General features: G+C 36.2%; 1 protein-coding gene and 1 long non-coding RNA gene across 5 annotated transcripts; one reads left to right on the plus strand and one right to left on the minus strand.

Annotated features, from left to right (window-relative positions):
• Positions 1–53,491: 53,491 nt before the first annotated feature.
• On the minus strand, positions 53,492–96,887 carry LOC141696235 (uncharacterized). The gene is made up of 3 exons (XM_074500407.1): positions 96,558–96,887; positions 96,168–96,476; positions 53,492–53,503 (listed from the first exon to the last, which is right to left on the minus strand). The coding sequence occupies exons 1-3, from the start codon at positions 96,885–96,887 to the stop codon at positions 53,492–53,494; spliced, it is 651 nt and encodes a 216-aa protein (XP_074356508.1).
• A 12,584-nt stretch (positions 96,888–109,471) lies between these two features.
• Positions 109,472–113,571, plus strand: LOC141706139 (uncharacterized). Of its 4 annotated transcripts, none has more exons than XR_012568667.1 (7): positions 109,472–109,591; positions 109,720–109,760; positions 110,155–110,221; positions 110,348–110,420; positions 111,285–111,637; positions 111,756–112,980; positions 113,283–113,571. It is a non-coding gene; the product is annotated as an uncharacterized LOC141706139 (long non-coding RNA). The 4 variants fall into 4 exon arrangements; XR_012568666.1 differs by having other exon boundaries at positions 111,756–111,926; positions 112,057–113,571; XR_012568665.1 differs by having other exon boundaries at positions 111,285–111,411; positions 111,548–111,637; positions 111,756–113,571.
• The last annotated feature ends 30,608 nt before the right edge of the window (positions 113,572–144,179 follow it).

A 144,179-nucleotide genomic window follows, 5' to 3' on the forward strand; every position in this document is an offset into this window, starting at 1 on the left:
GGTTTATGTTATAAAAATGCTATATGAATTATGCCATGATGATAATTGATTATATTCAGTACATATCAAGTGATTATTTTGAATATATAGTTCGAATTTTTGCTTAAAAACTTGAAGATATGAAATTGCTATTGTAGTTGATTCTTTTAACCTCTTGATAGTCAATTTTTGTGTTAAATAAAATATGATTAGACCTTATATACTATAACTCAGTAGGTATTAGTACATCATAGGACTTGGTTGTTGAATTTTTGTTTGTTTTTGGTTGATAAGAAAGGAGTTAAGGTGGAAGGAGATGCATTAGACACTTAGTGGCAAATTTTTGCACCATAAGTTTAGGAAGTTTTAGGTCTGTATTTGTGAGGTCTCGATAGGCCCGAACTCAGTAGAGTTAGGACTTGGTATATACTTGAGTCCAGTAGCTTTAGATTGAATAAAAACATGCATTTGGGTAGGTACACGAGCACAAAACCGAGAGGAGCCCAGAACATGGCAGATTTGGTGTAAGTCCACATTTGAGCCATTATAATCATGCTTTAAATTAGGAATTCATTGGGAATTGGTTTATATGAGTATAATGAAGTCTTAGGAAGCTTATCAAGCCATTAAAATCAATAAATGAACAAGATAAATGAGTTTTAAGTTGGTAAATACAGGGCAGTTTAGAAATCAGGGGAGGCTATTTTGTGTCAACTTCCACTTAAGGCCTAAGGAGGCCTGAGTGAGGTTTTTGAGTCATTCCAACTGTGAGAGTCAGTTTAGAGTCTTAGGAACCTTTGAGATTTTTTTTGGAGTAAAGGCCCAAGGTGGAGATACCCCATTTTCACCAAAATACCCGAGAGTCACCATTAGAGTCGCATTCGAAACTTGAGAGGAGTACATTGCATTTGTGCGTCTTTTATCTGAGGTTATAGGAAACCAAGTTTGGGAGTTATTATTATATCATAAAAGTTTGTGGGAGTCAGAAATGAGTGGAATCATATGGCGGAAATGAATATGTCTACCAAGGCACACAAGGGGTGCCAAAGTGAGTATTCAGGAAAATTTATTATGTGCATCAGTTATAGGAGTCATTTGAAGTGAGGCCTAAGTGGGCCTTATAATTTCTAAGTTGAGTTGAGGTCTGTATAATTAAAGTAGGATTGTTGGTCATAATGCTTGTGTGTTACTTGATTAATTGCATAAGGATCTAGAATATCGAAAGTATGCACTGTTAACTAGATATTAATTGCCATGCCATTCCGTGTTTATGTGGAATGTTGATGCATATATTACTTGTAAATAATTAAGTTTATGTTGATATATATATATAATAGTTAATAGGGTAGGCATATGTATATTAGAAGCTTATAATTAGTACAGAGTTAAGGTATAATTAGTAATGAGGTCTAATATTATGTGTAGGTTCCGGATCTGAGAAGGGAAGACTCGTGCCATTAAGATAGAGTAATTTCCAAATCGAATAAGAAGGCAATTACTTCTAACACTTTTATTTTATTGAATATATTCATATCCTCAATACGTAAATTACTACGAATACTTTTGTTTGTATCTTTAGTTTTTATGATATATTATGTAATAGATAGAATAGTTGTACCATACTCAAAACCTATAGCAATTCAAGGATAGTTTTATTTTGTTAGGATTGTAATCTAATTACGATTATCTTTTGTATTTTATTAATATGTACTTCTATTTATGGGTTATATTTGGTTTTTGTGTGTGTGTGAGTTGGGGGCGGGATATGTTTGGTATGAGAGCCGAGGTTTGGAGTCCCTGGACAGCCCAATTAGGTTATAGGAAGTATAGGTATAAAGTATAGTATTGACCGTACGAGTATGCATTATTCGAGTTAATTGTATCTAACCCCATATATATAAATATATTTCTTGGCAGCAACTTGCGCACTCATCTTCTTCGATCCCGCCAGCCGACACCATTGCTTTTTCGGTATACGCTGACTTAAGTATAGAGCATGATCGACTCCAGGGGAATTATGATAGGCTGATGGAGGGACTCAATGAGGCACATAGGAGTGAGCAGCTGATGGGAGAGGGACCTAAGGTAAAGACCATTTTGAGTCTTGAGTCATTGATCCAGGTGGCTACTACCAAACTTGGAGAGATGCCCGTGTACCGAGACCAGACTAGCTAGATCATTATCCAGATGATAGCGGATGAGCTGACGAGTGTGGTGAGGATGCTTCGAGAGGATAACACCCCTGATTCTGTGAGGACCCGGCTTGTTGAGAAGGAGACCAGTGAGGAAACCTGGGATTAGTTCTAGAAGATTTGACCCTTTATTGCTTTGTTAGGAGAACCTTGGTGCCATGCTAGTTGACTCTGTTTTCTAGACTCTTGAACCATTTAATACTTGAATTCGTATTCTGACATTTGTACCCTTTAAAACTTTAAATTTGTATTCATTTTAGTTATGCACCTTTTTAGAACTGCTTAATTCCTTTATTGCTCTTTTAAACTTCATAATTGCAACCACGCATTGCCTTTATTGCTTATATCGAAATCTGTATATTATGGCAATCCCCTAACCTTGAATCACATGAATTATAAATTGTATAACTCTTATTTCAGTAAATGCAACCTAGAAGAGCCCGTGGAAGAACCACTACCAACGCATAAAATGAAGAAAAAAATCCAAACCCTGATATAACACAACTATTAGAACTAGTACGCCAACAAACACCCACTATAGCACAATAACAAAAACTTCTTCAACAAATGCAACCACCTCAACCACCCCCAGCAACAATCACTACCTTTAAAACCTTTCAATCTGTAAACTACCAGAATTTCGAGGAGCGTAAGACCCGGTAGAAGCCCATGCTTGGCTTAAGGATATGGAAAAGGCTTTTGCCTTAGTAAATATTGGAGATAATCAAAAGGTCGAATATGCCACCTATTGTAATGCCCTCCAGACCCGGGGTATAAGTTTGAGGGTTACTAGCTAATCACCAAACCTGTATAACCTGTATAATAATTAAACAGATATATATCTAAACCCCTTTAACACTAACCATAATCTTTTTAAGTTGAATTATAAAAACAAGAACCATAATCTACTTTATTACAGACCAAATTTAAAATCTTACCAACTCTCTGTATTACAAACCATTGTCTAACAAGTTTTAAACTACTTTGCTCATTTATTCAAACATACTCATTCACTATATACAATACACCTGCTCAGGCAACTCAAAGCTTTCCTCCTGAATTAGGATCAACACCTTTGGCATGAGAGAGTCTCGCAGCTTGACTCACTTCTTTACCACTCGAGTCTTGATAGGTTTCATTTTCCTTCTTAACTGAAAATAATAAGGTGAATAATAACAAGAAAGGGGTGAGCCATAAGTTGCTCAACAAGTCCGTACTATACACACAGTGTTATAGTAATTTAAATGAACTGGTAATTTGGTTACATCTACAAAAATATAACCTCGCGAGAAAAGAAGGAAGTCCACCATCAACGAATATCAAATGAACTAAACTGGACACAAGTTCGCACCTATATCTCGCTGATCATCCAGGATACAGTGCAGATCCATACCTCAATGTATAGATCCATTCGGGTACCCAGGCTCTACGGCCCAACACAAGGATCCATTTAAATCCCCATCCTTAGGATCAAGTGTAAACCTGATCCCAATCGTCACTATCCAGTCCATAGAGGAGCAACAGGAACACTCAGTATGTTTTGATATATTTCAACACCAGAATATACCAAAATATATGTATATATGTATAACTATTGGAATATAAATAGAGGATTCAACAAATTAGGAGAAATCAAGAATTGAAATGAAATATTAATTAAGGAGTAATAATTGTGTATCGGTGTTTGTGAACAGAAATCATTAGTGTGCAATGGCGATAAGAATCTGAAGTAATTTCACTACTCTAAAATTAGAATAGGGGAAAAACTTGCCTTTCACGCGGTCTACTCCAAGTACTTCATCGTCTTCTATCACCGGCTCGACTTGCCTTGTTGGATTTGGTTCTATTAAAGAAATAGACTTATTTAGTCATCCCTTAACTCAATCGCGTCTCAAACCGACTTCACATAGCCCTTATCGTCTATACATACGCGTATTATTGACTCGTATACTAATTATTAACAAATAAGACTCGATTAAGCACATAATTCACATAACACTTAAGTTCACGTAGTCATTCTAGGTTTAAAATAATTTTTAGAATCAAAATCGACTCGCTATTCGTTTAGCTGAACCTTATCTGACTCATTTCCTAATTTTCGGGATTTATTGGACTCGCCTCTATACGCAATAGGGCTTACCCGTAAATAAATATCGGAATTCAACTAGTTTTGAAAGAAATTAGGATTTAATATTATTTTTAATGAAAATAGATCATTTTTCTAAGTCAAAGGGCTTTCGTTTCGCTCAAATCGGATAAACGGTTCAATTATTATTCAATAGGTATAGATAAATAAATTTATTATTCAATATAAATAATTATTACTAATTATTAAACACTAAAAATATTTTTAAATCATTATTTGGGAAATATCAAAATTAAAAAATGTTTTTCCATAATTTTTGGAATTAAAATGAATTTATAATGATTTATTGGAAATTATTTGATTAATTATCAAAATAATTAATCATTTTTAAATAATTAAAAAATAATAAATAAATAAATAATAATTAAAGAAATAAATAATTCTAATATTTAGAAAATATTTCAGAATTAATTATAATATAAAACAATTAATTAAATAATTAATTAATCAATTTATAAAATAAATAAAAACTAATTTCATAAATAATAAAAATTGAATAAAAATTAAAATTCCAGAAACACTTGTCAGAAAAGAAAATCTGACAAAAACAGATCAACCATTCCACCGGGTCATATTGGGTCATGAAGAACACAACCAGGTCGACCTTGAAGGTCCACCGGTTTCTGGAAATTTCCCAGATTCCGGCGGCCTATGGCCGGACTCCACCCACGTCCGTTCATGGCCAAAAAACATACCATTCCACTTCGTTTTTCATCCCAAATCCTTCCCTGCACCTTCTTAAGTCCAACTTCGACCAGAACATGACCATAATATCACCAGAGCTTCAACCCCGGTGATCAATAACCAAAAACTCCAGCCAAAACTTTTAACTAACCCGAACTTAAAAATCAATGTTCTATACATCAAAACGAAGCTTAGAGCACGGAGAAACTATCCATAACATCAAACAGAACCAATAATCATCATAGAGTTCATAAAATCATTCAACCCGAACCAAAAATGGGTCAAAACTCATCGAACTCGTACTAACAGTCCTGAACTATAAAATCATGTAAAAGTACTTGAAATTCACTACTCAACAAGACAAAACTAACCATATAAGTTCCATAATCTAAATATCAACAAATCAAAAACACCTAAATTAAAACGGATATAAACCCTAAAAATTGAATTGATCAGACCTGTAAATAGAGCATGAAATTGATGATTTATATAACTTATACTAGCACATATAAACACATGGCAACTATCAAGAACATCAAAAAATCCTCAGAAATTAAAAACCCAAATCTGTTCATGAAACCCAGAATCGGGTTTGAGTTTCATACGTCCTCGATTCAAATTGATTACAGGGTTGAATAGAGCTTGAAAAACGATGAAGATTGAGCACAAACATGACCACTTTTGGTTTCCAGAATCGATCAAAATCACGATTTGATTCTCGAACTCAAGAACCCTAATTTCAGAAAATTTGTAAATATTTCTGATTTTTAGTCATTAATTAATAATAATTAAATAAAAATTAGGCTATTTATATAGGTAAAATAATACTCCTAATTAAAATTAAGGCCATACATCTTTTAAAATTAATTGGCCCATAATTTTATAATATTTGAGTATTAAATTTTAATTTTTAAATAATTAATATATACTATATAAATGCCAAAAATTCCTTAAAAATTGTGAATAATTCAAAAATAAAAAGAAATGGTATAAATCAAAGTCCTATAATTTTATAAAAATAAAAATATGATTTTTGTGGGGTTTTTAACACCCAATGGGGCCCAGAACAGTCATTTTTCGCGAAACGAGAATATTTATAAAATATCTAAATGTTGAGAATAATGCGATGGCACAAGCCATTTTACGAAAAATAAGGCCAATTATTTTATTTGAAATATCAGCCATTAAAACATAGTTTAGGTCGTATAACTTTGGATACGAAGTCTTTAAATACGAAATAAAATATCTAAAAAATACCCTGAAAATACCCGAATAATATAAATTACACATATCACGTAACAATTAGGGTTTTATAGCTAATTACACATAAATGACATAATTAAGCACATAATTTATCATTATTACGATATAATACAAGCGTAATTTCCCAGCCGTTACATCCTTCCCCCCTTAATAAGATTATGTCCTCAAAATCTCGCTACGAAAATAACTGTGGATACTTTTCTAACATTTCACTCTCAAGTTACCAGGTTGACTCTTCAACCATATGAATTTTCCACAAAACTCGCGCTAAAGATACAGACTTATTTCTCAATACTCTCTCTTGCGGATCTAGAATACTTATTGGCTATTCTATATAAGACAAATCAGGTTGAATTTCTATTGACTCATATTCTATTATATGTCTAGAACATGATTATATCTTTTAAGCATTGACATGTGAAACACATTATGGATATGCTGCATGTGAGGCCGTAAAGCTGACTCGTACGTAACTTTTCCAACTTTCTTCGAGATTTCAAAGGGACCAATATATTGTGGCTTTAGTTTACCCTTGTTTCCAAATCTGGTCAATCCTTTCCATGGCGATATCTTGAGTAATACATGTTCTCCTTTGTGATCGATATCTTTCCTGGCTTGATCTGCATATTTGCGTTGTCGGTCTGTGCTACTTCGAGTCGCTTTCGGATAAGTTATATCTTCTCCTTGGTTTGTTGAATCAATTCTGGACCTAAAATTTTGCGTTCTCCAACTTCATCCCAATACACAGATGATCTGAATTTTCTTCCGTACAGAGCTTATAAGGTGGCATCCCAATGCTCGCATGATAGCTATTATTGTAAGAAAATTCTAGGCGCTAAATGCTCGTCCCAACTACCTTCAAAATCAATCGCACAGACTCGTAAAATATCTTCAATGGTTTGGATACCCAAATTATATCATGATTCGCTCTGGTCCTTGGAAATCCTAGCACAAAATCCATTGCTAAATGTTCCCATTTCGATTCTGTAATATCCAGTGATTGTAATAATCCGCTTGGACGTTGATGTTCTGTTTTGACTCGCTGACACGTGTAGCATTTACGTACCCACTCCGCTATTTCTTTCTTCATGTTTGGCCACCAAAAGTTTTCTTTCAGATCTCGATACATTTTTGTGCTTCCGGGATGTATGAAATATCTTGAGTTGTGAGCGTCTCGTAATATCTGTTCTTTCAATTTTGGCACATTAGGTATCCAGATTCTTGATGAAAAGCGTTAAATTCCTTAATTGTCTTTCTGAGTTGTAATTTCTTTTCCGGTTAAATTGTCGTTGTCTTGACTTATCATTTCCTCTTGGCATCTCTGAATCTTTTCCAATAATTCTGGCTAGAATGTCATTGCATGAATAACTTCGGTATATTCACTTGGAATACGAATCTCAATTTCAAAATTTTCAAATTCTCTGACTAATTCTTTTGTGGAAGTCAATATATTCAATCTTTCTTTCTGGCTTAGTGCATCTGCCACGATGTTCGCTTTTTCTGGATGATAGCTGATTGTAACTTCATAGTACTTGATTAATTCTAGCCATCATCGTTGTCTCATGTTAAGTTCCTTCTGCGTAAAGATATACTTTAGACTCTTATGATCCATGTAAATTTCACATTTTTGGCCGTAAAGATAGTGTCTCCATAATTTCAGTGCGAACACGATTGCTGCTAATTCCAGATCATGTGTAGGATATTTCTGTTCATGAGGTTTCAATCGTCTAGAAGCATATGCTATTACATTACCGTGTTGCATCAATACGCATCTGAGGCCTCGATATGAAGCATCGATGTAAATGACAAAATCTCTTTGCTCATCTGGCAATACAAGTAACGGTGCAGTTACTAATCGATTCTTTAATTCTTGGAAACTTTCTTCACATTTCTCATCTCATACGAATTTTTCGCTTTTTCGAGCCAACTTGGTCAGTGGCGTAGCTATCTTCGCAAAATCTTTAACAAATCTTCAGTAGTAACCTGCCAATTCCAAGAAACTTTGGACTTCCGTTGGTGTCTTTGGCCTCTCTCAATTCAATACAGCTTCAATCTTGACTGGATCAACTTTAATTCCTTCCACATTAATGATATGGCCCAGAAATTGTACTTCTTTTAACCAAAATTCGCATTTCGAGAACTTCGCATAAACTTGTTCCTTTTTTAAAATTTCCAAAACAATCTTTAAATGCTCGACATATTCTTTTTCAGTCTTCGAGTAAATCAAGATGACATTAATAAATGCAATCACAAACTTATCCAAGTACCTCTTGATTACCCTGTTCATCAAATCCATGAACGCTGCAGGTGCATTGGTCAGAACAAATGTCATTACGAGAAATTCATAATGTCCATATATACTATAAAAAGCAGCCTTAGAAATATATTCAGCCTTGATCTTCAATTGATGGTATCCCGATCTTAAGTCTATCTTGGAAAACCATGCGGCTCCTTTTAGTTGGTCAAACAAATCATCGATCCATGGCAAAGGATATTTATTCTTGATAGTCAGCTTATTCAATTCATGATAGTAAATATATAGTCGCATGTTGCCGTCTTTCTTCTTCACAAACAATACCGGTGCACCTCATTGGGATACACTGAGTCTTATAATTCCTCTGTCTAGAAGATCCTGTAATTGCGTTGACAATTTCTTCATTTTAACAGGTGTCATTCGATACGGAGCTTTCGAAACTTGCTATGTACCTGGTGCTAAATCAATAATAAATTCAATTTCTCGGTTTGACAGCAATCCCGGAAGTTTACCTGGAAAAATGTTAGGAAATTCACATACAACTGGAATGTCTTCTATCTTAGAACTTTCCTTTTCTGTATCCAATACATAGGCTAGATAAACTTCACATCTCTGTCGTAGCAATCGCTTAGTCTACATCATTGTCAAAAATTTCTTTCATTGTTTCTCGCCTCTAAACATTACCGTTGCATTTTTTCCCTAGTTCGCAATTTTACTTTCTTGTTCGCGCAATCAATCTGAGCATTATGACTAGCTAACCAATTCTTTACTAAAAGAACATCGAACCCTCCTAACTTAAAATGAATCAAGTCTACAAAGAAATGATGTCCGACTATTTCGATATCACACTCAGGACATACTAGATTTACAGGAACTTGGTCGTCATTCGCTAATTTTATAATTAACGTCTCACCCAACTGTTCAACTTCGCAACATATTTTATCAATGAATTCTTCAGAAATAAAAGATCTCGTAGCTCTAAAATCTATCAATACTTTTGCATCTACTAAGTTGACCAAAAACGTAAGTACAATCATACTAAGACTCTACACAGCTTCATCCATTGTCATGTTAAAAGTTAATGCTCTAATCTGATTGTACTGTGGTGGCGGAGGTAATGCTAATACTTTTCGAATACTAGAGGCCATAGCTGGTCCTCTGCAATCCCTAGCAACATGTCCTTTCTTTTCACACTAGAAACAAGTAACCTATGTTCTTCCCGCTGGACATTCATTGGAGTAGTGTCCTTTCTGTTTGCATCTGAAGCATGTCATATTTTCCTTAATACAGATGCCCGTATATTCCTAACCACATGTTTTGCAGTACGGTAGTGGGGATCTGATAATTCCCTGCTGATTGGGAGCTTGGAAATGATTACCTGCTCTCTAATTGCCTTGTCATGTCCTTTGAAATTCATATTTGTCCGGACTTGAAATCCCGGATTCATGTTGGAACGGTTCTGAAAATTTCCTTGTACCTTTTCCTTTTGGGACCTTTCACCCTCCCCTTCAATAATCATAGCTTTCTAGACCACGGCGTTGTAGGTCGTCAATTCAAAAACTGCTACCGGCTGCGAATCCATGGTTGTAATCCCAGTTGGAATCTCTTAGCCCGTTTCTCTTCAGTATCCACTTGCTCTGGAACAAATCTAGCCAATTCAGTATCGACATATTTCCTTGCTTCAATTCCAAGAACAAGATTTTCATCTGGTTCTTCATATAGTGAGGAAAATACTTCTGCAGAAATAATTCCATAAACCTATCACAGGTCACAATTTCTTCACCCTCTAAAGCTTTCCTGGATTCCCACCAATAATTTGCTTCCCCTTTCAGGAAGTAGCTGGCAAAATCAGTTTTCTGATCCTCTCCAACTTTCAGGAGTGCAATCGCTTTCTCTATTTCTTTCAACCAAGCCCTAGCCTTAGTAGGATCCGTTGTACCCTCAAACTCTGGAGGCTTAACTGACTGAAACTGCTTAAAGGTAACTACAGGCACAACTGGTGGTAACTTAGGTTCAAGACAATGTGGCTGTTATAACATCTGTTGCTGAATTTATTGTTGTTATTGTTGCATTTGCTGCTGCATCATTACCATCTGTTGTTGCATCAGATGGAACATTTGGTTCATAGTATCATTAGTCTGTCCCTCAGAGTTGCTGTTGAAGGTTTCAGTTCTAGTCTTTCTTTTTGGTGCCATTTTTCTGATAATAAAACAATGATTCTTTTAAATGATTTATTAAACAGTTGATAATAGATAAAGAAACAATTTATTTGGTATTAAAACAAACATTTTAATAATAGATAATGGAAAGAAAACAATTTGACTAATATTAAAATAAGAAATTTAAATGATTTGAAATTTAAATAATCATGTGAAATGATTTTATAATTTGAAATGAAAATGATGGTACACTATTTTAAATTAAACAAAATTTAAAATATGGAACTATAAAATAATAATATAAATATAAATGTTGTAAAGACTGGAATTTAAATAAATAAAAAGAAAAAGTTGAAAAAGTTTATTTTATATATATGACATCAGCCTCAGGTGTAAGTGCTTGATACAAAAGTCTAAGTCAGATCTACCATGGCTACTGCTGATACAAGTCAAACTAGATACTACACAAATACATAGCTAACCACAATATATTATGCTACATCTATCTACATATGTCACATATAATACACAACTAGTCTCCCACTGTCAACCATCAGAATCCTGGTGGAATACGCCTCAACTCATCATGAAGTATCTCAATAACCGACTGTGCAAATGGGTAGCTCTATGAAACTCTGCATATGAATACGGCCCATAATGCATCAAAGCATCTAACTCAAAAGTGGCACTATGCACTATCGACTAAAGTCTCTGCTTCATCATGTAGTTTGGCTGAAGTGCAGCTAACGGTCCTCGGTCTCCCTAATCAAACAAACCCATAATCTCTCTACACTGTGATCTCCAATACTCAACATCCTCTCTTGCAACACTGTACTCATGATACGGTACCATATGTGGTCCTGCAACCTGCCCCATAGACTCCTATGATGGAACTCTCGGTATCCCTACCATACCCTACTGTGGCAAACCCAATTGTAATCCCCCATCGTGCTCATCCATCCCATGAACCGGGGCCATCTGAAACACCCCTGGCTCTGGAGCATACACAGGCAAAGGAGGCAATACTGTTGGTGGAACCTCTGGCTCAATCTCTGGAATAAATTGATACTCTATCGGAAGTGGAGGTGGAAGCATCGGCTCAAATAAATTTAACGGATCAAACATCTCTATTGGATCTGGTATCTGCTCTAGAGCTGGTGGTGCTGGCTCGTGGGGTAGTGGTGGTGGTGGTGGAAGTGGTGGAAACATCTGTGCTGACACTGGTGGTATAACTGGTGCAGTTGGGCCAGTCACTGTCCTCTCGGAAGAACCTGATGATGCCATCTGATAATATAACAAGGAAAGAAGAAGGGTCACTTAACGATCCAAAAACTTATACCTTATTAACCTAGACTTATCTAATCCCAACACTCCTATTCCTATCTTATGTGATCTTCCTATCTTATCTTAATCCTAATGTTCTTGTTTTCAGTGACCTAACCTTGAGCTCTGATGCCAAACCTGTAACGCCCTCCAGACCCGAGGTATAAGTCTGGGGGTTACTAGCTAATTACCAAACTTGTACAACCTGTATAATAATTAAACAGATATATATCTAAACCCCTTTAACAATAACCAGGATCTTTTTAGGTTGAAATATGAAAACAAGAATCACAATCTACTTTATTACAGACCAAATTGAAAATCTTACCAACTCTCTTGATTACAAACCATTGTCTAACAAGTTTTAAACTACTTCGCTCAATTATTCAAACACACTCATTAACTATCTACACTACACCTGCTCAGGCAACTCAAAGCTTTCCTCCTGAATCGGGATCAACACCCTTGGTATGAGAGGGTCCTACGGCTTGACTCACTTCTTTACCACTCGAGTCTTGATAAGTTTCATTTTCCTTCTTAACTGAAACTAATAAGGTGAATAACAAGAAAGGGGTGAGCCATAAAATGCTCAACAAGTCCGCACTATATACGCAGTGTTATAGTAAGTTAAATGACCGGTAATTTGGTTACATCTGCAAAGATATATCCTCGCGAGAAAAGAACGAAGGCCACCATCGGCGAATATCAAATGAACTAAACTGGACACAAGTTTGCACATATATCCTTCTGATCAGCCAGGATACAGTGCAGATCCATACCTCAATATATAGATCCATTCGGGTACCTAGGCTCTATGGCCCAATACAAGGATCTGGTTAAATCACGGTCCTTAGGATCAAGTGTAAACCTGATCCTAATCGTCATTATCCAGTCCATAGAGGAGCAACCGGAACAATCGGTATGCTTTGATATATTTCAAGACCAGAATATACCAAAATATATGTATATATGTATAACTATTGGAATATCAATAGGGTATTCAACGAATAAGGAGAAATCAGGAATCGAAATGAAATATGAACTAAGGAGTAATAATTGTGTATCAGTGTTTATGAACAGGAATCATAAGTGTGCAATTGCGATAAGAATCTGAAGTAATTTCACTATTCTGAAATTAGAATAGGGGAAAAACTTCCCTTTCATGCGGTCGACTCCAAGTACTTCACCGTCTTCTATCACTGGCTCAACTTGCCTTGTTGGCTTTGCTTCTATTAAAGAAATAGACTTATTTAGTCATCCTGTATCTCAATCGCGTCTCAAACCCAATTCACATAGCCCTTATCTTTTACCCGTAAGCGTATAATTGAATCATATACTAATTATTAACAGATAAGACTTGATTAACCACATAATTCATATAACACTTAAGTTCACACAGTCATTCTAGGTTTAAAATATTGTTTAGAATCAAAATCTGCTCGCTATTCGCTTAACTGAACTTTATCTAACTCATTTCCTATTTTTCGGGATTTATTGGACACGTCTCTATACGTAATAGGGCTTACCAGTAAATAAATATCAAAAGTCAACTAGTTTCGAAAGAAATTAGGATTTAATATTATTTTTAATAAAAACAGACCATTTTTCTGAGTCAAAGGGCTTTCGTTTCGTTCAAATTGGATAAACGGTTCAATTATTATTCAATAATTACAGATAAATCAATTTATTATTCAATATAAATAATTATTACTAATTATTAAACCCTAAAATATTTTTAAATAATTATTTAGGAAAATCACAATTAAAAAATGATTTTTTATAATTTTTGGAATTAAAATGAATTTATTATGATTTATTGGAAATTATTTGATTAATTATCAAAATAATTAATCAATTTTAAATAATTAAAAAATAATAAATAAATAATAAATAATTGAAGAAATAAAAATTCTGATTTTTAGAAAATATTTCAGAATTAATTATAATATAAATTAATTAATTAATTAATTAATTAATTAATCAATTTATAAAATAAATAAAAACTAATTTCATAAATAATAAAAATAAAATAAAATTAAAAATTCCAGAAACAATTTTCAGAAAAGAAAATCTGACAAAAACAGATCAAAATCGGGTTTCAGAAACGGGTCGAATAGGGTCATGAAGAACACAACCGGGTCGACGGTGATCAGTAACCAAAAACACAGGCCAAAACACGTTTTAACTAACCCGAACTTAAAACTCAATGTTTTATACATCAATATGAAGCTTAGAGCACGAGGAAACTATCCATAACATCAAACAGAACCAATAATCATCCTAGAGTTCATAAAATCATTTTACCCGAACCAAAAACGGGTCAAAACTCATCGAACTCGTACTAACAGTCCTGAACTGTAAAAATCATGTAAAAATACTTAAAATTCACTACTAAAAAAGACAAAACTAACCATATAAGTTTCATAATCCAAATATCAACAAATCAAAAACACCTAAATTAAAACCGGGTATAAACCCTAAAATTCTTATTGATCAAACCTGTAAATAGAGATGAAATTGATGATTTATATAACTTATACTAGCACATAAAAACACATAGCAACCATCAAGAACATCCAAAAATCTCCAGAAATCAAAAACCCAAATCTGTTCATGAAACCAAAAATCGAGTTTGAGTTTCATACTTCCTCGATTCGATTTGATTATAGGGTTGAATAAAGCTTAAAAACGATAAAGATTGAGCACATGCACGACCCCTTTTGGTTTCCAGAATCGATCAAAATCACGATTTGATTCTCGAACTCAAGAACCCTAATTTCAGAGAATTTGTATATTTTCTGATTTTTAGTAATTAATTAATAATAATTAAATAAAAATTAGGCTATTTATAGTAGGTAAAATAGTACTCCTAATTAAAATTAAGGCCCTAATTATACATCTTTTGAAATTAATTGGCCCCTAATTTTATAATTTTTAGTATTAAATTTTAATTTTTAAATAATTAATATATACAATATATATGCCAAAAATTCCCAAAAATTGTGAATAATTCAAAAATACGAAGAAATGGTATAAATGAAAGTCCTATAATTTTATAAAAATAAAAATGTGATTTTGTGGGGTTTTTAACAACCAATGGGGCCAGAAAAAGTCATTTTTCGCGAAACGAGAAAATTTATAAAATATCTGGATGTTCAGAATAATGCGATGACACAAGCCATTGTACGAAAAATAAGGCCAATTATTTTACTTGAAATATCAGCTATTAAAATATTGTTCGGGTCGTATAACTTTGGATACCAAGGCTTTAAATACGAAATAAAATATCTGAAAATACCCGAATAATACAGAATACACATAGCACGTAACAGTTAGGATTTTATAGCTAATTACACATAAATGACATAATAAAGCACATAATTTATCATTAATATGATATAATACAAGCGTATTTCCCCGCCGTTACACTTATTTTCTCAAGGGAGAGTCGAATTATTGGTGGGATACGACTAGGATAGGTTTAGGAGAATGTTTTTGTACCAGTATTTTCCCCGCTACATGCAAACTCAAATGGTAATAAAGTTCTTTGAATTGAAGCAGGAGAATATGACTGTTGGAGAATACGAGAAGAAGTTTACGGAGCTTTCCAGATTTGTTGGTGAATATGTCAATTCTGAAGAGAAGTGGGCAAATAGGTTTCGGCAAGGATAAAAGCCCTAGATTAGGAGTTGTGTAGCAGCCTTTGAGTTGACTACTTACGCTGAAAAGGTCCAAAAGGCTATGGCGATTGAAGGCGAAAGTGAGCAAAGCCAGAAGGAGAAGAACAATAAGAAAAGGAGATTTGAGACGGGAGAAGGCTCAAGTCATAGGAGCTAGAATCAAAGAAGTAATCAGAGATTTAGACCTCAGGTTGGACCTGGAAACTTTAAGATGAAGGAATTTGGGAATAGGTCACAAGAAAATAGATCTCAGGCAACTAGTGGGCAGAAACCCACGTAAGCATCAGTACCGGAATTTAAGATTTGTAGCAAGCGGCATACATGAACCTGCAACAAGGCAAATATAGTATGCTTCAAGTGTTACACAATAGGCCATTATGCTCATAAATGTAAGAATAAGAAGGCTAATATCACTTGTTTCATGTATGGAAAAGTGGGACATGTGTCACGAGAATGTAAAGGAACGGGTAACAAGCAACTATTGCAATTGACTGCTGCACCCTACCCTGTAAATCAAGCAACACCCGTGTCAACTCCAGTAATTCCCATGTCTTCCAACCAACCTCAGATGGTATCATCTTCGGCTTAACCAGTATTAATTTATCCAGCTCAGGCCAAAAATTTTAACATTTATATGAAAGATGCAATTCAAAGTTCAGATGTGGTGTCAGGTACGCTTTCCGCGAATACCATTAGTGCTAAAGTATTAATTAATTCTGGAGCCACGAGATCATTTGTTGATAAACTAAATTGTGAAACTTAATTATTGCATGAACCTTTATCCATTATCTTAGCTAATCAGGATGGAGTGTCTGTCAATCATGTTTGTTCTCACTGTAGAATAGAGATAGCCGTTCATGTTTTCCCTGCGAAACTTATACCTTTCCAATTAGGCGAATTCAATGTATTCCTAGGAATGGATTGGTTGACTAATTTCAGTACACATATAGATTGTAGGAATAAAAAGGTAGTATTAAGTATGCCTGAAGGTAAAAGAGTGACGTGTAACGGCCATAAGAAAGCGCAAACATTTCTCACCTCGATGCAAGCAAAGAAGTTGATTCGGAAAGGATGTGAAACGTATTTAGCTTATTTATTTGATAAAGGTAAAGAAGTTTCTAATCCAGAAGACATTCCAGTAGTAAGAGATTTTCCAGTCATTTTTCCGTAAATGCTTCCTGGTTTACCCCCAGAACGTCAAATAGAATTCATGGTACATCTTGCACCCGGCACTGAACCTGTATCAAAAGCACCATATATAATGGCACCGACAGAGATGAAGGAATTGGAAAAAAAATTACAAGAATTATTGGACAAGGGAATCATAAGACCAAGTGTTTCGCCGTGGGGCGCACCAGTTTTATTTGTGAAAAAGAAAGATGGAAGTATGAGACTTTGTATAGATTATAGAGAATTGAATAAGTTGATGAGTCAACAGAAGAGTTCAAATAGAAGATATGTATTAAGACCTTGGAAATACCTTCTCTTTCTATAACTTCTTCTGACATGTCTCAAAAAGAGGTATATGTTAGAATATATATTCCATAACACCCGTTTTCAATCATGTAATGTGCCAGAGGCTGTCATGGAGCCTATTTTCAGGTTTTGATAGCTCTGTCAAGTTGCAATTTTGAAATTTCAACCACTTAGCCTTTTTATGCCCGAATCTTGTTTTTTGGATTTTATTTTTCTAGAAATATCAGCTGTGAAACCCTTTCATTTTTTATCCAAGGATTTCATTGACAAGTCATTTATTAAAAACCCTTGATTATTCATTTGATTTTGAATTCCTTTCATATTCTTTTACTCTGACAGAGTTGAACAACTCTAACTATAGGGGACACAAGGTATACATGTCTGTGTGGTAGGAGTTGGATGGGAAGCCATCACTTGTGTGTGTTGTGATTACAAGAAGGTTAACAACATTTAGTAGTGTCTTAATTTAGACACGCAACAACAAGTTCATTTGATCATATTGATCTCTTGGTTATTCTTTCATTTCAACAAACCTTTCTCAAAAAAAAGGGTAAGCACAATGGTGGGACACCCGTTATGATATGAAATTCTTTTCTTGCTGGAATTCCTTAATTTTTATTATCTCAAATATTCGAAGGTTTTCCAATCAAGTTGAGATGAGTTATCCTGGTCAATGGAAAGTAGGACTTTTGGATGATATTGCCACGAGCGACAGTGGACTAGGATGCGATTAAAATATCAGTGGCGTATAACGAAGTCAGTCTATTTCTTTACTCCTCTCTCTATTTATCCCTATCTCTCTTTCTGTTTTCTTTATCTTCCTCTCTATTCTTCTTTCTCTCTATCAGTAAGAGTGAGAAATTGGTTAAATGCCAAAAAGTGAAAGCGGAACATCAGAAGCGAAGTGGTTTGATTCAGCCGTTGAAGATTTCAGAATGAAAGTGGGAAAAATATTTCCATAAATTTTGTAGTAGGTTTACCACGAACACGATCTGGACACGACGCTCTTTGGGTAATAGTTAATAGCCTTACAAAGTCGGGACATTTCCTTCCAATCAATGAGAAGTCTTTGTTAGATAGACTGGTTCATGTGTATGTACGAGAAATTGTATTACGTCATTGTGTACCTGTATCGATAATTTTGGATCGAGGCCCGTGATTCAACTCGAGATTCTAGAGAAAATTTCAAGAAAGCCTTGGAACAAAACTGAATATGAGTACGGCATATCATCCGCAAACTGATGGCCAAAGTGAACGAACAATCCAAACTATTGAAGTTGTGAAGTTATGAGATTGATTTTGCAGGAAGTTGGGATGACCATCTACCACTCGTAGAATTTTCATATAACAATAGTCACCACTCCAATATTGGCATGCCACCGTTCGAAGCTCTATATGGATGAAAATGCAGAACACCAACAAGTTGGGATGAAGTTGTAGAAGGGAAGATTCTAGGTTACGAATTGATTCAACAAATGAAGGACACGATCACTGTGATTAAGAAGAGACTGATTGCGGTACGGGATAGACAATAAAAGTATGCGGACCCCGCTCGAAGGGATGTAAACTTTGAAATAGGGGAAGCTGTATTGTTAAAGGTGTCACCATGGAAAGGATTGACAAGATTCGAAAAGAAAGGGAAATTAGCACTGAGATATATCGGACCGTTTGAAATCTTGAATCAAGTAGGGAGAGTTGCTTACGAATTAGCCTTATCGCTGCAGTATCAGCATGTGCATAATGTATTCCATGTATCATTGCTTAAAAAGTATAACCCAGACGCTAACCATGTGATAGAAATTGAACCAGTAGAGATTCAGGCAGATTTGTCGTATGAAGAGCAACACTACTAGAATTCTGTCAATAGACATCGGTCCTTAGACATTTGTTGCTCAGACGGCCAATGTTAAAGTTATATTTAGACATCGGTTATTTTATAACCGATGTTACTGCTTATTTTAGATATCGGTCCAGAAAATAACCGTTGTCTATAGTTATTTTTCAAAAATGAAAAATATTAGTTAGACATCAGTTTTTTATATAACCGATGTCTTTGTTTTATAGACATCGGTTATAATTTATAACCGTTGTCGATGGTTAACTTACAAAAATTAAAAAAAACAAGCGGAAACTTTCCCCCCTTTATTCCCCAAATATTCCCCCCCTTAACCAAAAAAATCCCGTTTCCCCCGTAATTATTTTTCCTATCTCTCTCTCACTGTCACTCTCTCTGCTCTCTCTCTCTCTCTCACTCTCACTCTCTCTGCTCTCTCTCTCTGAACTCACTCTGTTCTCTCTGATTCTCTTTCCCTCTCTCTTCCATCTTTCTACTTCTCTCCCTCTCTCTCTCTTCCATCTCTCTCTCTCTTACACACACACCATATCAGTTGATAGTAAGTACATAGGGTTTTAATTAAACCCCAAATTGAAGAACACCGTCAATTAATCAAACTCCATCTACGAGAAACCCTAATTTCTGAACAGGTATGTTTGTTCATTTAGGTTTGTATATTCGATTAGGTTAAATTTGTTCATTTAGGTTTGTTCATAAATTTTAATGGGTTTTCTCCTTTTTTGAACAGGTTTTGAGATTCATTGAGCTTCATAAGGTTTGTACTCTAATTTTCTATTTTTTCTTAAGTTGTTTTAAATATGCATGTATATATATTTACATAAATCTGCATTTTTTTGAACATAAATTAGGATTGTGTTCTTGTGTATATATATTTAGGTTTGCCTAAATATATCAATTAGGTTTGATATTTGCATGTGTTTTTTTTCTGGTTGATACATTCCGATTTTTGTCCGTTTAAAATTTTAAGTAATAGTATGTTTTTACATTCGATCTCTCTCTTCACCAACAATAAGGTTTTCTCTCTTTCCTTTCATTCGGATCCCAAATAAACATTATATATGCCTTTAATTTTATTTTGTGTGTATATATATGGCTGTTATACTAAGTACCTCAACTGTTTTATTGCCTATGCTCTTGTAAGGCAGTGGTTTCGAGTTTATATCACTGCTGCATCACCAGATGATGAGTGGTTGTTAGATGGTTTGGATTTGTTCCTAACAGACTCGTTTACTAAAAAGTTTCTGGGGAATAATAAAGCACGCTATAGACGGTACACGGCAAACTGTGTTGTCTGCAAATCAGATGATAGTGCAACAACTGTTTTCCTTGTTTGTTGGTAGCTGAGAATAGATAAAGTGAATTTCTGGCCTTGAATATACTTGCTCATCAACGGGTACATTTGCTAATTTCTTCCTTTTTATGGTCATCGACTTTGTCAAATTTATTTAATCAAGCCTTGGAAACTATAATTTCTTTCCTAACTAGAAGTTGGTACTTTGACAAATTCTATTTTTCAGTTCTATGGCAAAAGGATGGGAGGAGCAGAAGAAACTAGACTTAAGGTCAGCCAGCTGCAACACCAATGGCTGATCCTTTCTCTGGAGATATCCTTGCAGAAATTCTAAAAAGACTGCCTCTGAAATCTGTGCTCCGATAGAGGTGCGTTCAGAAATCATGGTATCATCTTATACGATCGCCCTTTTTTAAAAATCTCCACTATTAATGTCTTCATGTTCTGCAGATTCTTGCTCAAAGTACTATTAATGTAGACCCATATTGGAATTTAGCAATCACAAGTGCTGGTAGCAATATCAAGGTGAAGACCAAGTATACATATGTTGGAATTACGGTACATAACAATTTAGTTAGACAGGAATAGTATATAATACATGGGAAGTCCTCTAAAGCTGGAACAAGTAAAAGCAAATGGCGAGGGATAAAGTGCACTCATGTAAAAAATTTCATATATTGCTTTGGCAGAACCTTCTTTTCCTAGATTCTTTAATTAAGTGCTGGTAATTGTAATCTTTTCTAACTTCCAAATGATTAGACTGTTTGTTTTGGTGCTATTTGGGGGGGGGGTTCTATTCCATACGCAGTTCCCAGGGTATGCTTATTTGAACTTGTAATCATTTTAATTGAATACAATTTTATTTATCAAAAAGAAAGGAAAATAACAGGTGCTGTCATTAGAAATATTTTGAACTAAAGTGTTGATGATAATTGATAAATAATATGTTGATTTCTAATTTTTTGCATGCGGGCGTGTTATTTACTGAAGCTATATGGATGCTAGTGAAAGCATAAGTCTGTCATAGAATGCACTTGCTCGTTCTACTCAAGTCTTTGTCAAGGTATGGAGAAACGACGATGATATATTTAGTTTGACGCAAACTGTAGTTAAAATTGAGCCTTTGTTCCTATATTATCTTTAAAATAGCAAAAATAATTATGGAATGGATTTAATAATCATAATGATGGGTTTCTGTAGAGTGTAGACCAGTTGCTAGAAGCATAAACTAAGTGCACACTGATTTTGCTAATTTTACTTGATTTCTTCAGAACATACTAGATGAACCTGTAGATTACATAGGGTGCAACAGAAATACATATTCAGGCAACCAGTCTTGCTATCCAAACTAACACAGGTAATATATTTGCTGCACTTGTAAGGGTCAGATTGTAAGAAAGCTATCATTTTATATAATAAATAGATCACATGTATTATTGTGATGTTAAAGAGTTTGTAGTCTGTCTGCAAAGGAATGCTAAACCAACTATAAGTCTATTTAGCTATAAGTCTCTAACAATTATTATATGATGTGCTTAAAATTTTATTTATATTTTGGTATTCTTTTGCTTGAAAAACGAAATCATTCTAAGATGTTTATAGTTAAAAGTCTTAACTTAAGTGGTGCATGGGCTTTTAAATGTAATTATACTTTAGGCATAATTGAATTAATGCAATGCACTAGTGATTGACGAACATTTTAGATTTGAATTTGTTAGTAGTGTGTTTGGTGGTCTCTTGTGTGAATAAGTTAATTGCATTTGATGTAGGAAGATATTTTGCATTGTTGATAAGAAGAGTCAGTTTTTCCTGTCTTTAAATATTCATATAATTATATTGTTTAAAACTATTAATTATTCCTTTTTTAAGTTTTAAGAATGTCGTATTAGTTCCTCCATAGGTTGGATCATACCATGTGTGTAAAACTTGACCAAAAATGACTATGTAATTAAATTATAGGTTGATGGTCAATGTTATGTTGACATCTGAGCTGATACTTGCATTTTTTTCAAGTTCTTATCAGTATATAACTGTGCTTTTATGTTCATTCATTACTTTATCAGTTGTAGGTTTCTTGTGGTTACTAGGTTCGTTTATCTACAAGTTTACTCTTACATACTTAAACATTAGATTGTTGTTAACATTAATTTGATCATGACTTGGCTATAGCCTATAGTGTACTGATTCATTTTTATGTCATCAATATATCCTACATTGTTACCTGATATGGTCTGTTTTGCTTCTGTCATTTGCAAATTTTAACTAGTTTTCTGAAGGCCAGTGTAGTTCTATATTTTCAATTCATGACAGTAATTTTTCCTTTGTCTTCCTCTTAGCAGGATTTAGAAAGAATAGTCTCCGATAATGGTGGCATATGGGAAAAGGAACCATTTTATCTTTCATATTTTCATGTGGAAGAGGTAAGTCTTCTTAATATTCTGAAGATTGATAAATTAGATGTTTTTCTGTACAGTAGAATGCTATATGAGTTGTAGCCTAAATTCCGTAAAGCTTTTTATGTTGATGAAATTAACTATATAGGCTTTTTCTATAAACTGATACAATAAACAAATTCAAATTGACCTTAATTATTACTTACATTTTGATTACACTATCGAATTGTATAGAGATATACTAGGTGCTGCACATGATCTGATTCTAAGTTTCAACTTCATTTTGTTTTCAGATTCTATGGTTAATGTCAGAGATGCACTTGGGAGATGGAAAAAAGGGTAGGAGAAGCCTCAAAGAAGGCTGAGGATTTAGCTGAGAATGCTTGGCAACACTGTAAGCTTTTCATAATATGGAACGTAGCTTCTTCATATTTGTATATAAAGGATTTTTTCTGTGTAATAAGGCCATACCGTCACAATATGGAATGAGGCTTTTACCTGTTACTGCTTTATCTTCCGGTACCTAACTTGCAGTCGCACAGTTGCATACAACCTTGCTGCCGCACAAGGCTTGAAAAAGTTTTAGGCGAGATAAATATCTTTTTGTTGATCGGAAGCATGGTAGAGAAAATTAGAGCCCGCATGAAAGGGGATGACTTGAGTACTAGGAATATGGTTGATTTTACACATTAGTTGTACTTATCACCATAATAGTTTGTTTAGAATGATAGACATATTTGAGATTAGTTGTACACATTAAGAATTTGTTGATCTTGAATTCAATTGAGTAATGATATATATGTATTGGTTGAGTTTTTAGAATTAATTTTTTTCAGTATTGTGGTTAATGCATTGTCTAATATTCGATGTTAACAAAGAGATATTAGCACATGTAAACAAGGCAATAACATCGATTCAAAAATAAACACCCGATGTCTATTTATTGATTAATATCGGTTATTTAGAAAATAATCGATGCCTATTATTCAAATTGTCATCGGTTATTTAGAAAATAATCAATGTCTATTGTTTAAATTAACATCGATTTTTTAAAAACAACCGATGTCTAATAAGTTTGTGACATCAGTTTTTTCTTTTTAATCGATGTTAATTCATAAATATTGCTTATGTGCTATAGTTTTAAATAGGCCTAATCGTTATAATATTATATTTCTGAACTTGACATTACACAATTATATAACAAGAATGTGAATTAGACATCAGAAATTTTCCAGAAACGATGTGTAATATTACATACACATCGGTTTTTAACCGATGTCTATAAGAAAATACATTTAACATCAGTCGCGAAGACATTATACATTTTTTACATAGACATTAGTTTTTAACCGATGTCTAAGGTCTTTTTTCTAGTAGTGCAACCTGTTCAGATAGTTGATCGACAAGAGAAAATCTTAGGAAGAAATCAGTAAGTTTTGTTAAAGTATTATGGAGAAATCCCCAGGTTCAGGAGTCAACATGGGAGCTAGAGTCAGAGATGCGGAACCGGTATCCTCCTTTGTTCTCTTAGATTCTGAGGACAGAATCCTATAAGGGGAGAGGATGTGACAACCGGAAAATTATTAATAATACTATATGAGTGTATATATATTCTTTGTAATAATATGAATTCTCGTGAGTTATATATATTTATTCTCTTTTGTGGCGATTTGATTCTAGTGGATTGCTTATGTATACGAATATTTAGATATGAGAATTTTGTGCTTAGACGATTAGATAAAATTGAGATAGTGATATATTATATTTAAAAATTTTAATTGCATAAAAATTTGATTAGTTGCATGCTTAAATGGTTTATTATTCAAGCATTTAATCTTAGAAAATTCCTTTTAAAATAATATTTTTGCTCAAAAATTTGATTGTACTTTTATAAAATTTCTAATATTCTAAAGTATTTTATGGTATAATTTTTGTGATTTATAAAATTATAAATTATTTATTAAAAGTCTTTCTTTTAAATCATGCTTTAATTTTAGAATAATAGTTATTGGATTACTCTAATACCCTTGCATGCAAATTCTCACACAAAAGAGATTAAGGCTATGATTGATATTTTACACCCCACTAACTCATGATTACCAACCAAAAGACTTATCTACCCTTGCATGCATTAGTGCTCAAGCTTGGAAAAAGGATACAATGGACCTTTCTCAATTCCATTACCAATCTAACCATTTAAAATACTAAAAATCAAGTGAGTGCTATCATTTTCCACCCACCACTACATTTTCACTTCACCCCCTCCCTCCATGTTCCATTCGGCCGGCCGAGACCACACTCCCCCCTCTCATTTTCTTTCATTTCTCAAACCAAACCAAGCTAAAAATCTTGGTCACCTTGTAATATCTCTTTGATACTTGGAACTTCTTGCAAATTTGAGGTAAGCTTATTAAGTGCATGTTGTGTTCTTGCAGCCAAAGGTTTAGACTGTGATTCTCATGATTCTAAGGTCTAAAACCATGGTGGCTTATAGATATGAACTTGATATGGTCTTGGAGAAGTATTTTACTTCTATTTCTCAAGCCATAATCTTGTTCAAAAACATTTGGCAATGATTTCTTAAGCGCCAAATGTTTACAGTGTTGATCTTGATAAGTTTTTATGAAAAATGACCATGCATGTTGTTTTCGAAAGTCTTGCTCCTTAAAATTTTATTTAAACTCTTGCATTCCATGTTTTCTTCAAGATATATTAATTTCTAGCACTTGCATTTTGGATTTAGCACTTGCATGTTGGATTTAGCACTTGCATGTCGGTTTACAAGTGATTTTCGAAGTAAAAACCATACTTGATGATTCTGTGCCTTGGTACTTGATTTTTATGTGATGCATGCTATGGTTTATGTTATAAAAATGCTATATGAAGTATTCCATGATGATAAGTGATTATATTCAGTTGATATCAAGTGATTATTTTGAATATATAGTTCGAATTTTTGCTGAAAAACTTGAAGATATGAAATTCCTATTGTAGTTGCTTCTTTTAACCTCTTGATAGTCGATTTTTATATCAAATAAAATATGATTAGACCTTGTATACTAGAAGTAAGTAGGTATTAGTACATCATAGGACTTGGTTGTTGAATTGTTGTATGGTTTTGGTTGATAAGAAGGGAGTTAAGGTGGAAGGAGATGCATTAGACACTTAGTGGCAGATTTTTGCACCATAAGTTTAGGATGTTTTAGGTGTGTGTTGGTGAGGCCTTGATAGGCCCGAACTCAGTAGAGTTAGTACTTGGTATATACTTGAGTCCAGTAGTTTTATATTGAATAAAAACATGCATTTTGGTAGGTGCACAAGCATAAAACCGAGAGGAGCCCAGAACATGGCAGATTTGGTGTAAGTCCACATTTGAGCCATAATATAATCACGCTTTAAGTTAGGCATTCATTGGGCCTTGGTTTATATGAGTATAATGAAGTCTTAGGAAGCTTATCAAGCCATTAAAATCAATAAATGAACAAGATAAATGAGTATTAAGTTGGTAAAAACAAGGCAGTTTGGATATCAGGGGAGGCAGTTTTGTGTCAACTTCCACTTAAGGCCTAAGGAGGCCTGAGTGAGGTCTTTGAGTCATTCCAACTGTGAGAGTCAGTTTACAGTCTTAGTAACCTTTGATAGTTGGTTTGGATTAAAGGCCCGAGGTGAAGATACCCATTTCCACCAAAACACCCGAGAGTCACCATTAGAGTCACACTCGAAACTTGAGAGGAGTGCCTTGCATTTTTGTGTGTTTTATGTGAGGCCTTGGTGTCAAACCAAGTTTGGAAGTTAGTAATATATTATAAAAGTTTGTGGGAGTTAGAGTTTAGTGGAAGCATAAGGTGGAAATGAATATTTCTGCCAAGGCACACAAGGGGTGCCAAAGTGAGCATTCAGGAAAATTTAGTATGTGCATTGGTTCTGTGAGTCATTTGGAGTGAGGCCTAAGTGTGCCTTATATTTCTAAGTTGAGTTGAGGTATGTACAAGTAAAGTAGGAGTGTTGGTCATAATGCTTGTGTGTTACTTGGTTAATTGCATAAGGATCTAGAATAGCGAATCTAGTATAAGTATGCACTATTAACTAGATAATAATTGCCATGCCATTTCGTGTTTATGTGTTTATGTGGAATGTTGATGCATATATTACTTGTAAATAATTAAGCTCATGTGTATATATATACTAGTTAATAGGGTAGGCATATGTATATTAGAAGCTTATAATTAGTAAAGAGTTAAGGTATAATTAGTAATGAGGTCTAATATTATGTGTAGGTTCCGGATCTGAGAAAGGGAAGACTCGTGCCATTAAGTTAGAGTAATTTCCAAATCGAATAAGAAGGCAAGTACTTCTGACCCTTTTATTTTATTGAATATATTCATATCCTTAATACGTAAATTACTACGAATACTTTTGTTTGTATCTTGTTAGATATATTTATGATGTCATGTCTAATCTGTTGTGTTTAGTTTGAGAACTTAATATCAGGACTTACTGGAAATCAGAACTTACTGAAGTCAGAACTTATATCAGAACTTAGTGCCGTCAAGATTTATATCAGGACTTAAGTGTGGATACTTCAGATAAGGAAAGCAGCTAATTTACAGGAAAGGATCGTGACTAAATCAATAGAAGATATGCATGAAGAGTTAGAAGACTAGAAGACTTGTAGAAGATAATATCTTATTGATATATTTTAGGAGACAGAATTATATTCCATATCAATTAGAAGATATCTTGTAACTGTGTACTATATAAACACAGCTTAGGGTTTACACTATATGTATTATCATTCATGAGAAAGTTTATACATTGTAACCTAGCAGCTCTGAGTGATATTGTTCATCACTGAGAGAGAACAACTGTTCTATTGTAACAAAGTTTAATATATTGAATATACTTGATTACTGTTACATACTTGTGTTGATAAATCGGTTTGATTGTATAAACACTATATTCAACCCCCTTCTATAGTGTTGTATGACCTAATAAGTGGTATCAGAGCCTTTCTGTTAACACACATACAGTAAGATCCAAACAATCAATCATGTCTGAAGAAACACAAACTCCAACTAAGCCCACCAAAACTCAAGATACTCAAAACACTCAAACCCACAGTTGATATGAGACTATTAGGCTTCCCATACTGAGACTATCTGAGTATCCTATATGGAAATTGAAGATGACTATATTTCTGGAAGCTACAGATCCAGAATACCTTGATAGAATTAGTGAAGGACCATATAAGCCTACCAAGCTCTCTGTTGCCGTTGCTGATCAACCAACAAAGACCATACCAAAGGAGAAAGATCAATACACACCTGAAGATATCTCATCTATTTCTAAGGATGCAAGGGTAAGGCATTTGCTGCATAGTGCAATTGATAATGTCATGTCAAACAGGGTAATTGGATGCAAGACTGCAAAGGAGATATAAGATGCTTTAGAGACAAGATTCCAGGGAACTGATGCAATCAAAAAGAACAGGAAGACTATACTCACTCAAGAGTATGAGCACTTTGCCTCAAAAGCTGATGAGTCATTAACTGATTTATATGACAGGTTTGCTAAAGTCTTGAATGATCTGTCACTAGTGGACAAGGAATATGATCTTGAAGATTCAAATCTAAAATTCCTTTTAGCTCTTCCTGAAAATTGGGATTTGAAGTCAACTACCATAAGAGACAACTATGACCTTACTGAAACTACTCTTGATGAAATTTATGGTATGCTCACGACTCATGAACTTGAGATGGATCAAAGGAACAAGAGGCACATAAGAAAGTCAAGGACAGCTGCTCTTAAAGCTGAGGAGGAATCTCCTAAAGTGGTTGTCTCAAAAAGGGGCAAAGGAAAGGCTCTCATCATAAAGTCTGATTCAGAATCATCAGATTCTGATGATGATGATTAAGAAACTGAAAGTTTATCTGAAGTGGATGTTGATGCAGAGATGATGCAACTGTGTGCTCTTATGGTGAAGGGTATCATAAAGATAGCCTACAGGAAATTCAGAAAGGGCAAGAGGTTTTCCAGGAAAGGTGGAAGTTCTGAAAAGAAAGGATTCAGAAAGTCTGAAGGCAAAAGAGGAAAGTCTGATAAAGGAGACAACTCAAATGTCAAATGCTACAATTATGGTGAAAGAGGCCACATATCTCCTGACTACAAGAAAGGAAATAGTGATAAAGACAAGGCACTTGTCATAAAGAAGAAATGTTGGACAGACACTTCAGATTCTGGAGATGAGGTGAACTATGCCTTGATGGAAAATGCTGATAGCAGTCCTGAAACTGCTTAATCGAAGGTACCTCAAACAACTTTTGCTTTTCATACTGATGATATTACTGAGTTGAGATTATATCTTAAAACTATGTTCATTAGTTTTAGAGATCAGACTTTAACAAATGAAAGATTAACATCTGAAAATCTTACTCTTAGAAACATAAATGACTATTTAGAAAAAGAGTTAGTTATGTTCCATCAAACTCAGAAAGAAAAAGATGATGCTTTGTATGTTAGAGATGAAGTGCTAAAACTGAATAAATCTCTTAAATTTGAATTAGAAAAGGAAAGAGAAATCATCAAAACTTGGACTAACTCTGGAAGAATAACTCAGAATATACTACATAGTGGAAACTAGAAAGAGGGCTTAGGTTATGAAGATGATAAAGTAGAAAAGAAAAATAGGTCATCTAAACCAAACTTTACCAAGAAAGCTGAAAAGCCTAAAGTTAATCCTGTTAAGTTTGTAGCAAAAACTGTAATGTCTGATTCTGAAAAGATGAAAGATTCTAGAACATAAGTCAAAGAAAACTCAACTTCTAACAAATTAAAACATGACAAATCAGCTTCAGTAAACATAGGTTTAATGACTAAGAAGCAGTTTAAGCATAAGCTGAAAGAGATTAGAAATGTGAAAAAGGTAAAGGAAGTTAGGAAAAATAGGAATGGAAAGGAAGGTGTGAATAAAAGCAATAATTATATGCATGTTCCTAATGCTCCTAGAAAGAAATGTTATAAATATGGAAACTCTAACCATCTTGCTTCTTTTTGCAGGAAAAATAAAGATATAAACTCTTTACCTTCTAGATCAGGAGTTAAGAGTCAGTCTGTTAGGTTTAAACCACAAAATCCTTGTTTTCATTGTGGTAGTTTATGGCATTTCATTTATACTTGTAAGGAATATCATAGTTTGTACTATGATTATTATCAAATAAAACCTTCTTTAAAGAAAGTTAGTGTAATTCCTTCTAGTGTAAAGTCTGATGCAAAGTCTAATATAAAATCTGATAAATAGCATGTTAGAATAAACTCTAAAACTAGATCCGCTGCAAATGCTAACAAACTTAAAAAGACCAAAGGATCCAAGTAAGTCTGGGTCCTTAAAACTAACCAATAGTGGTCTTTGCGATTGCAGGGCAACAGGAAATACATCCTAGTTCTGGATAGTGGATGTTCAGGACATATGACTGGAAATAAAACCCTGTTATCAGACTTTGTGGAGAAAGCTGCCCCGGGAGTTTCTTATGAAGATGGCAACATGGGAAAGACTCTGGGATATGACAATATCATTCTTAGGAATTTCATCATTAAATCAGTAGCTCTTATCTCAAGACTTAAACATAATCTGCTAAGTGTGAGTCAAATCTGTGAGAGAGGTTATCATGTGGATTTCTTTGAAGAACACTGTGAAGTTGTAAGTAATTCTACAGGCAAAGTGTAGCTGAAAGGTTACAGACATGGTAACATATATGAAGCCAGACTTTCAACAAACTCGGATGGTTCTGCAATCTGTCTGTTAAGTAGAGCATCAATTGAAGAAAGCTGAAATTGGCACAAAAGACTCTCTTAAATTTCAATAATATAAATGAGCTGGTAAAGAAAGATCTAGTGAGAGAACTGCCAAAATCAGTATTTGCTCCTGATGGCCTTTGTGATTCATGTCAAAAGGCAAAACAAAGAAAATCTTTTTTCAAGAGCAAAACTGAATCCTCAATTCTTGAGCCTTATCACTTACTGCATGTTGATCTATTTGGTCCAGTCAATGTCATGTCTATTGCAAAGAAGAAATATGCTATGGTTATAGTGGATGAGTTCAGAAGATACACTTGGGTGTATTTCTTGCACAAGAAGAATGAAACTGCATCTATTCTAACTGATCATGTCAGACAGCTGGATAAATTGGTCAAAGACTCTGTTAAAATAATAAGAAGTGATAATGGCACTGAGTTCAAGAATTCAATCATGGAAGAGTTCTGCAAAGAGCATGGAATAAAGCAGGAATTTTCTGCACTTGGAACTCCACTGTAAAATGGAGTTGTAGAAAGAAAGAACATGACTCTCATTGAAGCTGCACGAACTATGCTTGATGAAGCAAAGTTACCAACCTACTTTTGGGCTGAAGCTGTGCAGACTGCTTGTTTTACACAGAATGTTACACTCATAAACAAGCATGGAAAAACACCATATGAGATGTGAAGAAAAAGAAGCAAAATCTGAAATACTTTCATGTATTTGGATGCAATTGTTGTTTTCTTAATACTCATCCTGAACATCTGTCAAAATTTGATCTAAAAGCTAATGAAGAAATATTTGTTGGATATCCACTTTCCATAAAAGCCTTCAAAGTCTATAACTTAAGAACAATGGTTGTCATGGAATCTATCAATGTATCTTTTGATGATAAAAAGATTACTGGACTTGAAGATTTTAATGATCATGATCAGCTGAGATTTGAAAATGAAGATTTAAATTCTGATTCTGTAAATTCTGATGACCTAAGTCATGATCCTGTAAGTTCTAACGGGTTAGGATGTCATTGAAACTATGGTAACTACTTCAAGTGAAAATGCACATGTTCAGGGGAGCAAGATAATGATCCTACCACAACTCAAGACTCTCAAGAAGCATCAGAACCTGTCACTGGTTCTTCAAGTTCTGATTCATCAAGTTCTGATGAGCCAAATTCTGATAATTCTGGAAACTCTGATTCTTCAATTCCTGAAGGATCCAACTCAAATTCTGAAATTTCAGAGAGCATAACTTCAGGGGGAGCATCAGAAAATGCTGATGGAGACAACATGAATCATGGGGGAGGATCTAGTTCTAGAGAACAGCTTCCATCTGCAAGGAAGTGGACTAAATCACACACACCTGACTTAATAATTGGAGATCCTGAAGCAGGTGTCAGAAGTAGAATAGCAACATCAAATGAATGTCTCTATCATTCCTTTCTATCTCAGACTGAACCAAAGAAAGTGGAAGAAGCTCTTTAAGATGCTGATTAGGTGCAAGCAATGCAGGAAGAGTTAAATGAATTTGAAAGAAATAAAGTCTGGACCCTAGTGCCAAGACCAAAGAACAGATCCATTGTTGGCACAAAATGGGTGTTCAGAAACAAAACTGACAATGATGGCATAATTACAAGGAACAAAGCAAGGCTAATTGCTAAAGGTTACTCTCAACAGGAGGGTATTGATTATGATGAAATATTTTCTCCAGTTGCTAGATTGGAAGCCATAAGAATCTTTTTGGCTTATGTTGCTCACAAGAGTTTTAAAGTCTTTCAAATGGATGTGAAAAAGTGCTTTTCTCAATGGAGAATTGGAAGAAGAGGTATATGTTGAACAACCTCCAGGATTTGTAGATCCAAAATTTCCTAATCATGTCTACAAGCTTGATAAAGCACTTTATGGCCTTAAGCAAGCTCCAATAGCATGGTATGAGACTTTAGCTCAATTCCTTCTGGAAAGTGGATTTAACAGGGGCACAATTGACAAAACACTGTTCTACCTCAACCATGGAAAGGACTTACTTTTGGTACAGATATATGTCGATGATATCATTTTTGGTCCTACAAATACCATACTCTGTGAACGGTTTGCAAATTTAATGCAGTCAAGATATCAAATGAGTATGATGGGAGAACTTAGCTATTTTCTGGGACTTCAAGTCAAGCAAAATGAAGAAGTTACTTTTATAAATCAATCCAAGTACACCAGAAATTTACTCATGAAATTTGGAATGCAAGACAGTTCAACTGCATCCACTCCCATGGCCACTGCAACCAAGTTAGATAAAGATACTGGTGCAAGATTTTAGGCTAATCCAAGAGAACCTCATCTAATAGCTGTGAAAAGAATTTTCAAGTACCTCAAGGGTACAGCTGATCTAGGATTGTGGTATCCTAGGGAATCCGATTTTAAGCTAATAGGTTACTCATATGCAGATTTTGCAGGATGCAAAATAGACAGGAAAAGCACCAATGGAAGATGCCAATTTCTTGGAGGCAGATTAGTTTCTTGGTTTAGCAAGAAAAAGAAGTCTATTTCTACATCAACTACAGAAGCAGAATATATTGCTGCAGGAAGCTGTTGTGCACAGATTATTTGGATGAAGAATCAATTAATGGACTATGGGTTAGAATATTCAAAAATACCCATTTATTGTGATAATCAAAGTGCTATTAATATGACAGGTAATCCAGTTCAACACTCAATGATAAAGCACATCAGCATTAGGTACCATTTCATAAGGGAACATGTGATGGAAGGTACAGTGGAATTGCATTTTGTCCCAACAGATCAACAACTAACAAATATCTTCACAAAATCACTATGTGAAGCTACTTTTACAAGACTGGTAAATGAACTTGGAATGGTTTCAGGTTCTTTCTCAAAATCTGTTTAGTTTTTGTTCTCATGCATAAGACTTTATGATCAGTGTTTACAGATTGTCTTCTCTTCATATAATCTGTGCTTAAATTGTAATATATTAAATGCTGATTATTATCTGATGTGATTCTATATACTCTGATAGTGTTTTAAATACTGTGACTATTCAATCCAATGAGGATTATTTGTTAGATGCTGACTTAGTAGTCTTTAACAAACTGTGTATCCGATGTATGAATTAGTTGTTTATGTGGAAATCAATAACACAAGCAAATTCTGATTTTGATCTTAGTCAAATTCACTTTGTGTATCTTATTACTAAGTCACAAACTAGATTATTGCTTCTTATCTGTCAAATTCTAATGTCAGTAAATCTTAAAGATGAACTACATGCTTGATAAGCCTCACTTATCTGAAGAAAACAAAAGAAAAGAAATTGAAGTCAGGTACTCCTTTGAGATCTAGAGTAAATATATGAAAGGGAAGACCCAAGTGCATTGCTGGTATTAAGTTATATGCATTAGAAAAGTAAATAAATTTTTCTTGGTGACTTTTCACATTCTTTAATTACTGGAGAAATACTCTAATAATAGCATAAATTCTGATAGCAGTTGTGACTCTCTTACACCGAGAAGCCACTGTAAAAAGAATGTCAAAAGATGCATAAAATGAGCACAAACAGTTGAGGTGGACTCTTGCATAAATTTATTCTATAGTAGACTTCAAAATTAAAGATAGATTTTAAGCACTTTTCTTAGTTATGTCTTATTTCTAAGATATACTGAAGTTTATCAGACTTTAATCATTTTCTGATCATTTGCAAATGCACACACTCTCACTCCATATGAATGATGAAAATTACTGTGGTGATTAAGTTGTTTTTGACAAACAGTTAAGTATTATTTGTATAAATTCTGAGGACAAGTTTTGATGAAAGTTATGATGATTAAGCTCTGATGAAACCAGTTAGTATTTGTATGAAGAATCACAGATACAGACATTCACTTTTTGAGTACAGAAGCCATTTTCTGATGACCATTAAATTCTGATAATAGTCAAGTTCTGATGCAAATTCTGATGGAAACTCGGATGCTTATGTGGCATTATATAATTACTTGACTTATTTATGGTTTTTACTGTAACAGTCATATTTATCAGAAAATAATTAAGTGAGATAAAACAATGATAATCATTTGGTTTATGGGTTGCGTGTTGGTTTTGGTAACAGCATCTGAGCAATAATTACTGCTTAATTCCCGTGCCCACTAACTACTGTTGTGACTATTTACTGGATGACAGGTGTAAAGTGTCTATTTTACTTCCAAAAAGAGCCGTTGAGTGGAAAAAGTATAAACATTAGAGACAAAAGATTACCCAAATATTTTACTTTCTCTCTTAATTTCTTATTTCTTTTACTCTCTCTCTCTCTCTCTCTCTCTCTCTCTCTCTTTTACTCTCTCTCTCTCTTTTACTCTCTATTTTCTGACGGATTTTCTTATAGGCATTTTAACAAACACCTTGTGAACAAACATTTTCTCACTTATTTCTTTACAGAAATGGCACCCAAAGATCTAATCTATGATGGAGCCAAGTTTGTTCCTAATAACTACATGGCTATTCTTTCTAAGGACGAGGCTCCTTCAGAACTTCATTTCGTCCAAGACTTTCTTACTCGAAGTGAAATAGGCTATGCACTGACCCAACCCCAGGTTCTTTCAGGCAAGCAAATACTGGAGTTTTGGAGGTCAGGTGTTTATGATGATGGTGGAAAGGATGGGTCCCCAAGTATTATCTTTACAACAGGGGAGGATGAGCATGTGGTGACTTTTTCAACTATTCGACAGGCATTATATCTGCCAGAAAACTGCACTTTCAATTCAACAGTTGAGGAGCCAGCTCTTTAACAAATGATGGCAAGTCTGGGCTATGAAAATTCTTTGGTAAAGCTGGGACAATTGAAGAGACCCCACATCAAGAGGGAGTGGAGTTTCTTCTTTGACTGTATTACTAAAGCTTTTGCCAATAAGTGCTCAAACTTTAATGCTATACCCATAATGAGTCCGCACATCGGGTATGCTCTTTTAAATCAAACACATTTTGATTATTCAAGTGTTGTTTTAGGGTTTATTGGTGATAGGATGAAAAAGATAGCAATATAGTCTATTTTGCTAGATTTTGTTAACTTATTTATACTTTCTGTTGTCCTGATACACCACAAAATTATAGTGAGACAATTGAACCTTTTAAGTTACACAAAAGGGCTTTCACTAACTTATTATCTACTGATAATAAGAAGACTGTACTAAGACCCCTCCAAATTCCTCAATTAGTCAAACATTTCTTAGTAAATTCTGACCCTCTCACATACAGTACCATATATTATGATATAGAACCATCTCAACCTCCATCAGCACCTACAACCAATACACAACCAGCTCAAACGTCTCAACCACAACCACAACCTACCATCAGAACATATTTTCAACCAGCTCAATCATCTCAAACATTAGTACCTACCATCAGAACCTCACCTCTCAAAACCAACCCAACCTCTGGTACTTCTCAAAAGGTGCCAGTTGTAAAATCTGACAAATCCTCTAGGCCTAAAAGGACTATTTATATGCCTAAATCTCCACCAAGGAGAAGGAGAAGGATCATTCTGAGGGATGAATCTGATGATGAAGATGAACAGATACAGGTTCCCACATCAGAACCTGTAGAGTTAGAAGCTGAAAATATAATTTTTCAGAAGGAGGTAGCAGCTGAAGAGGTCACCCCTCAGAAAAAGTCTGAAGCTGAGGGTTCTAGTCTTCGGAAAAGAAAAAGGTTATCAAACTCTGATACAGAAAATGTCTCTCCTCCATCAAGAAAATCAAGATCAAAGAAGAAGAGAGCAGGTGTGAAGATTACACAAGCTCAATATAAAGAAGCTGAGGAAGGGGATCAGGAATCTCTGATCTCACAAGAACCAATTATCATTGAAGCCCTTCCAGCACCTAAAGACACTATTTATGACACAGTGATCACACTTCCTATCTCTCCACTCAAAGCTACAGATAATGTTGAAGAATAAGACACAAGTCCTGAAATAGATATTCACAATTTGAATATACCTTCTGTTCTCTATCTAGAAGTTCCAACTGCAGTCAGCCATCTAATGTTACCTCTCTAATCTTACAGGCTGAGATACCATCTACACCAATTCTGGATCCGGAAACTGGAGATCAGAATGAAGTTATTCCAGAATCTCCTTCAGTTACACACACTCTTGTGTTATCAGAAGTTGAGGAGATGTTATCAAGTTCTGGAGATAGTGCTCCAGTTAATGCTCCCATTCTTGGAAAGGAGAAACTACTTATAAAGTTTGTTGAAAAAGAAGCTCATGTCCCTTGGGAAGAAACTCACAGAGGAGTTGAGTGGACCAAGTAGTGCAATGAATCTGATTTCATTCCAAGCTCTAAATTCCTGACAAAACATTTTGCCAAAGTTGATGAGTTGTTGACAAATTCTGACTTTATAGCACAACTTAAAGTCACAGCTCTCAATACCAAAAGCCTTCAAGGTCAACACTCCATTACTCATGAAAAAGTTGACAAAATTTTGGAAAGAGCTAATAAGCTGGATATGGAGATCAAGCTAGACAAAAAGAGGTTTATCAGACCTATTCATGAGAAAGTTGAAGCTATTGAGAAGGTTCAAAAAAAGCAACAGGCCCAAATTACCGAGGTCCTGCAGAATCAAGCCTCTCAACAAGCTCAACTGAACGAAATCCAATCTTCAGTAGAACTTCTTCTATCTTTACTCCTACCAGATGATGCCAAAAAGGGGGAGAAGGTGGTGAAGTCCAAATGCTCAACTAGTCAAATACTGAAGAAGAAGGATGATAAAGGTGATGACCAGGGAAACTCTGATAAGAGTAGAGGTCAGAGTCAAGGGCAAAGCAGCAAAGTTTCTTCAAGGAAACTAATTAGTGATGTTAGCAAATCTTCTATTTCTACACAGAAGAAGAAAAGTTCTGCAGCTGTAGATGCTCAAGCTCTGATAGCAAGTTCTGATAATCAAAATCTGATATCAAGTTCTGATCTTCTCATTCAAGGTGATAGTCAAGACTCTCAGAAGTTTTTGCAAACTCTGAAGCTCAAGGGAAGGGAGACTACAGTCTATTATAAAGATCCCAAGATTCAGACACTTGATGAAGAAATTGCTAGAAGACTATTTCTCAAACATAATCCTGGAATGGATTTAGAGAATCTCAAGGAGGAAGAAGATAGATTTGCAGTTGAGAAGACAAATCTTAAGTCTAAAACTTCTAATGCTAAGAAACCTCCAAGGCCTAAGGCAAAAGGCATTGTGATCAAGATAAATTCAAATTCTGAGGCTTCAAAGCCCAAGAAAAGATCACAAGTTGAAACTGATCCCAAGGATAAAGGGAAAGGAAAAATTGATGAACCAAAAAAGACACAGGAGATGAAGATTCCTCAAATCCTGATGAAACCTGTATGCAAACTGGTTCAAGTATTTGATGATGCTGCTGCAGTAGATGAAACTGTTCAAACTTTGAAGAGAAGGAAGATAACTGAAGAATCTAAGACAACCTCTGACATAGCTCAAATTGTTCCGAAGGAAGAACAGCAAGCTACAAAAGAAACAGCAAATTATGATCAAGTCATCAAGACATCAACCTCTAATAGTGCTCAAGTTGATTTGAACAAATTGACAATTACTGATAAGAGAAAAACTCCTATGGAAGAATGTTAATCCATCAGATCCTAAGAAAAGCCAGTTGTTATCTGATTTCATGACTGTTGGATTGAAAGCCAGAGAAGCAAGAGACAGAGCTGGATTAGGTTCTGAAGAAGCCAAGATCAAGACAGGAGTTGAAGTACTTACAAGAGATCCATTCTTATTGACTGACAAACCTCTTGAAGAAGTTACACAGAAACAACTTGATAAGGTTATATCTGTTCAAGTGGTATTGGATGCTCATGATAAAAGTAATGTCAAAGAAAAACTGATTCTATTTCTTGAAGATGGAAGAACATACAAAATATCAGAATCAGATGTGCTGAAAAAACTCTGAAAGAACTTCAATTCTTTCATTATCTTTTGGAGATAAAGTATGAGATTACTAGGAGATGGTCAGATTTCATAATGAAGACCATAAGGGATAAAGCATGAATTTATGGATCAAGGGTTACAAAATTCATTCCAAATATAGTTGAAGATGAAGGAAGTGAAATTCTAATGAATAAGGATTCTGCTAAACTAGAGGTCATTCTGAAAGAGAAATGTTTGTGCTATAATAAAGATTCAACTCATCCAAGGGTAATCAGACTTGGTGATGGTCTAGAAAGAAATCATATTTCAGCACTAAGGACTGCAATCTACCAGATTGGAAGTCAGGGTGAAGAATTGAATCAAGTCAAAGCTACACTAGCTCAAGTCATGAGGAATACAGAAGAAAAACTGATATCAAACTTTGTCCAGAATCACTTTGGATTCAGATTGACTTAGTAAAATTGGTAAAAGCTACAAAGACTGTAAGTTGTAGTTAGTTGTCTAAAATAAACTCTCATTACATTCGTACTTAAATGTTTTTGACATCATCAAATCTGTTAACTTGTATATTTTTCATAATTTACAAGTTGGGGGAGATTGTTAGATATATTTGTGATGTCATGTCTAATCTGTTGTGTTTAGTTTCAGAACTTAATATCATGACTTACTGGAAATCAGAACTTACTGAAGTCAGAACTTATATTAGAACTTAAGTCCGTCAGGATTTATATCAGGACTTAACTGCGGATACTTCAGATAAGGAAAGCAGCTGATTTACTGGAAATGATCGTGACTAAATCAATAGATGATATGCATGAAGAGTTGGAAGACTAGAAGACTTGTAGAAGATAATATATGATTGATATATTTTAGGAGACAGAATTATATTCCATATCAATTAGAAGATATCTTGTAACTGTGTACTATATAAACACAGCTTAGGGTTTACACTATATGTGTTATCATTCACGAGAAAGTTTATACATTGTAACCTAGCAGCTCTTAATGATATTGTTCATCACTGAGAGAGAACAACTGTTCTATTATAACAGAGTTTATTATATTGAATATACTTGATTACTATTACATAATTGTGTTGATAAATCAGTTTGATTGTATAAACACTATATTCAACCCCCTTCTATTGTGTTGTGTGACCTAACATATCTTATGATGATTGCCATGCTTTTACCCATAACTTATAAATATTGCAAATAATTTTATTTTCAACTTGTAACCTTGCTAGTGCTTTATCCTTGATATATTCCTCATTCCATTGATTCCATTTGACATTTGACCTACGCTTGACTAGTGATAACCTAGAACCCTTTTTATCATTACCGATAGTTGTTGTTACAATACCCTCCCTCGCATCGACGTTATAAAATGAATGATTGTTTAAAAACAAAATATATGTTTTCTTGATTTAGTGGATTTGACTTAGACACAGGTCATTTTCATACTTATTGATAGGCTTAAAGGTTGCCTAGGGATCCCATTATATTTGAGAACCCAGCGCGGTTCGGGAGTACTTCGCGGTTGATCACCAGTTGTAATCCGTAGTGTCCTAAAATGAATTTTGAAGTCGTTTCGATTATAAATGTTTATAACATGTTGCCATGATGCCATTATACTATATACCATGTTCCCTGTTATTATTATGCCTTTATGATATGATTTCTTGCTATTAATGCCATTGATACCATCCATCCGTCTCTTCAAATTATGCTCTTTTGATTATGGGATTATACCATGTATTTTTGGAACTGTTTAGTACTTGTTGAGCTATTTAGCTCATTTTCTTGTATTTAATCATGTACAGCTAGCATGCTTGGTTCGTACCAAGAAGATCGCCTGTAAGTCAACCGGTATGCAAGCTGAAGACTATGTGAGGGCTCAGGTAGTTTTGACAACCTAGAAGGACGAGAGCGGCTATCATATATTATGTAATAGATAGAAGGGTTATTCCATACTCAAAACCTGTAGCGATTATAGGATTTTTTTATTTTGTTAGTATTGTAATCTAATTACGATTATCTTTTGTATTTTATTGATATGTAGTTCTATTTATGGGTTATATCTGGTTTGTGTGTGTGTGTGAGTTAGGGGCGTGACAATCTGAGCTCGGTTGTCAAATTTTTGTTTAAGGTTTTTCTTCAGAAAATGCGGGCAACAATGTCAAGTATATCTGGTGAGGAAGAACTGAAGGTTCCTCGAGGTTTAACATTGGAACAAGCTCATAATATGCGGATGGATAGGGAGATCAATGAACTCAAGGAACAATTGAAGGATGTTTTAAAAAATTGAATCAATGAACTTCATCTCATAGTCCGTGTAGAGTGAAAAATCTGTATATATATCAGATTCGGAGGAAGGGGAAGATCTTAGATGCAAAAATTGTAATTCCAAGAAGGATGATAGGGGTTTGCGCTTGGATATTCCTGTCGATGGAAGCATGAGACCGGAAAACTTTTTGAATGGTTAAAACATATTGAACGAATATTTCATTCTAAAGATTATGATGATAGCAAAAGATTCAAAGTGGTTGCACTAAAGCTTACAGGTTATGCCAATTTATGGTATAAAAAACTGAAATCTAAAAGAAAAAGAGAGGGCAAGGCGCAAATCGATTCATGGGAAGCACTTAAGGTGAGAATGAAAAAACGAATTTTACCTACCGATTATGTGCAAGATGTATTTCTGAAATTGTAAGGTTTCAAGCAAGATGCACTCTCGGTTTATGAGTATACTATTGAGTATGAAAGACTAACAATGGTGTGTGATTTGTAAGATAGAGTGGAACATAAAATTTCTCGCTTTTTGGCTGGGCTAAATCTGAATATTGCTGCTCAAGTTGATCTGCAGCCTTATTGGTATTTTGAAGAAGTTTGTAAAGTAGCTCTACGTGCAGAGAAGCATGCAAAAGCTAAAAAATCTACTTATATAAAGCCACATAACGAGAAAAATAAATCTCAAACAGGAAACATGGTTCAAACTAGTGCTAAATTCACTCCCAAATTTGACAAGTTCCAGAAAGACAAGGAGAAGAACTCAACATCATTGACCACAAAAGAAAAAAAGATTTTTTTTAAGTGTAAGGGTTATGGCCATGTGATGCGGGACTGCCCTAATAATCGTGTAATGAGTTTGCGCGATGTTGAAGAGATTGATGCAGTTTACTCTTCCAAGGGGATAGAATTCGATAAAGAAGAAGATAAAGTTTTAATTAAAGAAGAATATGACTCTGAAGAGGAGCCTGAAACTCATGGCTCAAATCTGATTTCTCGAAGAATTTTACAAACAAAACCGAGTCCTTTGGAGGCTGATCAAAGGGATAAAATATTTTTGACAAGGGTTGTGGTGAGAGATAAATTATGCAATATGATCATATATAAAGGTAGCTGCACAAACATAGTATCTAGAACATTGGTGGAGAATCTTAATTGGCCTACAAAATCACATCCAAAACCCTACAAACTACATTGGTAACGTGATGGCAGCGACGTTAAGGTAACAAACCAAACACTTATCTCTTCTGAAATTGGTAAATTTAAGGATGAAGTTTTGTGTGATGTTTATGATATCGGTGCTTGTCATCTTTTATTGGGTAGACCATGGCAATATGATAGATATGTGAAATATAATGGGAGAACTAATGTTTATATTGCTAAAGTGGGAAACAAGATAACAGCTCTAAAACCTTTAATTACACATCGAGCATCAAAAAGGAATATGTTTTTGAATGAGAAGCACATTGAGCATGAACTAGAACAAGAGAGTCGCGGTTACTTGATGATTTCTACTAAAATTCCATCTAAAAAAGCTTCCAATATACCTAAAATTTTGGATGATGTGCTAACGAGTTTAAAGATGTTTTTCCTAAAAATTTACCACCTGGTTTGCCAGCTATTTGAGGGATTGAACATCAAATTGACTTGATTCCATGAGCTCCATTACCCAATAAAGCGCCGTATAGGTGTAATCCTCAAGGGGCGAAAGAACTACAAAGGAGGATTGAAGAATTATTGGAAAGGGGTTATGTGAGAGAAAGCATAAGTCCTTGCGTTGTTCCTATCATAGTGGTGCCTAAAAAGGATGGAACTTGGCGTATGTGTACAGATAGTAGAGTAGTGAACAATATTACCATCAAGTATAGATTTCCAATTCCAAGATTAGATGATTTGCTAGATGAATTAAATGGCTCTACTTTATTCTCGAAAATTGATCTTCAAAGTGGATATCACCAAATCAGAATGAGAGAAGGTGATGAGTGGAAAATAACTTTCAAGGCTAAAGTTGGGTTATATGAGTGGTTGGTCATGCCCTTTGGTCTTACTAACACTCCGAGTACATTCATGAGACTTATAAACGAGCACTTGTTTATTTGGATGATATTCTGATTTATAGTAAGAGTGTTGATCACCATATTATGCACTTAAGATCTGTTTGTGAAGTATTGAGAAAGCAAAAGCTTTATGATAAATTAGAGAAGTGCTATTTCTTGGTGCCAAATGTTACTTTTCTTGGCTACATAGTCTCAAATGAAGGAATTTCAATGGATCCTTCTAAGGTTGAAGCAATCAATTCATGGCCTATTCCTACTACTGTTTTCGGAGTAAGATCTTTTCATGGACTTGCTTCGTTCTATCAATGATTTGTGAAGAATTTCAGTAGTATCGTGGCACATATAACTGAATGTATTAAGATAGAAGGTTTGAGTGAAATAGAGTTGCCCAAAAGGCTTATGAGGTTATAAAGAAATTATTATGTGAAATGCCTATTCTAGCTTTGCCTGATTTTTCCACTCCTTTTGAAGTAGAATGTGATGCCAGTGGTGTTGGAATAGGGGCTAATTTGGTACAAAATAAGAGACCCATTGCTTATTTTAGTGAGAAGTTGGGGGGATCAAAAATTAATTATTCTACCTATGATAAGGAGTTTTATGCAATTGTGCGAGCACTTGACTATTAGAGTCATTATTTGAGGGCCTAACCACTTCATCTTGCATTCGGATCATGAATCTTTAAAGTACATTCATGGGCATCAGAAACTTAATCCACGACATGCTAAGTGGGTAATATTTCTTCAATCCTTCAACTTTTCTTCAAAGTATAAGCAAGATAAGGAAAATGTAGTTGCTGATGCTTTGTCTAGAAGATACTTTTCTTGGTATTCTTAATTTCAGGTTGCTTGGATTCGAATTGATTAAGGCATACTACAAAGAAGATGTCGATTTTCAGCCTATAATTGAGGAATGTTCCAAGGGTTCTATAACAACTTATGTTCTTGATGATGGTTTCCTTTTCAATGGAAATCATCTGTGTACTCCTCATTGTTCTAATCGAAAGATTTTAGTGAGGGAAGCCCATAGAGGGGGTATCGCCGGACACTTTGGTATAAATAAAACTTTGGCTATTGGAATAAGTTGAAATTATGTTATTAGTTTTTGATTTGGCTGCTGATATGGCAAATGATTTGGCTGCTGATATGGCAAATGATTTGGCTGCTGATATGGAGGTTTTAATGGACTTCTGTTAAAAGTCAATACAATTGAACATACGTGCAAGTTCTTATGAGTTTTCTAAGATGGCACATTTCATTCCTTGTCACAAAACCGATGATGCATTAAAGGTAGCTGATTTGTACTTTAAAGATGTGGTGCATCTACATGGTGTTCCAAAGATTATTGTGAGTGATCGAGATACTAAGTTCATGAGCTACTTATGAAAAACTTTATGGAAGCTTCTAGGTACTAAATTGTGTTTTAGCACTTCCCAAAATCCTCAAACTGATGGGCAAACCGAAGTTACAAATCTCACTCTAGGAGTTCTATTTTATGGTTTGGTAAGTAAGACTACTAAGGATTGGGATGTGAAGCTTTCACATGCTGAGTTTACTTATAATCGTTCACCGACATATGCAACTAAACACTCTCCTTTTGAAGTTATTTATGGCTTAAATTCAAGGATTCCTATTGATCTGATTCATTTGCCTCAAGGACAATATGTACATTGATGTTATTTATGTACATATATATATTTATTCATTTATATGTACATAAATTATGTGTGTTATATGTATATATATTTTCTAAATGGTGGTGATAAATGGTGTTCATTATCATTTGTACACATGCATCTATATTTATACATACTCTTAATTTTGTGATGTTGATTAAGATAGGTCTTTTATGGGTTTCTTTCCGAATTTAATTCTCAAAATTATAATGATGCAAATGGGATAAATTTGGTTAGGAAGTAATAAATTGAAGATGGAGGTTGTGGGTCGAATAATATTTTTTCTTCTGGGTTGACAATTTTTTTATTAGAACAAGTTGAAATTATGTTATTATTTTTGATTTGGCTACTGATGTGGTGAATGATTTGGCTGCTGATATGGCGGTTTTAATGGACTTCTGTTAAAAGTCAATAAAATTTAACATACGTGTAAGTTCTTATGAGTTTAGTCACTAAAATTGTAAGTTTTTATTCATCTAATTAGGTGAATGCTAGCTTTTTGAGTTTATTGACCCAGTTGCAAGCTGAGTTCGAGTTCAATTATGATTAAGCAATTTAACTGTCCTTTATAGTAGGCGGAGAAGCCTATTAAAATCACTATTTATTTATCTCGGTGTGTTACACACCTATAACATCCTCAAAATAAAATAGTAAAATACAAGTTACAAGAACTATTTTAGAGCGTAACACCTAGTCACCTGATCAAGAATTTGTAAATCAATTTGGTAGACTAAGCACTTCTTCTTCTTTGCAGGTCTCAGATGTTAGGTCTTAGATCCCAAGTCTTTTCTTTTCTTCACGGTGCAAAGGCTACTAACTCCCTGTGACGCCCCCAAATCCGAGGTCAGGGATTTAAGAGGCCACTCCGTCTTGAATCATGTTTTAACATTTATCTTGAACAACAATATAAATATTCACACATCTACGACCCCACACTTACTATTACACAGACACAGGTTATTGTCTTGGAAATGAAACAATATGTGTCAGCCCCTAAATCCGGGGTCAGGATTGGGTGTCACCAAACAATTATAAATAGAATAACCCTGTTTAATAATATGAATACACAGATGACCCCTCATCTCTAGATCGATTACAGGTTATGGTATCAAGAAAGAATCTGAAAAGCTAAACTTGTATAACAACTACTCAACTTCATTGCCTCTTTAGTCAATGTCCTCGTCTTATCCACTGTGTCATATCTAACTTGCTGAAGCTGGGTTTTCACCATCAAGCTGTCTACTGTGAGCTATCTATAGATATCCCCAGGTAATACTGAAAGAATAAGGAATAACAAAGTAAGAGTGAGCTGAAAATGCCCAGCAAGTATCATAAATTGGTTTCCAGGTATTAATATAAAAAAACTCCCGGAAACAATCCTTAAATGATTTTATGTACATTTTTTTTATTTACTTAACATTTGAACGAATAAAACATCGACTTCTATTAGCCTCTAATCATAGTTCAAAATTCAACAAACAATTCACCGATTCATCTCCTGAATCAATTATTTGTTTGGTTTTGTAATCATAAAACTTTCAAAGATATATTGTCGTTAATAGAGTTCAACAATAAATTAGACTGGACACTAGAACCAATATATGTACTATAATCTGCTGATCAATCAGAATATAGTACGGATCTATGCCCATCCGTATAGACCCACCATCATATCGAGTACCTAGGCCATTCTGGCCTAATAAATCGTATGGTCCAGTCCATCCCTGACCCTTTTTGTAACCAACCAGTTCGTAGAGTATTTTGATGAAAACCATTTTGGTTAAAATATCATATTTCAGGGTCATAAATAATCCGGAATAATAGGTATTTGATCAAGAGATCAATCAATGATAATAAAAGAACAATAATAAATAATACTTGCATAATTAAGATTCATTGCAGCGAAATATAAAACATTTAACTATTCTGAATTTAGAATAGGGAAGAAATACTTGCCTCAATTGATCCGCTTTCTAACTTTAATCATCTTCCATATTACTCATGTAATATCCGGGAAAAATTCTGTGAATATTTTATGATAAATAAATAAATATTTTATGGTTGTATAAGTTTAAAATGATTATTTCCATGATATGACATGCGATAGTCGTTATATGTGGTCCCGTAAGGACCAGAAATATTTTCGATTATTTGTTACTTGTTTAAAATGCAAATGAATGAAAGAATACGCGATATTGACTCTAGTTCATCAGCATTTTATTATCGAGGTACTTGTTTTATATTAACTTGTGTGCGTTTGCATGTGTTTGCATGTATTATATGTGTTTTCGGGCTTTTCTATTAATTTAGGAAATGTTTCGGTTCCTCAAAAATTAACGGACCGGGAACCTACCGGGACGTCAAAGCCCACAAAAATCATATTTTTATTTTTATAAAATTGTGGGACTATCAAATATTTAATATTTTTTTCATTTTTGGATTATTCTTATTTTTTGGGAAATTTTAATATAATTTTTGTATTTATTGGATTAAAAATTATTCCCCGTTAATTATTAATTTTGGGCTAATTATTTTTATTAAAAATGATATAATTAGGCCGTAAATAACTTTAGGAGTATTATTTTTTGTAATTATAAATAGAATTTATTTATTATTTAATTATGTAAAAATTAGAAAATATTTATAAAAAAATCAGAAAATTCTCTCAAATTAGGGTTAGGGTTTCAAGAACAGTTCTTGGAATCAAACCATGATTTTACAGTGATTTGGAAAGCAAATCATGTCATATTTGTAAGCAAATTGACTCTCATGAAGAGCTCTGTCAGATTATAGCATCAAATCATATCTCATGTGACGGCCTCAACTCCGTGGTCAAGAGTTGATGTCACGAACAATAATAAAACAGAAATATAATACAACCAACTCACAATAACACATAACCACGACCGCCTTACCAAGCCCTTTTCCAGGTTTAAGTATGAATTAGGTTGCTCAATTATTACACCACTGATTATTTAAATAAGTCTAATACAAATATATTCTTATAGCAACTCAACAGACCTAACATCTGGTCTGACTTAAACTACCCCATATGATCCGAATAGAGGAGGAACATACACTCTGCCCTTGCTGAGTAATCAATTGCTCAACGGTACCAATATATGAATAACATGGGAACATAAATCATAAAATCATTCATGTTTAAAACCAAGGAAAACTGGATATCATCAAAACTTGCATGCTCTTTAAAACGTAACATAAATCATGTGTTTTTTAAATACCGAGTCCAATTTTAGCATGATATTTCCATTTTCCAAATCATATATCCCACTAAGCAAAATCAAAACTAAAACCATTTGTTCCATTCACAAGTGAAGATAGCTTATCAGTCTATCAACACTGAAAGACTCTAGGAGGCCATCCAGAAAAGGTGTTCCGGAACTTTGAGACTAGCTAGGTCTCTATCACGCTGGACTAATCGGTTCAAAAAGTGTGCACGACTTAGCCTCTTACGCTTCCACGCTGGGCCGTTACCGAATAACGGGCCTCTTACGCAACTCCAATATCTGATCCCCTTTTATCCAGTTTTCAAATTCATTTATATGTATCTCTTTAAAACAATCTTTATCATAAAATGTAACAACACATTTCCAAACATTTTCCAATATCCACCATAATTTTTGAGATATGTATTCAATAAGCTACTTTTCCCCTAAAACATGATTTAAGCAAAAGATTCATAATAACAGGGGATACGTAACTCAAAACATTCTGTTCTAGTACAAAATTCAATTAAACAATTTATTCATATAGATTACTGAACCATAACAGATATGGTCAGAGGTACTTGCCTTGTAGAACTTTAACTACGGAATGCTAGTGTAACACCCCGAATCCGGGATCGGGGATCGGGGTTGTCAAGAGTTCCATTTTCATTAATAACAGTTAAACATAATAAACAACCAACTACTGTATAATGTGACCCCACAATACAAACACACACACCACAAGTCATAGTCTCAGAGATGAATACCAAAAATAATACAAGTCATTTAATTCCACAATTATAAGTCATTACACCTCAAAAGGGTTTTTGTATAAATTTACATATTATGTGTCATTATTATAATTCATAAATATACATAAGTCTGGTACATCAAGGTTGAAAGCCCATCATATTGGTAGCTCCTACCTCGGCCATAGCGGCATCAACGTCTACAGGAAACTATGGAACATTTTCAATCTGTTCGCGAATCGGGAGCTTGGTCCTGTTCATCTTGACTAGCTGTTGTTGTGTGATGAAGAAATGAAGCAAGAGTGAGCATTAAAGCTCCCAAGATAATATATAGTTTAATCAATAATCACTACGCCATAAGTGATCAAATGCTATTTTCTTCTGATGTTGCCTTATGACCGAAAAGCGTTGCATTTTCAATAATGCAACACCAAGGGGCGTTACATCTGCGGCCGTTGCATTAGAGGCCTAATGCAACGGTTTTTGGGTGTCTACAGTAACACCAATAAGCATTGCCTAATAGATGTAATGCAACGGTAAATACATCAAATGCAACACCAAAAAGCGTTGCATCTGACATAAGAGGGATGTAAAACTCCACGTCAACTGTGGGGCCCACATTAAGGCCACGTGAGCATGTGACACATGGATGCCATATCAGGAGTGGGCCCCACTAAAAATGCCACATAAGCAGTGGGTGCCTACATGCCACGTCAGCAGCGGTCCACATGCCACGTCACTAGTATGTAATGCAACACTTTTTATCAACTTTTAGGACAGTAGAACATAATTAAAAGCAACGCTTATATAGCTAATGCAACACCCCAATATCTAGTAAAAATAGTACTATTACTTAATAATGCAACACCCAAATATCAAATGCAACACTTTAATTTAAATTCTTGCAAGATAATATTTCATAATTACAAAAGCCCATGAAAATTCTCCTTATAACCATTAAACAATTTCTATTAGCCATCCAAAACATCATCCAACAACCCCATTACAAGTTCCATCCATAAAATACATCCAACAACCCCAACATCATACTAACTACTAAATTCATTACAAGTTCTTCGATGTGCCAAAAAGATACTACTACAATTACAGCTAGAGCTATTACAATTGGTGGGGTTTCAAATACCCTTAATGTAAGAAACTGTTCTGCTGTTACACGAATTGGTGAATCCTGCAAATCAGAAGTAATACAAAGGTTTCAATTATATCACTGTACCATCTCCAATTAAAAGTATGCTTTTCCAAGTACATATTAAACTTTTGCTTTTTCAACTCCTATAGTAGTAGCTAGTACCAAAGAAGTTGACACCGAGGACAAAACTTTCTTATTTTATAGGCCATCTAAAAAAACAAAGAAATGGAATCAAGTTGCGTTATAAAAAAGGAAACCGTATTTGCCAAAACAAAAAAGGAAGAAACCATGAACAAAGTAATTAGGTCACTATCAAGAGAATAATCACAACCCTTGATAATTAGCTCTCCTCTTTGAAGTCTTTGCAGACCCCTAGCAAAAGTGAGTCCAGCTTTTGAAGAGTTTTACCCAACCAAACTTGAAATTCTTTTTGAGGACTGAATAGTCATACAAAGGTTTAAACTAGAAACATAGAAGATGTACTTGTACTGAATGATTTAACATGAACACTATGTACATCTCTGCAAGAATATATTCTTAGCAATTCGTATAACATACCTCAACACCGCAGCTCATCTCTTGTACTGCTGAAAGTTCTAAAAAACTATCCAAAAGTTGAAGATACTCAGAGAGTACTTGAAATGCCTGCACAGTTCAACAGCTGAGAATTGGACTAGTGCTCACTGAAGATTATATCAAGACTAACAAACTTTGCGGAATTTAAAAGACCACAATATATTGATACAAAACTTGGTATGTGAAATCTAACCTTACAAAAGTTACCATTCTCCACATGGGCTTCAAGTGCCACTTGTACGTCAAGTGCATAACGTAATTCAGTTAAGATGGGAAGCATATCCTGTAAATATTAAGAGATTATTGCAGGGCATAAATATGCACATTAAGGGATAACAAAGCAATTCTGTACTAGACAGTAAGCCACAAACAGTACAATCGAATTCCTAGTTGTCAAGGCCTCGTTTTGGGTACACTACAGGCAAATTCACAAAATAGATAAGCAAACAAATATGTATAATAAAGTACATCATAATTATTAACCCAACTAATAACCAAGTCCCTAATAATAAACCACCCAACATATGATAAACACACATTTCGGTGATGGTGCCCCCTTCCCTTTTGTGTTTTTAGATGTTACCACGTATTTCTTATGCAGGTGCATATGGTTAGACAACATTTCAGTGATGGTGCTTACAAGAATATTCAGGACTCCCTTTATAAAAAAATGACCACTGAATATGGTTCCACAACCACTAGTTTAAATCATCAGTAAAGCATATTAGTGCAAATGAATTAATATTATGGTGACGCATAATTGTTCAAGATGCTGGTTATCGAAATAAATAACATAAGCATAGCTACAACAACAATTATGAATATGCTGACAACATTAATACACTCTATTATAGTGTAGAAACTAGAAATTGTACACACTCTCTCTTCACCCTGTACTAATGTTATCTTCTGGTGTAGAGGCTAAGATTACAAAATTCAATAATAAAAAGATAAATATTGCATCCGAGGACATCACTGTAACTGCCTTTACAACCAGCTTGGATTGGAAAACACACATAATTTTATGTTTCTCATACAAATCTTTTACTCTTAGATAAACTGAAATAATATCCATTAGTAAACATATACATAGCAACTTCATAAACATGTTATGATTCCGCAAAGAACATTATTACAACTACTAATACCACACAGGATATATCAATATCACTGGAACTTGAATATTGAAATTTGCAGCAATTTGTGGATTGGGGGGGGGGGCAATCAGGTTACAAGTAAACCAGAATCCTATAATAAATCCATTAGAATCTGATAATCAAAGATAACAAACAGAACCACACGGGCCTGATAGATAAATTATTTATAGCGAATATTTGAAATCAACATACTACTTGTATACTGTAATGAAGGCCATTAAACAAATTACAGTAACAACATAATACCCTGGCTTACCATGCAGATGACCTTTGCAACCTTCAAGTCTTTCTTCAACTCCCTCACTAAATGCATCCCATTCACTGAAAAAAGTATCAACACCTCATCAGATTATGCAAGTCTGTAATTAGAAATAAAGAGCCCTCTCAATGAATTTGTACTAAACTTAAAACAAACAGGCCGACAATAACTAGTCATGTCCGACTTGAGTCCCAGTAGATCACGTAGGACATCATGTGTCATGTTTTCTGCAGTAGCTAATCTTGTGTTCAGCATGAATATCTAGGAAAAAACAAAAGCATAATTAAGATAAATTATGATCATTTGTTGCGAGATCAAAGGAAGTGCAGAAAAGCTTCCATGTTTATCCATCAAGCCTACCTCTTTCTGTCTACTGGCTGCCAAGGCCTCTGGCTCTTCAATACGAAGTCATCCTTTTTCGATTTCATCTGTTGTACAAAGCCCAACCCAATGCATTTAAAGGGGGAACTAGAACCCCTCGGCCTTGAACCAGTTCTTTCTAATTTGTTAGATGTTGAATTTGTGCTAGGAAGACAGAACTTATGTTATTAGCTGATGAAAAGCCCTTTGTCTTTACTTGTTCAGCCATGACTTCTAGTGCTTTGAACTGTTCCCTAAAATACAAAGTATTAAACTAAAAATACATGGAACTTAAAAGTAGGAAACTAAAACAGCCAGGGATCAAATATTGATTAAATATATAATTCAGTAGTTTTATAAACAACCATAGATAAGCCTTCTCATTCTTGACCAACCCTTTTCTTATTCTCATAGAATTGTAAACTACTAATAAGGAGCAACTGAATATAGCAGCAGTTCATTTGAGCATTTCAACTGTACATGGGGAGCTGGAAGAGAGAATAAAATCTAATACTCTAACTATTCAAGCTCTGGAAGCACCTTTTCTGATTTCAAATTATTTTAAATATCTAGAATCAGTTTTCTATGTCCATCTTAAGTCTTGGTGGATACATTCATATTCTGTTAGCATTACTCATTTACAACAGATACTAAAAATAATAGTGGACATTCAAAGTTTGGAGACTATAAAAGATAGAAATAAAATGACCACACTTATTTTATATTTTATACGAGATGTCGGGAATTCCTTGTACTGCAGGAGCCTGTATCCCAAGGGCTCTGAAACAACAACAAAAAAATTTCAAAAATCAAGAAAATCATAATAGAAAACAAAAATAAACAAACATTAACTCACATTAAGGTCACTCAAGATACAAGAAAAGAATGCAACTAAAAAACCCTATAATCCGTACATCATTAAAGAGATGAATGATAATACTATATTGAAGTCAAAACATACAAAACAAAAGTCAAGAATACGAAATACAATGGAAATTAGTTGCAGCTACAGGGAAAATACGAAACATCCCAAACATTGCACATCTTAGACACACATCCTCTGACCCAAAAACACAATATTAAACCCGTTAATCATCAAAGCCCCAAATAAAACCCTAAATCAAATAAATCCCCAAAATAAAACCAAAGTCAAATAAGTTGAAACATAAATTGAAATTACCATGAAATCTCAAAATGAAATCCCAAAGTTAAACCCCCCAAATCTACCTGAAACTTCCACAAGTTTGAGATTTAATCGATATTCTTTGGAGAAATTTCAAATAGGAGTTGAGAAATTTGAGAGTATTAATTGGAGGTTTCTGATGATAATATAGAGGTTCATCGAGAGAGAGTGTTCATTAGAGGTTCATCGAGAAATTTCTGATAACACTGTTCGGCGGAAGGAGGTTAATAGAGAGAAATAGAGAGACTTTTAAAGTGGGTTAGAGTAGAGAAGGGAAAGTCACGTTCAATTTTTTTGTTAAGGAGGGAAAATAGCCGCCTAAATATTTAACCTCGTGGTTCGTGCAAGAGGACTTGATTTGTGTGTTCATTTTATATATTTTCATGTTTACCGTAAAATCTGAATAAAAAAAAGAAATAAAAAGTGTTCAATTTTTTTTTTGGTAATTGAATCTTAAGTCAATAATATTAAATATGGTCAAATCTTGTTAAACTTAAATATGAAATCACATCATATAATTATATATTTATTTTATATTATAGTTTTTTTACTATTTTTGGTAGATTTTGAAATGTATAAAATAAGCCACATCCCTAAATTCGTTAGATATTATTATCGTACAGCTAAATTGTCGAGAAGAAATTTAAGAAAATTTGAATCACCATTCGGGACAACAGCTGTTAGTTGTTATTGGAAATGTGTACTTTGACATTTTACCATAATAGAAAATTAAACCCTTTAAATATAAAATGTTAATAAATATTTTTATATAACAAAAAACCTTAAAAAATTTATATAGGTGTAGTTGGATCATCAAAATTATTAATCAATTTTAAAAAATGAAATCACCCTGCTGCCACGTCACCTACAACGTAAGTAGTGTATGGGACCCTTGTGGGCTCCCGCCGCCACGTGGTAGCATATTATTTTATCAGATGGCTAATGCAACACCAAAATTTCTAGTGTTGCAAGTTATGCAACATCATTATTAAAACGCAACACCGGCTGAAATTTAATGCAACACTATTTTCTCACTGTTGTAGATAAGCAAAAAATTTACACTTATTGCAACGCTTTTCTAGCAACACTCAAAAAAAGCATTGCATATGAGCACTTATGGCGTAATGAATGCAAGTATTTGAATTGATAACTTACTGGAAATCCTTATCAAGTGTAAGATAATTACTTACTATATATAAGATTAAAAAGTTGAAGTTACAAAATACTCCAATATACTTATATCTTTTTATAAAAGAAACTACTTGAACTACCATTGTTCATAGTATAATAAGTTTTCAAAAGCTTATCATATCGAAGGCGCTACAAGATAAAATTTGTATATAATCAATCTTTGTAATATCATTTAAAAGAAATGAAGTTAAGAGATACTTCACTAAGTTCCAATATATATATATATATACACCTATTAAAATATATATCTCATATACCCTTGAAAACCTCCGTTATGAAAAGTGTAAACAGACTTATCATACCCAAGAATTTTGGAAAGAAGAAACTTTGGCATAACCCTGCTATCTTGTTGATCAGGAAAATATATCAATCAAGTAACCTTTTCTAGTAGTAGATGGATGAATACCCCACTGGTCATCACCCTGACCGCATTAGGACCTTGTGTTGGACCGCCACCCGACCTCATACGCGTTGATGGACTGCACCCACCCACTTACACTTTGATGGACTGTCACCCAGCCCATGTTGCCTATGCCGACGCAATTGGATTGGGCTTACTTCCCGAGTGTTGGGCAAGTAATCAAACTCTTTTATTAAATTAGCAACTTTGTTGCGCCAAAAATATACTAAGGAGCCAGATTCCTTAGGTTTTGAGTGAGTATTTAAATCCATCATCTAAATGCTAGATTTAAATTAAAAACAAGTTTTGGGGTCCGTTCTAACTTTTAAAATTATTTTAAAGATTTGAAAACATTTTTGAAAACGTTTGGAGTAAGAATGATTTTATAAAATAAATTAGTTCCGATATATTAGAAAATATCTAAATATTATTATTTAAATAATATTCCAAATAATAGTTTTTATAAGAATGAATAAAGTAGAAGTTTGGAAACTCATACTTGAAACGAATAATAATCAAAAGATATACTTATACGAAAGTAAGATCTTTATTTGAATAATTGAAACTAATGTTTGATTATTATTCAAAAGTATCAAATATACCTTATTCGATTAATAGTTATAGAAAACTATATAAAATATACTCAGGAACCTCGCCTCCCATTTTCAGGAAAGTGTTCAACTTTGGGTCCCCTATGCTAAGCGTATACACAAATAATGCCTATCTCTAGCATAAGTATTATGCAGTTTATAAGTAATTGAATCGACAATGAGATATCAAGATTTCCGAATCAGGTATGAATATATATATATATATCATATTAACATGCTTCAATATATCACAAGATTTTCTAAACAACAATTGAGATAAGTGCATATCTATAAAACCATCACAACAACAATATACGGGTAGAAAACTTGCCTGAGCGATCGGGGGTGGTAATAGGCCTGGTATGAGTCTGGTAACCTATAAATAAGATATAAGCTGGAAATAAACCACGTTCACTTAAGAAACTAGATTTTATCCACTTAGACCCTAGCGTTCGCTTTTATGCTTAACGATTTACATTAGTCCCTCGAGTACCCTCGGATCCGCCATTTTTATAAAATTAACCGTTAAATATTTTAAGGCGACTCTTTCGCGAGTACTCTACAACTGACTAATAAACCTTACATAATTATTTCGTAATCCAATTATTCTTTTAAGGGCCTTAAACAAGGTCTCAAAGTTAAGCGAGGGGTAAAGGTTCATTTGCGAAATGCCGTCACTTAAAATAGTCGTTTCTCCTAAACCGTAAATCGGATCTAAGCGAAACATATACCAAAAAGAAGTTACGACATGATCTAGCTAAACATGGAAAATGTACAGTTTTAACAGTGAGGTTTCGGATCCTAATGCTAAGCATTAACAATCATGACTCATTACAAGTGTCATAGATCCATCAATAATCATCCTTTAAACCATCAAAACTAACTAAACATACATGGATCTTACTACACATACATGTATCTTAACATATAACACTAAATCATCCATAAACTCATCAAAAACTCAAAGTCAAGGCTAAGGTTCTAGAGATTATACCTTCCTTGGAGTGTAATAAGTTGTTAGGAAGCCTTAAAGAGCCTTGATCTAACCTTCTAATACCTTGATCTTGTAAAATAAATCAAGAACACAATGTAATGCTTGTAAATATTTGATATGAATGTAATAAAATATTATATTTTGTGCTATATAAATTTTTGTGTATTAGATGTCAGAAATTATGTGAATTCAATATGTTCTTATATTCTTCATAGTATGGCATTGCGAATATCGTTAGATCATTTATAAGCATATAATTGAATGTACGCAAGCAAAATTCGTTACGTAATTAAATAATATTTGAGTTATTGCGATTAGATAATAAGTGTAATAGTTGCGATTAGACGATAGTTTATCATTCGACTTAGAATCAAATTACTTGCATTTTCTTAAGTGGCTTAGAATTTTTAATTACTTGCATCATCTTAAGGTGAGTTTTGTGTGTGCATGTTGGTAAAGTCGAAGTTGAGGCCTTGGTTCTTATGAACTCAAGGTTGCAAATAGGGTGGCTTATAGAAATGAGCAAGATATGATCTTGGAGAGGTGTTGCACTTCTATTTTGTCAAGTCATAATCTTGTTCATAAAAAATTGGCAATGATTTCTTAAGAGCCGAATGTTTAGAGTATTGAACTTGGGTAGTTCTTATGAAAAATTATCATGCATGTTGATTTTGAAAGTATTGTTTTTAAAAAATATTGTTTTATCAAGTTTAAACTCTTGCATGCCATTTTTCCTTCAAGATACCTTAAGTTTAGTACTTGCATGTTGATTTTAGCACTTGCATGTTGGATATAGTACTTGCATGTCGATTTACAAGTGATTTTCAAAGTAGAAACCATACTTGTTAATTTTGTGTTTTGGTACTTGACTTGTATGAGATGCATGCTGTGGTTTTTGGTTATAAAATTCTAGATGAAGTATTCGATGATGATAAGTGATTATATTCAGTAGATATCAAGTGATTATTTTGAGTATATAGTTCAAATTTTGATTAGAAACTCGAAGACATGATATTGCTATAATAGTTGTTCTTTTAACCTCTTGATACTTGATTTTTGTGAGTTGCATGCCACGTTTCCTTTGATAAAATGCTAGTTTAGATTATAAATGATGATATGAGCTTACGGTCAGTAGGTGTCATGAAGTTACCATACATGTTTACTTCGAATCCTTGCTTAAAAATGTTAAGTAATGGCTTATCTTGTGATGTGTTACTTTGCTTGTTTTTATAAGTGATCTTTATGCTAAATAAATTATAAATGAACCTTATATGTTTTTAATCAGTAGGTGTAAGTGTATGTTAACACTTGCCTTGGTTGGTTGTTGATTGTTTTGGAGTAGTGTAGGGAGCTAAGGTGGAAGGAGTCACTTGGTCATAGCTGGGCAGATTTTTGTACTAGAAGTTTAGGTCATTTTAGGTGAGTTTTAGCAAGGCCTTGGTAGGCCTGAGCTCACGGGAGTTGGGACTTGGTTCATACTTGAGTCCAGTAGCTTTAGATTGAATAAAAACTTATATCGGGCACACACACAAAAACCTGAGAGCAGCTCAGAACAAGGAAGATTGGAGTAAATTGATTTTTGATTGATTATCATCATGTCATCGGTTAGGCCTTCATGGGGCCTTGGTCTAAAAGATAGAATTAATTCATAGGATGCTTAACAAGTCATTAAAACCAGTAATTGAATTAGATAAATGAGTTTTAAGTTGCTAGAAACAGGGCAGTGTGATATTCAGGGGAAACAGTTTTGTGTCAACTTTCACTTGAGGCCTAGGGAGGCCTGAGTGAGGCTTTTGAGTCATTTCAACTTTGAGAATCAGTTAAGAGTCTTAATAACCCTTGAGAGTTGGTTTGGAGTGAAGGCCTAATGTAGAGATACCATATTTCCACCAAAACACCCGAGAGTCACCATTAGAGTTGTCTTTGGAAGCTTTAGAGAAATGCATTACATTTATGTGTCTTTTAAGTGAGGCCTTGATGTCAAACCAATTGCTAAAGTTAGCTTAAAATCATAAGAAGTCATAGGAGTTAGAATATAGCAAAGGCCCAAGGTAGAACTTCATATTTTTGCGAAGGCACACAATTGTTGCCAAGGTGTGCATTCGGTAAGTTAAGTAGTGTGCATTGCATTTTTGAGTCATTTAAAGTGAGGCATAAGTGTGCCTTACTAAATTTAGGTTGAGTTGAGGTCTGTAAAGGAGAATTAGTAGTATTGATCATATTAATTAGATGCTAAATGGATAATTGCTTGAGTGATTAGGGTAGTAAAATCTAAGTGTACTATTTCCATGCCATTTCTTGCTAAATGTTATGTGAAATATGTGAAGCATATATTACTTGAAATTATTTGTGTTTAAGTGTATATATATGTCTATATATTTATAGTATGCGCGAAAGGGTAGTTAGCAAGAGTTGTGACAAGGATACTATGTTATTCCCTAACAATACAACAAGAATTACAGAAGGGGGGTTGAATGTAATTTTGGCTTCTTTTTCAAGATTTTAAAAAAAGTTCTCAACTCGACAGATATATATGTGTTTTGATTTGCAAAGTACGGAATGAAAAGATTAAATAAATCAAAAACAAAGTAATAAAAACACAAGTCTTTAAAACTTTCTGGTGGATTTGAATGTATCCACCAAATATATATATATATATATAATATATATATATATATATCAATTTGAGAACTCTGTGAAGCTCAAATTGGCTTACAGCTGCTTTACAAGTTAAACAAACAAACTACAGAGAAATTCTTGACAAGTACAGCTTTTTCTATTTCTCTCCTAAAATGTGTTTGCTTAGTTAAGTTTATTCTACTAGATACACTTGGTTTATATATCACCAAGTTTACATGGTAATAAGAAAAGATAATAAAACAAAACCTATCAAGTCTAACTCCATGCTGCTTCATTACTCTATTCCAGCATCTTTGAAAATATTCATAACTTGCATGGAAGTGGTAATGCTTCTTTGTTCTCAATTTCCTGCTAAACAGGCTGCCACATTCCTTTTGCAAACACCCAACGCATGTGACTGTGTTGTCACTGTCAATAAATATTTGAATTGATCATCCGTCGGGTACATTCTTGTTATCCGTTGGGTAGCTTTGCTGATCATCCGTCGGGTAGCTATTTGACACTTGACTCCATTTAACTTATGTAAAATTATAAGACATCTCATATTTACAATCAATCAACCTATTCTGCATATCTACTAGTAGTCAACATGTCTCATAAGCTCCTACAGAATCTACATAAAGTTGTTTGCATAAATGTGCTACAATACTTATTATTATATAAGCTACTCACTCGATGGATATCAAATCATCATCCGTCGGGACTATATTGAATCATCCATCGGGACTATATTTGATCATCTGTCGAGTCCTACAAAATTCACTAAGTTAAATCTACTAAGGTGTTTTGTATCATTTATCATCAAGTTCACAACATAATCCTAACAATCTCCCCCAATTTATGTCAACTGGAATTGTAGCCATAAATTAAGAGAAACTTGATGATAACAAAACACTCTAAGAATATAGATTGAAAATAGTAGATGAAACTGATAAGTGCTGCAAAATTTATTGAAAATTGAACAAAGCAAAGTACACAAAGAATTGCTCACAATCATTATCAAGGTGCTCCTCTAGTTTGAGCAGATAAGTCTATTTCCTTGATTGTCTAGGTTTCTTCCCAAGCCTCCTGTTGTTCTCTTCTATCTGGTTTTGGAGTTGTCTGTGGAATTCAAGTTCATCAGCTTCTGAGAGATGTAGCATTCCTTGCATTTCCAATAGAGTCTCATTGCTAGAGATACTCAACCGGTCCTCCAATCTGAAAAATCTTCTAACTCCCTTTTCATCCCTGAATTCCATCAACCAATAAGGCCTCACATGCACTCTATTTCCTGTGAAGGGAATTGACAGAGTTTTTGGAAGTGCATCTTTGGCTCTATTACTCCTCATCTCCTCAATCTTCTTTAGAACTAATCTTCTAGAAGTCATATGGTGTCCAAAGTTGTTTTTGAAAGATCAGTAGATCTTTATTAGCACATATTGGATTTCTAGAAGAATCCTGTGAAGTGGCCATATGATCTCTTTTCCTCCCTTATATTTGAATACCATTCTTTCAGGAAGATGTCTGTGACCGTCAATTCCTCAAACTTCTTTCGATTCATCTAAGTGGAGGTTAGTGTCAGAATACTCTTTGATGTCACAAATGTACAACATATCTCCTTTGTTGACTATGGATTGAGATTTGACTAGGGTCTTGGATTTGAGAGTCACTGGTTTCACTTTCTTGCTAGCTCTTGTCTTTGTCTACTTTGTTTTAAAGATAGGAAATTTTAGCTCAGGAATTAGAAAACTATCCCAGTCTACTAGATCATCCTTAAGAATTATGGGTTCACCGTTAATATTTCTAGTTGGATCCACCACCTTGAATTCTTCAAATACCACTGAGGGTTTTGATGTCTGAGTTGAAGTTGTAGGCTTTTTGGGAGTGTAGTCTTCCATTTCCTCATCACTGAAGTCAAATTTTCTTTTGGAGGGTAGCTTGTATTTGAATCTTCTATTATGTTATGGTTCATCTTGCACTTTTTGATCTTGAGGTTCAGCAATTACAGATTGTTGTGTAGGAATTTTTGTTGTGGTTTTTACAGCTTGAAGTTTGGCCAAGGTAGCAGCTTGCTTCTTCTTCTGTTTGAGCTTCTTAGCATCCGAGCAACTTGCTTCTTTTCTTGCCTGATTCTTTCTTTCTCTTTCTTCTTAGCTTCCATAAACATGGGGTGTCCAGCCACCACACAAATTTCCTTACCATTTCTGTAAATCTTAGCTAATCTTCTTTTAAGTGCTGAATCAGCTGGATCCTTGTAAAAGGCAATTGACCTAGCCAACAGCTTCTTCTCATCTGGCCTAGGTGTCTCATACTCAATATCCATAGGATTCTTGTCTGAAAACTTTGACTAGTTTATTTTAGGCTTCATGATGAAATCTGCTTTTGGAGATTTGATGCAAGATGTTTGGCCTTTTTCCAGATAATTCATACTCATTTCATTTATAGAAATGTTCTTGACTTGAGAGTGATGAATGGATGTTTTGTCAGGCTTCTGAATTGGCCCAAACTTTTATTGATTTTCTGCATCTATCTTTCTCCATTTTTCTTTCAACTCCTTATCTGCTGCTGCTATATCAATCTTTAGCAGTTTGTCATCTGTGTTTAATTTTGCTGCCGCCAGATTTATGATGTCAATGAAGTCCATAACTGGTGGCTTTGGGAAAGCAATTGTTGGCACAATCACTTTGCTGACTTGTATGTTGAGCTATTTCTCCCCCTCACTTGAGCCTTTCTCCCCCTTTTTGTTAGCATCAAGTTGTTGATTGGGAGGGAGTTGAGCAGCCACCAACTGTTGAAGTAGAGCAGTCTGAGTTTCTTGATTAGTGAGTATCTTGGCCATTGACTTCTCTACATCAGATAATCTTGAGTCCATGGCCTCAACTTTTCTATTGAGATTAGCCTCCTTCCTTAGCTTGTGAGCTATTTTAGTCATGGTGGTTCCGGGAATTCTACTATCCAACCTTGCTATGAAATCTTGTTTTACTTCAAAAATTTCTTGCTTGATTTTATTCACACTCTGACTGTGTTGGAGAGCTTGAATTTTATGCAGTTGGAGTGCTTTAAGACGAGTTGTGAGTAGCTTCTTTCTGCTGGCATTAGTAGATGCTTGAATGGTTGTTTGGGTGTTATGGATCAGCTTGAATAGTGTTGAATGGAGATGTGAGTAGGAACATTATTTTGTTAGCATCCAGGCAGGAACATCTGCATCTCCTCCTATGCTTATCTTGTCTTCCTCATCATCCCCACCAGCATCCCCAAATGAATCTTTAGCCAGTTCAAAATCACTACCAGTGTTGGAAGGCACATCAATTATTGCATCCTTTGCTCTTTGAAGAGATTGTGTAGTGTGCACCAAATTTAAAATCCTTTCAGCCTCCTCATTGTCCTGCACAACTAGAGTTTCCTAAGCTGTAACATGATGAGTAATATGTCTCAGCTTCCAGGGAAATAGAATCTATGAAAGCTTGATATTCTTGCTGAAATAGCCTTTTCCTTTCTGCATCATTGACACTCATTGACTCACTTGCAATGGATTTCATCCTTATCACTTCTGTACCTGCTTTTCTCTCATGATCTCTCTCTTTTTGCATCAAGGGCTCCCCTTGGCTTCCCACCCTCACACACTCACCTTCACAATCTAAGGTGGGACACCTCTCACTCACTTTTGCCAGTCCTGAAGAAATGGATTGTATGGATTCACTCTTATTCTCTCCTTTTTTCCTGGGAGCAACCCAGCCTCTCACTCAATTCACTCCCTTCCCTCAGCCCTAAGAGTGATTGTACTACTACTAAGTCTTCTGCACTTGTGAGAATTGAAGAAATTTTAAGTTGTGCAGAGACACCTGATGGATTAGGAATATCCATTGGGATAGTAGTTTGGCTATCCGACGGATGACTGTTGTTAGGCTTATCCGTCGGGATACAATCACTACTCGACGGATGATGAATATCCATTGGGATAGAAGAAATGAATGAGTTTGGAGTGGAGATTATTATAGACTCTGTGCAGATTGATGAAAGTTTGGCACATATGTCTCAACAGACTCAGAAAGAAATGGAAAGTGAGCCAACAAATCATCTAAAAGATGATGCTCACTTGCTTGGATTTTTGGCTTCTCCAATAGAGTTAAAGATGGAGAATTTGGAAGTGATGTATTTATCATGTCAATATCCAGTGAGTGTGTGGGAGAATTTGGTGTATCGGGTGCTTCAATTATTAGAGATTTTGGCCGTGACTCCATATTTCTTGGAGCCACATCATCCTGACTTTGAGATGGTGCAGTGACAGGGTCTTTAGCACCAGTTTGCACTGTGTGTGTGCCCCGTGCATCCCCAAGGGTTTTTGATCTTTTCTTTCTAGCATAAGTTTGTGGTGTGCTAGTGTCCCTACCCCTCTTGGCCTGTGCTCCTGGTTGGGAGCTTGTTTCAATAGTAACATCCTTTTGAGAGGATGAAACTAGAATTGAGCTTATTTCATTATTAACAACAACATTTTGTTGGGAAACTGTGGTGTGGCTAGGTTTGGATACACTCTTCTCACCATCCTTATCCTTAGGGTTTCTTTATTTTTCACCCTATCCTTCACCCTGTCCTTCACCTTGCTTACCCTCCTTCACACTCCCCTCTTTGGTTTTAGTGGAATTTGCAACTGGTTTCTTTTGAAAGAAACCAGTAGGGGATTTCTTAGACTTGGATTTTAAAATTTGTGGTTTAGTAGCTTGGGTAGGCATCCGTTGGGTCATTGACATAGATGTCATTGCTACATTTGAAGGAAATGAAGTGTGTGAGGTTGGAAGAGTGGAGACAGTAGAAATTACCTCATTTACCCGAGGTCCCTCCATGATTGGAAAATAAAAGAGAGGCACCTCTTTATGGTGGTTTGTCCTGTTGAGATATGCAATAATCCTTCTTTATTGAACCCAACAATTTAGCTTGTTGGTTGGGTTCTCAATTACAATGTTCTCACTGAGATGGTTAGCAAGCATCATAAAGAATCTAGCATAATAGACATTTTTACCTCTCTTATTGTGTTCTCCTAACTTAAAGCCTAACTCAAACAAAACCAAGTCATTGAAATTAAAGTAATTATCAGTAACTAGCATGTAAAGCATGTTAAGCATAGAAATGTTAACAGAATTAAAGTTACTAATCTTACCATAGAATACCTTAGTTACCACATCACACATAAAGCTTCATTCCTTTCTAAGACCTAACCTCCTAATTTCACTTAACTTAGAGGTAGTAAGTGCATAGCCCATGGAATTTTGCATGTTAACTATGTTAGTGTTTGTGTGTGGAGCAGTAGCAGTATTATCAGGAATTCTAAAGCATGCTTTGACAATGTCACTATTTATGCAAAACTGCTTACCTTTTAGAGTGAATGTAATGGTCTTGTCAGTTGAGTTGTACACTGCAGTTATCCATATCTCTTCTCCAACCTCACAGTAGATAGTGGGAGATTCCAGTATAGTATAGTTGAGTTTACAGCCTTTCACAAAATCCATCATTTTGAGGTAATCTCCAGACTGTTGAATCTCCTTGTTCACTAGAGCTGTAAAGTTGTTCTTTTCATAGATATATCCAGTTTGAGACATGATTTTGATGACTGGTGCCATTGTTAGAGATTGGGAAATTTGCAGAGAAAGTATTTGCTTTTGAGAAGAAAGAAGTTAAGGAAACTGAATCTTGAGAATGATAAAATAGAAGAATACAAATGAATTTAGCTTTTATATTATCTCAAAAATAAATTGTCAAAAATAATAAAGTAAAAAAAGTGACCAATAAAAATTTCCCAAAATAGCCGTTTAAAAAATAAATAAACTGTAGAAATTATGTCACTTATCCGTCGTGTCATGCTTACAAACTGTAAGTATACTCGATGGATGATGTTCAGAGTTTTAACGGCTAGGATTGAGACAATTCGACGGATGAGGATATATCAGTTATCCGTCGAGTTATAAAATACTCCAGAAAAATAATTGATTTTTATTAACAATTAATGTTTCGACGGATGATCAAACTCGATGGATAATGAGCATCCGTCGTGATGTAAATTTTGACTTAGCCAAAATTTCATCCAAAACAGAAAAATTAATTAAATTTATGGCTGCATTAAAATTTGCAAAAATATCTGAAATGATTCAGGAATAATTAAGCATACCTAACTCACTTACCAATCTTGAAAAGCTGGATTCATCAAGTGGCTTGGTAAAGATATCTGTAAGCTATTTTTCACTTGAAACAAAATGCAGTTCCACAGTACCATTCATCACATGTTCCCTTATGAAGTGGTACTTGATGTCTATGTGCTTTGTTCTTAAATGTTGCACCAGATTTTCAGTGATGGAAATTGCACTTATGTTATCACAGAAAATGGGAATTCTATCCATTTGTAGATCATAGTCCAACAATTGTTTTTTCATCTACAAATTCTATGCAAAGCAACTACCAGCAGCAATATATTCAGCTTCAGCTGTAGAAGTAGAAACTGAATTTTGCTTTTTACTGAACAGGACACAAGCTTGTTCCCTAGAAATTGACAGGTTCCTGTTGTACTTTTTCTATCTATTTTACAACCTGCATAATCTGCATCTGAATAACCAGTTAGATCAAAGCCGGAATCTCTAGGGTACCAAATGCCAAGTTTTGGTGTTCCCTTGAGATATCTGAAAATTCTCTTAATAGCTACTAAGTGAGATTCTCTAGAATCAGCCTGAAATCTAGCACAAAGATAAGTAGCAAATATTATATCTGTGCTACTAGTTGTTAAGTACATAAGTGAGCCAACCATTCCCCTATAGCTTGAAATATCCACAGACTTTTCAGTAGTGTTTAATTCAAGCTTAGTTGGGATCAAATTTCTTTAAAAGATCATGAATGTTTTTAGTTTGACTAATGAATATTCCATCACTAACTTGCTTAACTTGTAAACCAAGAAAGTACATTAGTTCTCCCATCATGCTCATTTCATACTTACTTTGCATCAATTTGGCAAACATTTTGCAAAGTTTTTCATCTGTAGAGCCAAATATAATATCATCTACATAAATTTGAACAAGTATACTAGAGCCATTAACATTTCTTAAGAATAAAGTTTTATCAACAATACCTCTTGTGAAGTGATTTTCCAAAAGATACTTTGATAAAGTGTCATACCAGGCTCTAGGTGCTTGCTTCAGTCCATAAAGTGCTTTCAAAAGATAGTAGACATGATTTGGGAAATTTGGATCTTCAAAACCAGGAGGCTGACTAACATAGACTTCCTCCTCCAAATCTCCATTCTGAAAAGCACTTTTGACATCCATTTGATAGACTTTGAAATTGGCATGAGCTGCATAGGCTAAGAAAATTCTGATGGCTTCAAGTCTTGCAACAGGAGCAAAAGTTTCATCAAAATCTATTCCTTCTTGTAGATAATAGCCCTTAGCAATCAATCCAGATTTGCTCCTGACTACTATGCCATTTTCATCCATCTTGTTTCTGAATACCCATTTGGTGTCAATTGGATTCTTTCCTTTAGGCTTGGGTATCAGCTTCCATACCTTGTTCCTTTCAAATTGGTTTAGCTCCTCCTGCATAGCTAAATCCAATCAGGATCAAACAAAGCTTCTTCTACCTTCTTTGGTTCTTCCTTTGATAGGAATCTATTGTATAGACATTCTTCTTGAGTTGCTCTCCTTGTTTGAACTATAGAAGATGTATCACCAATGATGAGCTCAAAAGGGTGATCTTTGGTCCATTTTCTTTGTTGAGGTAGATTAGCTCTAGATAAAGAGGCCTCATTGTTGTCTTGATGTGTGACTGAGTTTTGATTATTAGAAACTCCCCCTGAGTTTGTGAATCTTTGATTTGAGAAAGGGGAACTTTCTGTAAGTGATCTATGTTATTCCCAGTGGACTAACAATGAGATTTACAGAAGGGGGTTGAATGTAAATCTCAAAACTTTTTCAAGTTTTGAGCAGTTTCTAAGGCTAAGTGTTTTTGAGAGCAAGTGTGTGTGAATTGCTTGAAGCTAATGCAGACAGATATATATTCAAACACAAATGTAAAGAACACAGAGAACTTAAAAACTTTTCTGGTGGATTTGTTGTTCCACCAGAGATGTGTTATTTCAGAAAATCTGTGATTCAAAGAATTAAATCACAGCTGCTTCCTAGTACAAACTAGATGATTTTCTCTCTGGATTTTTCTAAACAGCTCTGGAAAATTCACATATAACTACTAGCTGCTTCTTGGTTTATATATCACCAAGTTTACAAGTGAAGACAAAACTGTAAAATACAATTAAAAAGGCTCTTCACATGTTTCTTCTTCATTTCTCTATCCAATGCAATTTAGGCTTAGCTGTTAATTTTTGAATACTTCCTTGTTTGCACCAGAATGGAAATGCTGCATTTTCTTGATTCCTCCTAGAGGCTTCCACATTCCAGTTTATCTCTGTCAACCCATGTGCCTCTGTCAGCTTATGAATTGTCACTATCAACTGCTAATGAACTAAGCATCCGTTGAAGCTTTCATCCGTTGATGCCTTATCCGTTGAGGCTTTATCCGTCGAAGCTTTATCCATTGATGCATTATCAGTTGAAGTCTTTATCCGTTGAAGCACTTATCCGATGATGTATATTATCCGTTGAAGCTTTAGAAACATCCGTTGAAGTTTCGTTTCTTATCCGTTGAAGATCTTCAATATCAGTTGATACTTCTTCACTTATACAAAATTACAAGGCATGAAACATTTACAATTAGCTCTCCTATTTGCATATCCACTAGTAGTCAACATGATTGATAATTTCCTACAATATCTAAGAATTACAACTTGAATCCAGAGAATGAAATGTGCTACAATACTAAACTTATTGCTAAGTAAAGCTACTCCTTCAATGGGTAGCCAAGATGGTCTTATCCGTTGAGGCTACAAATACTAGATTTCTACTTAAGTGTTTTGTTTAACTTATCATCAAACTAATACACATATTCCTAACAATCTCCCCCTATTTATGTCTACTAGAACTGTACACATAAATTTGGGTTTAGCTGATGATAACAAAACACTTGACAAATATATTAACTGTAATAAAGCAGAAATTTAAATGTGCTGCAAAAATGTGTATGCTGAGATGGAATTGAAGAATTACATTGTTTCCAAGGGTGCTCCTTTAGCCTGAGTAGATTAATTTCTTTTCCTTTGATCCCTTGTTTTCTTTCCTAGCCTCCGGTCATTCTCCTCTATTTGAAGTTGAAGTTGTCTGTAGAACTCAGCTTCATCTTCTTCATTGATGTCCAACTTAGATTGCATATCCTTGAGAGTTTCATTACTGGCAATCTTGAGCTGATCTTCAAGTCTGAAAAATCTTCTGACTCCTTTGTTGTCTTTGAACTCCATCAACCAACGAGGTGATTTGTGAACTGTAATTCCTCTTTCTTGAATGAGTAATGTTCTAGGAAAGGCATTGGGCTCCCACCAAGTTTTCCTTATGTTGGCAATCTTGTTGAGAATCTCAGTCTTGGCAGTCCTGGTAAAGCCAGAATCCCTTTGTATGGCTGAGTGGACTCTAACCAAGGTAGAGTAGCCTTCATTCAGAATCCTGTAGAGAGGCCAAGTTCTTTCCCCACTTCCTTTGTATTTGAACACTAGTCTTTCTGGTAGCTGTCTGTAGGCAGCTATTCCCCTTATTTCCTCCAGCTTATCCAGATAGAGTTCAATGTCTGAAAATTCTTTTATGTCACAAATGTGAACATAATCATCCTTAGATGCTTGTGGCTTAGGCTTAGGCTTCTGAGTGAATTTGATGGAGGTTTTAGAAGGTGTTGATTTGATTCTTCTTTTCTGCTTCTTTGATAGTGGAGAAGAGGTTAAGAAGGTGGGCAATTTGATGGTGTCCCAATAAATTGGTTCCACCTTAGGAATGATTGTTTTACCATGAATGTTTCTGAAGGGGTCAGGCATAATGGGTTCAGGAATAGAAGGTAGTGGTTTGGATTTTGATTGGGTTTCTTCAGTCTCATCTACCATCTTTCTCTTTGCATTGGCCTTCTTTCTGTTCCCTTTCTGCTATTCCTCTCTTTCCTTACTTCTTTCTTCCATATCATTATCAACCATGTCCCCCATACCTTCATCTTCACTCTTGTCTTCAATTTCTTTCTTTTCTTCAGCTTGACTTGACTTTAGCTGTTTTTCAAGCTTTGCTTGTGCTCTTTTGTCAGCCTTTAGCTTTTTGGCTTCTTCATTCAACCTTCTGGTTTCTTCCCTCTTGGCTATTGAGAATTTGGGATGTCCTTGCATCACACAGATGCTCTTTCCCTCTCTAAAGATAATAGCCATGTTCCTCCTTACAACCATATCCATTGTCTCTTTGTGCTTTATGATACTTCCACCCAAAACCTTGTCTTCATCAGGCTTTGGAAGAGGAAAATCCACTTCTTTCATCTGAGCAAGGCTTAGAGGATTCTTTGTAGAGTCCTTATTGGATCTGGTGTTGGGCTTGAGAACCATAGGTTTCATATTCTTGGAAGAAGTCTCTCCAACCTTATTCCTCCTTACTGGCTTGAGCTCCATAATAATTGGTTCCACCTTTGTGCTATGCTTCACAGATTGTGATTTAGAAGTTGTAGAACCAAAAATTGGTTGCATCTTTTCATTAATTTTCCTCCTTTGCTCTTTGACTTGCAATTCAGCTGCTGCTATCTGGATTAGATCAATATCATCAAGCTTTCCTTTGATTTGAATAATTGGAGAAGTGGTGATGGCAGGAACTAGCACTTGAGATATTTGAACTGTTGTTGATGGCTCTCCTTCCCCTTCCCTTTTATTCTCCCCCTTTTTGTTATCATCAAGGGTAGGGGTCAAGCCTTGTGCTTTTGCTAGCTGCATTAGTAGATTTGTCTGAGTTTGTTGATTCTGAAGAATGGTGACCATAGAGTCTTCAATGATCTAAACTCTGTCTTCCAACCTGGCCAGCCTCTTATCAACATCAGATGCTTTCCTCAGTCTCCCCAACAAATCTTGCATAGTACCATAAGGCATGACTGAATCCAACTTCTCAGCATTGAAGGATTTCAGATCAGCAATGTCCTGCTTGGGTTCATCCACACTTAGATTCTGTTTGAAATGCTGCAACTGTAAGAGATGCAGAGAGTCCGAATGAGATTGAAGAATTGCCTTGGTACCAGCATCTGTAGTCTCCTGAAGGGCCTTCTGAATAATCATTACTTGCCTGACCAAAGTTACACCAAACTCTCCTGGTGTAGATGCCTTTGCCCATGCCCAATCAGGTAGATCTGGAACAGAACTTGGGCCTGCTTCTCCCCCTAAGTTCATGCTCTCATCCAAAGAATTAGAGTCATCATCATTAGAATTTACTCCAAATTCTTCAGATGGCTCACCAGCTTGAAAAGGCAGCCTGTTAACAGCAGCTTTGTCTCTGAGAAGAGATTCTGAAGTGTGTACAATGTTTAAAGTCTGTTTTGCCTCCACATTGCCCTGAGCAGCCACCAATTGATATGCTGGAACAGGGTGAGTAAAAGTGTCAGCATCCAAGGAAATGTTATCAATGACAGCTTTGTAATGTTGCTGAAATTGTCTTCCCTTGTCTGCATCATCCACAATCATTGACTCACTAGCAATGGCTGGATCCACCCTTATAGCTTTTGTACCTGCCTTTCTCTCATTTTCTCTATGTTCTTACATCAGGGACTCCCCCTGGCTCACACACACCCTCACACCCTCACCCTCACCTTCTAAGGTTGCACTCCCCTCACTCACTTTTGCCATGCTGGAAGAAGTAGCATGCATATGGTGACTCTCAACCTCTCCTTTTGCCTGGGAGCAACCCAGCCTCTCACTCAAATTATCACTCCCTTCCCTCAAACCTAAAAGTGATTGTACAGTAACCATGTCCTCTACAGTTGGAATTGTTTCTATTATATGTGTAGAGACCATCAACGGATAGGGAGTATCCGTTGAAGTGGAAACTGATGGTATCAACGGATAACTGCTGTTAAGCTTATCCGTCGAAGAACAACCACTTGTCAACGGATGAGAGATATCCGTTGAAGAAGGAAAAGATGTAGATATAGAAAGTGACATAATTGTTGAATCTGTGTTAATTGATTTTAAGTGAGGTGACACAGATTCTTCAACTATATCTGAAAGAACTGGTTGATGATCCAACAAATCATCTAAAAGATGATGATCATCAGGGTTTGAGTGGGGCTCCTCCCTGAGTTTTAATGAGGGAGAATCAGGAAGTGATGTGAATATCATATCCACATCCAGAGAGGGTGATGGAGAGTTTGATGATGGATGTGTTTCTATTATGAGAGAATGGGGCTGTGACTCCACTTTTGCTGGAGTCACATTAAGCTGAATTTGAGAAGGCAAAGATATAGGTGGATGTATCTGTGCTGTGTGTTCCCCTTGTGTGGAAACTAGGGTCTTGGCCTTCTTCTTCCTTGAAAAGGCTTTGATTGGTGAATTTGTGGCTTCAGTGTCCCTCCCTCTTTTGTTCTGTGTCCCTGGTTGGGGACTATTTTCAATAGTTGCACCCTTTTGGGAGGATGCAACTAGGGATGTGTTTGACTCCTTTTGAACCACCACAGTCTTTTGAGAGAGTGTGGCTTGGCTGGCTGGGGTACCACTCACCTCTCCCACCTTATCCTGGGGGGTTTCTTGATGTTCACCCCTCCCCTCACCACTCACACCCTGTTCACTCCCTTCAGGGTTTATGGTAGTTGTTACAACTGTTGTCTTTTGAGAGACAACAGAGGTGGTTTTCTTTGGCTTGTGTTTTGAAATTTTAGTTTTGGTGGCTTTGGTAGGAACCTGTTTGGACAAAGACACAGATTCCATTGCCACACTGGAAGACAAAGAAACAATGGGGTTGGAAACAGTAGGAGTTATAGAAGTGTTTACCTCACTTACCTGTGGTGCATTCATGATTGGCAAATATACCAATGGCACCTGGCTGTTGAGGTTCATTCTCAAAAGGTCTGCAAGGACCCTTTTCTCCTGTGCCCAGCATTTGAGTTTATTGTTCTCATTTGATATAACCAATCCTTCAGCAACATGGTTAGCCAATAACATAAAGAATCTAGCATAGTAGATGTTATGTGGTCTATTAGCTTTGTTACCTAATCTGGAACCTAATTCTAGCATGACACAGTTGCTAAAATTAAAGTACCTATCAGAAACTAGCATATAGAGCATATTAACAAGAGATGAAGTTATGGCATCAAAATTGCTAATCTTCCCAGAGAAAACCTTGATAAAGGCATCTCCAAGAAAACTCCATTCTTTCCTAAGGCCCTTCCTTCTAATACTACCTAAACTGGCAGAATCAAAAGCATAGCCTATGGAATCTAACATAGCCGATACATCTTTATCAGTGTGTGGTGTCATGGCATTATTCTCAGGCAACTTAAAGCAAGACTGTATATCATCACAGTTAATGCAATAATCATTACCTTTGAGAGAGAAGGCAATAGTCATATCTGTGGAGTTGAACTCTGCAGTTGTCCAAATTTCCTCAATCACCTCACAGTAGATGGTTGGGGCTTCCAGCATTGCATAGCTTAGTTTGCAGTTTTTGATGAAGTCCATCATCTTGTGATAATCAGAATGGGCTTCATTCTTTTCAATCAAGGCTACGAAATTATTCTTTTCATAAACAAATCCAGATTGAGACATAATTTTGACTACTGGTGCCATTGTTGTGAGTAGAGGTTGCAGAGAAAAACATGAGAATTTTGGGAGAGAAGGAGAATAAAAATTGCAAGAAAGCGTAAAGTGAAAATAAGAATTCAATGGGCTTTTATACTTTCTTGAATTAAAACGTAAATAAAATGATTAAATGATACTTTTAAACAAATTACAGCCGTTTAAGAATAAAGAAAACTGTAGAAATTCTGAAAACTGCCTTTAATACAAATACATACAACAGTGTATATCTGTATCAACGGTTAAGGAAAAGAATCAACGGCTGTGACTCACTTAAAGTAACTGATGTGACACTTCAACGGATAAGGTAAATAGTTATCCGTTGACGATCAACACTACTTTATCCGTTGAGGGATAAAATTACCAGAAATGTATTTGTCTTTCAATGGATAATGAACCCCCGTTGATAGAACAATTTTGGCTTTCAACGGATAGGGAATATCCGTTGATAGAATAAGTCTTACTTAAAGCCAACTTTGTTCTTGCAGCAAATTCATTTCAGGCTTCAAGGCAGATTATATAGAGGACATAAATTTATGAATAATTAAGCATACCTAGCTCACTTACTAATCTTGTGAATGTTGATTCATCAAGTGGCTTGGTAAATATGTCTGTTATCTGCTCTTCACTTGAAACAAAATGAAGTTCCACTGTACCTTTCATCACATGTTCCCTAATGAAGTGGTACTTGATGTCAATGTGCTTGGTTCTTGAGTGCTGCACTGGATTTTCAGTAATGGCAATGGCACTTGTGTTGTCACAGAATATGGGAATTTTGTCAACAGTTAGTCCATAGTCAAATAGTTGATTCCTCATCCATAGTATCTGTGCACAGCAACTACCAATAGCAATGTACTCAGCTTCAGCTGTTGATGTAGAAACGGAATTTTGCTTCTTGCTGAACCATGACACAAGCTTGTTCCCTAGAAATTGACAGGTGCCAGTTGTGCTTTTCCTGTCTATTTTGCAGCCTGCATAATCTGCATCTGAGTAGCCAATTAGATTAAAACCAGACTCTCTAGGGTACCAAATTCCTAGATTTGGAGTCCCTTTGAGATATCTGAAGATTCTTTTAATAGCCACTAAGTGAGATTCTTTAGGGTCAGCTTGAAATCTAGCACAGAGACATGTAGAAAACATTATATCAGGTCTACTAGCAGTTAAATATAAAAGTGAGCCAACCATGCCTCTATATCTTGAAATGTCCACAGACTTTTCAGCCTTGTTTAATTCAAGCTTGGTGGCAGTGGCCATGGGAGTTTTTACAGATGAACAGTCCATTAAGTCAAACTTCTTTAAAAGATCATAAATATATTTAGTTTGACTAATGAAAATTCCACCACTAACTTGTTTAACTTGTAAACCAAGAAAATAAGTTAGCTCTCCCATCATGCTCATTTCATATTTTCTTTGCATCAACTTAGCAAACTTTTTACAAAGCTTATCATCTGTAGATCCAAATATAATATCATCTACATAAATTTGAACAAGTATAGTAGAGCCATTAACATTTCTAAAGAAAAGAGTTTTGTCAATAGTACCTCTTGTGAAGTGATTATCTAGAAGAAATTTTGACAAAGTCTCATACCAGGCTCTAGGTGCTTGCTTTAGTCCATAGAGTGCTTTCAACAGATAATACACATAGTCTGAAAAGTTTGGATCTTCAAATCCTGGAGGTTGGCTTACATAAACTTCTTCCTCCAATTCCCCATTTAGAAATGCACTCTTGATATCCATTTGATAGACTTTGAAATTGGCATGGGCTGCATAGGCTAGAAAGATCCTGATGGCTTCAAGTCTGGCAACTGGAGCAAATATTTCATCAAAATCTATTCCCTCTTGTTGAGAATAGCCTTTAGCAACCAATCTGGCTTTATTCCTTATGACAATGCCATTTTCATCCATCTTGTTTCTAAATACCCATTTTGTATCAATAGAACTCTTGTTCTTTGGCTTGGGTACCAGCTTCCATACTTTGTTCTCTCAAATTGGTTTAGCTCCTCTTGCATTGCTAAAATCCAATCTGGATCCAATAGAGCTTCTTCTACTCTCTTAGGTTCCTCCTGTGATAGAAAGCTACTATACATACATTCATCTTGAGTAGCCCTTCTAGTTTGCACTTTAGATGTAGCATCACCAATGATCAGTTCAAAAGGGTGATTCTTGGTCCATTTCCTTTGAGGTGGTAGATTAGCTCTAGATGAGGTTGCCTCAGTATTGTCATGATGTGAGATAGAATGTTGATTGGTTGAAACTCCCCCTGAGTTGCTGATCCTTTGAAAGGAATTGAGAGCTCTATCAACTGATGAAGTGAATTAATTATCCGTTGACAGACTGTGATCAACGGATGCTTCATTATGAACTTCAACGGATGATGCACTTTGTCTTTCAACGGATGCTGCATTGCTTCTTTTAACGGAAGCTGAATTATGACTTTCAACGGATGCAGCATTCCGTGCATTATCCAAAGGCAGATTTTGAATTCTTCTTGAGATGCCTTCTTCATCATTCTCATCTTCACTATCATCACAATATATCTCAATATTGTCAAATTTGAGTCCTTCATGATTTCCCTCATCTGTTAGTCCATTAATCTTTTTATCATCAAACACAACATGCACAGATTCCATGACAATGTTGGTTCTTAGATTGTAGACCCTATATGATTTTCCAGCAGAATAACCAACAAATATTCCTTCATCAGCCTTTGCATCAAACTTCCCTTTGTGATCAGATTGATTCCTTAAGATGTAACATTTGCAACCAAAGACATGGAGAAAGTTTAAAGTTGGTTTTCTTCTCTTGAATAATTGATAGGGAGTCATGCCTTTTGCCTGATTGATTAGAGAAATATTCTGAGTGTAACATGCATAGTTAACAGCCTCAGCCCAAAAGTAAGTTGGGAGTTTTGATTCTTCAAGCATTGTCCTTGCAGCTTCAATTAGTGATCTGTTCTTCCTTTCCATCACACCATTTTGTTGTGGGGTCCTTGGAGCTGAGAACTCATGCATGATCTCATTTTCTTCACAGAACAACTTCATGGTTGAATTCTTGAACTCAGTTCCATTGTCACTCCTAATATTCCTTACTTTGAAATCAGGATGATTGTTGACTTGCTTGATATGATTGATAATGATTTCACTAGCTTCATCCTTTGATCCAAGAAAATAAACCCATGAAAACTTTGAGAAATCATCTACAATCACTAGGCAATATCTTTTCCTTGAAATTAACAATACATTGACTGATCCAAAGAGATCCATGTGTAGCAGTTGTAATGGTTCATCAATTGCAGATTCAAGCTTCTTACTGAATAATACTTTCTTTTGCTTTCCTTTATGACAAGCATCACACAGTCCATCCCTTGTGAATTCTACTAGAGGCATTCCTCTAACTAAGTCCTTTTTTACTAGATCATTCATTGTCTTGAAATTCAAGTGGGACAGCTTCTTGTGCCATAGCCAACTTTCAACTGAACTTGCTTTGCTGAGAAGACAACTAATAGATTCTGCATCTGTAGAGTTGAAGTCAGCTAAGTACACATTCCCTTTTCTAACTCCAGTTAGAACCACTTTATTGTCCTTCTTACTTGTGACAATACAGGCTTCAGAATTGAAGGAAACAGTATTCCCTCTGTCACATAGTTGACTGATGCTCAATAAGTTGTGTTTGAGACCATCAACCAATGCAACTTCATCAATGATGACATTTTCTTTTGAAATCAAGCCATATCCCATAGTGAATCCTTTGCTGTCATCTCCAAAGGTTATGCTAGGGCCAGCTCTCTCCTTAAACTCTGTGAGCAGGGTGAAATCTCATGTCATGTGTCTTGAACAGCCACTGTCCAAGTACCATAAATTCCTTCTTTTTCCCTGCACACAACAAAATCAATCAAGTTGATTTTGGTACCCAAGTTTCCTGGTTGCTTGATGAACTAGTTTCATTTTCATCAGAATTAGCCATCAGGGCTAGGTTGACATATTCCATGTCATCATCTTCATTGAATCCATCTGCTGTCCAATCATCTTGAGTGAGAAAAGCTCTTTCCTTTTGTTTGAGCAAATCAAAATACTTATTTTTGTAATCAACTTGCTCAAATTTCTTCTTATCAGAGGTTGGCTTCCTACACTCACTTGCAAAGTGTCCACCAATGCCACAGTTATAACATTTGAACTTGGATTTGTCCACCACGTTTTTGTTTGGCTTAGTGAATTTTGTATTTTTCCTGAACTTCATCTTTGCAAACCTCCTGGACAGAAAAGCCAGATGTTCATCAACATCATCAGAGTCATCCTGACTGGAATTGTTTTCATCCTCAGCTACTTGCTCTTTACCCTTGCTTGATTCTGATTTGCTTGTGCCAATTTTGAGACTTGGCATTGTCTTCTCCTCATTCCTGGTTTCAACCTTCTCACTGTCAGCTACAAGTGCAACTGATCCTCCTTTTCTCTTCCCCTTTTCCAACAGCTCATCTTGCTCCATCTCAAGTTCATATGTCTTCAAAATTCCATATAATCTTTCAAGTGTGAAGTCCTTATAATCTTGAGAATTTCTTAGAGAAACAGTCATAGGCTTACATTCCTTTGGTAGAGACCTTAGAAATTTTAAATTGGAGTCCTTAACTTGGTACACCCTGCCATACAGCTTCAATCCATTCAACAGTTTCTGAAATCAATTGAAGGTATCATTCAATGATTCTCCTTCTTCAAAATGAAAATATTCATACTGTTGAATGAGAAGCTGCATTTTGTTTTCTCTAACTTGCTCAGTGCCTTCACGGATAAGCTGCACAGTATCCCAAATTTCCTTAGCAGTTTGGTTGTTAATGACATTGTCAAACATATCTTGATCTAGGCCATTAAACAGAATGTTCAAGGCTTTCTTATCCTTGTGAACCTCTTCAATATCTTCAACAATCCATTCTGCTTTTGGCTTGGGAATAGACTGTCCAACAACAACTATTGAAGTAGCAGCTGTGGCCACCTTGTGAGGGATGTGAGGACAATTTTCAATGCAGTTGATGTAGCTTTAATCTTGAGAGAGAAGATGTAAATGCATCTTCACTTTCCAGTGATGATAGTTATCTATTTCCAAGATTGGAACCTTTACACCAATATCCTTCTTACTCATGATGTTACCAGAATAGATCTTTAAACTCTTTGTATGTTAAGAGCTTGCTCTGATACCAATTGTTATTCCCAGTGGACTAACAATGAGATTTACAGAAGGGGGTTGAATATAAATCTCAAAACTTTTTCAAGTTTTGAGCAGTTTCTAAGGCTAAGTGTTTTTGAGAGTAAGTGTGTGTGAATTGCTTGAAGCTAATGCAGACAGATATATATTCAAACACAAATGTAAAGAACACAGAGAACTTAAAAACTTTTCTTGTGGATTTGTTGTTCCACCAGAGATGTGTTATTTCAGAAAATCTGTGATTCAAAGAATTAAATCACAGCTGCTTCCTAGTACAAACTAGATGATTTTCTCTTTGGATTTTTCTAAACAGCTCTGGAAAATTCACATCTAACTACTGGCTGCTTCTTGGTTTATATATCACCAAGTTTAAAAGTGAAGACAAAACTGTAAAATACAATTAAAAAGGCTCTTCACATGTTTCTTCTTCATTTCTCTATCCAATGCAATTTAGGCTTAGCTGTTAATCTTTGAATACTTCCTTGTTTGCACCAGAATGGAAATGCTGCATTTTCTTGATTCCTCCTAGAGGCTTCCACATTCCAGTTTGTCTCTGTCAACCCATGTGCCTCTGTCAGCTTATGAATTGTCACTATCAACTGCTAATGAACTAAGCATCCGTTGACGCTTTCATCCGTTGATGCCTTATCCGTTGAGGCTTTATCCGTTGAAGCTTTATCCGTTGATGCATTATCAGTTGAAGTCTTTATCCGTCGAAGCACTTATCCGTTGATGGATATTATCCGTTGAAGCTTTAGAAACATCCGTTGAAGCTTCGTTTCTTATCCGTTGAAGATCTTCAATATCAGTTGATACTTCTTCACTTATACAAAATTACAAGGCATGAAACATTTACAATTAGCCCTCCTATTTGCATATCCACTAGTAGTCAACATGACTGATAATTTCCTACAACATCTAAGAATTACAACTTGAATCCAGAGAATGAAATGTGCTACAATACTAAACTTATTGCTAAGTAAAGCTACTCCTTCAACGGGTAGCCAAGATGGTCTTATCCGTTGAGGCTACAAACACTAGATTTCTACTTAAGTGTTTTGTTTAACTTATCATCAAACTAATACACATATTCCTAACAATCTATTCTGACTTTCAGCTTCTCTTAATGACCCGGCGGATGGTACACTTTGTGTCCGGGGGGATGAAGCTGATTGTATTCTGACGGACAAGGCAGATTGTACATCACCACGACCAGATTAGTGGTACTCAATCTCAACATTCATTACAATACAACTCTCACAGTTGTCATTGTCTCATTATTCATAGACTCATTGGAGCATTACTATGGTCTACCACTGACCTACTGTAGTCATTCGCTTTCCATGAAGTCTTAATTGCTAACCATACGGAGTCCATACATATTGTATCGAATTCTTCTAAGGAGGTAACATGATCACCGTTCATGATTCACGAAGAACACTCCTGATCCTGACGTACATTCATGACATGAAGCAGATAAAATGCAGAAGTGTTTTAATGAAAGCAACGATAGTAGGTTAATACCATTCTTAATCATATATCTATATTAGGAGACATGAAGCTCAAAGGTTCATTTAGTCCTTTTTGAAACATGGTCCTGTCTTATTCTCAAGATAGTTCCTTCTAAGATAGATAGTTCCTTCTAAGATAGATAGTCCGCTCATGGCAATTACACGAATTAAACCTTTACTAAACTACTATTACGGTTGGGTATTGCACAGTCATCAAAAGGAATATCAATCTTCCAAACCATAATACAACCTTCACGGCTTCAACCATTATCACTGCTTTCCTCTGGAACGAGCGCCTATAATTGCTCTCTTGCACTTAGAGTGTCGGCCACCTCATTGGCCTTTCCTGATATTAATAGTTCCTTATAATCAATGTCTTTTAACCACCTTCAACTAAATTTTCTACCTAATTTCAATCACTGCTTATGTGAAAATGCTTTTCTTAAGTCCTGGTGAGAAAGAAAAAAAATCACCATTTTTCCATAAGTCATTGCCTTAGTCTTTAGATGTGAACATTGTCACGGCTGACTCTCGATCATACTTAGGACGTCTCTTATCTTGGGTCCTTCTTGTTTTCACCATTCTTGACCTTCGTTGGGTTCAATCTATACTTTCTCATGGTTCAACATGTGCCCCACCTGGCATTATTATAATTACGTCATATTTCCTTTATCAAAATTTCTATTCTTGAGAACTTTGAATATTACCTTTTTCCTTGTAAAACCTTTAAGGTTATCCTTGAATCGCTCCTCCTGTATTCCATAGATACAGGGCATTTCAAAATACCATTTACTAATACTAGAACCATTATCTATGTACTTCTAAAAATTTTCTCTACTGATCTTTAAAGGTTGTTGTTACCATAATCATTTTTAATTTATACTGCCAAAACTCATGATGTCCCTATTAAGGGCGAAATGCCAACCTTTATGCATTCCCCTAGGATTCATCTCAAGTTATTGAGGTTCCATCCTTAATTCCACCTTTAAAAAGGTACTTGCATCCTTCCATGGATAAATCAAGTCATAGATCCTTGATAGATTATCTTATTCAATCATTCCCACCTCGATAGTCTATACCAATTTCACAATAGTATCCTTATTCAAATTGAGGTCAACCTATATGGCCTTCAAAAGATAACAATGGTTACCCACTTTTCGTTCCTAATTTGGTAATGAAAACATGGATGTTCTGGAAGATATTGGTCGTGTTCAACGTGAACTTCTTCTTAATAAATCCTTATTTACTTTTGTTGTTTATCTCAACAGTCATCTCAATGTTGGGATATCTTTCATACCTGGCGTCTCCCTTTCTGGGTATCAAGCCACCGGTCTTACACTTCACATTCTTGAAGGTCACTTCCTTCATCCAGTTATCCTAATTTCTTACTTCCTTGTCTCCTCAGTCTATCTGCGTCTCAGTATTTATCCTTCGAATTATCTCAAGGTTTCCTCGAATCCTCCCAACTTACAGGGGATAAAATATATGTATCTCTTATGCCTTCAACCATCAATTTTAACTCATGGTGAATCACCCTCATCCTGACAATTACATACTTTTCTATTTCTATTGCTACGAGCCTTTAGGGTTTCCTCATACCCAACTCCCTTATCATTCCTCAAACTCTATTGCCTTTATATTCCTTTTCACTTCAGTTTCTTTTTATTTTCCTTTCTCTTATCATTATTTCACGAACCAACACAACATAAGCATTGATTTCGAACATCCCGTCATTCTGGATTCGTGTCCTCAAAACGAATCTTGACAACTTTTACAACTTAGATTCATAATTCATCATACTCGTCCGCCTTTGTTTTGCTCTAAAGCTTTTACACTATCTCCATAACCTTGGGAATTACTTTCCCGAAAACAATTGACTGAACTTTAATCAGTTTATTCTAACCTCTGGCTCCGTGCGTTTCTTGGTCTTTCACCAGCGGGTGGCATCTCTCTTAGAAGGGTAAGTGACAAAAACAGTCTTTTATGATTCGTCCATCATTTAGAATCTCAAATGATTCCTATATTTCCTTTAGCCAGGCTCTCGCCTCTACTGGGTTCGCTTGTTCCTTGGAACTCTGAGAGCTTAGCGACTTAAAGGTCCTGAAAGAATTTCCCACCGCACTGTCTCCTCATGGTGGAGGTTGGGGATAATAGTCTAAGTTCTCTTTAGACAGGTCCATGAATTACCGTATAGGAGTACCGTCTCAGGTCTCCTTTCTTTACCCAACTTTCTGTTTCCTTAGTATCAAATGTTTCATCCTTCTCCCATACTTGGGGTTATCTTATACGTTAAAATCCTTGTTTTCCACTTCATTATGTTATGTGCTCCTTCTTTCTTAATGGCAACCTCCCTAACTATCACATTCGGGGTTTGCCCTAAATCTTATTCCTCGAGCTATGGATTTCATCTAAGATCCAGTCCTTAAGCTCTTAAACGTTTGGAACCCAAATTCTGTAGGAATACCTCGTTATTCCCTTATCATCTTTCTTGGTATTAATCTCTTCTCCAGTCATTGACTCTCTGCCTTCATTCATCACTTTTTCTTGGCACAATATGATCTTTTTCGATAATTCGGGCTGTATTGCAATCTCAAACAGTGTTTCGGTACCGGCTCCGGTTACCTTCACTTCTATTTCCATTTTCTCAAAATCTCTTATCAACTCTCCCAAAGACATTTTCATCTTGAGTCTCTCCTTTATACTAAGGGCATTAGCCACCATTTTGGCTTTTCTGGATGATAAAGAATCTCATAATCGTAATCCTTGATTAGCTCTAACCACCTCCTCTGGCGCATGATGAGCTCTTTCTGCGTGAAAATGCACTAGAGCACTTATGGCTTGTGTAAATCTCGCACTTCTCTGCATACAAGTAGTGCCTCCAATCTTTAGGGCAAAACTATTGCCACGAGCCCAAGCTCATGGGTGGGGATATCGAATTTTATATTCTCTTAATTGTCTTGACGCGTACGCGATTACCTTGTTGTGTTGTATAAGAAGCACCCTAATTCCTTATACGAAGTGTCACTATAAATCACAAAATCTCCTTTTCCATCCGGCAACGCCAACATAGGGGTCGTGGCCAACCTTTGCTTCAGTTCTTAAAAGCTATTCTCGCATTTCTCTATCCGTTCAAACTTCTCAGTCTTACGAGTAAGCCGCATTAAAGGGGCTAATATCTTTACAAACTTGAAGAACCTCCGGTAGTGACCGACCAATCCTACCTCTGGTAGTTTCCCTAACCATGGTTATCAATTCCTCAGTGGTCCTTTATTCATTCTTGTCAGGATCCCCCACGGGATCCTCCTCAACAACAATCCCTTCTAGGACAATATCCTCAACCGCTACATCCTCAATATGAACATCATCCGGTCCCTCGTTAGGACGCTATATCGGATCCATAATCTGATCTCCAATAAGTAATAAAACAACATCGCGTTGTTGCTCCTCAACCTCAGGGTTCGGAGTCCCACTACCATATACGATAAGGAACTACGCTTCTATCACGATATTTATAAGGGTTCCCATAAGGGTTTTAACTGTCAGTACTACGTTAGGTAGTCCGACTATGAACTTGGCAAGAGTTCTTATTATCTTAGTGAACTTATTATTTTAATGTCATATCATCTCTGAGGTTTATAACGCTTAGCTCTGTAATACCCACAAATCCGGGGTCGGGGATTCGGGTTGTCACGAGTTCCATTTCCTTTATCATTACTTAATCTTAACAGTCAACCAACTACTGAGAACTGTGACCCCACAATATACACATACACACACCACAAGTTATAGTCTCAGAGATGAATATCAAAAATAACACAAGTCATTTTATTCCACAATTATAAACCGTTACACCTTAAAAGGGTTTCTGAATAAATTTACATTTCTTTGCCATTATTACAATTCATAAAGATATATAAGTCTGGTACATCAAAAGTTGAAAGCCTAGCCTATTGGTAGTTCCTACCTCAGCTACAGCGACATCAATGCCTATAGGAAACTGCGGAACGTTTCCTATCCGCTCACGAATTGGGAGCTTGCTCCTGCTCATCTTGTCTATCTGATGTTGTGTGATGAAAGAAGAAAGCAATGGTGAGCAACAAGCCCACCAAAATAATATGCATAATAATTAACAATATATGAGCATTCTCATAGTACTCATGAAAGTCTTGGTCAAGAAATGAACCAAGCTGATATCTTAACGTGACCAAGTCGCAAAATATTCAGTATATATATACATATATACTTTTCACAATCTTTGAAATCCTCTGACATGTATAATATACACAGAGTTCCAATCTATAACTGTATAAAAATACCGTTGCAAGGTGATCTCATATATCTAACCTTGTCTCAACGTTTTTCTGAAACCTTTGTCATTCATAAGACAATCATTAAATAGATATAAGTTTAAAAGATGAAGTTACAAGATACTCCAATATACTTATATCTTTTCCGAATACTACTTGAACTACGACCGTTCAATGTATAAATAGTTCATCCCATAGATTAAGATACAAGACAAAACTTGTATAGAATCAATCTTTAAAATATCATCAAAATAAAATGAAGTTACGAGATACTTCATTTGATGCAAACATCATTTTGAAAACTTGACCCTGCCAACACTCAACAATCGCCCAACCGTAGCCTTTCTATCGAAGTACTCTGGGTAGTGTTGCAGAAATATCCAGTTGGATGATGAACTCATTACGGGAGTTTTCCGCGCCAGGAAGACCACTTACGATGATCAGTCGTAGTAGTGCAACCCCACCATTTTCTATATGTAGAGGAGAACCTGTCGGATTTACTTGTCAACCGAACACTAGACTCCTAAGGAATGGACCGTCTTAGCGGAACTTCCAGGCCATTTGGGCCAATATAATAAGGCTGGGCCGGCACCACTCGACCACTTACGCCACTCCTAGTTCAGATGAAATCCATGACTCTGAAACGTAAAGCTCGTCCCCCTTTCCCCAAGTAGAAACTTGTTGATACGGCTCCACCAAGAAGTCGTATCTAGTTGGAAAGGAAAACTCACCGATATTTCCCAGGCGATGCCTGTTAATGGATTAACTTGTTCCAAGAATTTTACTTCCCGAGTGTTGGGTAAGTAATCAAAAACTCTTTTATCAAAATAGCAACCTTGTTGCGAATATAAAATACACCACAGAGCCGGATCCCTCAGTGTTAGGAATATATGTGCATTAGTTTGATGATATGTTTAACAAAACACTTAAGTAGAAGTTTAGTGTTTGTAGCCTCAACGGATAGCCAAAGTGGTCTTATCCGTTGATGGTGTAGCTTTACTTAGAAATAAGTCTAGTGTTGTAGCACATTTCAGTCTCTGTATTTAAGATATAATTCTTAGAAGTTGAGAGAAAATATAAGTCATGTTGACTACTAGAAGATATGCAAATAGGAAGGCCAATTGTAAATATTTCATGCCTTGTAATTTTGTATAAATGAAGTGGTATCAACGAATGTCTTAAAGACCTTCAACGGATGAGAAACAAAGCTTCAACGGATGTCTCTAAAGCTTCAACGAATAGAGCTTCAACTGCTAACACATCAACAGATAAAGCCATCAACGGATGAAGGCTTCAACGGATGTTCTGTTAAATAGCAGTTGATAAGTGGTAGTTGTAACAGCAGACAGAGGCACATGGGTTGACAGAGATAACTGAAATGTGGAAGCCTAATTTCAGGAACATCAGAAAAAGCAGCCGTTCTACTCTAGTACAAAGAGGCAATAGTCAACAAAGTACTTGAGTGATATGGAGAAGAAACAAGTGGAGAACTCATTTTATTATTGTATTTTTATCTTTGTCTTCACTTGTACACTTGGTGATATATAAACCAAGTAGCAGCTAGTAATTAGATAAGAATTTTTCCAGTGCTGTTTAGAAAAATCTTGAGAGAAAAATTATCTAGTTTGTACTAGGACGCAGCTGTGATCAACATCTTGAATCACAGATTTTCTGAAATACCATCTCTAGTGGAACAACAATCCACCAGAAAAGTTTTTAAGGTCTGTTGTGTTCTTTACATTAGTGCTTGAATATATATCTGTCTGTATTAGCTTAAAGCAATTCACACACTTGTTTATCTTGAACACAAAGCCTTTAAAACTGCTCAAAACTTGAAAAAGTTTTGAGATTTACATTCAACCCCCCTTCTGTAAATCTCATTGTTAGTCCACTAGGAATAACAATTGGTATCAGAGCAAGCTCTTGACACACAAAGAGTTTAAAGGTCTTGGAAACTAACAAATATGAGTAAGAAGGATATTGGAGTAAAAATCCCAGTTCTTGACAAAGACAGTTATCACCATTGGAAGGTGAAAATGCACCTTCATCTACTCTCCCAAGATGAAGGTTATGTAAACTGCATTGAGAATGGTCCTCACATTCCCCACAAAGTAGCCACAGTTGCTACGGCCACAATTGCTGTTGGTCAATCCATTCCAAAACCTAGAGCAGAATGGACAATGGAAGACACAGAAGAAGTCCACAAGGATAAGAAGGCTATGAACATTTTGTTTAATGGTCTTGACAAGGATATGTTTGATAATGTGATAAATTGCACATCTGCCAAAGAGGTTTGGGACACAGTTCAGCTACTGTGTGAAGGTACAGAACAAGTAAAAGAAAACAAAATGCAGCTTCTCATTCAACATTATGAGTATTTTCATTTTGAAGAAAATGAATCTTTAAATGACACATTCAATAGATTCCAAAAGCTGTTGAATGGACTGAAGCTGTATGGTAGAGTGTACCAGGTGAAGGATTCAAATCTTAAATTTTTAAGATCCTTGCCAAAGGATCGGAAACCCATGACTGTCTTCTTGAGAAACTCTCAAGATTATAAGGACTTCACTCTTGAAAGATTATATAGAATCTTGAAGACTTATGAACTAGAGCTGGAACAGGATGAGGTATTGGAGAAGGGAAGAAAGAAAGGAGGTTCAGTTGCCTTGGTAGCTGAAAATGAGAAAGAATACAGACAAGAAACTGTGAGATCTACATCAAACTCCAAAGATGGCACAAGCAAATCAGAATCAAGCAAGGGTAAGGAGCAAGTTGCTGAAAATGAAGACAAGTCCAGCCAAGATGACTCTGATGGTATTGATGAGCATCTTGCATTTCTGTCCAGGACATTTGCAAAGATGAAATTTAGGAAAAACACTAGAGCCACTAAACCTCATAAGAACATGGTGGACAAATCCAAGTTCAAGTGTTTCAATTGTGGTATAAGTGGACACTTTGCAAGTGAGTGCAGAAAGCCAACTTCTGAAAAGAAGAAATTTGACCAAGTAGATTATAAAAAGAAATATTTTGATCTGCTCAAGCAAAAGGAGAGGGCTTTCATTACTCAAGAAAAAGACTGGGCAGCTGATGGAGAAGAAGAGGATGAAGATGTGGAATATGTCAACTTGGCTCTCATGGCTGATTCTGAGGAAAATGAAGTTAGTTCATCAAGCAACCAGGTAATCACTACTGATTTAACACAGCTTACTAAAGAAGAGTGCAATGATGCTTTTAATGACATGTCTACTGAATTGTATCATTTGTGTGTATCTCTTAAATCTCTTGCTAAAGAAAATAGTAGGATTAAAGAGAACAATCTGTTTTTAAGTAATAGAAATGATGTGTTAGAAGATAAGTTGATTGATCTAGAGAAAACTAAGCTACATTGTATATCTGTTGAAAATGAACTAGCTGAATCTGTTAAGAAAGTAGAAATACTTTCCAATCAATTAGAGAGAGAGCAAGAGGTGATTAAAGCCTGGAAGACATCTAGGGATGTTAGTGCTCAAATTTCCAAGGTCCAAGGAATTGAATCATTCTGTGAGACTGCCTGGGATAAAAACAAAAAGAAACTGGAATTAATTGATGGGCTGTCAACGGATGTGGAATCAACGGATGATGAAAGTTATCCGTTGAAGGAAGAAAAGGAGCATCCGTTGAAGGTTCCTCAATTAAAACAGGCAGATATTTCTAAAAGTGAAAATCTAAAGAAACTCAACAAAAAGTTTGGTTCAACTTCCAAGAACTTTGTCAAAGGAGAAGCAAGCACATCCAAAGATTTCAGTAAGGTGAATATAGGACACATGACCTTAGAACAGTTAAAGAATAGGCTCAAAGTGGTTGAGGATAAAAAGGAAACTAAAAGGAAATCTAATAGAAATGGGAAGGTAGGGGTTAACAAACATAACAATTACACACCTGATAAGTATGCTCCTAGAAAAATCTGTGTGCATTGTAGTAGTGTTAATCATCTATCTGCTAATTGCAAATCTATTCAGAAAACTCCCATACCTGTACCCTCTTCCATGCCTAATATGTCTGCATCACCTCTGCATGCTATGCCTGTTATGTCTCAACAGAATCCTTATGCACATTTTGCAAACATGCCATATTTTAACAATCCTTATCTTGCTGCATTTAGTATGCCTCAAATGCCATACAATATGCCAATATGGAATAACATGCTTGCACAATCCATGCCTTACCAAATTCCAAATGTGCTAAATGATTCTGTGACTAACCCTACACCTCAACCAACTACATATAAGATCAAGGTTGACTCAAAGTTACCTAAGTCTAAAGATGCAGGAGGAATGAAGTCTAGGAGAAAGGCTAACAAGAATGGACCCAAGGAAACTTGGGTACCAAAATCAACTTGATTGATTTTATGGTGTGCAGGGAAAAAGAAGAAATCTATGGTACTTGGACAGTGGCTGTTCAAGACACATGACAGGAGATTTCTCCCTGCTCACTGAGTTTAAGGAGAGAGTTGGCCCTAGCATAACCTTTGGAGATGACAGCAAAGGGTTTACTATGGGATATGGCTTGATTTCAACAGGGAATGTCATCATTGATGAAGTTGCATTAGTTGATGGTCTCAAGCACAACTTAATGAGCATCAGTCAACTATGTGATAGAGGGAATACAATTTCCTTCAATTCAGAATTCTGTGTTGTCACCAGTAAGAAAGACAACAAAGTGATTCTAACTGGAGTTAGAAAAGGAAATGTGTACTTAGCTGACTTCAACTCTACAGATGCAGAATCTATTACTTGTCTCTTCAGCAAAGCAAGTCCAGTTGAAAGTTGGCTATGGCACAAGAAGCTATCCCATTTGAATTTCAAGACAATGAATGATCTAGTCAAAAAGGACTTAGTCAGAGGAATTCCTCTTGTTGAATTCTCAAGAGATGGTTTGTGTGATGCTTGTCAGAAAGGCAAACAAAGGAAAGCATCATTCAAAAAGAAGCTTGAAACAACAATTGATGAACCATTACAGCTGCTACATATGGATTTGTTTGGACCAGTCAATGTATTGTCAATTGCAAGAAAAAGATATTGCTTAGTGATTTTAGATGATTTCTCAAAGTTTTCATGGGTCTATTTTCTTGGATCAAAGGATGAAGCAAGTGAAATCATTATCAATCACATCAGGCAAGTCAATAATCATCCTGACTTGAAGGTTAGGAATATCAGGAGTGACAATGGAACTGAGTTCAAGAATTTGTCAATAAGGCTGTTCTGTGAAGAAAATGGAATCATGCATGAGTTCTCAGCTCCAAGAACACCTCAGCAAAATGGGGTAGTTGAAAGAAAGAACAGATCTTTGATTGAGGCTGCCAGAACAATGCTTGAAGAATCAAAGTTACCAACATATTTCTGGGCTGAAGCTGTTAATTGTGCCTGCTACACTCAGAATATTTCTTTGATCAATCAAACTAAAGGCATGACTCCTTATCAGTTGTTCAAGAGAAGAAAACCAACTCTAAACTTTCTTCATGTCTTTGGATGTAAATGCTTTATACTGAGAAATCAATCTGACCATAAAGGGAAGTTTGATGCAAAGGCTAATGAAGGGATATTTGTTGGTTACTCAGCTGGAAAATCTTATATGGTCTACAATCTAAGAACCAACATTGTTATGGAATCTGTGCATGTTGTGTTTGATGATAAAAAGATTGATGGACTGATAGGGATAAATAAGTCCTGATTTTATAATTAATGGGCTGATAGGCCCAATAAGAAGATGTATGATATTCAGACCAGAAAGGTTAAGCCTGATGGACCAGATCAGGTCTGATGGAATAAAAGAGGCCCAAAAGCCCTGATTATTAATTAAATTCGTAATTAATTAATAAGGGAAAAATCAGCTATTGAGAAGAGTCCTGATAAGGATATAAATCCTTATAGATTATCCTCAAGGGGACCTAAAAGGATAAGGAATCAGTTTCCTACTATCTAGGACTCCAAAGTCCATTCTAATTATGAGACTTGCCCACCAAGTCTCCTATACCAAGTCCAATTCAAGGACCACCAACATCTATATAAGGGGCCTCACCCCACAAATCAGAACTACGTTTTTTGGCTTGATTCTCTAATTCACAGAGATACGTAGGCATCTCGTAAAGGCAGATTGAGTCACGAAGCACGAGAGCAGCCATTAAAGGCCTTGAGCTCCCGAATCTTAGTGATAAATACATCAAATAATAACCTTAGCTTTTTATCCATAACATTTGGCGCCGTCTGTGGGAAAAACAACAACCATGGCGAGAACACGGAGAACAATTGGAGCTCTAGAGGAAGGAACACCATCAGAGACAACCCAGGTGATTTCATCAACCGTGGAGGTTCCTCCCCATTCAACTTATGCATCTACTCAGGGGGAAGCCCAGACAGGGGCAACTCAACCTCAGCCACAAGGGACAACTCCCCCGAATATTCAAGGTACGAATCCTCAAGTCCAACAAATACATATACCTGTGAATTCTCGACCCGTCGGGTATGAATATTCAACTGTTGTTACTACTAACCCCCCTTATGGGATGCCCCTTCACCCTGAGGTTGGAGGAAGCGGATATGCTGGGCGAAGTGAAGCACAAGGGCGGTCGCCCCCCTATATACGAGGTTTGGATCCTATCCCTGAGGATCGGGAATTTTCTGGTCCATACACTGAGAGAGACTCCGAATCTTCGGATGATGAAGTGGCCCCGAGAAGGAGGCGTCCTGGAAAAGAGCCAATGGCCGATGGAAGGCAACGCCCCCAAAGCACCCCAGGGGTGAATCCCCAAGAAGTGCAGGAAAAGATCAGGGCTCATGAGGCTGAAATCCAAAGGCTGAGGCGTGATTTGGAGGCTCACCAAGCCACCAGACCCCACATACCTCCTAGGGGGAGAAATCCTCCTCCTATCATAGACCTGGATGGTCCGGTAAGAAGAAGGGTTGCTGTCCCAAGAACTGATCCAAGCAATCTCCTTCCCCTTGGAGATCCTGACGATCCAACTCCACCCTTCACAGAAGAGATAATGAATGCCCATATCTCAAGAAAATTCAAGATGCCCACTATCAAAACCTATGATGGCACGGGAGACCCCGCTAATCATGTTAGGACATTCTCTAATGCACTGTTGCTGCAACCCGTGAATGATGCTATAAAATGTCGGGCCTTCCCTCAAACCCTGTCGGGTATGGCTCAAAGATGGTACAGTCGCCTACCCCCAAATTCTATTGGATCATTCAGAGAATTAAGTCAGGCTTTTATTAAGCAATTCATCAGTGGAAGAGTCCATGAAAAAAGTTCAGCATCTCTTATGAGTCTTGTGCAGGGAGCTAAGGAAACCTTAAGAGATTACCTGAATCGTTTTACAAAGGAAGCTTTAAAAGTCCCAGACCTTGATGATAAGGTAGCCATGATAGCACTGCAACAAGGAACTAGGGATGAGTTTTTCAAGATGTCTTTGGCCAAACGACCCCCTGAGAGCATGTTGCAGCTCCAAGAGAGGGCAGGGAAGTATATCAAGGTTGAAGAAAGTATGAGGAAGACCGTAGTAAGTAATGAGCCCACTGGAGGCAAGAAACGAAAAACTGATTTGGAGTATATCGCTAAGGACAAATATCCTAGAACCGACAAAACCCTGATTCAACCCCCAAGAAGGGAGGACCTGGGCAAAAGTTCACTGAATACGCTAAGCTGAATGCTCCCAGAAGTCAGATTTTGATGGAGATTGAGAAAGACAGAGATATTCGCTGGCCTAAGCCCTTGAAGGCTGATCCCGCCAAGCTAGATAAGGGCAAATATTGCAGGTTTCACAAAGATGTTGGCCATGACACCGATGAGTGTAGGCAATTGAAAGATGAAATTGAGTTTTTGATTCGAAAAGGAAGATTGAACAAGTATACTGGAGATGGAGGGGACAGAAATAATAATGGAAGGAAGAACTTTGAAGATCGTAGGAGGGACCAAGACGATCAGGGGCGAAACCCCTAGCCTAGAGGACCAGTTATAAACACCATTTATGGAGGGCCGAGACCTCGAGGGCCTGTGATAAACACGATCTTTGGAGGTCCAACTGCTGCTGGATTGTCCAAAAATTCCAGAAAGGCATATACTAGAGAGGTTATGCATATTGTTGGAGAAGCCCCAAAGAGGGCCAGGACAGAAGTAACATTGGCTTTTGATGATTCCGACCTAGAGGGTGTGAAGTTTCCCCATGACGACCCGCTGGTCATAACACCAATAATAGGAAATAGCCCGGTTAAGAGGGTCCTTGTGGATAATGGTGCTTCTGTGGATATCTTGCTCCACGACACCTTTCTAAGGATGGGGTATAACGACTCCCAGTTAACACCAACCGACATGCCGATATATGGATTTGCTGGAGTAGAATGTCCTGTGGAAGGGATAATCAAATTGCCAACCACCATAGGTACGGAGCCAAGGCAAGCAACGCAGATGCTGGATTTCGTGGTGGTAAAGGCTAGTTCGACTTATAATGCTATCATGGGAAGAACAGGGATACATGCCTTCAAGGCAGTTCCCTCTTCCTACCACTCAGTCATGAAGTTTCCCACCCGAAACGGGATTGGAGAAGAAAGAGGAGATCAAAAAATGGCTAGAAGCTGTTATGTGGCCTCTTTGAGGGCAGATGGAGTCGGGGGGCAGGTTCTTCCTATTGAAGATATGGATGTTCGAGAAAATGATGAGAATAGAGGAAGGCCAGCAGAAGAATTGGTCTCGGTTCCTTTAGACCCCGAGAATCCTGAGAGGACGACTTTCATTGGAGTCACATTAGAGGAGCCCCTTAGAGGGAAGTTAGTGAAATTTTTGCAAGAAAATAGTGATGTGTTTGCATGGTCAGCAGCTGATATGCCAGGCATAGACCCGGAGTTGATTACTCACAAGCTAAACGCAGATCCAAGCCGGAAGACAGTGAAACAAAAGAAAAGAAATTTTGCCCCGGAAAGACAAGAGGCTATAAAGCAGGAAGTGGAAAAGCTCTTAGAGGCGGTTTCATTGAGGAGATTCAATTTCCGGAGTGGTTAGCAAACCCTGTAATGGTGAAGAAGGCTAATGGAAAGTGGAGGATGTGTATAGACTTCACCGATCTGAATGATGCATGCCCCAAAGACTGTTTTCCGCTGCCTAGAATTGATACTTTGATTGATGCCACCGCTGGACATGAGATGCTGAGTTTCATGGATGGGTTTAGCGGATACAACCAGATCAAAATGCATAAGAATGACATTCCAAATGTATCATTTATCACTGACTTTGGTGTTTATTGTTATCTTGTTATGGCGTTTGGTCTCAAGAATGCAGGAGCCACCTATCAGAGGTTGGTGAATAAAATTTTAAGGATCTTATTGGGAAGACTATGGAAGTCTATGTTGATGACATGCTAGTCAAGAGTCTAGTAAAGACTGATCATATAACCCATTTGAGGGAAGCTTTTGAGGTCCTGAGGTACCACAAGATGATGTTGAATCCTACGAAGTGTGCTTTCGGAGTAGGATCTGGAAAATTCTTGGGATTGATGGTCTCAAAGAGGGGAATTGAGGCTAACCCCGATAAAATAAAGGCAATCCTGGACATGGAACCCCCAAAAACTGTCAAGGATGTTCAGAAACTCACAGGAAGGGTTGCTGCGCTAGGACGATTCATCTCCAAGTCAGGAGACAAGTGCTTGTCATTCTTCAAGTCATTAAAGAACATTAAAGACTTTGTATGGAGTGAGGAAAATCAGAAGGCATTTGAAGAGTTAAAGAAGTATATGGGCCAGGCCCCGTTGTTGGCCAAGCCAGTTCTGAGTGAAGTTTTATTCTTGTACTTGGCTGTTTCAGAAAGCGCCTTGAGCGCGGTGTTGGTTAAGGAGGAACTGAAAGTCCAGAAACCCGTATACTATGTCAGCAAAATTTTGCATGGTGCTGAGTTGAATTATTCAGCCATTGAGAAATTCGCTTTAGCCTTGGTAATGGCTTCAAGAAAGCTGCGTCCTTATTTTCAAGCTCACCAAATTGAAGTGCTAACAAATCAGCCACTGAGAAATATCATTCACAGTCCCAAGGCAAGTGGGAGACTGATTAAGTGGGCAATAGAGTTGGGAGAGTTCGATCTCAAGTATAAGCCACGTACAGCCATAAAAGCCCAGGCACTAGCTGACTTCGTGGTGGAATGTACCATACCCAACCAAGAAGTCGGGGGGCAGGAAGATACCATACCTCAAGACAAGAGAGTCGACAATGGAGACAGGGAGAAGAATGACAAGGAGAAAGAATATTGGGTTCTCTATTTTGATGGAGCATCAGAAACAAATTCCAGTGGAGCAGGGTTGGTTTTGCAAAGCCCTGATGGGTTCTTAATTGAGTATGCTATGAAGTTAGATTTTCCAACCACAAACAATGAGGCAGAGTATGAAGCCCTGATAGCTGGCCTTGGTCTAGCTGGGACACTTAGAGTCAAAAACTTAAAGGTCCGTGGAGACTCGAAGCTGATCATATCCCAGGTAAAGGGAGAATTTGAGGCAAGGGATGATACGATGGCTAAGTATGTCCGCCTAGTAAGGGTTGTGATGACCCAATTTAATGAATGCCATGTTGAACACATTCCAAGGGAAGAAAATGTTAAGGCAGATGCGCTATCAAAGTTCGCTTCGTCTGAGATTGAAGAAAGTTCAGGAAGTGTGTACTTCCGTGTTTTGAAGACACGGAGCATAGATGTTAAGCTAGTGGCTCCCATAGGCTTGGGGACGTCATGGATTGATCCCATCAAGGCTCACATTCAGACCGGTTGGTTGCCAAGTGATGCAACTGAAGCACGGAAGTTAACTATTCGGGCACTAAGATACTCTTTGATAGATGGGATTCTTTACAAAAGATCTTTCATGGTTCCCTACTTGAGGTGTCTCAGGCCCGATGAGGCACGCTTGGCTCTTGAAGAAGTGCATGAAGGTATTTGTGGACAACACTTGGGGGGCAGGGCCTTGGCTCATAAGATAACTCGTTTAGGCTTCTATTGGCCAGAAATGATGGCTGATGCCAAAGAATATGTAAAGAAGTGTGACCGCTGTTAGAAGCATGCACCAATTGTTAGACAACCCCCTGAGATGCTGACCTCTATCAACTCGCCTATTCCCTTTGCCATGTGGGGGATGGATATTCTAGGGCCTTTTCCTATGGCCACGGCACAAAGGAAATTTCTGATTGTAGCCATTGATTATTTCACCAAGTGGATCGAAGCCAAACCCTTGGCCAAAATCACTACTAAGCAGGTTGCACAATTCCTGTAGGAAAACATTATGTGCCGATATGGAATTCCCCGTATCCTTGTCACTGACAATGGAACACAATTCAACAATGAGGAATTCAAGATGTATTGTGAAGAAAATGAAATTGAGTTACGATTCACCTCTGTGGCTCACCCGCAAGCCAATGGACAAGCAGAGGTAGCAAATCGGATAATCCTGGATGGACTAAAGAAGAGGATCGAGAAGTCAAGAAATAATTGGGTAGATGAGATACTTCCAATATTATGGGCCTACAGGACTACTTGTAGAGTCACGACAGATGCAACTCCTTTCATGTTGGTATATGGGGCGGAAGCAGTAGTTCCCGTGGAGATATCACATTCCTCTCCAAGGATTCAGGCTTTCGATGAGAAAGAAAATGAGGAAGGGCAGAGATTAGCCCTGGATTTAATTGATGAAGTGCGAGATAAAGCACATGCAAAGATAGTAGAATATCAGAAAAAAGCTTCATTCTACTACAACCTAAGGGTTAAAGAAAGGTTTTTTAAACAAGGCGATCTAATCTTGAGGAAGATAGAAGCATCTGGTGTAGGACAAAAAGGGAAGCTTGCCCCGAATTGGGAAGGGCCGTACAGAGTCAAGAGTGTTCAAGGTAGAGGAACCTACAAGCTAGAGACTATGGATAGTTTTGAAGTCCCGAGAACTTGGCATGCACAAAACCTGAAGGTTTACTATGTGTAGGGAAGCCGGATACGATTCTCACTCGTCAGGATGGCGAGTAGGTTGAAAAGCACCTTGAAGCTTTGCTTGCTTAGGATTTATATGTTTTAGTTTTATTACGAAGTTTATTAAGACTTGTGTAAGGGACGAATCCCAGACAATTTTATGAAATTCATGAGTTCTTTAAAGTATGTTTGTGGCCTAACAAATAAAAATCAAATGCATGGATGCAAGCATAAAAGGTGATAAATGAAATAGATCTGATAGATGTTACAAAAGTTTGATAAATAAAGTCTCGAAAATAAAAAAAACAACAAGCCACGCAGGGCTGAAAAAGCTCTAAGGAGCTGAAGTACCCTCGGCATCCATATCATCGTCCTCTCCACTCTCGCTGGATGTCTCTGTCGTCTCGGAGGAGGAGGAGGAAGAGCTGTCGTCCTCAGCAGGTCTGGAAGAAGACTCGGGAGGAGGAAGGAGTGGATCCTGAGGAACATGGTCCGAGACAACTACTCGGGTATGAAACCTCTGTAGCAAAGCCTCGTCATCAGGGCAGATATAGTCCGCCAGGTTAATATCAGGACATGCCTCGTTCATGGTCCCAAGGGCCGTGTCCCAACCAGTCCTAAAAAACCCAGGAAAGACTGAATCATCCCTAATCCTCATGGATTGGGCAAACTCCTCCGAGTCCAGATAGTTGTCTATAGCTTTATCCTTCTCCGCCCGAAGTACCACCAGCTCGGCGTTAGCCTCTCCGAGTTCTTCCTCCTTGCGCTTGAGCTTCTTCTCCAGGGTAGCGTACTTCTTCTGTTGCCTCCTGAGGGCATTATCGGCCTTATCAGAAGCCCGCTTCCATGATTCGGCTTGCCTCACAGCGCCTTGAAAATAGGCGTTAGACTGAAACAAAGCAATTAACAAAGTATAAGGCAAGAAAATGCTACAAGAATGAAAAATAAGTTCAAAAAAGAGAAGGCATACCGAAGCCAGAGACTGAGCTCCCATGAGCTTGATCCTCTCAAGATCAGGGGTGGCCACCACATCAGTAAAATCCTTGGGGGTCACGCTATGGTAAGACCAATCCCAAGCATGTTTCGTGGAACCAACTACGGTGTCCCCTCGGCGGAATCCCCAGAGAGGCTGAAAGGCGCCTGTGGCAGCAGCAGTAGGGGCAGCAGCAGTGATAGGAGTACCATGGCCTCCAGCTCCTTCAGTTGAGGCCTCCCCTATAGGCTCTTTGTGCTTCTTCAAAAAGATAGGCTCCGTGGCCTTTCCCCGGGTGTCTAGGCCTGCGAGCCGAGCTTTCTTCATCCTACCTGTTTCCTCAACCAAAGGAACATTGTCCTCGTTAATCTCCTTAGCAGCTGAAACAAAGCAAAGGACAAAATAAGTGAAGTTAATAATGCATGAAATGAAGTAAAATTGAGAAGGGAAGAAAAATACCCTGTTGAGAAATAGAGGATAGTCCCACATGAATCAGGGAAAACTCCTCTAAGAGAGTCCAGCTGGTGGTCGAGCCATCATCCTGAGTAAGCCCATTATAAATAATAGTTTCTTCAGGAGTTAAGTGAATGGATTTGAGGCTACCATCACTGACCTTCCCAAAAGAAGATCGAAAAAGTGTGCCCCAGTCACCATTCTCCCAACGTAACCCGACGAAACTATTCCTCCAATTTTGATTATTATCAGGAATAGAGGCACTGTTAAAGATATGTTTGCTTTTGGGCCTTTGCTTGACATAGACCCAGCCGCAGATATTGGAAGAACTATTGTAACACTGAAAGACTTTCCTAAAAACAGCTACGGAAAGAGGAAAGCCCTCCCTAAGACAGCAGACCATAAAACATAGAATGTTCCTCCAGGCGTTTGGAGGAAGCTGACACGGGTTGATTTGTAAATCAGCCAAAAGATGAGGAATAAAGGGGTGAAAAGGAAACCTAAGCCCAGCATTAAGGGCATCTGTGTAAATGAAAAGAGTATCGGGTCTCCAGTGGCAAGTACGATCACCACCAGAGACTGGAACTAATCTAAGAGGAGGAAGGACGTTATAACGAGCATTTAGTTTATTGAAGTCTATGTTGTGCCAAGTATTACAATGATTAAAAGAGTCGAGATGTGCAGTGGAGGGATATTCATCCCCCCTAGTGTTAATCATATCGATTAAAGACATATACGAAGAACGAATATCGATATCCTTACCTCGTTTTGAAGCCGAGGCTATCTTTGCCGCCCTCTCAGAATTCTTGTCAGCCATTAGTAAGCTAGAAAAAGCCTGAAGGAGAGGTTGGAAAACTAAGGGAGGGGATTTGAGAGAGGAAAGATTAGAAAGTTGGAGGAAGGATGATGAGAAGTTGTAGAATGAGTAGAGAGGTGAAATGAGAGGTGTGGAGAAATCAAACTCTCACCCCACCTTTATATAGCCAAGGAAGGGGGATAATGGGCCTTAAAAAGCCCATTTGGGCCCAAAACTTAGAAGGTTCTGGAATTATCCAGGAAATTCCTGGAAAATTCAAGAGAATTCTAGCAAAAATCAGAAGAAAACTTGATTTTTTGAAGAATCTGGAAGGATCCAGAAACACCCCAGAAGAATTTGGAGCCTATAAATAAGAGCCCAGTAAGAGGTTTGACCCGAAGAGAGCCCAGTGAAAGGTTTGACCCAAAATAAAAGCCCAGTTCAGGAAAAATAATGAAATTAAATATTATTGGGCCTAAAAAAAAATATCAAGCCCAGATAAGGGCCCAAATATTCAAATCAAAGCCCTGCACCAGGGTCCAAAATCTGGAAGAAAATATATGTGAGTATTATCTTCAAAAAACCAGGAAAAACAAGGGGCCCAATTGAAAAGCCTGTAAAAAAAATGGCCCCAAGGAAGCCCAAATGTTTGAAAAGCCCAGAACTAGGGGCCCAATTAACAAGGCCTGTGGAAAAGATGCCCAATAAGAAACAAGCCCAGAAAAGGGCCCAGATAATTGAAGTTGGAGGCCCAGGGATAAGGCCCACTATATTTAAAAAAGGGGTTATATCAGGCCCATGAGCCAAAGCCCTGTTGAAAAAATAAGCCCAAAGATCAGCCCAACAAATTCAGCCCAGGGTTAAGGGCCCAAATCCAAGTGTATGCAAATAAATAAATAATATATATATAAATATGTATATATTCCTGACCTGTTCGACCAGAAAACACGAAGAAATCCTGGTCGAATGGCCTGAGGTCGAAACCCTGTCGATCAGGGGTAAAAAATGGCCTTAATTCGACCAGGACCAGGACTAATTCGACCAGAAATAATGAAGAATTCCTGATCGAAATCCTCGAGCCCGAATTGGCGTCGACCTGGGCAACCAAAAGGGGGTTAATTCGGTCAAAAATGGAGATCCTGACCGAAAATTCTGATCGAAATTGAATCCTGACCGAAAGAAGAAAATCCTGATCGAAATAGAATCCTGACCGAAAGAAGAAAATCCTGATCAAAATAGAATCCTGACCGAAGGGAGGAAATCCTGGCCGAAATTCGACCAGGATTCCTGATCGAAAGCATCCTGCCCGAAACCCTGTCGACCAGGGCAATCTGAAGGTTAATTCGACCAGGATCCTGGTCGAATGGATTCCTGGTCGAAATTTTTATATAAAAAAAAAATCTGAAAAATTACAGAAAAAATAAGGAAATTCCTTAAATAATTTCTGAAAAATGTTAATATTTTCAGAAATAAGGAATAAATCCAGAAAATTAAAGGATAAATCCCAGAAATTAGGGAAAAAATCCAGAAAATAAGGAAATTCCTTAAATAATTTCTGAAAAATGTTAATATTTTCAGAAATAAGGAATAAATCCAGAAAATTAAAGGATAAATCCCAGAAAATTAGGGAAAATCCCAGAAAATTAGGGAAAATCCCAGAAAAATTAGGGAAAAATCCCAGAAAATTAGGGAAAAATTCCTGGAAATTAAGATAATTTCTGAACAAAAGGAAGATTCATTGTAAATGTGTAGGTCGCTCCACACTTTACGCAAAGACGAAACCCTGAAAGGGAACGAATAGATTTAACTTCTGCGAAACCTAATCAATGTTTCCCAAAAGTTGGGGGGCAAATGATAGGGATAAATAAGTCCTGATTTTATAATTAATGGGCTGATAGGCCCAATAAGAAGATGTATGATATTCAGACCAGAAAGGTTAAGCCTGATGGACCAGATCAGGTCTGATGGAATAAAAGAGGCCCAAAAGCCCTGATTATTAATTAAATTCGTAATTAATTAATAAGGGAAAAATCAGCTATTGAGAAGAGTCCTGATAAGGATATAAATCCTTATAGATTATCCTCAAGGGGACCTAAAAGGATAAGGAATCAGTTTCCTACTATCTAGGACTCCAAAGTCCATTCTAATTATGAGACTTGCCCACCAAGTCTCCTATACCAAGTCCAATTCAAGGACCACCAACATCTATATAAGGGGCCTCACCCCACAAATCAGAACTACGTTTTTTGGCTTGATTCTCTAATTCACAGAGATACGTAGGCATCTCGTAAAGGCAGATTGAGTCACGAAGCACGAGAGCAGCCATTAAAGGCCTTGAGCTCCCGAATCTTAGTGATAAATACAGCAAATAATAACCTTAGCTTTTTATCCATAACATGGACTAACAGATGAGGGACACAATGAGAGACTCAAATTTGACAACATTGAGATATATTGTGATGATAGTGAAGAGGAGATTGATGGAGATGACACTTCAAAAGGGATTCAAAATATGCCCTTGGATAATGCACAAAATTCTGCATCCGTTGATAGAGGCAATGCAGTATCCGTTAAAAGACATAGTGCATCATCCGTTGAAGTACAAAATGAAGCATCCGTTGATCATAGTTCATCAACGGATAATCGATTTACATCATCAGTTGATAGAACTCCAAATTCCCTGTAAAGAACCAACAACTCCGGGGGAGTTTCAACTAATCAACACTCTGTCTCACATCATGACAATACTGAGGCCACCTCATCTAGAGCAAATCTTCCACCTCAAAGGAAATGGACCAAGAATCATCCCTTTGAACTGATCATTGGTGATGCATCATCTAAAGTGCAAACAAGAAAAGCTACTCAAGATGAATGTCTGTATAGTAGTTTTCTATCTCAGGAGGAACCTAAGAAAGTGGAAGAAGCTTTATTGGATCCAGATTGGATATTAGCTATGCAGGAAGAGCTGAACCAATTTGAGAGAAATAAAGTTTGGAAGCTGGTACCCAAACCAAAGAACAAGAGTCCTATTGACACAAAATGGGTATTCAGAAACAAGATGGATGAAAATGGCATTGTCATAAGGAATAAAGCCAGATTGGTTGCTAAAGGCTATTCTCAACAAGAGGGAATAGATTTTGATGAAACATATGCTCCTGTTGCAAGACTTGAAGCCATCAGAATTTTTCTAGCCTATGCAGCCCATGCCAATTTCAAAGTCTATCAAATGGATGTCAAGAGTGCATTTCTAAATGGGAAATTGGAGGAAGAAGTCTATGTAAGTCAACCTCCAGGGTTTGAAGATCCAAATTTTCCAGACTATGTGTATTATCTGTTGAAAGCACTCTATGGACTGAAGCAAGCACCTAGAGCCTGGTATGAAACCCTATCAAAATTCCTTTTGGAGAATCACTTCACTAGAGGTACTGTTGATAAAACTCTCTTCTTTAGGAATGTTAATGGCTCTAGTATACTTGTTCAAATTTATGTAGATGACATAATATTTGGTTCTAAATATAATAAACTTTGCAAAAAGTTTGCTAAGCTAATGCAAAGTAAGTATGAAATGAGCCTGATGGGAGAACTAACCTATTTTCTTGGTTTACAAGTTAAACAAGTTAGTGATGGAATTTTCATTAGTCAAACTAAATATATTCATGATCTTCTAAAAAGGTTTGACTTAATGGAATGTTCATCTGCAAGAACTCCCATGGCCACTGCCACCAAACTTGAATTGAATAAGACTGAAAGGTCTGTGGACATTACAAGTTATAGAGGCATGGTTGGTTCACTTTTATATTTAACTGCCAGTAGACCAGATATAATGTTTGCTACATGTCTGTGTGCTAGATTTCAAGCTGATCCTAGGGAGTCTCACTTCATTGTTATCAAGAGGATTTTCAGATATCTCAAGGGTACACCAAATTTAGGTATTTGGTATCCTAGAGAATCTGGCTTTGATCTAATTGGTTATTCAGATGCAGACTATGCGGGTTACAAAATAGACAGGAAAAGTACAACAGGCTCCTGCCAATTCCTGGGAAACAAGCTTGTATCATGGTTTAGCAAAAAGCAAAATTCAGTCTCTACTTCTACAGCTGAGGCTGAATACATTGCTGCTGGAAGTTGCTGCTCTCAAGTATTATGGATGAGGAATCAACTCCTTGATTATGGACTTCATGTTGATAGAATTCCTATCTTTTGTGACAACACAAGTGCCATAGCCATAACAGAGAATCCTGTGCAGCACTCAAGGACATCAGAGAGCATGTCATGAATGGTACAGTGGAACTACATTTTGTTCCAAGTGAACAACAAATTGCAGACATATTTACCAAGCCACTTGATGAATCAACATTCACAAGATTGGTAAGTGAGCTAGGTATGCTTAATTACTCATAAAATTTATGTCCTAATTGCAATTTGAATTGAAGCCTAAAATGTATTAGTTGCTAGAACAAATTTGACTTTTTAACACAGATTATTCCATCAACGGGTATTTCCTATCCGTTGAAAGTCAAAAGTGTTCCATCAACGGATGTTCATTATCCGTTGAAAGACATATACATTTCTGGAATTTTTATCCGTCAACGGATAAAACTGTAGTACTTTTCAACGGATGACAATTTACTTTATCCGTTGAAATGTCACATCAGTCGATTCAGGTGTCTTACAGCCATTGATTCTATTTTCTTAACCGTTGATACTCATACATACAGCTGTATGTATTTGTTTTAAAGGTAGTTTTTAGAATACTTACAGTTTATTCTTAAACGGCTGAAACTCACTTACATATATTTATTGTTTAATCTTTTATTTATGCTTTTTAATTTGAGAAAGTATATAAGCCCTTCTGATTTTTCATTTTTACTTTACGCTTTCTTGAAACTTCAAAGCTTTTACCATTTACTCTCTGCAAAACCTTCAAGTTATTCTCTACAATTTCTACTTACAACAATGGCACCAGTAGTAAAAATTATGTCTGAATTTGGGTTCATCTATGAGAAGAACAATTTCATAGCTTTGGTAGCAAAGAATGAAGCCCACTCAGATTATCACAAAATGATGGACTTCATCAAAAACTGTAAACTTAGCTATGCAATACTGGAAGCCCCAACGATTTACTGTGAAGTAGTTGAGGAGATTTGGACAACTGCTGAGTTCAACTCCATAGATATGACCATCTCTTTCACTCTCAAAGGTAAAAATCACTGTGTTAACTGTGATAATTTACTAGCATGTTTTAAATTGCCTGAGAACAATGCCATGACACCACACACTGATAATGATGTATCCAGCATGTTAGATTCCATAGGTTATTCTCTTAACTCTGCTAGTTTAGGGAGTGTTAAAAGAAAAGGCCTTAGGAAAGAATGGAGTTTTATTGGGGATGCCTTTATCAAGGTTTTCTCTGGGAAAATTAGTAATTTTGATGCCATAACTTCATCTCTTGTTAATATGCTCTATATGCTTGTTTCTGATAGGTATTTTAACTTTAGCAATTATGTTATGCTAGAATTGGGTACTAGATTAGGTAACAAGGCTAATAGACCTAATAACATCTATTATGCTAGATTCTTTATGTTATTGGCTAACCATGTTGCTGAAGGTTTGGTCATAACCAATGAGAATAATAAACTCAAGTGCTGGGCACAAGAGAAAAGAGTTCTTGCAGATTTATTGAGAATGGATCTCAACAACAGTGTACCATTGGTATATTTACCAATCATGGATGCACCTCAGGTAAGTGAGGTAATTATTTCTACAACTCCTACTTCTTCCAACCCCTCTATTTCTTTATCTTCTAGTGTGCCCATGGAATCTGTGACAATGCCCCAACAGATTCCTACCAAGGTCACCAAAACTAAACTTTCAAAATCAAAGACAAAGAAAACCACCTCTGTTGTTTCTCAAAAGACAATAGTTGTAACACCTACCCTTAACCCTGAGGGGAGTGAAAAGGGTGTGAGTGGTGAGGGGAGGGGTGAACATCAAAGAAACCCCCAGGATAAGGAAGGAGAGATAAGTGTTTCCCAAGCTAGCCAAGCCACAGTTTCTTAAAAAGCTGTGGTGGTTGAAAAGGTTACTAGCACATCCCTAGCTGCATTCTCCCAAAAGGATGTAACTATTGAAAATAGTTCCCAACCAGGAACACAGAACAAACGAGGGAGGGACACAGAAACCAAACACTCACCAACAAAAGCTTTTATTAGAAGAAAGAGGGCTAGAACCCAATCTTCTACACAGGGTGCACACACTGCACAGATACATCTATCTGTATCTATGCCATCTCAAACTCAGTTTGATGTGGCTCCAACAAATGTGGAGTCACAGCCCCATTCTCTCACAATTAACACACATCAATCACCACACACTTCATCACCATCTCTGGATGTGGATATGTTATTCCCATCAATTCCTGATTCTCCCTCTTTACAACTCAGGGAGGAGCCCCACTCAAATACAGGTGATCATCATCTTTTAGATGATTTGTTGGATCACCCGCAAATTCTTTCAGATGTAATTGAAGGATCTGTGTCACCAAAACTCAAATCAATCCACACAGATTCAACAGTTATATCACTTTCAATTTCTACTTCTTTTCCTTCTTCAATGGATATCACTCATCCGTTGACAAGTGATTGTTCTTCAACGGATAAGCTTAACAGCAGTTATCCGTTGATACCATCAGTGTCACCTTCAACGGCTATTCCATATCTGTTGATAGTCTCTACACATATAACTGAAACAATTCCAAGTGTAGAAGACATGATTACTGTACAATCACTTTTAGGACTGAGGGAAGGGAGTGACAATTTGAGTGAGAGGCTGGGTTGCACCCAGGCAAAAGGAGAGATTGAGAGCTCAAATATGCATGCTATTTCTTCCAGCATGGCAAAAGTAAGTGAGAGGAGTACCACCTTAGTAGGTGAAGGTGAGGAAGTGAGGAGTGTGAGCCAGGGGGAGCCCCTGATGCAAGAATATAGAGAAAAAGAGAGAAAGACAGGTACAACAGATATAAGGGTGGATCCAGCCATTGCTAGTGAGTCAATGATTGTGGATGATGCTGAAAAGGAAAGACAATTTCAGCAACATTACAAAGCTATAATTGATAACATTTCCTTGGATGCTGACACTTTTACTCATCCTGTGTCAGCCTATCAGTTGTTGGCTGCTCAGGGAAATGAGGAGGCAGAAAAGATACTACATCTAGTACATACAACAGAATCTCTTCAAAGGGATAAAGCTGCTATTAACAAGATGCCTTCTACAGCTGGTGAGTCATCTGAGGAATTTGGAGTAAATTCTGATGATGATGACTCTGTTTCTTTTGATGGAAGCATGAACTTAGGGGGAGATGAAAGCCCTAGTTCTATTCCAAATTTACCTGAATGGGCCTTGACAAAGGAGTCTACACCAGGGCAATTCAATGTCTTCTTAGTCAAACAAATCAGTACTATCCAACAGGCCATTCAGAAAACTTCACATGCTGGTACCAAGGCAATCCTTACAGCTCACCTGGACTCACTGCATCTCATGAAGTTGCAGCAAGTAAGACAGAATCTGAGTATGGATGAACTCAAGAAGGATATTGCTGACTTGAAATCCTACAATTCTGAAAAATTGGATTCAGTCATGCCCTATGGTACAATGAAGGACTTATTGTTGAGATTGAAAAAGGATTCAAATACTGAAAAGAGGCTGGCTAAGTTAGAAGACAGAGTCCAAGTTATTGAAAATTCTGTGGCCAGCATTCTTCACAACCAACAATCTCAAACAAGTCTACTTATACAGCTGGAAAAGGCATAAGGCTTGACCCCTCTCCTTGATGATAACAAAAAGGGGGAGAGAAAAAGGGAAGGGGAAGGAGAGCCATCTACAAAAATCCAGATATCTAAAGTGCTAGTTCTTGCCATCACTACTTCTCCAATTATGCAAATCAAAGGAAAGCCTGATGGAATTGACCTAATCCAGCTAGCAGCAGCTGAAATTCAAGTAAAAGAGCAAAGGAGGAGAATTGATGAAAGGGTGCAACAAGTGTTTGGCTCAACACAAGATAAATCAATATCTGTGAAACATAGCACAAAGGTTGAACCAATCATTATGGAGCACAAGACAGAAAGGAGGAATAAGGTTGGAGAGACTTCTTTCAAGAATCTAAAACCTATAGTTCTCAAGCCCAACACTAGATCCAGCAAGGACTCCACAAAGAACCCCCTAGACTTTGCTCAGATGAAAGAAGTGGACTTTCCTCTTCCAAAGCCTGATGAAGACAAAGTTTTGGGTGCTAACATCAAAAAGCACAAGGAGACCAAGGACATAGTTGAAAGAATGAACATGGCCATTATCTTTAGAGAGGGAAAGAGTATCTGTGTGATGCAAGGACATCCTAAATTTCCAAAGGCCAAGAGGGAAGAAACCAAAAGGTTGAAGAAAGAAGCTGAAAAACTCAAGGCTGAAAAAAGAGCACAAGCAAAGCTTGAACAACAGCTAAAGTCAAGTCAAGTTGAAGGAGAGAAAGGAATTGAAGTCAGGGGTGAAGACGAGATTGCAAACCTAGATGAGGTTTTTGGGAGTATATTTGGTGAGAGTATGGAGGAAAGAGAGGAATGGCGGAAGGGAAACAGAAGAAAGGCCAAGGCACATAGAAGGAGTGAAGATAACACTGAAGAAACTAAATCAATATCTAAACCACTACCTTCCATACCTGAACCCTTTGTTGCTGATCCCACTATAAACATCCATGGTGAACTAATCATCCCAAAAGAGGAACCTATTGATTGGGACACCATCAAATTGCCTACCTTTTTAACCACTCTTCCACTACCAAAGAAACAGAAAATAAAATCCAAATCTACACCTCCCCTAACCTCTAAGAAATTCACTCAAAAACAAAAACCTAAGCCTAAGCCACCCATTTCTAAAGATGATTATGTTCACATCTGTGACATAAAAGAAATTTCAGACATTGAACTCTATCTGGATGAGCTGGAGGATGTAAGGGGAATAGCTGCCTACAGACAGCTACCAGAGAGATTGGTGTTCAGATACAAAGGAGCTGGGGAAAGAACATGGCCTCTCTACAGGATTCTGAATGAAGGCTACTCTACCTTGATCAGAGTCTTTTCAGCCATACAAAAGGATTCTGGCTTTACCAGGACTGCCAAGACTGAAATTCTCAACAAGATTGCCAACATAAGGAAAACTTGGAGGGAGCCCAATGCTTTGCCCAGAACTTTACTTATTCAAGAAAGGAGAATTACAATCCACAAATCACCTCATTGGTTGATGGAATTTAAAGATGATAAAGGAGTCAGAAGATTTTTCAGACTTGAAGACCAACTCAAGATTGCCAGCAATGAAACTCTCAAGGAAATGCAATCTAAGTTGGATATCAGTGATGAAGATAAAGCTGAATTCTACAGACAACTCCAACTCCAAATTGAGGAAAATGACAGAGGGCTAGGAAAGAAAACAAGGGAACAAAGAAGAAAAAGATGATTTGCTCAGACTAGAGGAGCACCCTTGGAAATTCTGTAAATCTTCAATTACCTCCTAGTACATACACTTTTGCAGCACTTTTAAATTTCTACTTAGTTTCAATTCATATATTTGTTAAGTGTTTTGTTATCATCAAGTTAACCCTGAATTTATGTCTACAATTCTTATAGACATAAATAGGGGGAGATTGTTAGGAATATATGTGCATTAGTTTGATGATATGTTTAACAAAACACTTAAGTAGAAGTTTAGTGTTTGTAGCCTCAACGGATAAGACCACTTTGGCTATCCGTTGATGGTGCAGCTTTACTTAGAAATAAGTCTAGTGTTGTAGCACATTTCAGTCTCTGTATTTAAGATATAATTCTTAGAAGTTGAGAGAAAATATAAGTCATGTTGACTACTAGAAGATATGCAAATAGGAAGGCCAATTGTAAATATTTCATGCCTTATAATTTTGTATAAATGAAGTGGTATCAACGGATGTCTTAAAGACCTTCAACGGATGAGAAACAAAGCTTCAACGGATGTCTCTAAAGCTTCAACGGATAGAGCTTCAACTGCTAACACATCAACGGATAAAGCCATCAACGGATGAAGGCTTCAACGGATGTTCTGTTAAATAGCAGTTGATAAGTGGTAGTAGTAACAGCAGACAGAGGCACATGGGTTGACAGAGATAACTGAAAAGTGGAAGCCTAATTTCAGGAACATCAGAAAAAGCAGCCGTTCTACTCTAGTACAAAGAGGCAATAGTCAACAAAGTACTTGAGTGATATGGAGAAGAAACAAGTGGAGAACTCATTTTATTATTGTATTTTTATCTTTGTCTTCACTTGTACACTTGGTGATATATAAACCAAGTAGCAGCTAGTAATTAGATAAGAATTTTTCCAGTGCTGTTTAGAAAAATCTTGAGAGAAAAATTATCTAGTTTGTACTAGGACGCAGCTGTGATCAACATCTTGAATCACAGATTTTCTGAAATACCATCTCTGGTGGAACAAAAATCCACCAGAAAAGTTTTTAAGGTCTGTTGTGTTCTTTACATTAGTGCTTGAATAAATATCTGTCTATATTAGCTTAAAGCAATTCACACACTTGTTTATCTTGAACACAAAGCCTTTAAAACTGCTCAAAACTTGAAAAATTTTTGAGATTTACATTCAACCCCTTCTGTAAATCTCATTGTCAGTCCACTAGGAATAACACTTAGGTTTTGAGCGAGTATTTAAATCCCCTTTGAAAGGAGGATCTTAAATATAAAATGAGTTTTGGAATCTGCCCTAACTTTTAAAATCATTTTGAAGACTCGAAAACATTTTTAAGAATGTTTGGAGTGATGCTGATTTAATAAAATAAATCAGTCCCAATATATTAGAAAATATCTGAATATTATTATTTAAATAATATTCCCATAAAGAATAATCTTTATAAAAATAATTGAAGTAGAAGTTTTAAAACTTATACTTGAAATGAATATTAAATAACCAAAGATATACTTATACGAAAGTACTATCTTTATTTGAATAATCAAAAGTGAGTTTGATTATCTACACATCACTACACCATATATGACCTATCACAACCCCCTCTCGAGAAGTGTTACCCGAATATGTTACCTTAGCTATGCTACTTATGCTCTAATGTAATATTATATTTTTTTATGTTACCTTAGCCAAAAATCCGATGTTACATAAGCTACAAAATATTGCAGTTTGCAACATATTTATAAAAGTGTTAGCTTAGAGTTCAAAATATAAATATAATATTTTTTAAGCTTAAAGATTACTTTAAATTAATTATACAAAAATGTTAATATAAGCACTCATATATAACTTTTAAAAATATATATTATGAAATATTTTAAATATAGGAATTATATTTGTAGTAAAATATATATATATATAAGTAATTATTTTTTATTAGAATGACTTTTTAAACTTTTATTATAAAAATACTAATAAAGAAATAAAATATAAATATTAAAATATAGGAATATTTGGACAGAGCGGGAAGTTGTTTTGGGCTGGGAAGCGGTAAAATTATTGGGCTCTATCTGCCCAATATTTTAGACCATTCAAAATTTTTCCATAAGCTCAGACACTCTCTCGCTTTCTCACAATTCACACACTCAAATTCTCTCTCTCTCTCTCTCTCTCTCTCTCTCTCTCTCTCTCTCTCTCTCTCTCTCTCGTTGAACTCTCTCTCGCTGAACTCTCTCTATTATTATCAATCTCGCTCACTTTTATCTGTCACTCGCCACCATTATCAATTTATGGTAAGTAAATTGGGATTTGCTTTTTTAATTAGGGTTCAATTGAATTGGGGATCGAGACGTTGGTGCTTCAATTATAGTTTTTAAATATTAATTATTTAACTAATCGCTCTCTTTCTCTTTGATTTTAGATGCTCGTGTTTGGGTTTGCAGTTGAAGGCATTATTTTAAGGTACTTTTAAGTTAGGGCTTTGTTTTAGTTGAATTTTATGTGCTTATTTGTGCGCGCGCGCTGTTGTGTAGTTGTGTGTTTAGTTTCTCTCTCTCCCTCTCTCCTTATCTCTCTCTCCCTGCCTCTCTCTCGGTCTCTCTCTGTCTCTCTATCTCTCTCTGACTCTGTCTCTCTCTCTCTCTGTCTCTTTTTTCTCTCTATGTCTCTCTATCTATGTACTGCATTAGTAGATTGATACACTAAATCAAATTCAATCTTTCATGTTATTATCTTTGATTTGAGTACTTTATCTGTTTGTGGATGTGATTCGTGTTGTTTATAATTCGGTTTCGTTTAAAGTTGAATGCCTTTATTTACCTTTGTTCTCATGTTGTGGATTCAATTTGCTATACAGAATGATATAAGATAAACATGTTTTTGCTGTCTCTCATTGTCTGGGGTTTCAAATCACTTCTCACCAGGTATCCCCTCTCTCTCTCTCTCTCTCTCTCTCTCTCTCTTTCTATCTCAAATCACCGTAATTATGTAACGTTTGTTAATTTATATTTTTGAGATGATTTAACATTATATGTATTTGCGAATTACAGCCATCTATGGAATAAGTAAGGTCGTGTTAGGAGGACAAGTCACTAATGAGGAAGTTCAGAGCTTGATGAAGAGGTTTAAGATCTCTCCCTCTCAATTGTATTATTTTTTTAATTGGAGTGGATTACTGATTTTCTATTGTTTAAACGGAAAAATTTAATTAAATTTTTTAAAATTAAAAATGTTTAATTTTTTGAATTTGAATTTGATCTGTGATTGAGTTGATCTATTTTTATTATTCGTGTTATGTGTTTGTTTATTTAAATTTTTTCGATTATCATTTTTCCAAAAGTGGTATGTGATTAGTTTGATCTGCTCAGTTTGGTTTGTAGATTGCTAGTTGGTAAAGTCATTTTAATATTCATATAATGTGTTTGATGGGTTGGAATGTTATCCTTTCGAAAATTGATTTGTGATTGAAATGATCTACGTAATTTGGTTTGGTTAGTGGGTTATAGCTTGGTGAAGTAATTTTCTTATTTGTATTTGTTTTAGTTAATTTTGAATTTGATTTCTGACTGATATGACCTACATGATTTGATTAGTTGGTGACAAGTTGGTGAACTAATTTTACTATATATGTGGAAATTTTCAATGTGGTCATTTTTAGCCATTAGACTTTCTTGGTCATTCAGAATGCATACATAGTTGATAACATAAGCTGCGTCGTTGAAAGTAAAATAAACATGCTTTATCCCCTTTCTAAGTGATATTAAGATAGGAAACAACATAACATCAGTCTCAGTGAACCTGCTTCCTAGTTCCGTAAGCATGTCTGCATAAATGGCTTTTTGGTTTTTTCCTCTTACTGTAATTTCCAATGATGAGATATTTGTCTTAAATGCACAGTTTTAGCAGGTTTTCCAGGTCTATGCAACTTAGTGCAGATTATACTAAACAGTTTATGTTTGCTTAAACACTTGACCTTTCTTGCTTTAGGAAGCCTTGTTCTGGTTATAAATTGAAGAAGATTACTGGCAACATCTTTGCGACTGATGCAGAGAGTGATACAGCAGAACCAGATGGTGTTGATCCAACTAACAAATATAATTAAGGCTCATCACATGTATCATATTGAACCTTGATTAATATAACATATATGTTGAACCTTAATGGTTCTCATACTTCCTGTTTTTTTTTGTTTTTATTCAAACCAGACTATATATCTATATGTATGTGTGTGTGTCTTCCACTTGGTACAGGATTTTTCTTATTCTCCAACTCATAAGTGTGATCGAGTTCATCACTTAGTTGAATTCTTATTGGACTCCTGAAGAGGGACAAAAGCAAAGGTATTATTGTTGGAAGCCTCGAAACAATACTATTAAAAATAACTTTCTGCATCTATGTTATTTCTCTTACTCTTTTTCTATAAGCTTCATGTTTGAGCTGAGAGATATATATTTGCAGCTGCTTTCTTGGCCTATCATGTCAACACTGTTCTCTATAGCTTCTATGTGTGGAATAGGGGTAATATATTCCCTATATGCTCTGAGTGCCTCGTGCAGTCTCAACATATTTTTCATCACCTGGACTGCAATTTTGTTATTAGTAATGATGGCTATGTCCTTATATTCTAAGGTGTGCATTTCATATTCCTTTTTCTTCTTCTTATTTCTACTTTTATGATGCGCAAGTTCATTACATATTTAAAAAAAATATTTGAGCAAGAAACTACTGTGTTTTTTTGACATTCTGATGATTAAAGCAGGTGAATAGAGGCCTTCTATCTTCTAGCATTATGGCTTCCTACATAGTTTTCCTCTGTTGGTCTCATATAAGAATTTAGGAAGAAAGACTAATCTCCTGATCTCCATTAACGAGCTCTATCTGTTCAATATTAAGCCTAGATTTTGTAATTCTCAGTGAACCTGTTAGTGAAAAATGTGGTACACAAACGCATGGAAATGGACACATCGATTGGACCTCCATATTAGTAAGACTTTTCCATATTCCCAAGGAACTTTACCACTTGTAAGTTAAATTAAGTAATGTCTTTATTGGTCTTGAAATTAAAATGTAAATGTACTTCATATTGTATAACACTGGGCTCATGCATATGCAACATATGCTGTTCTTTTTTGTTAAAAGATTGATTAAGTAGGTGCTGGTAAAAACTATAATTTATTTAACCATTATGCTCTCATGGAGGATGTGTTAATATGACTATAGTGTTTTTTTATTCATGTCGGGAAAACAACCATTTGTACCATCTTACTGGACTAAATAGGAGTAAGAGGCCTGTACTTGGTCTGTAGTACAGACTAGAGAGGAATCTATATGTTTGATATGGTAGCATTGTTCATGTAACTGATCCGATTAGTTTTGCGGTGAAGGTTGAATCAGGTTGTGGTTAGGATTCGGATATAATAAGATTTTCTATTAACTTATAAGATAGCTGTAATCCGTAGGAACTACTAAATTTTTTCAAGCACAGGTAACTGTGTAATCCAACATAATATAATAATTTTCTTAAAATAAATTTAAGCACATGAATAAGTATAGTCTACTCTATTTGACTTGCTCCTAGTTTAATGTACTAAAATACAGGGGAAGTATTTTGAATGTTGATAGAAGTGTGCATAACAGGATACAAGACTCAAATACATCATGACACAGTGGTAGATCAGAGCTTGTAAGATCTCTATCACTCATTCATTCCCCCTCGCTCATCAATCATCATCTATGTAACATGTAACACGTAATAAGATTTAGAGTAGTCTTTAATGGCTTTGTTGAAGTCCAGAACTTGTACCCTTGTGTTTATATGTTTTCTGTAATGTTCATTTTCAAAATTATTAAAAGTTGCTACCTTTATGTATTATAGTTCTTTTCAATTGTTAACCAGTTGTCTGCTTTATTATTATCTGAAAATCCTCCATGGTCATTGGAGGTATGTGGACTTGTTGCATTCAAATGTTCTAGCTTTTGCATCAGGAATCTTATCTGAGGCGTCAACTCAGGGTTGGGCATGTGGCAGGGGACTGTGAGATATGTCCTCAACACTTGTAGTTTCATCTAAAGTCAGAAGATGGAATTCTTGAAGTAAACGACCAGTAGGTTCTAGTATTATTTAGTTTATAATATTATGCCAATGTAACGTAATGAACGTGAATTAGTTTGTTTAGTTAAGAATATTGTGGTTGTCATTTTATATTTGTGATGTTTAGTTAAGAAATGGTAGATACTTTTAAATAATAGTTTTTCATTTTGTTCTTGTAAAATATTACAGTAGCTCATTAAAGTGTTACAATAGCTTGTGAAAATATTTCAATAGCCAAGGTACATATATTACAAAAGCTACTAAAATGTTACTCTAGGTACATAATTGATTCAAGAAAAAAGTGGGACCCACATGTCACGTCATCACTGTGGGCCCACATGCCATATCAGTATAGAGGCTGCAAGCCATGTCAGCATTGTTGGACCCACAAATGCCACTTCAATGCCATGTCATCATGCCACGTCATCACAGTATGAGGCCCACATTGGGTCCCATTTTTTTAAAAACTTTATGCCATTCTTAGTTAACATATATTTAAGTTACAATAGACATATTTTATTTTACCTTAGGGGTCTAGTGTAACATAAATATACATGTTACAGTAATGGGATCATATGTTACGTTAGACCCCTAACGCAACATTGAAAAACCTATCTTTAAGAAAATGTTACCTTAGCTTAAAAGTGGGGAAATAGCAACATATTTACCCCCTAATGCAATATTTTTTTGGTGTTACAGTAGGCATTTTATGGTATAGTGCATTATTCTTTAATAAAATAAAGAATAATAATTAGTAAATAATCGGAGTCATAAGTCCTCGAATGAATATTCAAATAATAATATTCATTAAATAAAATAAACGGAGTCATATGTCCTCGAATGAATATTCAAAATAATATTCATTAATAAAATAAACGGAGTCATAAGCCCTCGAATGAATATTCAAAATAATATTCATTAATAAAAATAAAGTTATCGAATAAACCTTATTCGATTCATAGTTTTGAAAACTATATCTATATATATATATAAATATATACAATATACTCGGGAACATCGACTCCCGGTTTTAGAAAATGTTCACCTTTGGGTCCCCTATACTAAGGGTATACACAACTACTGCTTATCTCTAGCATAGGTATTATGCAACTTATAAGCAATTGAATCAACAATATATATCAAGATTACGAAACAGACATGCATATATACCATATCACATGCTCCAATATATCGCAAGATTTGCTAATTAACCACCATGCATCTATCACAAGATAATGCATATACATATGTATACATCACAATAACAGTATAACGGGTAGAAAACTTGTCTGAGTGTTCCGGGGTAGACTTAAGCTTAGAGTGGGTCCGGTAACCTATGAACAACAACATAAGCTGGAATTAAACCACGGTCGCTTAAGAAACTAGACTTTAACCATTTAGAGCCCTAATGTTCGCTTTCGCGCTTAACGATTCACTTAAGTCGCTAGAGTACCCTCGGCTCCACCATTTTTAATAAATTAACCATTAAGAATTTTAAGGCAATTCTTTCGCGAGTACTCTACCAACTGCCTATCCACTTTACATAATTGTTTCATACTCCAATTAATCATTTAAGGGCCTTAACCAAGGTCTCAAAGTAAAGTGAGGGGTAAAGGTTCATTCGTGAAACGCCGTTACTTAAAACTGTCGTTTCTCCTAAACCGTAAATCGGATCTAAGCGAACTACATACCAAAATGAAGCTTACGACATGATCTATCTAAACATGGAAAATTTAAAGATTGGTCAGTGAGTTATCTGGTCCGAGAGTCATGTACAGCAGTCTAAGGAAAACGGGCATTACGACAGCTATATTTACGAGTTTTCCAAGTTTCTCACTACACCAAAACCTCACCAAACAACCCAAAATTATTAACACATCAAAACCTCAACTACATAATACTATACCAGTCCTTATTCTCCAGATTCTTCATTTCAACCAACCACAATCAAGTTCTATTAACTATAACAAGATTCATTCACCAAATCACTCCAATTTCAAATCAAACTACTAATAATCAAAGATCATGCTTCTCATTTTGAAAACCAACCATCAAACTCACTAATAGTAAAAGTAAAAGCTATGGTTTGAAGTTTATACCTTCCTTGGTAGGTGTTAAGTTGCTAGGAAGCCTTAGGGAGCCTCCTACAAGCTATGAGGTTCTTACCATGCTTATTTGGACGATACTTGTGAACAAGAGTTGTAGAGCATCTCAATACCTTTCCAACGAGCTATAGAACACAATATTTGAGTGAGTATTGAAGGAGATATAACAATTTCAAGTTGCTGGGTTTGTTTTGGCCGAGAGCTTCTCTTCATATGAGCAAAGTCAAATTTTTAATTTTTGTGTTATGATATTTTGCTTGGTTGATTTCCTTTTTGACATGGCAAATTTTGGTTAATTTTTTTGTCATGCTTATGTCACCATGCTTGTGTCACCTTTTTAACACATGTCCTTTCCTTGTGGTTTGATGATGTCACAATCATTGGCTTCTTGTACAAACTTGTCTCTTGGTCGCTTATTTGTTTTACGGTTCGCTTAACTTTCGTTCTCGTTCGTGGTTTGAGGGAGCATATATGGGATCTTATTACTTGGGTTCCCCTAAACCTTTCTCAATATTTTATATTCCTTTTATGATACTCTCTTATAATTCTTGAATTTAAATCCTTTTAATCATGTTACCTTATACTCATTTCTTTCGGTATCTGGTGGATTTTCGGGAAAAATCAAAGTGTCCGGATTCGAATTCTAACGACCTTTACATACACTCGTTTACTTTATGGAATACTAATACGATCTTAGAATTTCCATAAAAGTACTTCTATGTAGCGTGGTCTGATAATTTTCCTTAATCAGCATCATCAGCAAAAGTTACTATTTATCCGTGTTTCAAAAATTCCAAAAATTGGGGTTATTACAGGCTGCATAGGCTAGAAAGATTCTGATGGATTCAAGTCTGGCAACTGGAGCAAATGTTTCATCAAAATCTATTCCCTCTTGTTGAGAATAGCCTTTAGCAACCAATCTGGCTTTATTCCTTATGATAATGCCATTTTCAACCATGTTGTTTCTGAATACCCATTTTGTATCAATAGAACTCTTGTTCTTTGGCTTGGGTACCAGCTTCCATACTTTGTTCCTCTCAAATTGGTTTAGCTCCTCTTGCATTGCTAAAATCCAATCTGGATCCAATAGAGCCTCTTGTACTCTCTTAGGTTCCTCCTGTGATAGAAAGCTACTATGCAGACATTCATCTTGAGTAGCCCTTCTAGTTTTCACTTTAGATGTAGCATCACCAATGATCAGTTCAAAAGGGTGATTCTTGGTCCATTTCCTTTGAGGTGGTAGATTAGCTCTAGATGAGGTTGCCTCAGTATTGTCATGATGTGAGATAGAATGTTGATTGGTTGAAACTCCCCCTGAGTTGCTGATCCTTTGAAAGGAATTGGGAGCTCTATCAACTGATGAAGTGAATTGATTATCCATTTACAGACTGTGATCAACAGATGCTTCATTATGAACTTCAACGGATGATGCATTTTGTCTTTCAACGGATGCTACATTGCTTCTTTCAACGGAAACTGAATTATAACTTTCAACGGATGCAGCATTCCGTGCATTATCCAAAGGCAGATTTTGAATTCTTCTTGAGATGCCTTCTTCATCATTCTCATCTTCACAATCATCACAATATATCTCAATATTGTCAAATTTGAGTCCTTCATGATGTCCCTCATCTTTTAGTCCATCAATCTTTTTATCATCAAACACAACATGCACAGATTCCATGACAATGTTGGTTCTTAGATTGTGAACCCTATATGATTTTCCAGCAGAATAACCAACAAATATTCCTTCATCATCCTTTGCATCAAACTTCCCTTTGTGATCAGATTGATTCCTTAAGATGTAACATTTGCAACCAAAGACATGGAGAAAGTTTAAAGTTGGTTTTCTTCTCTTGAATAATTGATAGGGAGTCATGCCTTTTGCCTGATTGATTAGAGAAATATTCAGAGTGTAACATGCACAGTTAACAGCCTCAGCCCAAAAGTAAGTTGGGAGTTTTGATTCTTCAAGCATTGTCCTTGCAGCTTCAATTAGTGATCTGTTCTTCCTTTCCACCACACCATTTTATTGTGGGGTCCTTGGAGCTGAGAACTCACGCATGATCCCATTTTCTTCACAGAACAACTTCATGGTTGAATTCTTGAACTCAGTTCCATAGTCACTCCTAATATTCCTTACTTTGAAATCAGGATGATTGTTGACTTGCTTGATATGATTGATAATGATTTTACTAGCTTCATCCTTTGATCCAAGAAAATAAACCCATGAAAACTTTGAGAAATCATCTACAATCACTAGGCAATATCTTTTCCTTGAAATTGACAATACATTGACTGGTCCAAAGAGATCCATGTGTAGCAGTTGTAATGGTTCATCAATTGCAGATTCAAGCTTCTTACTGAATGATACTTTCTTTTGCTTTCCTTTCTGACAAGCATCACACAGTCCATCCCTTGTGAATTCTACTAGAGGCCTTCCTCTAACTAAGTCCTTTTTTACTAGATCATTCATTGTCTTGAAATTTAAGTGGGACAGCTTCTTGTGCCATAGCCAACTTTCAACTGAACTTGCTTTGCTGAGAAGACAAGTAATAGATTCTGCATCTGTAGAGTTGAAGTCAGCTAAGTACACATTCCCTTTTCTAACTCCAGTTAGAACCACTTTATTGTCCTTCTTACTTGTGATAATACAGGCTTCAGAATTGAAGGAAACAGTATTCCCTCTGTCACATAGTTGACTGATGCTCAATAAGTTGTGTTTGAGACCATCAACCAATGCAACTTCATCAATGATGACATTTTCTTTTGAAATCAAGCCATATCCCATAGTGAATCCTTTGCTGTCATCTCCAAAGTTTATGCTAGGGCCAACTCTCTCCTTAAACTCTGTGAGCAGGGTGAAATCTCCTGTCATGTGTTTGGAACAGCCACTGTCCAAGTACCATAGATTCCTTCTTTTTCCCTGCACACAACAAAATCAATCAAGTTGATTTTGGTACCCAAGTTTCCTGGTTGCTTGATGAACTAGTTTCATTTTCATCAGAATTAGCCATCAGGGCTAGGTTGACATATTCCATATCATCATCTTCATTGACTCCATCTGCTGCCCAATCATCTTGAGTGAGAAAAGCTCTTTCCTTTTGTTTGAGCAAATCAAAATACTTCTTTTTGTAATCAACTTGCTCAAATTTCTTCTTATCAGAGGTTGGCTTCCTACACTCACTTGCAAAGTGTCCACCAATGCCACAGTTATAACATTTGAACTTGGATTTGTCCACCACGTTTTTGTTTGGCTTAGTGAATTTTGTATTTTTCCTGAACTTCATCTTTGCAAACCTCCTGGACAGAAAAGCTAGATGTTAATCAACATCATTAGAGTCATCCTGACTGGAATTGTTTTCATCCTCAGCTACTTGCTCTTTACCCTTGTTTGATTCTGATTTGCTTGTGCCAATTTTGAGACTTGGCATTGTCTTCTCCTCATACCTGGTTTCAACATTCTCACTGTCAGCTACAAGTGCAACTGATCCTCCTTTTCTCTTCCCCTTTTCCAACAGCTCATCTTGCTCCATCTCAAGTTCATATGTCTTCAAAATTCCATATAATCTTTCAAGTGTGAAGTCCTTATAATCTTGAGAATTTCTTAGAGAAACAGTCATAGGCTTCCATTCCTTTGGTAGAGACCTTAGAAATTTTAAATTGGAGTCCTTAACTTGGTACACCCTGCCATACAGCTTCAATCCATTCAACAGTTTCTGAAATCTGTTGAAGGTATCATTCAATGATTCTCCTTCTTCAAAATGAAAATATTCATACTGTTGAATGAGAAGCTGCATTTTGTTTTCTGTAACTTGCTCAGTGCCTTCACAGATAAGCTGCACAGTATCCTAAATTTCCTTAGCAGTTTGGCTGTTAATGATATTGTCAAACATATCTTGATCTAGGCCATTAAACAGAATGTTCATGGCTTTCTTATCCTTGTAAACCTCTTCAATATCTTCAACAGTCCATTCTGCTTTTGGCTTGGGAATAGACTGTCCAACAACAACTGTTGAAGTAGCAGCTGTCGCCACCTTGTGAGGGATGTGAGGACCATTTTCAATGCAGTTGATGTAGCTTTCATCTTGAGAGAGAAGATGTAAATGCATCTTCACTTTCGAGTGATGATAGTTATCTCTTTCCAAGATTGGAATCTTTACACCAATATCCTTCTTACGCATGATGTTAGTAGAATAGATCTTTAAACTCTTTGTATGTTAAGAGCTTTCTCTGATACCAATTGTTATTCCCAGTGGACTAACAATGAGATTTACAGAAGGGGGTTGAATGTAAATCTCAAAACTTTTTCAAGTTTTGAGCAGTTTCTAAGGCTAAGTGTTTTTGAGAGCAAGTGTGTGTGAATTGCTTGAAGCTATTGCAGACAGATATATATTCAAACACAAATGTAAAGAACACAGAGAATTTAAAAACTTTTCTGGTGGATTTGTTGTTCCACCAGAGATGTGTTATTTCAGAAAATCTGTGATTCAAAGAATTTAATCACAGTTGCTTCCTAGTACAAACTAGATGATTTTCTCTCTGGATTTTTCTAAACAACTCTGGAAAATTCACATCCAACTACTAGCTGCTTCTTGGTTTATATATCACCAAGTTTACAAGTGAAGACAAAACTGTAAAATACAATTAAAAAGGCTCTTCACATGTTTCTTCTTCATTTCTCTATCCAATGCAATTTAGGCTTAGCTGTTAATCTTTGAATACTTCCTTGTTTGCACCAAAATGGAAATATTGCATTTTCTTGATTCCTCCTAGAGGCTTCCACATTCCAGTTTATCTCTGTCAACCCATGTGCCTCTGTCAGCTTATGAACTGTCACTATCAACTGCTAATGAACTAAGCATCCGTTGAAGCTTTCATCCGTTGATGCCTTATCCGTTGAGGCTTTATCCGTTGAAGCTTTATCCGTTGATGCATTATCAGTTGAAGTCTTTATCCGTGAAGCACTTATCCGTTGATGGATATTATCCGTTGAAGCTTTAGAAACATCCGTTGAAGCTTCATTTCTTATCCGTTGAAGATCTTCAATATCAGTTGATACTTCTTCACTTATACAAAATTACAAGGCATGAAACATTTACAATTAGCCCTCCTATTTGCATATCCACTAGTAGTCAACATGACTGATAATTTCCTACAACATCTAAGAATTACAACTTGAATCCAGAGAATGAAATGTGCTACAATACTAAACTTATTGCTAAGTAAAGCTACTCCTTCAACGGGTAGCCAAGATGGTCTTATCCGTTTAGGCTACAAACACTAGATTTCTACTTAAGTGTTTTGTTTAACTTATCATCAAACTAATACACATATTCGTAACAATCTATTCTGACTTTCAGCTTCTCTTAATGACCCGACGGATGGTATACTTTGTGTCCCGGTGGATGAAGCTGATTGTATTCCGACGGACAAGGCAGATTGTACATCACCACGACCCGGTTAGTGGTACTCAATCTCAACATTCATTACAATACAACTCTCACAGTTATCATTATCTCATTATTCATAGACTCATTGGAGCATTACTATGGTCTACCACTGACCTACTGTAGTCATTCGCTTTCCATGAAGTCTTAATAGCTAACCATACGGAGTCCATACATATCGTATCGAATTCATCTAAGGAGGTAACATGATCACCGTTCATGATTCATGAAGAACACTCTTGATCCTGACGTACATTCATGACATGAAGCAGATAAAATGCAGAAGAGTTTTAATGAAAGCAACGATAGTAGGTTAATACCATTCTTAATCATATGTCTATATTAGGAGACATGAAGCTCAAAGGTTCATTTAGAACTTTTTGAAACATGGTCCTGGCTTATTCTCAAGATAGTTCCTTCTAAGATAGATAGTTCCTTCTAAGATAGATAGTCCGCTCATGGCGATTATATGAATTAAACCTTTACCAAACTACTATTACGGTTGGGTATTGCACAGTCATCAAAAGGAATGTCAATCTTCCAAACCATAATACAACCTTCACGGCTTCAACCATTATCACTGCTTTCCTCTGGAACGAGCGCCTATAATTGCTCTCTTGCACTTAGAGTGTCGGCCACCTCATTGGCCTTTCCTGATAGTAATAGTTCCTTATAATCAATGTCTTTTAACCACCTTCAACTAAATTTTCTACCTCATTTCAATCACTGCTTATATGAAAATGCTTTTCTTAAGTCCTGGTGAGAAAGAAAAAAAATCACCATTTTTCCATAAGTCATTGCCTTAGTCTTTAGATGTGAACATTGTCACGGCTGACTCTCGATCATACTTAGGACGTCTCTTATCTTGGGTCCTTCTTGTTTTCACCATTCTTGACCTTCGTTGGGTTCAATCTATACTTTCTCATGGTTCAACACGTGCCCCACCTGGCATTATTATAATTATGTCATATTTCCTTTATCAAAATTTCTATTCTTGAGAACTTTGAATATTACCTTTTTCCTTGTAAAACCTTTAAGGTTATCCTTGAATCGCTCCTCCTGTATTCCGTAGATACAGGGCATATGAAAATACCATTTACTAATACTAGAACCATTGTCTATGTACTTCTAAAAATTTTCTCTACTGATCTTTAAAGGTTGTTGTTACCATAATCCTTTTTAATTTATACTGCCAAAACTCATGATGTCCCTATTAAGGGCGAAATGCCAACCTTTATGCATTCCCCTAGGATTCATCTCAAGTTATTGAGGTTCCATCCTTAATTCCACCATTAAAAAGGTACTTGCATCCTTCCATGGATAAATCAAGTCATAGATCCTTGATAGATTATCTTATTCAATCATTCCCACCTCGATAGTCTATACCAATTTCACAATAGTATCCTTATTCACGGTGATCAGCCGCGCAGTAATCCCGAACCTCGCTGGGTTCTACAACATTAACGGGAATCCCTAGGCAACTTTTAAGCCTAATATAAGTGTGGAAAGGACTTGCGTCTCAGTCCAGATCCACTATTCAAGGAAAACATTTATCCCCCTTTGGGACTAAAAACCCTTATTTTATTTATTTCAAAAAAACTGATGCCGAATTATAACAAAATCTCTTTTAACAGTAAACATTTTTATTAAGGGATTATAGATCAACTCGAAACACGGGAAATATGGTACTAAATCTCAGGGCCATGATTTACAAAATTTTACTCTATTAGGGTAACCAAAAGGTTTTCATATGTCAGAACTTGGACAGGAAAATTTAGTGAGACTAATGGATAATATAAAGGGGTAATGCCAAAATGGGCTTAAAGCAATGGCTTCTCGTCAAGGTACAGGTGTTGGATCATCAAGAAGATAAGCTTCATGAACACTATGGGTGTTAAGGTATGAAGAAATGATTCTTTAGCTCATGATATATCAGAGTTGTCAAGCTTTAGGATAAGAAAGAGGGGTATCAATCAATGAGGGATCACTTTGATAAGTTTCTGACTTTCAGGGTTCAAGGTAAGGTTCTATAGGGATTCAAGTATCAGGATGAGATATCAATACTTAGGAATCATCAGCATGTTAATCAAGAGGATCAATCAAGTAATATATCAACTCTTCATTTTATCATGGCATTTAACTATCATGAAAAGGCTTTTGAAATACTTGCAATACATACTCGAGGGTTCATGGCATTTCTATATAATTCAAAGATAAACGAAAGATACGCTTGATTTAAAACATATCAAATGACTCAGGATAATTGCATCAATATATATGAACTGTTTATAGTAAATACGAAGGTCAAGTTGAATTACTTGCCTTGAGAAAGGCTGGTCTGGTCTGACTGGTAGGAGCAACTGGAGCTTCACTCGACCTTTATGGCAAGTTTTCCCTCATCTCGAGATCCTACATAATAATAATAATCCTCGTTATAATATATTCTTACCATCTTAACCTATTTATAACTTGAAATTAAACACGGATGACACTTAGGCCTATATGCGCTTAATTTTATATTCACTTTTAAATTACAAAAGTACACACATAGCCATATATTCACATATCATATATTAACACCAAATAACACCATATATACCATAATACAACACTAGGCTTGGATGATCTCGACTCACATCTTAAGTCACTTGGTCGCTAAACTAGACAAGGTCTTCTAATTTTGGCTTCCTAACTCGATGTGCCTTTCCTAAATTATCCAAAACCTATTGACCCTCACTTGTACCTTTAGCTCTACTGACCTTATATCATCTTACAACTATGGTGGTCGACCTAATACTCACTTCTAAGTGTTCTAAAACTATGTGATAAGTGAAAGCGCTCACTGGTGCAAATTTCAGAATGACAACTATAGTTTCTTGAGTGCATTAGGCACTCTTAAACTACAAGTTTTACTTCAAAACTTTTACACAAGAATCTCCTGACCTAAGGGCATCTCACAAACTTGATGTGGCTCAAGGGCCTGGCTTGGGCCTTCTTGGGCCTAAGTTAAAAGTCCAAGGTTCCCTTGTTTTTCTGGGCAGAAAACGCCCTGACTTGAATTAACTTGTGACACATGGTTCTAACTCATATCCTATGAACTATGGTTGGAAAAACTTCTCTGACACTCCCTCTAACTAAGGCCCAATAGGGCCTAATGAGGGCCTACCCATGACATGGTCAAATCTTCCTATTTCTAAGTTGCAACAAAACTGTCCCCTGCTGGACAGATTTTGTTATTCTACTTGTGCACCTAACCAAAAGACATGCAAACCTCCAACCAACTCCTAAAACCTTTTATATACTCCCCATACCAACTTCTGGTGGCTTGGGCCTCAAAGTGCACATCAATGACATGGTCAAAACTCACTCTAAACCTCAGGGTACTAAACTGATTTTCTGCAGAAACTATAACTCTCATTAGTCAAAGGTTTTGACTTGACAAACTCAACTACCAACATCCCAATACTTAAACCAAGACTTATACATGGTAATCTACTGAACTAACTCCCTTATTCTCAAAATAACCTTGGGTGAGATCATCCTTACCTAAGGTACAATTATGGCAAAACAAAAGAGATCACATTTCTCAACTCACCAATCATTCGGCTCCCATATGGTCATGGACGAATGAAATGGATAGGAAGGGCCATTTAATCATCCAAAGTTTCCTTCTCAAGACTTGGCACTTATCCATTCCTTGTAGTCCTCTCAAAAACAACCCTAAACTCACAAGAATCAAGGTTGTATTTTGAGTTTCACTAAAACCTTTACATGCAACCTTTAAACTTAAACTTTCTACTCAAAACTCTTTGAAATATGAGTGATCATGGTATGGGAAGTAACATTTACTTGTTTAAAGAGTAGAAGCTTGGTTCAGGAATGAAGAAAAAAAAATGGGGAGGGGGGTTTCGGCTAAAAGCCGAGAGTGAGGGAGGGAGGAGGGAGGGAGGAGAAAGTGTGGTGGTGAGTGAAGTGGAATAATCATGTCTTTGCTTGTTTTATGGTTTTTGTATTGGAAAAAGTGAGTGGAATTAGGAATTGACATGATTAGCCTTCCACTTGAACTTGGTTCAATTTGCATGCAAGGGTAAAGAAGGAAATTGGCTAGAAAAATAAGAGTTAGTGGGGTTGGAATTGTCCTCTTTGTCCTTGAAAAGAATGAGAGGGTGGTTTGCATGCAAGGGCTTTCTTGTAATTTGCTAAATATGACAACTAAAATTTATAATGATTTATTTTTATAAAATAAAATACAAGTTCAAAAATTATAAAATTTATACCATAAAATAACTTGGATTTTTAGAGACTTTATAAAATCATTTTCAAAATTTGTGAACAAAATACCTTTTAAAAGAAAATTTTTCCAAGGCTTAGAATATTCCTTATAAATCAAAAATAAAGAAATTAAATAAACTCTTGCTTTGAAAAATCATATACTACATAAAGCAAATTTATAATGTAGAAATTTGCACTCACAGAAACGTACAATCATTGAATATATTTTCATTCGGCTTTAATATTATACCAAATCCACAAATAATATTACATGAAGATACCGGTCGTAACATGCTCTCCCCCTTAAGGGATTCTGTCCCCAGAATCTAAGAGAACAGATGAGGATACCGGACGCATATCAGACTCTAACTCCCAAGTCGATTCTTCGACCTTAGGGTTCCTCCAAAGCACTTTCACTATCTTTACCGACTTATTCCTAAGACTCTTTACTTGCCAGTCGAGTATTTTAACCAGTTGCTCCACAAATGACAGGTCTGCCTGAATTTCTACAGGTTCATATTCTATCACATGGCTAGCGTCAGGATTGTACTTCTTAAGCAACGGCACATGGAACACATTATGCACATGCTGATACTGAGGTGGTAAGGCCAACTCGTAGGCCACCTTTCCTACTTGAATCAAAATCTCAAAAGGACCTATGTATCTAGGTGCTAACTTCCCTTTCTTGCCAAATCTTAATAACCCTTTTCTAGGTGACACCTTCAGCAACACAGCTTCGCCAATTTGGAATTGAACATCCTTACGCGCTGCATCCGCATACTTCCTATGTCTATCTTGAGCAGCAAGCAACCTTTTCTGAATTAACTTGACTGTGTCATGCAACTGTTGTACCAATTCCGAGCCGAGAATTCTTCCTTCCCCTACTTCATCCCAATTTGTTGGTGATCTACATTTTCGCCCGTACAAAGCTTCGTATGGTGGCATGCCGATACTAGAATGATAGCTGTTGTTATAAGAGAATTCAATCAACGGCAAGTGGTCGTCCCAACTTCCTGCAAAATCGATTGCACAACTGCGCAACATGTCTTCAATTGTTTAAATTGTCCTTTCACTCTGGCCATCAGTCTGCGGGTGGTATGCCGTGCTCATATTCAACTTCGTGCCAAGACATTTCTGAAATTGCTTCCAGAATCTCGAGTTAAAGCGGGGATCTCTGTCTAAAACTATTGATACGGGTACTCCATGCCTTAGTACGATTTCGCGCACATAAAGATGAACCAACTTGTCCAGTGACGACTTCTCATTTATTGGAAGGAAATGCGCCGACTTCGTAAGACGATCAATTATAACCTATATTGCGTCATGTCCGGATTTCGTTCGCGGTAGTCCTACTATAAAGTCCATAGCGATATTTTCCCATTTCCATTCTGGAATCTTCAAGGGCTGAATTAATCCGCTTGGTCGTTGATGTTCTGCCTTCACTTTCTGACAAGTATAGCACTTCGGAACCCATTCTGCCACGTCTCGCTTCATATTTGGCCACCAAAAGTTCTTCTTTAAGTCTCGATACATCTTGGTGCTTCCCGGGTGGATTGAAAATTTCGAATTGTGGGCTTCAAGGAGGATCTTATTCTTTAATTCAAGTACATGAGGAATCCATATTCTGTATAAAAACCTTAGTATCCCTTGCTCATCCCTTTGAGTATTAATCTCCTCTCCAGATAACTGATTCTTCTTTTTCTCCATTACTTCTTCTTGACACTTCTTTATCTTTTCCACTAGTGTCGGCTGAAAGGTCATTGCACGACAAACTTCCTCGACTTTTCCATAAGCACAAAGTTCCAATTCCAATCTTTTGATTTCTTCAGATAACTCTTTTGATGTTATCATCATATTCAGTCTCTCCTTCCTACTCAGAGCATTGGACACTACATTCGCCTTTCCAGGATGGTAATTACGAAGGTCAAGTTAAATCACTTGCCTTGAGAAAGGCTGGTCTGGTCTGACTGGTAGGAGCAACTGGAGCTTCACTCGACCTTTATGGCAAGTTTTCCCTCATCTCGAGATCTTACATAATAATAATAATCCTCATTATAATATATTCTTACCATCTTAACCTATTTACAACTTGAAATTAAACACGGATGACACTTAGGCCTATACGCGCTTAATTTTATATTCACTTTTAAATTACAAAAGTACACACATAGCCACATATTCACATATCATATATTAACACCAAATAACACCATATATACCATAATGCAACACTAGGCTTGGATGATCTCGACTCACATCTTAAGTCACTTGGTCGCTAAACTAGACAAGGTCTTCTAATTTTGGCTTCCTAACTCGATGTGCCTTTCCTAAATTATCCAAAACTTATTGACCCTCACTTGTGCCTTTAGCTCTACTGACCTTATACCATCTTACAACTATGGTGGTCGACCTAATACTCACTTCTAAGTGTTCTAAAACTATGTGATAAGTGAAAGCGCTCACTGGTGCAAATTTCAGAATGACAACTATAGTTTCTTGAGTGCATTAGGCACTCTTAAACTACAAGTTTTCCTTCAAAACTTTTACACAAGACTCTCCTGACCTAAGGGCATCTCACAAACTTGATGTGGCTCAAGGGCCTGGCTTGGGCCTTCTTGGGCCTAAGCTAAAATCCAAGGTTCCCCTGTTTTTCTGGGCAGAAAACGCCCTGACTTGAATTAACTTGTGACACATGGTCCTAACTCATATCCTATGAACTATGGTTGGAAAAACTTCTCTGGCACTCCCTCTAACTAAGGCCCAATAGGGTCTAATTAGGGCCTACCCATGACATGGTCAAATCTTCCTATTTCTAAGTTGCAACAAAACTGTCCCCTGCTGGACAGATTTTGTTATTCTACTTGTGCACCTAACCAAAAGACATACAAACCTCCAACCAACTCCTAAAACCTTTTATATACTCCCAATACTAACTTCTGGTGGCTTCGGCCTCAAAGTGCACATCAATAACATGGTCAAAACTCACTCTAAACCTCAGGGTACTAAATTGATTTTCTGCAGAAACTATAACTCTCATTACTCCAAGGTTTTGACTTGACAAACTCAACTACCAACATCCCAATACTTAAACCAAGACTTATACATGGTAATCTACTGAACTAACTCCCTTATTCTCAAAATAACCTTGGGTGAGATCATCCTTACCTAAGGTACAATTATGGCAAAACAAAAGAGATCACATTTCTCAACTCACCAATCATTAAGTTTTTGAAACCACAAGATATGCATTTTATAAAAGATAACCACGAATTATTACCATGCAACAAGAAGCATAAATCAATATTAACACATTATTCCTACTAAAATTAAGTCTCAATAACAAAATCTTTCCAAATGATCAAAATCTTACAACATTGTTGGGTCCCAATGTGTTTGTAGAAGGGGGGGTTGAATACAAACAGTACCGAATAATCGAATTAAATGCGGAATAAAAAATGTGAAACAAAATTCAAGTTAAATAAAAATATTATTAAACTTGAAAGGTGTTACAACAACTGTATCGATTACAAGGTATTAATCTCAAATCAATTATCACAAATCTAGAATAAATTCGACATGAACTTTTTCTATTTTTGCAATAATTAGAATCAAATGCTAAACGCGATTTGAGATTAAGTTCTAGGGATTTTAATCCGCTAGATTGATACACAAGAGCAAGATAAAGATTTCTAGTGGATTGGATTTAACTTTACAATCTAGAAATTTAATCTTGAAGTATGCAGATGAAAAGATGAAATATTTCTTCTTGATTTTCTTTTCTGCCTTGTTTCTTGACTTCTGTGTTCTTAATAATAAGTTGATGCTTCTCTGCTTCTTTTTAAATCAACAAACGAATAGAATTGACTTGGCATGACAATCCTATAGCTGGCAAGACTTTCGGTGAGACAATTGAATGAACTAGCAAGACAATCTGAATGAACTAGCATGACAATCAGAATGAACTAGCAAGACAATCATCCTCCTAGAGTAACTTTCGGTGTGACAATTGAATATGGCCTAGCATGACAATCGGTATGACAATCCTGATTGTCATGCTAGTTCATTTTCAATTGTCTTGCTGATTTAATGCTTGAATTTAATCCAATTAAACTTCTGAAAATTCCTAAAATTCCTAGAATTAATTCAGAATTAATTAATCAATTAATTCAATTAATAAATAAATTATTCTTCGCAGATATAATTTATTTTCTTAATTAAATTAGATGACTTAATTAATTAATAGAGAATTAATTCTAGTCTTGAGCAGCAACCATTCTTCTGCAAATCTTCTGAAAATCACTGAAAATTATGAATCAATTCCACCACTTCAACGCTGACACTCGATGTACTGTCTGGTTCATGAGTGACTAACTTCCATGACGTTTCTTCATGTCTTGACTTTGACACTTTGATTTCCTTCAGATTAAATCCTTGTAATTTATTGATACCCTGACGAGATCTCTGTCACTTGATTAAATCCACGATCTTGATTTATATCACTGAGGCATGATCAACTTCTTGAACTTCTTCCAGTGAATTAACTCCTCAAGTCTGTAGATGAACATTGTCTCTGAATCCTTTGACAGATATTACTTTGCGAGATCTCTCTGACGGTAGATCCACTATTTACTTATTACATTCTTATTTGAGTTGAGTTGAATCCTCGAATATACAAATAGGTCTATGACATATGACTTACAATCTCCCCCTATTTGTTTGTTAGACAATAACACACAAATACCTAGAGGATAACTCAACTAACAAATAAGAAAAAGATATAAACATACATGCAAAGTAACTAGTAGAAAAGTTCTGGATGAGATTTAACATTTTCCAGATTCGAAGTAGATGTTCCTCTAGACTGAACATATCTTCAAGTAGTTTCATCTTCATTTGTACAACCACATTTCCTGTTGAGAAGCCCATATCTCTTGCTTCTCCCCCTATGAGAATCAACTGATTAAAGAAGATCACCTTCGTTTTACCACCTCTCCCGTACAATAGGATCCGCAGATAAAAACCAATGGTTCTCCTCTAACAGCTTCTTCCCTTATCAGAAAATCACCTTGTGTTTACCACCTCTCCCGTACAATAGGATCCGTAGTTAAAAACAACAATGGTGTGGTGTAGTGTACATTTTTAGGATCTTTTTCTTCCTCCCTGCTATTTCTCCCCCTTAGTTGAGGAATCCTCCAAACTATTACTTAAGCTTTTATCTCCCCCTTAAAGAAGGAATGTATGCCGTCGTCTGAAGGAGTTCTCATATTTCACTTGGTTGGAAAAGAAATAACAAGTAGTTTCTTTTTCTTCCTCACTGTGAGTGTGTGATTGTGTTTTAGTGTACCTCACATGTGTTTCACTCTTCTCTCCACTCGTGTTTACACTCAATCTCACAAGTGTATCACTCTTCTCTCATAGCTCCATAATCCAGCTGTACCTGCAAGGAAAATCACCTTAGCCATCCTTTAAGGAGGTCACAGGTGGTGCAATGGGAGTTCACAAATCCCCATCCTTGTTAAACTCGTCAGATAAATCTGAGTCATAATCTACAAGTTGCTAGTTTCCCTTTTAGGGTTCCAGATTTGAATTCTGGGAAGGTAAACAATGATCCAACGATTTTAGCATAAAGATCAAAGTTCCCTTCTAATGTCTGTGAAGACACTTCCTTGTGACTTATCAGGTAATATCTGAATCATTATCAACAAGTTGCCGATCTGCACCTATGTCAGATCCACTATCCGCAGATGCATCCAGGGGATTTAAGCCTGGGGAGGTAGACACTGACCACTGACATATGGCTTTTGGATCAGTATCCTCTCCTAACACCTGTAAAGGCAATTGGTCCACTAACGAACCTTGAACAATCGAATCTGACCTTAAAATGGTCGAAACTCTTGTTTCCGTCAACTCATCCTTTGTGTGTGTAACCTCTCCTTGTGCATCAAGAATTGATTATGTTTGAAGTGTTGACACTACATTGGATACCTTGGCCGACAGGCAAAATTCAATAGACTCACCCTGTTGAGAGAATGAATCTAGTAACTGTTTTTGTGCCTTTTCAGCCATTACATCTTTTTGAGAAGATGTATGGGGGCTAGCAGTTGTCTCGGTTTAAATACTACTCATCTATGTAGGAGACAGAGCTACTGGGTTGACTACAGAACCTTCCTTATGTGGTGCACTAAGGCACTATCTCCCTCACGCTCATTCATACTACATTTAGTGGTAAGAGAGTGTTGGTTGGTTTTGTTTCTGTGTTTGTCTTTACAGTCTGGGATAAACGTTGTGGGTTTTCAACCTCATGACTGTTAATGAAAGAAAGTCATTGAAGACTGAACCTGTAACACAGAATATATGGTAATAGAGAGAAAATGATTTACAATAGTGATTTCAAAAGATTTTACATGAAATAATAAATCACTAATGTAGAAAGAAGTTTAATTTTTGTTTTTCAAAATGAATGAGTTTTTGATAAAACATTGATCGCTTAGGGTAAAGTCTAAGTAATTCTCATTCATGTCAAAAGCTTACAAATATCTGCAACATAATGTTAACAACATATCATTGACCGATACTTGTCAAGTACTTTAGATACTAATTGTTATGTTGCATTATCAATATACCACTGCACATATAAAACAATATGATTGTGCTTAGTGATAAGATAGTTATAAATATGACGACTCTACTAGTTCATATAAAATTATAACTTCTGTTAGAGTGCCATACCATGTCCTTGACGATTGCTTGAGCAGTATACTAGTTCATACCAACCTGAAGTGAGATTGTGAAGAAGAGATTGCATAGTCCAACAGATCTGCAGCTGCAAAGTCCATGAACTGTGGTGCACTGACTTCCTCTTTTAACTCACCAACCAGGAGTACACTTGTACACATCTTACTAGAGTACAATTCCAAGTGTAATGTGCAGCAGGTGCCTGATATGTCGTAATATTCTCAAGTCTCGTCACTGGTGCTATATGTTGGATACTGCTTCCTGATAATAGCCTAGCACAATATACAAAATTACAATGATAACATTCCCAGCTTGCAAACAGCCATATCCCTCAGATAAACCTTTGCTGTTATCTCCAAAGGTAATCAGGGGGCCAGCTTTCTCAATCCACATCTGATAGCAGGGCTCTATCTCCGGTCATATGTCTTGATGATCCACTTGTCAAGAATCCACACTACCGGTTACACCTGTATACTGCCCTGCACTTCAAATGGATTAGACCTTCTTCGGAACCCAAACTTGGTTGGGCCCGGCATACTTGTAGAATTGTCCTTTGTCAGGCAAAACAACATTTTTAATTTTAATTGTCTCAACTTTCTCAATGACCGAACATTTGACCTTGTAAACAGCCTTAACAAATTTCTGTTTAAGCTTAGGCACAAATGTCTCCTTTCTAGCCTTAGAAGGACTAGCAGTCTTAGACCTATCATGCTTCATGTTATTCACATGCTGACGAGGAGTAGTCTTATCATTAGACACATGCTTACCATTAAAATAAGCATACATCATATTAAAAGCACAAGACATACAATTAGCAACACCACATGCTTTATGAGAGTGATTAACAGCAGGCAATTTATGCATGGTAGACATGGCATTATTGTTATCCAACTCATGTGTGTCTGAGTTAGTCTCAGTTGCTTTCACAACTTTGACTGGAACTTTCGACTCACTTGACTTGGAAACAATCTTCTCATAAGCATGATCCTCAGCACGTATTTCTTCTTGAATAACAGAAGAGGTCGCATCAAATGGTTCAGCAATTGATGCTTTATAGAGGGGTTCATCAACACCCTTAAGCACATGTGGTACTCCCTCCCTTTAGCACATACATGAGGAGGGGAGTTTATGCCTAATTCTCCAATAGCAGCATTGTAATCATAACCTATTCCAGATGTTTGATTAACAGCTTGCTTACTGTAGAACTCTTTAGCCTTCGAACAAGAATTGAAGTAGGCTCTAACCTTAGTCTCAAGACCGGTGATCTTGTCTTTGAGAATAGTTTCGAGTTTTCTATAACAGTCAACTCTATTCTCTAGAAAAGATACCTGTTCTTTTAATTTGTCTTGATTAATGTGCACAAGTCTTAATTCATTGACCTCTTTCTCAAGGTCTGTGATCTGTAAACTTAACAGTTCATTATCACGACGTGCACAATCTAAGTTACCTCTTAGATGATAAACCATTTCAGCATCAGAAAGTTTTACCTCTATTCTTGACGATGAAGCTTTTCCATCAATAGCCATAAGAGCAAGATTTCCTTCATCTTCATCTTCACTGTCAGTATCATCCCAGCTTCTTCCCTTTGCCAGATAAGCCCTTTCAGAGTTCTTTCTTACTTGCTTTGGCTTCCTACATTCTGTGGCAAAGTGTCCCAACTCATTGCAGTTATAGCATCTAATGGTGCTTCGATCAACCATCCCTGTTTTGTACCCACCACTGCTGGTGTTAGAGGATGAAGATCCACCTTTCTGGAATTTGTTGTAGTTGGACTTGTACTTAAGCTTGGGATTCCTCCTGAATCTGACATGGGAGAATCTCTTGACAATTTGGGCCATTGATTCATCTTCCAATTGCTCCAGCTCTTCCAAGGAATAAAAATCATCACTTGATTGATTTGTAGTAGGAGGATCATATTCTGCTACTAACTCATTTTCCTCACCCTTGGAAAACTGTACCATTCTTTCTAACTGTTGAGATTGTTGTTGTTGTTGACCTTCAGCTACAAGTGCAGTAGATGTGCTGACCATTCTATCATTCCCGTAGACTTCCTTCTGTTGAATCTGCTCCAACTCATAGGTTTTTAACACTCCATAGAGCCTGTCCAAAGAAATCTCACTCAGATCTCTAGCTTCTCTAATGGCAGTGATTCTATGTTCAAGATGAGCTGGCAGTGTTAAAAGGAACTTTTTGTTGACCTCCCTAATTGAATAATACTTTCCATTGATGTTCAGGTTGTTGATCAACGCATTGTACCTCTCAAACACTTCAGTAATTCCTTCTCCTGGATTTGATTTGAAATGTTCATATTCAGAGGTTAGGATTTCCAACTTGTTCTCCCTAACTTCCTCTGTGCCTTCATTAATCACCTCAATAGTTTCCCACATGTGTTTGGAATTTTTACAGTTCATCACATGTCTGTTCATCAAGGGATCAAGGGAATCAATTAATATTAATTGAAGGCTGGCATCCAAGGAGGCTTCTTCCTTCTCAGCAGGAGTAAAATCTTCAGGCTCTTTTGGATAGGTTCTAGCTTCAGTAGTCACCACACCATCTATTATTACCTCTGGTTCAATAACCATCGGAGTTTTTATACCCTTCTTTAACAAGTTTGAATATTTGGGATTTGCAACTTGTAAGAATAATAGCATCTTCTTCTTCCACATGATATAATTCTCTTTATCAAATTGTGGAATTTTAACGGTTCCAACTTTATGTGAAGTCATTATGAATTTTTGAATAAATAAAAATTCAAGGAGTTGAAAAATCACAAAAGTCTAGGATCTTGATTTGTTCGTTAATCAGAAGGCTCTGATACCAATTGTTGGGTCCCAATGTGTTTGTAGAAGGGGGGGTTGAATACAAACAGTACCGAATAATCGAATTAAATGCGGAATAAAAAATGTGAAACAAAATTCAAGTTAAATAAAAATATTATTAAACTTGAAAGGTGTTACAACAACTGTATCGATTACAAGGTATTAATCTCAAATCAATTATCACAAATCTAGAATAAATTCGACATGAACTTTTTCTATTTTTGCAATAATTAGAATCAAATGCTAAACGCGATTTGAGATTAAGTTCTAGGGATTTTAATCCGCTAGATTGATACACAAGAGCAAGATAAAGATTTCTAGTGGATTGAATTTAACTTTACAATCTAGAAATTTAATCTTGAAGTATGCAGATGAAAAGATGAAATATTTCTTCTTGATTTTCTTTTCTGCCTTGTTTCTTGACTTCTGTGTTCTTAATAATAAGTTGCTGCTTCTCTGCTTCTTTTTAAATCAACAAACGAATAGAATTGACTTGGCATGACAATCCTATAGCTGGCAAGACTTTCGGTGAGACAATTGAATGAACTAGCAAGACAATCTGAATGAACTAGCATGACAATCAGAATGAACTAGCAAGACAATCATCCTCCTAGAGTAACTTTCGGTGTGACAATTGAATATGGCCTAGCATGACAATCGGTATGACAATCCTGATTGTCATGCTAGTTCATTTTCAATTGTCTTGCTGATTTAATGCTTGAATTTAATCCAATTAAACTTCTGAAAATTCCTAAAATTCCTAGAATTAATTCAGAATTAATTAATCAATTAATTCAATTAATAAATAAATTATTCTTCGCAGATATAATTTATTTTCTTAATTAAATTAGATGACTTAATTAATTAATAGAGAATTAATTCTAGTCTTGAGCAGCAACCATTCTTCTGCAAATCTTCTGAAAATCACTGAAAATTATGAATCAATTCCACCACTTCAACGCTGACACTCGATGTACTGTCTGGTTCATGAGTGACTAACTTCTGTGACGTTTCTTCATGTCTTGACTTTGACACTTTGATTTTCTTCAGATTAAATCCTTGTAATTTATTGATACCCTGACGAGTTCTCTGTCACTTGATTAAATCCACGATCTTGATTTATATCACTGAGGCATGATCAACTTCTTGAACTTCTTCCAGTGAATTAACTCCTCAAGTCTGTAGATGAACATTGTCTCTGAATCCTTTGACAGATATTACTTTGCGAGATCTCTCTGACGGTAGATCCACTATTTACTTATTACATTCTTATTTGAGTTGAGTTGAATCCTCGAATATACAAATAGGTCTATGACATATGACTTACAAACATTCTAAGAGAAATCCACATGCATGCATGTCCTCGGGTTTTGCAAACCAAAACAACACATTTTCTACATATATTCTACCATAAAATTGACATGCAAGGAGTTTTATCAAATTTTCACCACAAAATTCAAGTCATTATCACATAAACATGCAAAATTTGAGCAAAACAACAAGAATGATCTCAAGGACCATTCATTCGGCTCCCATATGGTCATGGCCGAATGAAATGGATGGGAAGGGCCATTTAATCATTAAGATTTTCCTTCTCAAGACTTGGCACTTATCCATTCCTTGTAGTCCTCTCAAAAACAACCCTAAACTCACAAGAATCAAGGTTGTATTTTGAGTTTCACTAAAACCTTTACATGCAACCTTTAAACTTAAATTTTCTACTCAAAACTCTTTAAAATATGAGTGATCATGGTATGGGAAGTAACATTTACTTTTGTAAAGAGTAGAAGCTTGGTTGAGGAATGAAGAAAAAAAATGGGGAGGGGGGTTTCGGCTAAAAGCCGAGAGTGAGGGATGGAGGAGGGAGGGAGGAGAAAGTGTGGTGGTGAGTGAAGTGAAATGATCATGTCTTTGCTTATTTTATGGTTTTTGTATTGGCAAAAGTGAGTGGAATTAGGAATTGACATGATTAGCCTTCCACTTGAACTTGGTTCAATTTGCATGCAAGGGTAAAGAAGGAAATTGGCTAGAAAAATAAGAGTTAGTGGGGTTGGAATTTTCCTCTTTTTCCTTGAAAAGAATGAGAGGGTGGTTTGCATGCAAGGGCTTTCTTGTAATTTGCTAAATATGACAACTAAAATTTATAATAATTTATTTTTATAAAATAAAATACAAGTTCAAAAATTATAAAATTTATACCATAAAATAACTTGGATTTTTAGAGACTTTATAAAATCATTTTCAAAATTTGTGAACAAAATACCTTTTAAAAAAAAATTCCAAGGCTTAGAATATTCCTTATAAATCAAAAATAAAGAAATTAAATAAACTCTTGCTTTGAAAAATCATATACTACATAAAGCAAATTTATAATGCAGAAATTTGCACTCACACAAACGTACAATCATTGAATATATTTTCATTCTGCTTTAATATTATACCAAATCCACAAATAATATTACACGAAGATACCGATCGTAACAAGGTCAACCCATATGGCCTTCAAAAGATAACAATGGTTACCCGCTTTTCGTTCCTAATTTGGTAATGACAACAGGGATGTTCTGGAAGATATTGGTCGTGTTCAACGTGAATTTCTTCTTAATAAATCCTTATTTACTTTTGTTGTTTATCTCAACAATCATCTCAATATTGGGATATCTTTCATACCTGGCGTCTCCCTTTCTGGGTATCAAGCCACCAGTCTTACACTTCACATTCTTGAAGGTCACTTCTTTCATCCAATTATCCTAATTTCTTACTTCCTTGTCTCCTCAGTCTATCTGCGTCTCATTATTTATCCTTCAAACTATCTCAAGGTTTTCTCGAATCCTCCCAACTTACAGGGGATAAAATATATGTATCTCTTATGCCTTCAACCATCAATTTTAACTCATGGTGAATCACCCTCATCCTGACAATTACATACTTTTCTATTTCTATTGCTACGAGCCTTTAGGGTTTCCTCATACCCAACTCCCTTATCATTCCTCAAACTCTATTGCCTTTATATTCCTTTTCACTTCAATTTCTTTTTATTTTCCTTCCTCTTATCATTATTTCACGAACCAACACAACATAAGCATTGATTTCGAACATCCCATCATTCTGGATTCGTGTCCTCAAAACGAATCTTGACAAATTTTACAACTTAGATTCATAATTCATCATACTCGTCCGCCTTTGTTCTGGCTCTAAAGCTTTTACACTATCTCCATAACCTTGGGAATTACTTTCCCGAAAACAATTGACTGAACTTCAATCAGTTTATTCTAACCTCTGGCTCCGTGCATTTCTTGGTCTTTCACCAGCGGGTGGCCTCTCTCTTAGAAGGGTAAGTGACAAAAACAGTCTTTTGTGATTCGTCCATCATTTAGAATCTCAAATGATTCCTATATTTCCTTTAGCCAGGCTCTTCCCTCTACTAGGTTCGCTTGTTCCTTGGAACTCTGAGAGCTTAGCGACTTAAAGGTCTTGAAAAAATTTCCCACCACACGGTCTCCTCAGGGTGGTGGTTGGGGATAATAGTCTAAGTTCTCTTTAGACAGGTCCATGAATTACCGTATAGGAGTACCGTCTCAGGTCTCCTTTCTTTACTCAACTTTCTGTTTCCTTAGTATCAAATGTTTTATCCTTCTCCCATACTTGGGGTTATCTTATACGTTAAAATCCTTGTTTTCCACTTCATTATGTTATGTGCTCCTTCTTTCTTAATGGCAACCTCCCTGACTATCACATTCGGGGTTTGCCCTAAATCTTATTCCTCGAGCTATGGATTTCATCTAAGATCCAGTCCTTAAGCTCTTAAACGTTTGGAACCCAAATTCTGTAGGAATACCTCGTTATTCCCTTATCATCTTTCTTGGTATTAATCTCTTCTCCAGTCATTGACTCTCTGCCTTCATTCATCACTTTTTCTTGGCACAATATGATCTTTTTCGATAATTCGGGCTGTATTGCAATCTCAAACAGCGTTTCGGTACCGGCTCCGGTTATCTTCACTTCTATTTCCATTTTCTCAAAATCTCTTATCAACTCTCCCAAAGACATTTTCATCTTGCGTCTCTCCTTTATACTAAGAGCATTAGCCACCATTTTTCCTTTCCCTGGATGATAAAGAATCTCATAATCGTAATCCTTGATTAGCTCTAACCACCTCCTCTGGCGCATGTTGAGCTCTTTCTGCGTGAAAATGCACTAGAGCACTTATGGCTTGTGTAAATCTCGCACTTCTCTCCATACAAGTAGTGCCTCCAATCTTTAGGGTAATTCTATTGCCACGAGCCCAAGCTCATGGGTGGGGATATCGAATTTTATATTCTCTTAATTGTCTTGACGCGTACGCGATTACCTTATTGTGTTGTATAAGAAGCACCCTAATTCCTTATACGAAGTGTCACTATAAATCACAAAATCTCCTTTTCCATCCGGCAACGCCAATATAGGGGTCGTCACCAACCTTTGCTTCAGTTCTTAGAAGCTTTTCTCGCATTTCTCTATCCGTTTAAACTTCTCAGTCTTACGAGTAAGCCGCGTTAAAGGGGCTACTATCTTTACAAACTTGAACGAACCTCCGGTAGTGACCGACCAATCCAACCTCTGGTATTTTCCCTAACCATGGTTATCAATTCCTCAGTGGTCCTTTATTCATTCTTGTCAGGATCCCCCACGGGATCCTCCTCAACAACAATCCCTTCTAGGACAACATCCTCAACCGCTACATCATCAATATAAACATCATCCGGTCCCTCGTTAGGATGCTATATCGGATCCATAATCTGATCTCCAATAAGTAATAAAACATCATTGCGTTGTTGCTCCTCAACCTCAGGGTTCGGAGTCCCACTACCATATACGATAACAAACTACGCTTCTATCACGATATTTATAAGGGTTCCCATAAGGGTTTTAACTGTCAGTACTACGTTAGGTAGTCCGACTATGAACTTGGCAAGAGTTCTTATTATCTTAGTGAACTTATTATTTTAACGTCATATCATCTCTGAGGTTTATAACGCTTAGCTTTGATACCATTTCTGTAACACCCCCAAATCCGGGGTCGGGGATTCGGGTTGTCACGAGTTCCATTTCCTTTATCATTACTTAATCTTAACAATCAACCAACTACTGAGTACTGTGACCCCACAATATACACACACACACACCACAAGCTATAGTCTCAGAGATGAATATCAAAAATAACACAAGTCATTTTATTCCACAATTATAAACTGTTACACCTTAAAAGGGTTTCTGAATAAATTTACATTTCTTTGCCATTATTACAATTCATAAAGATACATAAGTCTGGTACATCAAAAGTTGAAAGCCTAGCCTATTGGTAGTTCCTACCTCAGCTACAGCGACATCAATGCCTATAGGAAACTGTGGAACGTTTCCTATTCGCTCGCGAATTGGGAGCTTGGTCCTGCTCATCTTGTCTATCTGATGTTGTGTGATGAAAGAAGAAAGCAAGGGTGAGCAACAAGCCCACCGAAATAATATGGATAATAATTAACAATATATGAGCATTCTCATAGTACTCATGAAAGTCTTGGTCAAGAAGAAATGAACCAAGCTGATATCTTAACGCGACCAAGTCGCAAAATATTCAGTATATATATACATATATACTTTTCACAATCTTTGAAATCCTCTGACATGTATAATATACACAGAGTTCCAATCTATAACTGTATAAAAATACCGTTGCAAGGTGATCTCATATATCTAACCTTGTCTCAACGTTTTTCTGAAACCTTTGTCATTTATAAGACAATCATTAACTAGATATAAGTTTAAAAGATGAAGTTACAAGATACTCCAATATACTTATATCTTTTCTGAATACTACTTGAACTACGACCTTTCAATGTATAAATAGTTCATCCCATAGATTAAGATACAAGACAAAACTTGTATAGAATCAATCTTTAAAATATCATCAAAATAATATGAAGTTACGAGATACTTCATTTGATGCAAACATCATTTTGAAAACTTGACCCTGCCAACACTCAACAATCGCCCAACCGTAGCCTTTCTATCGAAGTGCTCTGGGTAGTGTTGCAGAAATATCCAATTGGATGATGAACTCATTACGGGAGTTTTCCGCGCCAGGAAGACCACTTACGATGATCAGTCGTAGTAGTGCAACCCCACCATTTTCTATATGTAGAGGAGAACCTATCGGATTTACTTGTCAACCAAACACTGGACTCCTAAGGAATATACCGTCTTAGCGGAACTTCCAGGCCATTTGGGCCAATATAATAAAGTTGGGCCGGCGCCACTAGACCACTTACGCCACTCCTAGTTCAGATGAAATCCATGACTCTGAAACATAAAGCTCGTCCCCCTTTCCCCAAGTAGAAACTTGTTAATACGGCTCCACCAAGAAGTCGTATCTAGTTGGAAAGGAAAACTCACCGATATTTCCCAGGCGATGCCTGTTAATGGATTAACTTGTTCCAAGAATTTTACTTCCCGAGTGTTGGGTAAGTAATCAAAAACTCTTTTATCAAAATAGCAACCTTGTTGCGAATATAAAACACACCACAGAGCCGGATCGCTCAGGTTTTGAGCGAGTATTTAAATCCCCTTCGAAAGGAGGATCTTAAATATAAAAATGAGTTTTGGAATCCGCCCTAACTTTTAAAATCATTTTGAAGACTCGAAAACATTTTTAAGAATGTTTGGAGTGATGCTGATTTAATAAAATAAATCAGTCCCAATATATTAGAAAATATCTGAATATTATTATTTAAATAATATTCCCATAAAGAATAATTTTTATAAAAATAATTGAAGTAGAAGTTTTAAAACTTATACTTGAAATGAATATTAAATAACCAAAGATATACTTATACGAAAGTACTATCTTTATTTGAATAATCAAAAGTGAGTTTGATTATCGACACATTATTCTTTTATAAAATAAAGAATAATAATTAGTAAATAATTGGAGTCATAAGTCCTCGAATGAATATTCAAATAATAATATTCATTAAATAAAATAAACGGAGTCATATGTCCTCGAATTAATATTCAAAATAATATTCATTAATAAAATAAACGGAGTCATAAGCCCTCGAATGAATATTCAAAATAATATTAATTAATAAAAATAAAGTTATCGAATAAACCTTATTCGATTCATAGTTTTGAAAACTATATCTATCTATATATATAAATATATACAATATACTCGGAAACATCGACTCCCGGTTTTAGAAAATGTTCACATTTGGGTCCCCTATACTAAGGGTATACGCAACTACTGCTTATCTCTAGCATAGGTATTATGCAACTTATAAGCAATTGAATCAACAATATATATCAAGATTATGAAAAAGACATGCATATATACCATATCACATGCTCCAATATATCGCAAGATTTGCTAATTAACCACCATGCATCTATCACAAGATAATGCATATACATATGTATACATCACAACAATAGTATAACAGGTAGAAAACTTGCCTGAGTGTTCCGGGGTAGACTTAAGCTTAGAGTGGGTCTGGTAACCTATGAACAACAATATAAGCCGGAATTAAACCACGGTCGCTTAAGAAACTAGACTTTAACCATTTAGAGCCCTAACGTTCACTTTCGCGCTTAACGATTCACTTAAGTCGCTAGAGTACCCTCGGCTCCACCATTTTTAATAAATTAACCATTAAGAATTTTAAGGCGATTCTTTCGCGAGTACTCTACCAACTGCCTAATCCACTTTACATAATTGTTTAATACTCCAATTAGTCATTTAAGGGCCTTAACCAAGGTCTCAAAGTAAAGTGAGGGGTAAAGGTTCATTCGTGAAACGCTGTTACTTAAAACGGTCGTTTCTCCTAAACCGTAAATCGGATCTAAGTGAACCACATACCAAAATGAAGCTTACGACATGATCTAGATAAACATGGCAAATTTAAAGATTGGTCAGTGAGTTATCTGGTCCTAGATTCATTTATAACAGTCTAAGGAAAACGGGCATTACGACAGCTATATTTACGACTTTTCCAAGTTTCTCACTACACCAAAACCTCACCAAACAACCCAAAATTATTAACACATCAAAACCTCAACTACATAATACTATACCAGTCCTTATTCTCCAGATTCTTCATCTCAACCAACCACAATCAAGTTCTATTAACTATAACAAGATTCATTCACCGAATCACTCCAATTTCAAATCAAACTACTAATAATCAAAGATCATGCTTCTCATTTTGAAAACCAACCATCAAACTCACTAATAGTAAAAGTAAAAGCTATGGTTTGAAGTTTATACCTTCCTTGGTAGGTGTTAAGTTGCTAGGAAGCCTTAGGGAGCCTCCTACAAGCTTGATCTTTCCAAAGAAATCAAGAACACAAAGTTAGGCTTTGAAATTTCTAAAAGTATGATTGAAAGAACTGTAAAAATGAGGGTCTTACCATGCTTATTTGGACGATACTTGTGAACAAGAGTTGTAGGCCATCTCAATACCTTTCCAACGAGCTATAGAACACAACATTTCAGTGAGTATTGAAGGAGATATGACAATTTCAAGTTGCTGGGTTTGTTTTGGCCGAGAGCTTCTCTTCATGGGAGCAAAGTCAAATTTTTAATTTTTGTGTTATGATATTTTGCTTGGTTGATTTCCTTTTTGGCTTGGCAAATTTTGATCTTTTACCATGGTAACTTTTGCATGGCCAAGAATCAACCAACAACACACTTTTTTTTTGTCATGCTTATGTCACCAAGCTTGTGTCACCTTTTTAACACATGTCCTTTCCTTGTGGTTTGATGATGTCACAATCATTGGCTTCTTGTACAAGCTTGTGTCTTGGTCGCTTATTTGTTTTACGGTTCGCTTAACTTTCGTTCTCGTTCGTCGTTTGAGGGATCATATCTGGGATCTTATTACTTGGGTTCCCCTAAACCTTTCTCAATATTTTATATTCCTTTTATGATCCTCTCTTATAATCCTTGAATTTAAATCCTTTTAATCATGTTACCTTATACTCATTTCTTTCGGTATCTGGTGGATTTTCGGGAAAAATCAAAGTGTCCGGATTCGAATTCTAACGACCTTTACGTACACTCATTTACTTTATGGAATACTAATACGATCTTAGAATTTCCATAAAAGTACTTCTATATAGCGTGGTCTGATAATTTTCCTTAATCAGCATCATCAGCAAAAGTTACTATTTATCCGTGTTTCAAAAATTCCAAAAATTGGGGTTATTAAAGTCTCCCCTCCTTAAAAGGATTCCGTCCCGGAATCAGATAGAAAATAAATAGGGATACTTTCTTAGCATTGCACTTTCTAACTCTCAAGTCAATTTTCCCACATTGTGGTTCTATCATCAAACTCTGACTAGTTTGATAACCCTTCTCCTAAGCACTTGTTCCTTTT

The sequence above is a fragment of the Apium graveolens genome, chromosome 2 (genome assembly GCF_009905375.1).
Source record: "Apium graveolens cultivar Ventura chromosome 2, ASM990537v1, whole genome shotgun sequence".
Taxonomy (NCBI): Eukaryota; Viridiplantae; Streptophyta; class Magnoliopsida; order Apiales; family Apiaceae; genus Apium; species Apium graveolens.

Bases quoted from the DNA above. Each gene is read 5' to 3' on its own strand.
- LOC141696235 (XM_074500407.1), bottom strand. From the start codon at position 96,887: ATGAAGAAAGCTCGGCTCGCAGGCCTAGACACCCGGGGAAAGGCCACG. The intron at 96,477-96,557 runs GTATGCCTTCTC...GCTTTGTTTCAG, and splicing joins GAGCTCAGTCTCTGGCTTCG to TCTAACGCCTATTTTCAAGG.